We start from the raw sequence: 144,179 nt of genomic DNA on the forward strand, positions 1-144,179 counted from the left end.
TTCTTGAATCAAGTAATCCTGGTGAGGATCCCATACACTGGAACCATACTCTAACTGGAGTCTTACTAAAGACTTATATGCACTCTCCTTTACATCCTTAGTACAACCCATAAATATCCTCATAATCATATTTAAGTGATTACCCCAATGAAGATCTTTCCTTATATTAACACCTAGGTTGTTACAGTGATCCCCATCAGTAACTTTCACCCCATGAACGCAGTAATTAAAAATTGAGAGGACTTTTCCTATTTGTGAAACTCACAACCTGACTTTTAACCCCATTTATCATCATACCATTGTCTATTGTCCATCTCACAACACTGTCGAGGTCTTTTTGCAGTTTTAAATGTTATTTATTCGGGGCGTCGATCTAAGATCTTTTGCCCCTATTTTGCACCATATGTTGGGAACCTGCGTGTATTTGGACATGTCGGAAGTGCTGAATGTGAGGAAAGGAACATTAAGGACGACACAAATACCCAGTGTATATCCCAGGCCAGGGATATTAATCATTTACAATTTAAAACCATTGACCCGGCCGGGAATCGAACCCGCGGCTGCTTGGTGACAGGCGAACGCGTTGCCCCCTACACCGCGGGACCGGACTCTTCTTGCAGTTGCTCACAATCTTGTAACTTGTTGGTTACTCTATACAGAATAACATCATCCGCAAAAGTCCTCATCTCTGATTCCAGATCTTTACTCATATATAGTGGCATGATTTTTTCGCATTAATTTTTGAACGATTTCGCGAGAAGGATACTAATTTGCGCGTTATTTCGCGAAATAGATATTGCCGTATCGCTTTAATTTCACTTTAATTAAATTATAAAATGTTTCATTAAAATATTTCATTACTATCACTGATCGTTGATTGTGGAGGTTTAATTGATAGACTGTACATACCTGGTACATACTTCTGAAGCCATTTCCGGACTGCAGGGTCGTCTACCTTCTCCAGCGGGATGTTGGTTTTGAGTAGCATCGCTGTTGTTTCGTGAATAAATTCTATTTTTTTCACTCTAGCTTTCTTCTGCATATCTGATGAGAGCTCTATTGTGGCCTGCCATTTCACTGTTGGAGTGCTAAATTTACGTTCTGAATGTTCCTTATTTTTTTAAAAAATGTTTTGAGACAGTATCTTTTTCCTCCCACTCGATACGAACATCACAAAATTTACACATTAAAATATTGCTTTCCGAAACGTATAAACCTTCACTCGCAAACTGTTGAGCTCTGCTGTGCACCGTAACACTTGTCGAGCGACCTATCTTCGCTACTGTCTGTGATCAGTCACTTTCTTAATTTTACCTGACCATGAAGCCGAAATACACCAGTCAATTGTGCTGCTTCTAGACGTCATTAGGTATTCCAGGATTGCACAGTGCCGTGAGGAGACAGGCTGGGGTGGGATTACCAGCCACCACAAGAACAACATTCCAAACATTTCGTTTGGCAAGAAGCCTGAAGCCAACCCCTTTTCTTTGACACCATGTCTCACAGAGATTTTCCAGAATATTAATGATAACATATTTCTTTCCTGTTGATTAATCTTTGTTCGTTCTTTCTTTTCTTTTCATACATAATCTTGGAACAAAATGTCAAGTTCGTTATTCACTACAGATCCCGCTGTAATATCGCGAAATAATTGAATTTCGCTTTAAAATGGCCTTATCGCTTTAATGCGCGAACATAACATCCATATTTTCTTAACGAGGAACATATGATTCGTAAAGATATCGCAAAATCGCTTCAAATTATTTTTTGTTGCGTTTATCGTTCATGCGAAAATATCATGCCTCTACTCATATATAAGAAAACATAAAGATCCAATAATACTGCCTTGAGGAATTCCCCTCTTAATAGTTACAGGATCAGATAAAGTTTCACCTACTGTCATTCTCTGAGTTCTATTTTCTAGAAATATAGCCACCCATTCATTCAATATTTTGTCTAGTCCAATAGCCCTCATTTTTGCCTCTCACGATCTACCCTATCATATGCCTTAGATAGGCCAATCGCGATACAGTCTATTTGATCTCCCGAATCCAAGATATCTAGTATATCTTGCTGGAATCCTACAAGTTGAGCTTCAGTGGAGTAACCTTCCCTAAAACCGAACTGCGGGTGAAGACCGAAAATAGAAGAAAACGGAATATCGGTGGGGCTGGGGTGTACTGTGCCTGTATTAGATAAGGAAATATCCATAGAAGACAGGTCTTAGGGAAAGCCAAGAAAGGTAAATCAGGAGCGTTTTCGGGTATCACTAAAGAATTTTGGAAGCAGGTGGCGAAGAATAAGGATATTCTAGAAAGTATTGTTAAATTATTTAACATAATATTTGAAAGGGGGGGAGGGAGTAGTTTCCCAAATTTTGGCAACAGGTGTGTTGGCAAAAAGGATTAGGAAATGAACGGAGGGGGAGTCGATTCTGGAGAGACTTCAGGCAGGCTTTAGAGAAGGAATGAGGACAACTGATAATATTTTTGTAGTGAAAACAATCATGGATACGTATGTAAAAAAAGAAAGGTGGAAAATTGTACATTACTGCTATTGACTTGGAGAAAGCATTTGATTCTGTGAGAAGAGGGGCGGTCGTAGCTAAGATGAGACGGATAGGGGTGTCTCATCTCATAAAATGATAAGAGCGGTTGAGAAATATTCAGAAGTGAAGTGCTCAATTAAAATTAAGGAGGGAGTAGTAATTGGGGAAATATTCTCTAAAGTAGGATTGAAACAGGGTTGTAAGTTGTCATCTGCACTGATATATTAATGATATATTTCAATCGAAAGGTTTCGAGGCAGGGGTTTACCCAAGTCTTGAGGACCAGGATATTCCGCGGCTCATTTTTGCTGATGACATCCTTCTGCTCACATTGACACCGAATAGTATGCAGGGTAGTATAAATTTAGTGGTAAATTACTGTAAAGAGTGGAATTTAAAAATTAACGCACGGAAAACCAAGGTAATGGTGTGTAAAAAGGGATATAAATTGTCACAGAATCAAAAATGGTGGATGGGCTAGACGAGATTAGAAGTTATCAAGAAAGTAGAATATTTGGGTTTGATATTAAGTGGAAATGGGAAGCGGGCAGAGCAAATAAAAAGAGCTAAACTAAAGGGAGTGAGTGCACTGTCAGCCATTAACATATTGGATAAAATGATGCCCAACACAGATTACAGAGTGTATAAAAATGTTTTAATGCATTAGTTAAATCTAGGGGGGGGGGGGCTCAGACGCCAGCGCGTCGGCCTCTCACCGCTGGATACCGTGGTTCAAATCCCTGTCACTCCATGTGAGATTTGTGCTGGACAAAGCGGAGGCGGGACAATTTTTTCTCCTGGTACTCCGGTTTTCCCTGTCATTTTTCATTCCAGCAAACTCTCCATTCTCATTTCATAGCATCTATCACTCATTAATAAATCACTTTGGGAGTGGCGATCCCATCGTACTAATAGCCTATATCTGCATCATTCATTACATCGATGACTCGGTCATTGACTGGAAAACAGGTGGTAGATTTTCATTTTCAGTTAAATCTAGAGTGTTGTACGGAGCGGAAATCTGTGGAAGGGTTGATTCGTTTGATACAATTACGAGTAGATTTGGTAAAATAACTATGGGACTACCCAGTTGTACAGCTAACTATGGAGTGGGAATGATATGCAAAGATGTAAGTATGCAAGCGGATATTATTAAAAAAAGATAACCAAGTACTGGTTGAGACTGAAGCTGGAAGAACGTGGCGAAGTATTACAGATAGCATACCAACACCAAGTGAAACATCAGAACCAAGGATACTGGGTGGATGGGGTACGGAACATTTTGGAAACGGTAGGAATGGGATATTACTGGAAAAGAGGCTGTATAGAGAAGATGAGAATATGTAAAAGAAATAGTCCTAAGAGTTAAGGATATTGAAAAGAAACGTATTGCTGCACAATGTAGAAGTAAGACGTCATTAGAAGAATTTTGTTATGTAAGTGGGAGAATTAGGATGAATGTAGATATTATAACAAATAAGGGAATGGGGGGTATAATATGGTAGTTAATGGGGATACACAAATATAAAGCATATAGACAAAACAGAGATGAAAATAAATGTTTACTATGTTCTGAAGAAATGGGATGGGTACACCTTATAAAAGATTATTCAGAGATAAAGCAAATACGAGAGAAATTTATAGATGAGGAGGATGTAAGAAAAATTGATAACGAAAATCAGCTGAATACAATTGTAAAGTTGTTGAACAGAGAATGGATGCAACCGGGCAAAATCGCAAAATTATTTAACATTATGAGGGGAATGTGGAGTAGGAAATGATGTGATACATGTCAGCTAGGAACTGAATTGTGCCTAAGGTGATCTAGACAATAAAACTCTGTTGAAGTCTAGAGCCATTATGTACGTAGATTTAAGATATAGTATGGACCTACTTTGTCGTAGTAGTTCTATTAGTCTACATGTGCTCTATTTTTGCCTATTGCCAATAATCTGAAAAGAAAATACTAATATTCCTTTTCTTTTTTCTCGATAGTCTGAAAAGACAATATTGAGATTCATTGAGGTTTTGTTTGCGTTTTATATTAATATTCATTGATATTTCGGTTTTTCTTTTAAAGTTCCATCTATCAACACAATTCCAACATTCATTTCAGATTATTCTTTCTCTGTTCAGTTTCTGATCATCTGTGTTTTATATTAATATTCATTGAAAGTTCCATTATTAACACAATTTCAACATTTATTTCAGGTTATTCTTTCCAATTTTTGTATACTGCATGTATCACAAATTATGAAACGATTACAATATACAATACTCTCTCCCTAATCTATGGTTTTCGAGATTATGGGAGACGGTTATCTTTGACTTTGTAAAACCGAACTGCCTTCTATCGAACCAGTTATTATTTTCACAAACATGTCTAATATAGTCAGAAAAAAATGCTTTCCAAAGTGTAGTCAGATCAGTTTGAATCCTGTATGTAAACTCACTGCATTTCAATGTGACTGAGGTAAGTGCGATGTTTGTCTCACCACTCCTGATAGTCCTACAGTCAGTCCCTGTGATGAACAGTGTCCGCTCAGCCTCGGGAGATCAACTGAGTAAAGGGAGATTTGATTCCCACCTCAGTCTTCTTCGAAGTGGTTTTCCGCGATTTCCCACTTTTCCTTCAGGCAAATGCCGGGATGGTATCTAACTTAAGGTCCGGCTCCATGTATGTATGTATATGGTTAGAGTGCTGGTCTTTGGTCGCAGGGGTCCCGGGTTCGATTCCTGGCAGGGTCGGGAATTTTAACCATCATTGCGTGCATACTAATAACACCTTCTCACTTAGTGAGGAAAGCAACGGGAACCTACGTCACTCGTCATTTCCCTAGCAGCCTACGCCACTTGAGTTACTCCTAAGCCAGGGATGGACCCCCTATGACACGCGTGCCTCTAGGCGACACGCGAACACGACTTGCTTGGCATGTCAAACAACATACTAACATATTTTAATGTTTTTAACGTGTAATAAACAGGTCGAAAATCTAGCAACATAGCATGTTTTATATTTAATAAAGAAGTGTGTATCAATTAATTCTATGGCCATATTTTTTACACTCTGTATTAGGTTAGCCCTAGAACCGGCAAGCGTCTATGAATCGACGGTTTGCCCATTTCTGTAGCGGCAGAGTCGATTCTTCGACGTATTTTTATTGATTTTTTTTCTTCATTTAATAGCACTTGTCTTGTCTCGTGATACTAGAAGTTTACAGATGATTCTTACTCTTTTTAATCATAGAAACAATCTCCCTGTATATGTTTCCTTGGAAACAAATGAGTGACTTGCTGCTTTATGAACCAAAACATCGTGTAATGGCTCTGTACTTGTTATCGCTACCGCTCTTACTTTGAGGCTGTAATTATATGTATTGGCGAGTTAAAAGTGTACCTTTGTTATTGTTATTTCCGTCTACAATATTTTCGTTTTAGTTAGCTTGTACTGTGCGTATCAGAGCTGCTGTAATAACATTTATTATAACAAGTTCGTGCACCCACGCAGGTTATAGGCCGGCGAGCATATAATATGGGGAAATATATTTTTTCTTACCAATCAAACAAATATTATTGCATAGACTTGAAACTTTCACACATATTATATATATGTGTGTGCATCATTCTGTATATCTTGGATTCTGTGTTTTCATGTTTTCATATTCCTAATGAAATAAAAATTCCACCATTTTCAAGTCTCAATTTCTTGTTCTTGTCAAGTCTCACAGAAAAGTTAATGTTACCATCTGAATCTGTGGTTTATTATCCTTCCAAAGATATGCAACAGTGCCATGGAACATCTTTCACAATACGATGAAAATAAGAATCCACTTGGTAGGTAAATATCACACAAAATGGCTGTCGGTACAGAATTTAACATTGCCGGTTCTAGGGTTAAAGCAAAAATATACCTTAGTTTTAAAAATGTAATTATCAGTGATGTTTCTTTCTTTCTTTCTTTCTTTCTTTCTTTCTTTCTTTCTTTCTTTCTTTCTTTCTTTCTTTCTTTCTTTCTTTCTTTCTTAATCTGCTTACCCTCCACGGTAAGAGAGGGACCCCACCTCTACCGCTTGAAGGGAAGTGTCCTCGAGCGTGAGACATTGGGTCGGGGTATACAACTGGGGAGGAGGACCAGTGCCTCGCCCAGGCGACCTCACCTGCTATGCTGAACAGGGACCTTGTGCGGGGATGGGAAGATTGGAAGGGATAGACAAGAAAGAGGGAAGGAAGCGGCCGTGGCCTTAAGTTAGGTACCATCCCGGCATTTGCCTGGAGGAGAAGTGGGAAAACCACTTAGAAGATGACTGAGGTGGGAATTGAACCTCACTTTACTCAGTTGACCTCCAGAGGCTGAGCGGACCCCGTTCTAGCCCTCGTACTACTATTCATATTCCGTGGCAGAGCCGGGAATCGGACCCGGACCTCCGCGGGGTGGCAGCTAATCACACTAACCACTACACTACAGAGGCGGGCATAGTGTGTCTTTTTAATGTCATTTTTGTCCAGCATAGCAGATGAGACTGCCTGGGCGAGGTACTGGTCTTCCTCTACAGTTGTATCCCATCGACCCAGAGTCTCACGCTTCAGGACACTGGCCCTTGAGGCGGTAGAGGTGGTATCCCTCGCTGAGTCCGAGGGAAAAACCAACCCTGGAGGGTAAACGCATTGAGAAAGTTAAGAAAGAAAGAAAGAAAGAAAGAAAGAAAGAAAGAAACAAACAAACAAACAAACAAACAAACAAAGAAATACACTATTCACTGGTTAATAATAATAATAACAACAATAATGATAATCATTGCTTACGGCCACCGGAGAGGCCTGGTGCAGGACTTTCGTATAGGCACATGTAGGCGACCTGCACGTCTGGGAGGATGGGATCCTACCAATGATGTATTTTAATGCTGAAGTCACACACCCAGTCCCCGAGCCAGTGGAAGCATTTTCCTTGTACTATCTGGGCCGATGAAATGGCAGGCAGATATTAGGTACAGTATACATTATGAATGTCCGCCTCTGTGGTGTAGTGTTTGATAGTTGGGAACTATTCTATTGTTTGGACGGTTAGAACACCGGTCAGCTACTTCTAGGCTGAATAGTAAAGCGAACAGCAATTGGAAAATCATGTTTCGAGATAATACATTCTCTGTCTAGCTAGAATCGCCCGCTGTGTATGCTTAATTACGGTGAAGGCAGATTGCTAACTTTGCTCTAAAGAACTGTGCTAACTCATACTTAAACATACAAATTAGAAGTCTCATTAATTGGGTGGACAGGAAATAAGCTGCTGATGGTTAGGGCGATAAACTAAATGAAGCTGGAACTGTGTTTATGAATAGTACCAGCATTAATAAGCATAGCTGTAGGAGGAACGAACTAGCATCAAACTTTGCTTTGTAGCTTGCTAGGATAAAGGTGCGTGTGCGGTTGAGCACTAGACGTTGCCAGAGAACTTTCCGTAAGGGGAATGATAGGGGCAACGATGATATGCTACTGTAAGGGGAGAAAACATAGGCGAATATGGACGTTAATTCTGTGTCTCCTTACAGTCAATGTTAGTTCCGCTCAAGAGTAACCGTCCGAAAGTGCTGATGTCCGACTGCGCATCCAAGTCGTACGAGAGGGCATAAAGAATACAACAGTGCCACCGGCTGCAGAAGATCGACGGATCAAGCAGAAGCCAGCAGCAGAGGATCAACACGGTCAAGCGGAAGCCAACTGCAGATCATCACGGTCAAAAAAGCAAGACCATGGTACTACCGCAGGCGCTGAACTCAGGACTGTGTACCTGTGACGACTGCAGTACAATGGAGGGCTAGGCGCCTATGGTTTGAGATGGAAGATCGTTGAAGGTCATCTAACAGATTAGGTCGGACAGTCTCTATTTTATTGTATGGGTTAGAGACAAAATAGCCTCGCATATGTTTGTAAATAATTAGTTAAGCCCTTCAGGCGAGTATGATGTACTTCTTCACAGTCAGGACCTGAATGCGTACGATATGCATAGCTTTATATCAGGGATTGTTAGTTTGTCTTATAATGAGAGAGTTAGGCTAGATGTAGTGTTGTTGTGTAAAAGGATTTGTGGATTATCTTACGTGTTATGTCCTGCAATACAGGATCATTAAAAGGAAAGGGACTAGTACGATCCTGAAACAACGTTAGGTAGACCTTGTGGATTAAGTAGGCTACCTAGATATAAAATTTGCATATGCATGAATTTCAGGTGCAGTTATAATAAGATCAGATGTCCTCAACGTTGTAGTCAGGAGGGTCATCACTGTAGTTCCCTCAGTTGCTCTTAGACATGAGCATGGCACGAACTGCGGACCACAGAGTCCACAGATGTGGTATACAGACCAGATGTAGTGATGTTTGATTGGCCTGTAGATGGCTTGGCTGATAAGCCTATTGATTGCGTGAGCACGCAAAAGATAAATGAGATAATGTATACGTTGCAACATTGATTGGCCGGTAGATGACTCGGCAGATAAGCCCATTGTTTGCGTAAGTACGCAAGAGATAAGAGTGATAATGTATAATAATGTAATGGCGTATAGATGGCCAGGCAGAGAAGCCCCAGATTTGGTGTGTGTTCGCAATATAAGACAGTTATTTCGATTTGTGACGGGCCAAATAGAAAGATGAGCTTGTGAAGGGTCTGTATTTTATAGCAGTTAGCTCAGCTGTTGTAATGGCTGCCATGGTGGCGTACGGCCATGTGGAGGAACTCGAGGGGAGCGGCGAGCTGTTGATGACGTAACGTTTGTTTTGGTTTGGCGAGAGAGGGTGGCGAGCCTCTCACCCCACAGCAAGGTCGGTCATTACCCCAAGCCAGAGGACGGTCTCCGTTACTCCTTATGCTGCAAGAATTCCATCTTTTATTTTGTACATCTCTTCCAGGTTTATTGAAGCTGTATGCATTTTGTGAGTGTTGTTATTGTATTGTTTCACTTTGTCTGAGATGATGCTACGTTTAGAGGTGTTGCACGGATACGAGACGGGGTCTCGTGTTCGCATCTCAGCTGTGCGTGTTCGTTAACTTCTGCGTGTGTATTTTATAACTCTCTTGGGGGAATTTCCAGTCCTGTAGTGCAGTGTAAATATTTCCCAATACATGGGAACTGATAGTGTAAGTTGTGCGCAGTAATTTCCTCCCTAATCTCATGTTTATTTCTGTTTTAAGAGATGACCCGTAATGAATTACAGTCGAGTTTGTCCAAGGTTATAACCATCTCCAGCACTAATGAAACTTCTCCGGTGGACGCAGAACGAAGACAGATTTTTGCCACTTCATGGCTGTAAAAATTGCACTGCCTAAATTGTATAAAAATTTATGTTTGTTTAGGAGTTTAACATCTAGCCATTATGTTTATAATAAATTGTTATTGAATACGAGATCCTTCTTTAACTCACACGAGTGTAGGTAATATTCCTCGTTTATACTCCTGTCCCTCTTAACTTCATTTATAAGTCACAAGAACAAGCCGCGGATCTCTCCGACTGTGCAGCCCGGTGCAAAAGAGGACGGGAATTTATGGTAAGATATGTGCCACTATATTAGCGACCCACAGAGGGAGGTATTTCTTCGATACTGCAGTAATTCCGATACATTCTCAGCATTTTCTTGACGGTTATTGGAGTCCGTAGGGCACAGTATGAGGGCTGGAACGGGGTCCACTTAGCCTCGGGAGGTCAACTGAGTTGAGGTGGTTTTCCATGTTTTCCCCCACTTCTCGTCCAGGCAAATGCAGGGATGGTACCTAAGTTAAGACCACGGCCGCTTCCTTCCTTCCTTCCTTCCTTCCTTCCTTCCTTCCTTCCTTCCTTCCTTCCTTCCTTCCTTCCTTCCTTCCTTCTTTCTTCCTTCCAATCTTCCCATCCCCCACAAAGCCCCTGTTCAGCATAGCAGTTGAGGACGCCTGGGTGATGTACTGGTCCTCCTTCCCAGTTGTATCCCCGACCTAAAGGCTCCAGGACACTGCCCTTTAGGCGGTAGAGGTGGGATCCCTCGCTAAGTCCAAGGGAAAACCAATCCTGGGGGTAAACAGATTAAGATGAAGAAGAAGATAATTCTATTATAAATGTTAATGATTGACATGAAAGTTCATATAATTACAAACATAACACATTCAAGTCCTGCAAACTGGATATTTATCACTATACTTTTGTTACCTAGAGAGTAGCAGGGAGTAGCAAGGCTGATTTATCTAGTCGAATCTTACAGATCAAGAAAGTATTGTTGTACTACTGCCTTTCTTGTTTTTGCGCTGCTAACTTGTACTATCTATCGGCCAAGTTAAGCGTTTTATATCTATATATATAAAATAAGAGTTTTGTCTGTACATTGCTCAGAATTTGAAAAGAATGGCATTTCTGTATCGGTCATGTCCACAGTAACAAGAAAATGCATTTTTTACTTTTCCGTAATTTCTGTCTGTCTGTCTGTCTGTCTGTCTGTCTGTCTGTCTGTCTGTCTGTCTGTCTGTCTGTCTGTCTGTCTGTCTGTATGTATGTATGTACACGCATCACGAGAAAACGGCTGAAGAGAATTTTATGAAAATTGGAAAGTAAAGTCGGGTGATGACCCGCTACAATCTAGGCTATAAATTATTTTAATCACGCTGAGTGAAATGGTAGTTTAGGGGAAGGCCTGAAATTTAATTCTCAAATATTTATGTTATTAGTGGTCGTGTCTTAACGAAAATCTCTAGACAAAGATGGAAAATAAGTCGCTACAATATAGGTTATACACGCTGAGAAAAATAGTAGTTTAGGGGAAGGCCTAAAATTTAATTGTCAAATATTTATTTTATTAGTGGTCGTATCTTCACGAAAATTAGTATGCAAAGTCGGGGAATAGGTCCCTATAATCTAGGCTATCAATAATGTTATTCGCACTGAGTGAAATGGTAGTTTAGGGGAAGGCCTGAAATGTAATCTATATATAAAATAAGTGTTTTGCCTGTACATTGCTCAGAATTTGAAATGAATGGTATTTCTGTATCTGTCATGTCCACAGTAACAATGAAATGCATTTTTTACTTTTCCGTAATTTCTGTCTGTCTGTCTGTATGATTGTACACGCATCAATAGAAAACGGCTGAAGAGAATTTAATGAAAACCGGTATGTAATGTCGGGTGATGAACCACTACAAGCTCGGCTATAAATTATTTTATTCACGCTGAGTGAAATGGTAGTTTAGGCGAAGGCCTGAAGTGTAATTCTCAAATAAGTTATTTATGTTATTAGTGGTCGTATCGATAAATCTATATATATAAAATAAGAGTTTTGTCTGTACATTACTCAGAATTTGAAGAGAATGGTATTTCTGTGTCGGTTATGTCCTCAGTGACAACGAAATGCATTTTTTACTTTCCCTTAATTTCTGTCTGTCTGTCTGTCTGTCTGTCTGTCTGTCTGTCTGTCTGTCTGTCTGTCTGTCTGTATGTATGTATGTATGTACACGCATCACGATAAAACGGCTGAAGAGAATTTAATGAAAATCGGTATGTAATGACGGGTGATGAACCACTGCAATCTATGCTACAAATTATTTTATTCACGCTGAGTGAAATGGTAGTTTAGGGGAAGGTCTGAAATGTAATTCTCAAATAAGTTATTTATGTTATTAGAGGTCGTATCGATAAATACTACATAACTAACCTAACTTAGTAGTAGTAGTAGTAGTAGTAGTAGTAGCAGTAGTAGTAGTAGTAGTAGTTATGTAAGAAGTTATTAAATTTCCGATCACTTATGTCTTATGCATTGTTACCGTACCGCATATAATCGGAGATATTCATGAATTTGGATTTTTGTTACTAAGTCCATATCAGCGCCGAGTCACGAGAAAATGGGTAAACAGAATTTAGTGAAAATCGGTATGTAAAGTCTGAGAATAAGAAACTACAGTCTACGATATAAATAATTTTGTAAGACACCCTAATATCACAGAGTCGAAAGAAAACTAATGTGAAGGCCTGCAATAGAAAGCTCATAAGCTTTATCGACAATAACACTACAATGACCACTGTTCGCTGTGATGTGTTTTTTGTCTTCTCTTTCCTCTCATCCCCGATAGATAGGATTACTGCAGCGTACCGAGGTTTTTTTAAAATTTGCTTGACGTCGCACCGACACAGGTAGGTCTTATGGCGACGATGGGATAGGAAATGAATAGTGGTGTGAAGGAAGCGGCCTTGGCTTTAAGGTACAGCCTGGTGTGACTGGTGTGAAAATGGGAAACCACGGAATACCATCTCCCGAATACCATCTTCAGGGTTGCCGGCAGTGGGGTTCGAATCCACTATCTCCCGGATGCAATCTCACAGCTGCGTGCCCCTAACCACACGGCCAACTCGCTTGGTCGTACCGACTGTAACAGCCTGCCTATATATTGGTGGGAAGTAGCCGGGGTGTAAGATAACTCTCTTCTTTAGCATGCCATTCCTCTGGTTCGTACATTTTCTGATATATGGTTCATACATTTTCTGATATATCTGGTACGTAACACACTGGTTCATCATAGTATTCGAGGTATACAATCCCTACTCTGAGTCACTGATTGGAATGAGTAGTGTGCATATTTAACGGAATAATGACAGAGGAGTGTTTACGGCAGTCTGCGATCTGGTTATTCCAGCTCTGGAACTTTGGACTCTTAGATCGGCACCGTAGTACTGTTCGTTGAAAGTGAGAAAGTGTGCGGTTTTTCATTTGATCGAGTATTTTATATCATAACATTGCTTTCAATCGCTACATTCCTACTGACGTTTTTGTAATGACCTATGTTGAATTCAGTTAGGAAAACCACCAAGTCAGTCTTTCTGAGAATCCCGTAGCGAAGCACGGGTACATCAGCTAGTACTGTATAAAAGTTATACAACACTGAAGACATAGTTACTAAATTTAGTATAAGGACCTATGATTTGCATGCATGCAATAACATTTCACTCTTCAAATACTTACAACTTACATTATTTTTGCGAACCCCTTGGATTATGGTCGCGGCCCCCCATGGGTCCACGGACCACAGTTTGGGAACGGCTGATCTAGGGCATAGCTTTGTACAGATGTGAGATTTGGACTGTCATGAAATACGGAAAGTGCAGACTTGAAGCTTTAGACCTCTGGCGCTATAGACGAATGCTCAAAATTAGCTGGATGGAAAAAAATGAACGAACAAGTCCTGATGAAAATATAAGAAGAACGTAGCCTGTGGAAAAACACTGTTCGACAAAGATACAGCCTTGTAGGAGCAGCAAGAGACCTTATTAGCCTTACTAGAGGGGAAGTACGAAGAAAGACATAGTAGAGGAAGACCAAGATCAGTGGCGCCGACTAGGGGTGGGGGTGGGGCAAGGCGTTTTCTGCCCTCCCACCCAAAAAAGGCAGAGTGTCACTTTGGTACTGTAGAAGATACAACAGAGTCTGTTCACCGGCGAGTTATCATGGGCAAACCTCCTGTTTTTTTATTTAAAATGTTATTTCTGGAATTGAAACGAAGTAGGGCCTACATTGAAGTTTAAGAGAGACAGTAATTCAGGATTATCAATAGCATAGTTTACAATTTAAAAAAATAAATTTTACTGCATCCTTCCGTCTGCGAATTTCTAAACTCTCCACTCCGAAATTAAAAGGGATATATATGACTACAGAGTACCATAACGGTATAGCGCCAGTTTTTTATATTGTAACTATTTCAAAAATCTCTTTTGCTCTTTTTCAATCTGATAGCCATATGATGGACGCCTAGGGCCCCAAACGATGCTGGCATGTTCTATTTTTGGTCTTACTATGGTATTGTACAGATGAATACAAGTTTGTGTGTTTCCTAAAAACAAGCCTTATATTAGTATCGTGAAACAACACACGGCAAAGTAAAATCACAAAGGAAATGAAGCAATGTACGTACAAGCATAATATTATGGAACTTCACCTTACAATTTCACCTACTCCTGATAGTGATAATGAATCCGAGGGTCTTGTATGACTCAGCTACCTCTTTCAGTATAGCCTATGCGAATTGAAAGTAAGCTCGTGGTCGAATAAAACCCCGAGGGCTAGTTGACCGAGCGGTTAAGGGCGCGCAGCTGTGAGCTTGCATCCGCGAATAGTGGGTTCGAAAGCCACTGTCGGCAGCCCTGAAGATGGTTTTCCGTGGTTTCCCATTTCCACACCAGGCTTAATTAAGGCCACGGCCGTCGGTTTTTTCTGTTCGTGAATACTGTTATTACCTAGGAATGTTTGCATTACTCGTAATAGTTGTTCCTCATTTCACGTGCCTGTGTTCGTGGTAATCATGCCCCCCCCCCCCCCAATATTTACCCGAAGTCGGCGCGCCTGGCCAAGATAATCGTATATACAACAAATTCAAACTAACATTGGCTGTACGAGATATCAACATATGAAATGACTTATTCAACACAAAATACACGGATGATGGCTACCTTCGCTCCTGCAAACGAGTCTTCGTGCTGATAACTGGATGGTGATGATGATGATAGTGATGATGTCACATAGTGATGGGATAATCGAATACGAAATAATCGCTTATTCGATTATTTCATTTTATTCGATTATATTTCTCATTCGATTATTTTTTATTATTCATTCGAATCAATGAGGCAATCGAATAGTGAATTTTCCATTCGATTAGTTTTTCGATTGTTCATTCGGAACTGCATTCGAATTAATAGTGAAAGCTTTCGGAATAATCGCATGAAAAGTGATGTTATTAAGACAGTTAATTTACTCACTTTTTTCAACATTTGGAGAGTTAATCTATTCGCTTATTTCAATCGATTATCCATCCGACACACTAAAACTGAAAAATTGATTCATGACGCATCCATTTATCAAGACTATTTTCCTCTTATACACGAGAATATATCATACATGTATTATTTCGCTCTTCTTTGGATGTTAAGATAACGAGCTTGCGTGTAGCAACTGAACTCCTTGTTTTTGACAATACACGGTAAGGGTAGTGATTTCTCCTTCGGTACTACAAACAAGGCAATGCACACCATGTGGATTTACATTAACGTTCTTTATCTGTTGGTGTTATTAGCTGCCGTCCTTGGGGGCCCGGGTTCGATTCCCGGCACTGCCAGAGATTGAAGAAAAGCAAGAGGGCTGGTACATGGTTGAAATGGTGCATGCAGCTCACCTCCTGTGCGGGTGTGCCTGAAAAGAGCTGCACCACCTCGGTTTGAGGTCACGAGTTTTTAAAAAATATATTTTTTTAAATCTGCTTACCCTCCGGCGTTGGTTTTCCTCTCGGACTCGGCGAGGGATCCCACCTCTACCGCCTAAAGGGCACTCTCCTGGAGCGTGAGAAGCTGGGTCGGGGGATACAACTGGGGAGAATGACCAGTACTTCGCCCAGGCGGCCTCACCTGCTATGCTGAACAGGGGCATTGTGGGGGATAGGAAGACTGGAAGGGTTAGACAAGGAAGAGGGGAGGAAGCAGCCGTGGCCTGTAGTTAGGTACCATCCCGGCATTTGCCTGGAGGAGAAGTGGGAAACCACGGAAAACCACTTTAAGGATGGCTGAAGTGGGAATTGAACCCACCTCTACTCATTTGACCTCCCAAGGCTGAGTGGACCCCGTTCCAGTCCTCGTACCACTTTTTCAAATTTCGTGGCAGAGCTGGGAATCGAACCCGGGCCTCCGGGGGTGGCAGCTAATCATGCTAACCGCTACACCAGAGAGGCGGTCGTAAGTTTATCTGTGTGGCAATCGAATACCGTAGATAATTTTAACAGAGACTTCGGTATCGGCTGCAGAATATAGTTCTGTATTTACTGAAAAATGAAACCAGTTAAAATTAAGTACGAACATCTAACTGGTTCATGGTTGGCAGTTCAGTAGTGTAGCCGTTAAACCACGGAGGTAGTCAAATTAAAACTATTAAACATTTTAAAAATCATCTTACAATAATGAATACCAGGCTGAGTGGCTCAGACGGTTAAGGTGCTGGCCTTCTAACCCCAACTTGGCAGGTTCGATCCTGGCTCAGTCCGGTGGTATTTGAAGGTGCTCAAATACGACAACCCCGTGTCGGTAGATTTACTGGCACGTAAAAGATCTCCTGCGGGACTAAATTCCGGCACCTCGGCGTCTCCGAAGACCTTAAAAAGTAGTTAGTGGGGCGTAAATCAAATAACATCATCATTATTATTAACAATAATGAATAATTTCTTTGTTTGTATAACTTAACAATTTATTGCATATATTCTAGCAGCTGTAATTTGATTTATATTAAGTTAGGTTTTACTTTGTGTTTGAGGGGACCCGAATTGTTACTTTGGCATACAGAGTCGTATCACACTCGTTACACCCCTGCATTATTCTAAATTATTAACCGCTTACCATTATGAAACATCTAGCGCTATTACAGTACAGTACAGTACAGTACAGTACAGTACTTCACCTTTCTCAGGCTTTAAACTTCGTCACAAGTCTTCTATTCATATTTCTCCTCACGCTTGTTCGTGATGTCAATATAATTGGAACTGGAATTTAGCTACTAATTACATTGGTGGGGGTAAAAAAAATCCAAACACCAAGAAGGGGTTGTGCTAGATTAACGAACGTTGGTAGGCGTGTTTATACATCTGAAATATTACGTTGATTATTTCCCGCAACTCGCATTAGCGTGGCGCTAGTAGCGGCCCCATGACGTTGTACATCAGGTTTGCTTTAAATACGGGCTGTACTGTGCGAGAGCGTTGGTTACCTCTGAGATTGGACGGAGTGACTCTGAGTGGATCAAGAATACCTTTACGACGACGACGACGAAGAGACCAGTACCAACAGCTCACTGCGGTTGAACGAGGCCGTACAATAGGGCTAGGTGAAGGTGGATTTTCCTTCCGCGCTATTGTAGAACGACTTGGCAGGCATGTCTCCACTGTGCATGCGTGCTGGCAGCAGTGGTCACAAGAAGGTATAGTCCTGACGCTCAACGTATACCCATGCGGTATCTTCTGATCACAAAACTTGGCCCACCCTGGTAATAATGAGGGTTGTCAGTCTGCCCGCCCTAGTGATAATGAGGGTTGTCAATCAGTTCCTTTCCTCTGGACACAAGGGGCGCGTGTCGTTTAAAAGGCAAGTGAGCGCTGTGAAAAGCAAGGTTGTCATATTTTGCGTCGATTATTTAAACATGTTGAGATTTAATTTATTCTAAAGTCAAAATATAAATATAAAAAGCTTGATCATGAACCACGAACCAATATCGCAGAATAATTTGTTTCGTGCTTAACCCGTGCGGTGGTCGCAGATGTTGAAAGAAAGAAAGAAAGAAAGAAAGAAAGAAAGAAAGAAAGAAAAACAGGAAGAAGGAATTGGCAAATAAACTTGACAAAGACTAAACTTAAATTGGTACCAAAGTAGGCCTATTAAAAAATTAATTTTATGCTGCCAATATCAGTGTCTCGCTTTCAGTAAAGAAAGGAAAAGTACAACAATTGTTTACAATTTGTTTTACGTCGCACCAACACAGATAGGTGTTACGGCGACGATGGGCTAGGAAAGGCCTAGGAGTGGGAAGGAAGTGCCCGTGGCCTTAATAAAGGTACTTCCCCAGCATTTGCCTGGTGTGAAAATGGGAAACCACGGAGATCCATCTTCAGAGCTGCCGACAGTGGGGCTTGAACCCATTATCTCCCCGATGCAAGCTCACAGCTGCGCGCCCCTAACCGCACGGCCAACTCACCCGGCAAAGGAAAAGTAAAATCACGAACTAGGGACTGGAATAATAATAATAATAATAATAATAATAATAATAATAATAATAATAATAATAATAATAATAATAATAATAATAATGGTCCGCCTCTGTGGTGTAGTGGTTAGTGTGATTAGCTGCCACCCTCGGAGGCCCGGGTTCGATTCTCGGCTCTGGCACGAAATTTGAAAAGTGGTACGAGGGCTGGAACGGGGTCCACTTAGCCTCGGGAGGTCAACTGAGTAGAGGTGGGTTCGATTCCCACCTCAGCCATCCTGGATGTGGTTTTCCGTGTTTTCCTTCTTCTCCTCCAGGCAAATGCCGGGATGGTACCTAACTTAAGGCCACAGCCGCTTCCTTCCCTTTTCCTTGCCTATCCTTTCCAATCTTCCCACCCCCCACCAAGGCCCTTGTTCCGCATAGCAGGTGAGGCCGCCTGGGCGAGGTACTTGTCATTCTCCCCAGTTGTATCCCCGACCCAATGTCTCACGCTCCAGGTCACTGCCCTTGAGGCGGTAGAGGTAGGATCCCTCGCTAAGTCGGAGGGGAAAACCAATCTTGGAGGGTAAGCTGATTAATAATAATAATAATAATAATAATAATAATAATAATAATAATAATAATAATAATAAATATCGGAGTATGTAGTTCGGACAAAAATAGCCAACAAACTTAGCTACTTTTAAAACAAATGCCGTATTAAACTTACCTCTATTCGTCGTCCTCGTCATTGTCTGCTAGGTGAATTACAAATCTATCTTGGTTGCTATCCGTGTCGTGTTTCATGTACTTCTCTTCTGGTGCTGCGAACACAAGCAGATCACCTCTCAGGACCGATCGTTCCAGCTCCTTCACGTAGAAGTTGACACACACTAGCACTCAAAGTTGGCGTAACATTATTTTTCCTAACATACGCCTTCAGCTGAGACCAGATCATTTCTATGGGGTTTAAAGTACAGTGATATGGAGGGAGTTGCAAAACTTCGTGTCCACATGAGGCTGCGATTTCCTCTACAGCGCACCTTTTACTGATATTGGCTGATTTGATTTCCTGCAACATAACTGCCTTTTGGGTACAGGTTTTGGCACGGGAATGTTATTGTACTCCATAAACTTAATAATGTCCTTAATATTAGTGTTCATGGAAGGAAACCTAATCAGCTGCCGCGAATGATAGCTTGCGTTGTCCATCACGATTACACATTTTCGGTCACGTGGTAGGTTCTGTAGAAGATGAGACCTAAACCAGTTTTCGAAAACTTGAGCTGTCATTTCGTCATGGATATCAGCTTTGCAGTCTCCAATGTTTTTAGCCGATAAATAAAGGCAATTCTCAACCCAGCCCTCACTGCCTCCAGCATGCAATACCATAATACGCTTGCCTCGCGATGTTGGTGCTTTCAGTATGCAATTACAAGTTCCATCATCCCACCCTTTCTTCACAATGTCATGTCCGCCTCCGTAGCGTAACGGTTAGTGTAATTAGCTGCCGTCCTCGGGGGTCCGGGTTCGATTCCCGGTACTGTCAGAAATTTAAGAATGGCAGGACGGCTGGTATGTGGTTGAAATGGTACATGCAGCTCACCTCCAATGGGGGTGTGCCTGAAAAGAGCTGCGCTACCTCGGGATGAGGACACGAGTTTACTTTACTTCACAATGTCATGAGTATCGTACCAAGTTTCATCTAGATAGACAACTCTACACCCCTCGGAATGCAACTTCCGGAGACGGTCTATTAATTTATATCGCCAAGTTACTATTCTAGCAGATTCCATTTCAATCTGTTTTTTCCTCAGAATACGGAAACAAAACCCAAGTTTTATCAACAGCTGTCGTAGCGTAGTTTTTTCATAAGGAAAGCCACACACATTTTTCAAATGTTTTAACAGTTCCTGTACGGTTGGTGACTTACCTTTAGTAAATAATGCATATACCTCGCGTCTCACCAAATCACAGCAAAAATCATCAATTTTATTAAAGATTATTATCATACCTTTTTGGAGTTGTAGGTCCCCTCTTTACTATTTTACTTAACTTATAGTTTTCCTGTTAAGTTTCAACATTTTAACTGTCTTAGAGTCCGACTCGTTGGCTGAATGGTCAGCGTACTGGCCTTCGGTTCAGAGGGTCCTGGGTTCGATTCCCGGCCGGGTCGGGGATTTTCACCTTAATTGGTTAATTCCAATGGTCCGGGGGCTGGGTGTTTGTGCTGTCCCCAACATCCCTGCAACTCACACACCCCACATAACACTATCCTCCACCACAATAACACGCAGTTACCTACAAATGGCAGATGCCGCCCACCCTCATCGGAGGGTCTGCCTTACAAGGGCTGCACTCGGCTAGAAATAGCCACACGAAAAAAAAAAAAAAAACTGTCTTAGAAATATAACCCTTGCGAACGTTGTTCTTCATAACGTATTCGTATGCGTTACATACCAGCCGTTGACTTTGCTAACTTAAAATTTAGTCGCCTTTCTTTTCTCCGCGGAACGACTACTACCCGGCTGAATATCACTCGCGGGCGCGGAACCACTGCTACCCGGCTGAGTATCACTCGCGGACACGGAACCAGTACTACTCGGTCGAATATCACTGTTACTGGTGCTCGGTTGAAGATCGTTTGCGTGCACTGGCAAATTTAATTCAGGATTTTCTGATGCGATAATTTCCAGGTGTGATTCCCACAGCCTCCACATTACTGCATGAAGCGAAGTGAAAAGCAACACACTTCACGAATATTAATTAACGAAGCAAAGAAATAATCCAAAAAATTTCAAACAGCGAACAAAGCAAGTGTGAATTGTCTTAGCTGAAAAAAGAGACTGACGACTATTTAACAAGAGGTGCATTGGCAACAGAGCTGTGAGGATTTCTGAAGGGGAATGCAAACTTTCGTTTTAAAGTCCACTGCCGTCATAAATCACCCCCTGCTAGGACAGTGAGTGGCCAGGGGGATCAAACGTTTGCCGAACTGTTTGAATGCCGCTGGGTACGGGTTGCCCGTCTCAGCTTTACGCTCGGAAGAAGACCGGACTCCGGACGTCTCCGTGGCACCACTGAGGACCACCGTATTCGGCGCATGGCTGTGGCGCAGAAGACTGCGTCTGCAGCAGCAATTCGAGCAGCAGTTGGCACCTCAGTGACGCAACGAACTGTTAGAAGTCGGTTACTTGAAGGACAGCTCCGAGCCAGACGCCCTGCGGCGTGCATTCCACTTACTGTAAACAACCGCCGTCTGCGACTTTATGTGTTGTCAAGCGAGAGCTCATTGGAAGATGGAGTTGAGGTCCGTTTTTTTTCGATGAAAGCCGGTTTTGCCTTGGTGCCAGTGATAGCCGTGTGTTGGTTAGGAGGAGGCCAAGTGAGCACCTGCATTCCACCTGTCTGCGGTGTCGACACACTGGACTTACAGCGGGAGTTCTGGTCTGGGGAGCAATTTCCTATGACAGCAGGAGCATTCTCGTGGTTATTCCACGCACCCTGACTGCAGATTTGTACGTCCGTCTAATGACTGGACCTGTTGTGCTGCCATTCATGAACAGCATTCCCGGGGTGTTTACCAACAGGATAATGCACGCCCCCATGCCGCTGATGTAACCCAACGTGCTCTACAGAGTGTCGACATTTTGCCTTGGCCTGCTCGATCCCCCGATCTGTCTCCAATCGAACGCCTACACCATCTTGCCTACATCTTCTATCTATATATAATTTGAACCTGTAACACAATATTGTGAGAAAACCGCAATACTAACACCTAGTGTCATACATCAAAAGAAAGGTCTCCATCTCATTAAGTCCTTTATTTGCGCAAAATAGGTATTTATTCGAATAATAAAATGCTTAGGTCCGTGCAATTAACTGTACCGCCGGCAGATGGCTCTATGAATGTTGTATTCACTGATTTTTCTACGCCAGCCCAATAGAGGGCTCTGTGAAAATTGTCTATGCAGATCTTTCTAGCCATCCTCGAAGTGATTTTCCGTGCTTTCCCGCTTCTTCTCCAGGTAAATGCCGGGATGGTACCTAAGGTCGCGGTCGTTTTTCACTCCTAGCCCTTTCCTACCATCTTGTCAGTACGACTTAAAGTAAATGGTAAATATATATACAGGCTCAACAAAAAATGCCGCACTTGGAGGTCGGCATGCGATTCCTCATCCTATTGCAAGACAAAAGTTTCTATAGCCAAATCGGATCTGGTGCTGTTGGAAAACAAGTCGAAAACGAGAAGCTGGCAACACTGTCACATCCTGCAGCGCATCGGAATGTAATAGAGAAACGTGCATCATCCATCATCCCGCTCTACCGTACCCGCCGTTGCAGCTCACTGAGTAGACGGCTGGGTTAACAAACCCACATGCACCATGGAGCTACTGCTCGAATCTACGTCAGGCTTTTTTTCTTTTGTGTGTGTGACGTCAGGTCCCTAGTTCCCGTCGTGTAACTGCGTTTGTAAGCATGACACCCTGTTGTCACATTACAACACATGACAGTGTGATCCATTCAACTGAATGCATAAGTCAACTAACCACGCAGTGCACAACCATAACTGGTCCTGTCAAGTGCATGTAGGGCGGCTCCCTGATGGAGTACACAAACGGCGAATACGTCGATATGCTTTTAGTGTTGGGTGCATCCGATAACCAAGCTTCTGCTGCTGCTCGTGAGTATGCAGCACGGTACCCTCAAAGGCGCCATCTCATTAAGAATGTTTTTCATCGCCTTGAGCAACGCCTGTGGGAAACCGGCAATCTTCGTCCACAGGTAGTGGACAGAGGTCGTCCAAGGACTAGACGTACTCCACAAACAGAGGACGACATTCTTGAAGCCGTTCACCGATCACCTCGGCGAAGTACCCGTGATATTGCAAGGCAGTTCCAGGTATCTCAAACACTGGTTGTTGACGTGTTGCACGACGAAAAACTACATCCATATCATTACACGTTAACTCAACACCAGCGGCCAGAAGACCGCATTCAACGAGTACAGTTCTGTGAATGGCTTTTGCAACAAATTGAAGATAACGAACATTTTATAAAGAATGTGATGTGGAGTGACGAATATAGCTTCACACGGGAAGGTATTTTCAACCATCATAACAGCCGTTATTGGTCTGACCACAAGCCACATGTCACCCGTGAACGTGGCTTTCAGGCACGCTTTAGCATAAACCTGAGGGCTGGAATCGTGGGAGGAGTGCTTTTAGGCCCTTACCTATTGCCGGACAAGTTGAATGCACCCCGCTATCGTACGTTTTTGGGCAATACTTTGCCTGGCACTTCAGAAAACGTTCCACTTGGTGTTCGGCGACATCTATGGTTTCAGCATGATGGTGCACCGTCACACTTTGGAATGACTGTGCGTAACTGGTTAAATGAAGCGTTTACAGGGAAATGAATTGGTCGTGTAGGTCCAATGTTCTGGCCTCCACGTTCTCCGGACCTTAATCTACTAGATTCTTATTTGTGGGGACACTTAAAGGAACGTGTTTGTAGTACTCCACCCATGGATGTACAAGACCTAATAGCTCGCTTGCATGTTGCATCGGCAATGGTGGTTTCAGGTGTGTTGCGTAGGGTCCGGCAAAAGTATGTTCCAGCGAGTGGCGAAGTGTTTGCAAATGCAAGGTGGTCGCTTTGAACATTTGCTGTGAAGTGAACGTTGCTCGTAAGTATACGTACCGGCTCTGTGAAGATAAGACTGGACGTCACTCGTACACTATGGAATTATTGTGCGTAGCATAATGGGCAATCCAGTGTAGCCTACCTACTGTACTGTATTGTGTTTCCTTGTACCGCATTGGATAGAGACGATGTTACTGTATCCACTATTATGTTTTATCTATTGGCTTCATTTGTGCCATGGACGAAACAAAGTGGTCGTTTACGTCTGTAAGACCGGGCGAGTTAGCCGTGCGCTTAGGGGCGCGCAGCTGTGAGCTTACATCCGGGAGAGATGGTGGGTTCGAATCCCACTGTCAGCAGCCCTGAAGATGGTTTTCCGTGGTTTGCCATTGTCATACAAGGCAAATGCTGGGGCTGTACCTTAATAAAGGCCACGGCCGCTTCCTTCACGTTCCTAGGTCTTTCCTGTCCCATCGTCGCCATAAGACCTATCTGTGTCGGTGCGACGTAAAGCAAATAGCAAAAAATGTCTGTAAGAAGTTCATGTTATGTTTGAATGTTTAAATAAAGGTAACTGTAACTGTGAGACAGAACATAGTGTAATTGCATAGTGGAGGTATACATTGGATACAATTTGATACATTAATTCAAAAAAAAAATTGGCGCGAACGCGACTCTAACTTCGGCGCGTCCGCACAACCGGCATATATGGCATTACCTTGTCTCACTGAGCTAAAATGGCACTACTCCCTTTCTTCTTAAAAGGAGACTTGGCACCAGGGACTGCTGGCTGCTGGACCAAGGGACTAACCTGTGGCCCAAAGCCCAGACGCCAGCGGACCCGAGCCGCACCAGGCAGTGACAAGTAGGACTGATCCCCCATAATAATTGACAAAAGCTAGGTAAATGGTTATGATTGCATGACACATATTCCTAACTAACACAACCTCTGGTCTTTATCCAGCCCACATCCTTGCATGTGCTATCAAAAGATGTCAGGTTTTACATGTAGGCTCTTTCTTCTTTCTGCCTATGTGGTTTTTCCCTGACCCTTCAATACCATACTTCAACACCATATACCTAACACAATCTCGCCTGGTAACGTGTCTGACATGGAAACAGGCAGATACTCCTTGTATCACTTCCCACTCTACCCAGCTATCTCTTTTCTACTTAGAAATTAATAGCATGTCGGAGGCCATGTAGATTGAGTCGATGGTCACGGCGGGGGAGCGGGCTACGGGAGCCCCCCGTAAAAAAAAAAAAAAAAAAATCTCTGAGCTAATGAGGGAGTGCCGGCAGCGCGCCGAGTTCATGCGACCTGTGCTGGGTCACGCTGCACGCCGTTACAGCGTTGCCAGAGCCTCCTTACTTTACTCGCATTTCTATTAAACGTATTGGTGGGACTAGGTTTTGCAAGATAAACTTTTTTCGTGAATTTAGACGAGGAACCGCATGCCGATCTCCACGTGCGGCATTTTTTGTTCACCCCGTATATATACTTATTTTGTACTGAAAACATACTTTACAATTAAATATTAACATCAGTCAATGGATAGGACAGTGAAGTGCAAACATTTACAGTGAACTATAGCCTACTTTATTAACGTGATTTATGATTGTTAAAATGGTCTCCCGGAGATCAGTATATTTTCCGTTACTTTTCTCACGCTTCTTTTTTCATCAATTTCACTTTTAGTCTTTGTTCGCAGGTATTGCGACAGGGCACTAGTTAAATTAGATTGATAAAACAGGCAGATTATCCAAGGAACGACCACCAAGCTTCATGTTGTTTGCACGATAGTACTGTGTGTTTGTGTGCAAGTCTGTCTGCCTGAGGCGAGAGAAAGAGCCAAGCATGCTGTAGGAAACAGACCTTGGTGTTCAAGCAGGTACTGTGTAAACATCAGCAGAGTGGAACCTCTTATAAGATCTTGTTTCTTTGGTGTTTGTTACTGCTTTCAACAAGCCAAAGTCATCTCTGTAAAACTTATCAAGGCCATTGAGGATTGAAATAAACCTGCCACTGAATCAGGCGGGTGAGTGAAACTGCGCTGTTGTCAGATATGAGAAGCGACGGACGATACTGAGAAGATTGGCAACGCTGACCAGGCAGTGCTGTCTAGTCGAAGCCAGTCCGCTCCAGGTTCACGCATTCTTTAAGTAGTTCTCCTTTCTATATTACGCAGTCCGACATATAGTATTCAAGTATTTAAAGTTATATTGTAAACCGTAAACAAATATAAGTATTTTAATAAAACATACAGATTAATGCGTAATCCGAACGTACTTACCGTGTCCTGTGTCCAGAGCTAGCGCGCGCGACGCGAACGACCTTAGCTAGCGACATTTATATGTCCACTTTCCGGGCCATGTTATCAGGAAAACTAAAACATGCATGGAAACATATTTCAGATTAAAAAAAATTAAATTAGACAATTTTTTTAATTTTTTTGCCGCAGACATCATTTTATTGGCTCAGGAAACGAAAACGCGGCCGCTTACTGAAAATTCAATACATGATTTTGCGGATGTCCGCCTCTGTGGTGTAGTGGTTAGTGTGAGTAGCTGCCACCCCCGGAGGCCCGGGTTCGATTCCCGGCTCTGCCACGAAATTTGAAAAAGTGGTACGAGTTCTGGAATGGGGTCCTCTCAGCTCGGGACATCAACTGAGTAGAGGTGGGTTTGGATTCCCACCTCAGCCATCCTGGAAGTTGTTTTCCGTGGTTTCCCACTTCTCCAGGCAAATGCCGGGATGGTACCTAACTTAAGGCCAGGACCGCTTCCTTCCCTCTTCCTTGTCTATCCCTTCCAATATTCCCATCCCCCCGCAAGGTCCCTGTTCAGCATAGCAGGTGAGGTCGCCTGGGCGAGGTATTGGTCATCCTCCTCAGTTGTACCCCTCGAGCCAGAGTCTGAAGCTCCAGGACATTGCCCTTGAGGTGGAAGAGGTTGGATCCTTCGCTGAGTCCGAGGGAAAAACCAACCCTGGAGGGTAAACAGATTAAGAAAGAAAGAAAGAAAGAAAGAAAGAATGAATGAATGATTTTGCGGGTTTAAATTTACTTGTTAGTTTTTAATCTTAATAACTATTTTAATTGGTTTATGTGGAAAATAGTTATACCGCTGAAATCAGCAGTCTATCCTGATGCTTGTAGTATAATTTGTTTTGCAACATTGCAGGAGGCAACATCAGAACAAACAGTCTCGCGCTCCGAAATGATATGTTCAGACATTTCTTCGCCAGTAGCTACATAACCTTGGCAAGAGCGTAATTCCTCTGACCCACCTAATTTGGTGGCCGCGACTATAGTCATAACTTTGGCACTAATTGTGATGTTTCCCTGTGGGTGTGGCATAGACATATAGATTTAGACTGGCAATAAGCAGCAGGATTCTGAAGCCGGAAGCGTGCCGCCGCCATCTTACGTCACTGCATTATCTCGATGCATTAATGTAAAATATTAGCTGAAACGGTAATAATGGACAGGAGAGGATTAAAATAATAAAAAGCACATCGAAATAATAACAATAATACTAATTAATTAGACCTGTTATGTCCTTTATTTTACTTTTAGAAAAAAGAAACACTGGTGGTATATCAATTTACACATGCTTAAGAATAGCCAGCCTATAATAGACAGATCTATGGTCAAATCTGTTTCCGTTCAATTCTCTTATAGTATGATTCACACCGAGCTCGATAGCTGCAGTCGCTTAAGTGCGGCCAGTATCCAGTATTCGGGAGATAGTAGGTTCGAACGCCAGTGTCGGCAGCCCTGAAAATGGTTTTCACTGGTTTCCCATTTTCACACCAGGAAAATGCTGGGGCTGTACCTTAATAAAGGCCACGGCCGCTTCCTTCCCACTCCTAGCCCTTTCCTGTCCCATCGTCGCCATAAGACCTACATGTGTCGGTGCGACGTAAAGCAACTAGTAAAGTATGATTCACACGCATTTTCAAGTACAGTCATGAAATTACACTAATAAGGCGATAAACATGCGTGTTCCTTGGTTTTCGATTCAAAGCTTGTGATCTTAACCTTGAAAAGAAAAAAATACTCTCACACAACTGAGCTGTGACTTCATTAGGTATGATCCCTTTCATGAGTGAGCAAAAACCATTAATTGTGTTCTCTCTGAAACACATCTTAGTAAGTTTGCACACATGAACCCCAGTTCTTTAAAAAAATGAATGGATGAGGATTTTCTTTTTGTACAACTGCTTCCTTAAAAGTATCACATTGTAGAGAATTGACTAATATCTTTATCACAATTCCGGAGATATATCCAATAATATCCTGTGCTAATAAACCTAACACCTATTTCGATTTATGCAAGATTACTGATCCTTCCACTCCAATTTTAACAGTAATTTTGACATCCTTAAAACTTATCTTTAAAGAATAGAAGAGCTCGAGACCACTATTATCCAATTACTAATATAACCGAAACAAAAAACTTACAACCAAGTGTTGTATTATTATTATTATTATTATTATTATTATTATTATTATTATTATTATTATTATTATTATTATTATTATTATTATTATTATTATTATTATGCCACACTCCATGAGAAGGCGGCTAACGCCATCAAATATACATCGCAAGGAAGTGATCTCTGTCTCCTACATAATTAGGCATCCTTAATAGTAAATTTAATTGCATTAATAACTAGACAACAAGTGTACTTGAGCACATGTAAGCTACTTACCGGTGTGTTGAAATTCTTGTTCCTTCCTTCCTCCTTCTCCGTAAATAGGAAAGACCACACCCAAACACTACGCAGGTATTCACTATTTCTGCCACACAGTAGTTTGCCGAAAAATTAATGTGAAGTGGGCATAAAAAACATACGTCAAAAATGCACGTAACATACATGTTATAATAATGTTATTTGTTTTACGTCCCACTAACTACTCTTTTACGGTTTTCGGAGACGCCGAGGTGCCGGAATTTAGTCCCGCAGGAGTTCTTTTACGTGCCAGTAAATCTACCAACACGAGGCTGACGTATTTGAGCACCTTCAAATACCACCGGACTGAGCCAGGATCGAACCTGTTGGGGTCAGAAGGCCAGCGCCTTAACCGTCTGAGCCACTCAGCCCGGCAACATACATGTTTACAGTGGCTCTATAGTTACGTAAGATGGCGGCGGCCGCAAGTTTCCGGCCTCACGAGCACCAATGCTACGAGTCTATTTACTGTATGTCTGCGGGGTGGGAGTAGTAGAATCCACCCACGGTATCCTTTACATGCCGTAAGGGGTTACCTCCAGGAGCTCTCATTTCGGGAGCGTGGGTTGGCAAAATGTGTTTTATAGCTGAGTCTGGCATTGCTTCCGCTTACTTGTGCCAAAGTTCCTCACATACATCTCCTCCTTTGATCTACTCTTTGTCTACTTCTATCATCGACGGAATTAGGTTCGCGAGGCCTTGCTTTCGGAAGATTGTGGGTCCAGAAGATGATTGTCCATAGTTTCCCACTTACACGCCAGGAAATAGGTGCGACTCTATCTTAATTGAGACCATGACCACTGCCTTCCCAACTTGCTCCCCTATCCTTGTGTCGCCGGAAATCTTCCCTGTGTCAGCTCTCTTTCTACGGATCCACGGCCTGTGCAGCTCTCTTTCTACAGATCCACGGCCTGTGCAGCTCTCTTTCTACAGATCCACAGCCTGTGCAGCTCTCTTTCTACAGATCCACAGCCTGTGCAGCTCTCTTTCTACAGATCCACAGCCTGTGCAGCTCTCTATATACAGATCCATAGCCTGTGCATCTCTCTTTCTACAGATCCACGACCTGTGCAGCTCTCTATATACAGATCCACGACCTGTGCAGCTCTCTTTCTACAGATCCACAGCCTGTGCAGCTCTCTTTCTACAGATCCACAGCCTGTGCAGCTCTCTATATACAGATCCACAGCCTGTGCAGCTCTCTTTCTACAGATCCACAGCCTGCGCAGCTCTCTTTCTACAGATCCACAGCCTGTGCAGCTCTCTTTCTACAGATCCACGGCCTGTGCATCTCTCTTTCTACAGATCCACGACCTGTGCAGCTCTCTATATACAGATCCTCGACCTGTGCAGCCCGCTTTCTACAGATCCACAGCCTGTGCAGCTCTCTATATACAGATCCACAGCCTGTGCAGCTCTCTATATACAGATCCACAGCCTGTGCAGCTCTCTATATACAGATCCACGACCTGTGCAGCTCTCTTTCTACAGATCCACAGCCTGTGCAGCTCTCTTTCTACAGATCCACAGCCTGTGCAGCTCTCTTTCTACAGATCCACGACCTGTGCAGCCCGCTTTCTACAGATCCACAGCCTGTGCAGCTCTCTATATACAGATCCACAGCCTGTGCAGCTCTCTTTCTACAGATCCACAGCCTGCGCAGCTCTCTTTCTACAGATCCACAGCCTGTGCAGCTCTCTATATACAGATCCACAGCCTGTGCAGCTCTCTATATACAGATCCACGACCTGTGCAGCTCTCTTTCTACAGATCCACAGCCTCTGCAGCTCTCTTTCTACAGATCCACAGCCTGTGCAGCTCTCTATATACAGATCCACGACCTGTGCAGCTCTCTTTCTACAGATCCACAGCCTGCGCAGCTCTCTTTCTACAGATCCACAGCCTCTGCAGCTCTCTTTCTACAGATCCACAGCCTGTGCAGCTCTCTTTCTACAGATCCACGACCTGTGCAGCCCGCTTTCTACAGATCCACAGCCTGTGCAGCTCTCTTTCTACAGATCCACAGCCTGCGCAGCTCTCTTTCTGCAGATCCACAGCCTCTGCAGCTCTCTTTCTACAGATCCACAGCCTGTGCAGCTCTCTTTCTACAGATCCACGACCTGTGCAGCCCGCTTTCTACAGATCCACAGCCTGTGCAGCTCTCTTTCTACAGATCCACAGCCTGCGCAGCTCTCTTTCTACAGATCCACAGCCTGTGCAGCTCTCTATATACAGATCCACGACCTGTGCAGCTCTCTTTCTACAGATCCACGGCCTGTGGCTCTCTTTCTACAGATCCACGACCTGTGCAGCTCTCTTTCTACAGATCCACGGCTTGTGGCTCTCTTTCTACAGATCCACGACCTGTGCAGCTCTCTTTCTACAGATCCATGGCCTGTGCAGCTCTCTTTCTACAGATCCACGGCCTGTGCAGCCCTCTTTATACAGATCCACGGCCTGTGCAGATCTTTCTACAGATCCACGACTTGTGCAGCTCTCTTTATACAGATCCATGGCATCTGCAGCTCTCTTTATAAAGATCCACGGCCTGTGGCTCTCTTTCTACAGATCCACGGTTTGTGCAGCTCTCTATATACAGATTCACGGCTTGTGCAGCTCTCTTTCTACAGATCCACGGCCTATGCATCTCTCTTTCTACAGATCCACAGCCTGTGCAGCTCTCTTTATACAGATCCACGGCGTGTGTCTGTCTTTCTACAGATCCACGGCCTGTGCCTGTCTTTCTACAGATCCACGACTTGTGCAGATCTCTTTCTACAGATTCACGACTTGTGCAGCTCTCTTTATACAAATCCGCGACCTGTGCAGCTCTCTTTATACATATCCATGGCCTCTGCAGCTCTCTTTATACAGATCCACGGCCTATGCAGCTCTCTTTATACAGATCCACGGCTTGTGCAGCTCTCTTTATACAGATCCACGGCCTGTGCAGATCTCTTTCTACAGATCCACGACTTGTGCAGATCTCTTTCTACAGATCCACGGCTTGTGCAGATCTCTTTCTACAGATCCACGACTTGTGCAGATCTCTTTCTACAGATTCACGACTTGTGCAGCTCTCTTTATACAAATCCGCGACCTGTGCAGCTCTCTTTATACATATCCATGGCCTCTGCAGCTCTCTTTATACAGATCCACGGCCTATGCAGCTCTCTTTATACAGATCCACGGCTTGTGCAGCTCTCTTTATACAGATCCACGGCCTGTGCAGATCTCTTTCTACAGATCCCGACTTGTGCAGCTCTCTTTATACAGATCCACGACTTGTGCAGCTCGCTTTATACATATCCATGGCCTCTGCAGCTCTCTTTATACAGATCTACGGCCTCTGCAGCTCTCTTTATACAGATCCACGACCTGTGCAGCTCTCTTTATACAGATCCACGACTTGTGCAGCTCTCTTTATACATATCCATGGCCTCTGCAGCTCTCTTTATACAGATCTACGGCCTCTGCAGCTCTCTTTATACAGATCTACGGCCTCTGCAGCTCTCTTTATACAGATCCACGGCCTGTGCAGCTCTCTTTATACAGATCCACGACTTGTGCAGCTCTCTTTATACATATCCATGGCCTCTGCAGCTGTCTTTATAGAGATCCACGGCCTCTGCAGCTCTCTTTCTACAGATCCACGGCTTGTGCAGCTCTCTTTATACAGATCCATGGTTTGTACAGCTCTTTTTCTACAGATTGTGCCGAAACAAGCCTGCCTTGGTGATGCACTTCCTTTATTCTTACTTCTCCTTGACTGTCGTTGTCGCCATTAGCTATAACATTACCCGAATGTGACGTGAAACTTATAGTTTCTCATTGAAGATGGCGCTCTTGCCATCTGTGTCTCTCGCTCTTCGTGTGTTAAGTTGGTCTGCTCGTGATACCAACAATGGAGGGGTCGAAAATGATGAAGAAACTGGGATTTAAAATGTGCTTCTTGATCTACGAATTGCTATTATCGTGGATTTACTCGTTTCAAGGCTCGGCTGTCTGCTGGGAGTCATTACTTTGATTGACGTAAATATTTCGAGATTCCTGATTGCTGCTCCGAGGTATTCATTCATTTTATTTCATTTTACGTGCTATAGTTACAAGAACGTTTCTATGTGATTGTATTTCGGTAGTCTTTTATCACCTGTCCTTGCAGGCTCTTAGTTAATTAATTTTGTGTGAGTTGTAAATTTTTCTTTCTTTATTTGTGTGCACACGCGCGAGAACGGAGAGTGGTATTTGGCTATCTGTTTGTTTGGGCCTGTGTGTTTGTGGGTTTTGAGACCATGCACTTCTCTTTCCTCATCGTTTGGAATCATGACTGAGCATTTGTATATTGTGTGATTTGATGCTACGGGGTTTAATCCAAGTTTGTCCACGTGGGGCAATTTGGATATCCCGGGTAGCGGGTCGACGAATGTTATGATTGCTACGATTATATTTGGATCAGCCTTGCCTATTTTTGCGGCGGTCCAGCATTGTATCTGTGGTGTTCGAACCATGCTCGTGAGTCCATGATATCCGTCGCTATCCTGGGTGTAAGTATACGTCGTGTGCCTTGACACACTGGCTTGGTCGGGATCGATTTTTAACCCTATAATGCCCGGCGTGACAAATTTATCACACGATTTTCAGATGCTATCAGAAGCTAGAATACATCTCTTTTATTCTTAATGCCCAGTGTAGCACATTTGTCACACACTCGTGAACACACTCTGGTGGATATTTTCTTCAACTGTTGTCCGGTCTATAGTACTTTCGTAATTTTAATTTTTTTCTTTTTCTTTTATTTTTCCTTTCAGTTGGCCGGTTCGGGCCATGTGTGGTGTGCTATTTTATATTTCTAGGCCGTTATCTGCTCCATTGTCGGCGATTAGTTTTTGTTTTTGTAACTGTGGCAACATCTTCTTGTTCTTTTGCTTCTGCTCTTTTGGGAGGCTCTGCTTTGGCATTGTTGTGACGCGCTAGCATCGAGTGGACGCTCGTTTGGAGCACGAATGCTAACTGTTGATATGTGCGCGCTTGGCCTTAGTACGACTGCATTATCCCTTTCGTGGTTCCATTTTCTGATTCCTTCGATAACATGTTCCAAGTCACATTATTTTTTCGGAAACGAATTTGTATTTTTATGTGGTCATACGGAAGTGAGTAGTGCGATCGTGTGTACTGTCGCCGTGTAACACAAAACTTACTATGTCATTGAACGGGATACTACTTGATGTTCTATTTTTCTGCAGTTATGTAAGTAACTTTTAATGCAGCTTCTCATTTTTGCTTTCATTTTAATATTGTGTGTGTTTGTAATACACCCCATTTTATTTTGACCCATTCTTTTATTCATGGGGTTACGGGTTCTTGCCTTTCTGTCCTTTCGCTCCCTTTTTTTCTTCGTACGGGTCCAGCTACGAACTGTTTTAGTTCGTTCCAGTCCATCCACGGCAATTTATGAAGAGAGGTAAGTGAGGTAAGTGTCTGGGCGTATATGTCGTGTATTGTGTTGATGTGTTATGGTAGCAGGGTAGTGGGTGGTAGAAGATCCATGACCTGTGCAGCTCTCTTTATACAGATCCACGGCCTGTGTCTCTCTTTCTACAGATCCACGACCTGTGCAGCTCTCTTTATACAGATCCACGGCCTGTGTCTCTCTTTCTACAGATCCACGGCCGGTGCAGCTCTCTTTATACAAATCCACGACTTGTGCAGCTCTTTTTATACAAATCCATGGCCTGTGCAGCTCTCTTTATGCATCCATGGCTTGTGCAGCTCTTTTTATACAGATCCACGGCTTGTGCAGCTCTCTTTATAGATATCCATGACTTGTCCAGTTCCCTTTATGCTGGTCTACGTCCTGTGCAGCTCTCTTTATACAGATTCACGACTTGTGCAGCTCTCTTTATACAGATCGGCGGCTTGTGCGGTTCTCTTTGTGCAGATTTACGTCTTGTACAGCCCTCTTTATATAGATGCTCTCTTTATGCAGATCCCCGGCTTGTGCACACCTCTTTGTGCAGATCCACGGCCTGTGCAGCTCTCTTTATACAGTTGCACAGTCTGTGCTGCTCCTTTTGTACAGATCCATGGCCTGTGCAGCTCTCTTTATACAGATTCCCGGGTTGTGTATTTCTCTTTGATCAGATCCACGTCAACATGGCTAGATGTAAGGATGTGATAGAGTGGCAAAATTGGGCAATCGTGTTTGGCCGTGCCAATGGCCATACGGTGTGTGAAAATTCTGGATCTGTTGGTGTTTCGCAACGGACTGTTTAACGTACCTACAAGCAGTGGTGTACTACACGTGGCAATGAAACAGGACGTCAGAATTGTGGTCAGAAAAGATCCTGATCTGAAGGGATCGGAGATGCTTTTCACAGCCTGTGAATCAAAACTGCTTACAAACCCGACAGGAATTGCTGCAGTCAGTCAATGGAGGTCCATCCCAACCTGTAAGCAAGAGAACATTTAGACGGGAACTGCATCCATTGAACATTTGGAGGTTGTCACCTCCCAAGAGGCCATTGCTCATACAGGCACATAAAACTGCGCATCTTCAATGGGCTGGAAGTCATCGAACGTGGACAATAGCTGACTGGCGAAACGTGATTGGTCTGATGAATCACGTTTTTGCCTGTATTCCAATGACGCACGTCGACGAGTGCACCGAAGGCCAAATGAGGCATTTAATTCTGGAAGTGTGCAAGGCCAAGTTCAAGCCGGATGTGGGTCTGTAATGTTTTGGGGATATTTTTCGTACCATGGACTGGGACCGCTCACTGATGTGACAATTAACATGAACCAGCATGTTTCTTTAAACATTCTAGATGATCAGGTGTGGCCTTTCAGTGAACATCTGCATGTTGAGTATGCTATTGAGACCCCGATTTTTCAAGATGACAACAGGAAAATTCATCGGGCGGGGCGCATATGTGACTGGTTTTCCCAGCACTCACGCACCCTATTACTTTTCGATTGGACTGCAAAATCACCTGATTTGAACCCCATTGAAAATCTGTGGGACATGTTGGAACAGCGAGTTAAACGCCGACATCAGCATCCCCGCAATTTGGGGCAATTGCGCAATCAAATCCTCAGAGAGTGGCTTAACCTGCACAACCTTGTGGACTCACTTTCTAACCGAATCCAGGCGGTTATCAGGTACAGTGACGGAGTTACACAGTATTGAATGATGCTTGTAATGACTTCTCGAGGATGACTAATTTTTTTTGTCCGTGAGCTTATTTACATTTCCTGGAAAATTGGCTCAGGTGGAACAAAGCTGACCTCCTGAGTCCATGTTGTCTGGTTCGATCCCGGCTCAGTCCGGTGGTAACTGAAGGTGCTCAAATAAGGCAGCCTCGTGCCGGTTGATTGACAGGGACGTAAATGAACTCCGGCGTGAAAAATTCGGCTCCTCTGCATCCGGGATTCAGTGTGGCAGCGGGTTGATGGATGTGTGAAAATAGGAAACCATGGAAAACCATCTTCAGGGCTGCTGACAGTGGGGCTTGAACCCACTATCTCCCGGATGCAAGCTCACAGCTGCGCGCCCCTAACCGCACGGCCAATTCGCCCGGTGTACCAATGTTAACGGAGGGCATTTTTGACATTTCATGGAAGAAAGAGTTTCATGAGTTATGCTGGTATGTTCTGTTCCCGTGTGTTTCCCGTGATTAATGTTCTATTACAGAGTTGTAGAAAATGAGTTCTAACATGCAATTATTTTTGCTATTGGCTTTACGTCGCACCGACACAGACAGGTCTTCTGGCGACGATGGGACAGGAAAGGGATAGGACTGGGAAGGAAGCGGCCGTGGCCTTAATTAAGGTACAGCCCAAGCATTTGCCTGGTGTGAAAATAGGAAACCACGGAAAACCATCTTCAGGGCTGCCGACAGTGGGGTTCGAACCCACTATCTCCCAAATACTGGATACTGGTCGCACTTAAGCGACTGCAGCTATCGAGCTCAGTAACATGCAGATAAAGCGTTTCCAGTCCCATGTCCATATTTTCTTCTTTTACGTGTGAGCAATACGTCTTGAAAATTTAGCCTACATTATTGTTACATTTTGTATACAGTAGCGGCGAATAGGAATAAGAAGTGGGGGCAAAAATTGGTACAGGCAACAAATGGTACTCGGGTTTAAGGACTTTAGCCGCAGGGGGAGGGGGGATTTCTGGGGTATCAAAATCAAAACTGAAAAAAGCTGCAAAATGGTGAGTTTTGTAGTGCTCTCTTAGCGATTTTCGACAGAGAGGTAACAGTTTACCAATTTAAGTGCGGTAATAATAGTTTTTCAAAGATTTTTATGCAATACTATACAATGAAACTTTCGCCAAGGAACAATATTACACAAGTATTACAATTAAATAGAAGTACGGCGTGATTATACAATTACAAATCACTTATTATTTGTCTACACACTAGGAAATTAACAAACACTAACGAGACCGCCAGACTGACGAATGCGTGCGGCAAGCGGGTGAATCATACCTCAGTGTCCGTGACCTTGGCAAAACAAAATAATACCCCTGTTACCCTTTCCCACAGCACATGCAAAGTCTCCACTCTTTGTTGTTTTAGAAGATAAATGAAAGAGCTAATAAGACAACAGGGCTTACACAAATTGCTTTTTTAATTTATAAAATGTTTAGTTTAAGTGGGTTAAAACCGAATAAAAAATATGTGTGGGGGCAATAGCCCCCTCCCCCGCCCTCCCTTCGGCCCTTCTAGCCCCCCCAAGCGCCGCTACTGTGCCTGTATAGAGGCACAGTCAACCTAAGATACAACATGTGTAATGAGTAAATATAACTAATACCGACTTTCAACCACTTCTTGGAGTTTGACTGAAATACGAAAACAGAGGTTGTATATTGCAATTTTAAAATGTTATTCTTGTTTATGATATTCATTTCACTTGTATGACTTACAGTGGAATTCATGATAGATTCTGTTTTGGCACATTGTGGTATGTCTTGTAGCAAACAAGTTTCGCCATCAGCTGTCCGTCGTTTAGAATCTCTGTTCTAATGCCATGGTGTTTGCAATTGTCATGAGGTGTGACTGACTCTCTCTCTTAGTCTTGTTACATGCTAATGAATGACTCCATACTCATCGCCTCCCCAAGATCTGAGCTGTCTATTTCATGTGCTGATTAATGCTCTAGAAATAGTTCTTTCATCTCACACTGTCGGCTTCAGGAAATTCTAACCTTCATTTGTTAATTAAGAGGCGAAGTAATGTATACTTAAGTTTGTGAGTTTGTTAGTAAGTGGAGGCGGGGGTAATATCGGGAACTAGTAACCCCACTCAATCCTGTACTCTTGATTTACCCGCAGAGCTTAGTGTTCTGAGAATACGCCTCACGCAGCGCCATCCCGTTAGGTTGTATAGTAGTCTCGTCCATTTTCAAACGATGTCAACAAGGTGAACGACCTCTTCTGTGCCACTCTTCTCACGTTTCTGAGCTATGTCCAGGGCTCGCAATGATGATCAAAGAGTTCCCATGGCTGTGTACTGTGGTTCACCCTCGGGCTTTTCGTACTCCACAAGGATGGTCTGGCGGTATACACCTATATTGCTACTTAACCGGATACCATGACCACAGCTGGGACTTACCTATACAAATAAATAAAATTGAAGTGCCTGTTTGTAATGTCAAAATAACAGCATTTTACTAAATTAAAGTATATACGGTACTAAATTTTACAAGTCTGTCTGTCTATTTGTTCCGGCTAATCTCCGAAACGGTTGGACCGATTTTGACGGGACTTTCACTGGCGAGTAGCTGATAGTATAAGGAGTAACTATGGCTACTTTTAAGTTTTCAAAACAACTAGGCCTATAGGGGAGGGGGGGGGACGGGGGGACAAATAAAAATAATAGGCGAAATATCGAATTTGTCGTACAGGAAGGAGACAAAGTTCATTTTAAGCCCCTTGACTCAAAGAACAAAACTCGGTAAGCCATACGGGCTCGAAAACCATGTTTCAAGACCCTAAAACTAACCGTTATGGAGATATTGGCACCACACTACCCCTGCTCTAGGAATCCGATAAAGAAACGATCAACCGTAACCATGGCAACGTCAGCTCAAGGATTCTACAGCAGCGAGATTTGCGCCCAAAATTGATACACATTTGTAACAGTTACGAAATGTCGGATCGAACAAGTACATTCAATAATATTCATATTTGTGGTACTATAGCGGCAGTATACTTACACTATAACTTCAAACATGACAACTAATTTCAAGGTACTTAAGTAAGTACACCAGTGATATAAATATCTAATGAAGTCACTCACACCGATAGTCCAGCCCTTGTCCCGTTTCCCTACGGGGTCGGGTATGAGGTGAGATGAATTTGTCGTGGCGGTTTTTTATGACCGGATGCCCTTCCTGACGTCAACCTCATCAGAGGAGTTAATGAGAGATGAAATGAATGACGTGATATATGATAGTAGGGAGAGGGTGAAACCCGGTGCCGGCACATAGCCTACTCCTGTCGAATAGCACCAAGGGGTCTGCTCAAGGCTTAACGTCCCCATCCGACGGACGAATCACCATCAACAGCGTCATATGCCCTCACTCCATATGAGCACTGCGGAGAGGTTTGGAATTTAATCCAGGCTTTTGGCACGCAATCTAGTGATTAGAAATTGTATACCACCACCTCCCCTACCCTGCCGGCCAACATTCTGATGGTGAAATTTTTTTTCGACCAACGGGACTCGAACCGGCTAACCTCGGTGTTAGACCGTTTTAGACTTCAGCGCCTTAACGATCATGGCCACCAGGCGGGCTCACTCACACCGATAGTATGAGTAACTAAATCTAGTTTCTGATAACCCGTACGAACAACGGGTACTTCTGCTAGTATGTAATAAAAATGGCTCAACCGTACAAAAATTGGCCGGCAAGTAAATATTTCATTTTATACATTCTCGAAATACGAGGATATTCGTAAACTGCGGTGGTCGAAGAGATGTTACTTGGAATCGTACCAGCTGCACGACAGTAAAGGCGATTAGGAATTAGAAGTAGGGGTGGGGGTGGGGGTGGGGGGCAAAATGCACAAATAACAGAAAATATGTGGATTTATGGGATAAAGCGGGGGAGGGGGTATAAACATCAAAACTGAAAGGAAAGCTACACAATAGCTGGGGCGGTGCGTCATTAAGGGCTAAAGGGGCTTAGCCCCACCATATTTTCGGACACAAAGATTTTAGAAATGTTATATTATTTATATTTCAGATAATTAATTTAATGAGACTAAATTAATATCTGATTACCTCTGTTCTGAAGTAATTAATAATATGAGAAAATGAAAGCATGGTTGTATTACGTGTTTTCTACATTTATCCTGACACTGGGGCTAATTCACTCTCAATCCTCACAGTCAGTATTGGTAACTGTTTTGAAGGTCAGTGAACCTTTGAGGGAGCGAAAGTTTCAATGCATTTTAAAATGTCAAACTAGGGGCCAGCTTTGGCATGCCCGCAATAAAAAAGAACAACATAGACGAAGCTGTAGTGGCGGGTGTTATGGCGATGTTATTACAAACTCATATTCTTCTAACCTCATGTAACATGTTCTGGTGATCATTAACAGAGTGAAGCTTCCGACACGTTTGGAATTTAAGTAACAGTTCGCTTTTAGCAGTTGCGGAGTGGACAACAGTGATTAGTATGTAACGTTTAAAATAGTGAATAGTTTGCACCGCAGAAGAAACAACGAGCGCAGTTCCTTTATAAATGAGGTAGGCCCTCACTTTTAGAGTAGTTTATTATTACTATGCATTAGAATCAAGCAAGCTTAACTGTACTGATACTGCCAATAAAAATGTAATCATAAAGTTTAATATGGGTGTGTATACAACAACAGAAGAAACAAAACTACATTAAAAGTATTATTATTAATAATAATAATAATAATACCCACATTATCCCCATCTGTCATTTGAGCCACAAGTCGCTACTGCACGATGGTAAGTCTTTTTATGGTCTCTGAGCGAATTTCGACAAAGGGTAAAGGTTGACAGTTTGTCCGACTCATTGGCTGAATGGTCAGCATTGAGGCCTTCGGTTCAGAGTCCCGGGCTAGATTCCCGGCCGGGTCGGGGATTTTAATCGCGTCTGATTAATTCTTCTGGCCCGGGGACTGGGTGTTTGTGTTTGCCCCAATATTTTCCTCTTCATATTCAGACAGCACACTACACTACCAACCATCACAGAAACACGCAATAGTAATTACATTCCTCCATATAGGGTTGGCGTCAGGGAGGCCATCCGGTTGTAAAACACGACCAAATCTACATGTGCGGCACAGTTCGCACCCGCGACCCCACAGATGTGGGAAAGCGGAGGAAGAAGGTAAAGATTGACAGTTTACCAATTTAAGTGCGGTAGGCCTAATAATAGGTTTTTTTTGCCTTTTTAATTCGATACCATACAATAAAACTTTCACCAAAGGAACAATAAGCCTATTACACATGTATTACAATTAAATAGAAGTACGGTGTGATTATAATATTAAAAATCATTCAGTATTTGACAACACACTAAGAAACGAACAGACTAGTCCCGCAGGAGTTCTTTTACGTGCCAGTAAATCTACCAACACGAGGCTGACGTATTTGAGCACCTTCAAATACCATCGGTCTGAGCAAAGATCGAGCCTGCCAAGTTGGGGTCAGAAGACCAGCGGCTCAACCGTCTGAGCCACTCAGCCTGGCAAGATATTTCTTTTCCAGAGAAGACATAGATGGGTTATAAACAACGCAAGAGATATTTTAAGGTCAAAGCCCTAAACACGTGGGGGTGGGGGTGGGGGGATGAACAGTCAGGTAAGTATATATATTGAATAACTTTTTTTTTTTGCTAGTTTCTTTACGTCGCACCGACACAGATATTCTTATGGCGACGATGGGATAGGAAAGGCCTAGGAGTTGGAAGGAAGCGGCCGTGGCCTTCATTAAGGTACAGCCCCAGCTTTTGCCTGGTGTGAAAATGGGAAACCACGGAAAACCATCTTCAGGGCTGCCGACAGTGGGATTCGAACCCACTATCTCCCGGATGCAAGCTCACAGCCGCGAGCCCCTGACTGCACAGCCAATTCGCCCGGTTATTGAATAACTAGAATAACACAAGTTTAGTTATATTTTTACAAATATTATATGTTTACAGTTATCTTGGGAATCATCAGGATCAGTCCTTAAAATTTCGGGAAACAGAAATGACAGAGCAGCATGTTCGTAAGTTGCTTTTGAAGAACTTCCACTGTGAAGGATCAGCACTAAGTGCTATGTCACTTGAACCACTCCTATAAGCAGCTACTGACTCTATTTTGTGTAAGACTCTTGAGGAAACTGTTAGTTTTTCCAAACATGCAATAGGGTGATGCGTTTGCGTCTTATCTTACAATATGCCCATGCAGTGGAACCTTGGATTGCGAACATAATTCGTTCCGGCAACATGCTTGTAATCCAAACCGTTCGTATATCAAAGCAAGTTTTCCCATAAGAAACAATTGAAACGCGGATGATTCGTCCACAACACAAAAATATTTATTCGCATATCATTTCTAAAACAAAATATAACGTAAAACAAATTCAAGTGCACTTTACCTTACCATAGAATCATTGTTGGTGTGAGGGAGACGAAAGATAACATGAGAAAAGTTACTGTGTAGCATAAATTTCACGAACGGAATCACTGCTATCTGTCGGCTCACTGGAATTGTTTTCTTTCGTGCAACTTTAACGAGGAACCTGTCCAATGACTTGCTTTTGCCTCTTTTTGAGGATTTCACGAAAATGTGACACTGCATTGTGATTGAACTGGTTCATCGCTCGCAATGCTACAGCCTTATTCGGGTGGTGTTTCTCTACAAAATTTTGCACCGTTTCCCACATTTTGCACTTCTCCTGAATCTCAGTTGAAGTGAGAGATTCTATTGACTTTTCCTCCTCCCCTTCCCCAGACGAGATCTCCTCCATAACATCCTCCTGTTTTTCGCGATGCAGGTTCATCAGTTCGTTGGTGGTCAGTTCCTGGCTATGTTCTTCCACCTGGTCTTGAATGTCCACGTCATTCACCTTCAGCCCCGTAGTCTTCCCTAAGGACACAACTTCGTCAACAATCGGCGGCTCACTGTCACCAACAATCCCCTCAAAGTCATATCCAAAAACACAGTCAGGCCACATCTTTCCCCAAACGGAAGTGGAGTTCTCTTGGTAACTCCATCCCCGGCTTTATCAATGATCTTCAGGCAGTTCACGTTGGGGAAATGATTTCTTCCAAACTCACGGAGGGTAAGGTTTATTCCCTTTTCGAAGCATCGCTGAAATAGTGCTTTGGTACATAGCTTCTTGAAGTTCGAAATGACCTGCTGATCCATAGGTTGGAGTAGTGTTGGGAGGAAGGAAGTTACCCTTAACAAACTTGAATTCCTCCAGTAAGTCGTCTTTAAGGCCTCAAAGCCTGGAGGATGAGCAGGAGCATTGTCCATAACCAGCAAGACTTTGAGCGGCTGATCCTTTTCTGAAAGGTATTTCTTCAATACAGAACCAAAGACCACGTTCATCCATTCAACAAAGGAGGAGAAAACGTAGGCACACGTGACGCTCGTATTGCGGAACCTCACTCGCTTATCAAGTTACAATTTATTTAAAATGTTTGCTCGTCTTGCAAAACACTCGTAGACCAAGTTACTTCACTGTATATAGAGCTGCGTTTCCATGTCTGGGAGAAGGTACCAAACAGATTATCTCAGTGCGTTACGCCACGACCAGTTACGGCCGCTTCGGGAGAAGGCTGGGTTCGAATCCCCCGTCGGCCATCCTTGAATATGGTTTCCCATTTTTATCTTCAGCCAAGTGGTACTTTTCTCAAGCCTCTTCCCATTCCTATCCCGCACAATTACACCTGCAGCCACAGACAGCACCTTCACGCAGTAGTAAGGTAGGAGGGGCCAAATTCCGTCCCCGCATCTAAATTCGTCCCCGCTATGGATTTCCAGTTTGCACGGTTGGTATCTAATGTTTAGCCGCGCGCACACGAGGTAACAGAGGAGAAATTTAGGCGCAGGGATCTTAGGTAAACATATAAGAAGATGACTGATGGTGTTCTTATGTAAGCCTAAAGATGCAAGGTAGAGGCAAGGAAATGGAGTAGAAAACAGAAGTAGAAGAGAAATACAGTAAACATTATAGCACATGCAAGAAAAGACCTTACGGTGTGAAATAATGGGCTTCACTCCGCAGTACTCTTCGTATATTAACAGCCCCCCTTAGCGCTATTGGAAGACGATTCTAACCTCCAACGGTATTCCACAAATATCCCGCAGAATGGCAGCTTGACGTCTCTGTCGCCTTCTATCCAAGGAACAAGCACGAGTTTACAGGAATGACGACGAATATGGCATAACGTTACTTGCCTGCTGGCAAGCAGCCAGAGACGTTGCCATAGTAATCGGTAGGTTCATTGTCGGTCACTCGGTGCAGAGCATGAAAGCCCCAGAAAATGCAGTAGTACTTTTTTCTGTCATTTGAAGAGTAAGCGAAATTATGTACATAACAAAAGTTGTTTAAAATGAAGGGAAGTTTCACATGTAGTCCACGAATTTTACAGAAAATCAATAGTATAAGAGAAAATTGAAGAAAACTGTTCTGGTTTTCCAATAAACCCCAGTCTATTTAGTGATTCGTAAATTATATGCATATCTAAACATTCCCCTGGATGAGTATACTCTAAACATGAAGTTTGGTCGAAATCTATCCAGCCGTTTCGCCATGATGGTGGAACAGACGGACAAACACACAGACACGAAAGCTACAAACCACTTGAGTTGATCTAAAACGGATAAATATCAGAAAATATGGCAAAACAAATGAAATTGCAGACAGCGGTCCGCCTACAATTTTATGTATATAGATGAAGCCGCCCTCTAGTCACCGCTAGTGAGTTCCTGTGTTGAATAAGCAAATCGTAGCGCATGCTCTGTACAAGTAGTGCTCTCGCCCAGTGTGAACCCGCCTTCTGTGTCAGTCAAAATGATACTGCCTCCGTCGACTTTTGTTTTTTAATCGTTCACCGCCCAAGTATGATTCCGGAATTATAGACATACTTGTAATCGTGCATATGGTAGGGGATTATCAGTGGCGTATACTAAGGGCTACCAAGGCTATCGGTGAAACCCAAACCTCAAATGAGAACGATAGAAATCTAAAGCACATTATAATGTAAGCATCTGACACATTGTTCCATTTACAAAACTTCAAAGCAATGAGAAAAAAGGGCGCACGTATTTCTGAGAGCAAGGCATCCGACACTGATCTTGCAGCCCAGCCGCTGCGTCCCTCTCCCTTCACCTCACATCACGCGGCTTGCTGCTGCATGTTCAATAGGTGCGGGATCGAGGGGATAACGTGTGATACGCTTCGCTCCGTCAGATCGCCACTGCTAATGAATAACCAAGCGTTACTCATCGTAAATACTTCCTCACCTCATACTTCTGACTTAATTATAGAGATAACAAGGTATTTCACTCCCGTTTACTTCGACAAGCTTGTAGGGAAACACTGCAGGGCTGCTGTTATAGGAGTAATATATTTTTCTTTTTATAGGTACAGGTAGATCTGATAAATGAAATGCAATCTTTCAGGTTAAAAAAAATTATATTTGTTCGTGGCGTCGACCTCTGTAGATCTTTTGCCACTACTTTCACCATATGAGAGAAACCTGCGTGTGTCATTGCGGAAGTGTAGAGTGTTGAATGTGAGGAAAGGAACGTTAACAACACAAACACCCAGTCCCCAGGCCAGGGATATTAATAATTTACAATTAAAACCCCTGACGCGGCTGGGAATCGAACCCAGGGCCGCCGGGTGACAGGCGGACCCGTTGCCCCCTACACCGCGGGGCCGGACAATCTTTCAGATTTAGTGTTGTCTTTTGATGGTTGGAATCGAACCCGTGATCATGGGTCAGACAGTACCACTGATCTCCCGAGGAAGCTAATAAACCAGTAATGAAATGTCGTATGGCTTTTAGTGCCGGGAAATCCCAGGACGGTTTCGGCTCGCCAGGTGCAGGTCTTTCTATTTAACTCCCGTAGGCGACCTGCGCGTCGTGATGAGGATGAAATGATGATGAAGAGGCACATACGCCCAGCCCCCATGCCATTTGAATTAACCAGTTAAGGTTAAAATACCCGACCCGGTCGGGAATCGAACCCGGGACCCTCTGAACCGAAGGCCAGTACGCTGACCGCTCAGCCAACAAGTCGGACAATAAACCAGTGAACGGGTACGACCGCTGGTAATGCTGTAAAATAAAAATTTATAATAATAGTCTTTAAAATGGACTAAATAATGAAGACATTGTTAACAGAATCAAGTACTGACACCAGATCAATAAATTTAAGGGCTTCCATGAAGAAAAACAGCGGAACAGGGGATGGACAGCCACAGCTAGAGAGAGAATGGAACGATAATTAGCTGGAAATAAATCTTCTAAACATGTGTGTATGTTGCTTATTGTGGTGTCTGCTCGCCGTAAACGTCGGTGCATGCCATCTGTATAGGCTTGGTGGTGACCTAATGAGGATGAAATGAATGGCGAGGACATCATAAACACCCAGTCTCCAAGCCAGGGGAATTAAGGGCACGAGGGGTTTAATTCTCAGAATTGAACCGAGGCAATCGGACCAAAGGCAAGCATTCTATCCATTTAACCACAATGCCGGGCTTTAATTTGCTAAACTTTAGGCTACCATCTTCACTGATGAGATGTTGAGTATTCACAGAAGCAGACGATAGGGCAGTAGCTTGTGAAGCAGCCTTGACAACACAGCAGGCTACTCCGTTGGCTATTGGCTGCAGCTCATAACGCCTAAGACTTGACGTTCATTACACCAACCATTTAAAAGGGGGTAACCTAACCCACGTCTTAATCCCAGCATAGGCCACTGGTGATTATCCGGTCAACGATGGATACAGCAGCTAGTTGTAATTTGACGCGAGCATTCTCTAGTCCAGGGATGGCGAACCTATGCCACGCGTGTCACTAGGTGACACGGGAACACGATTTCGGTGGCACACCACATGAACATAATAACGTTTTTTATGTACGTCTTGAACTATAGTCTATACATATCTCTTGCATCGTATAGTCATAGTGTTTCAGACTTAAGAAATAAATATCAAAAATCTAAATATAGTTCCATTCGGACGCACATTATGGCAAGACTGCAACACTGATAGGTCCGGAAATCAAGTGAGATAAATGTCAGATGCGGTCGGCGATACATTCGCTCACCCACATCACTCAATTAGTGAAGTTCGACGTTTGTGTGGATGACAGCAGCGCGTAAGTTTTCTTAGTGTGTAACTTAACTGTTTTTAATTTTGTAAGACGAATAGTTGCCAAGGGAGTTATCCCAATTACGAGATTTGGAGAAAATATCGCACTTAATTTCAAACCCTCATATTGCACAAATGAGTAATATTGAGGTCATTTTTTGAGTAGTTAGAAATGGAGTTGACTGAGTTTCAAGAAAGCAGTACATGGGTGAACAAATTCGTACAAATTGGTGAAGCATTGGTGTGTTACAATGGGCGCTTATGTTAGGTATTATTAAAACTTACATATTTAAAAATGTATTTTTGCAGTATTGGCAAATACGACCAAGGAACGTGCAAGCAAAAGTTTTATCTTACAAGATATATGTAATAAAGTAATAACGTATTATGAAATATAATTTGAAATTAGGGATGGAAGTCAGGGGTGGGGAGGGGGCGTGGGTTGTACCTACTCCAAAGGAAAATAACTGGGCCGATGACATTCGATGTTAGGCTCCTTAAAAAAAAACAAGCATAATCACCATCAAGGAAAACTAGTGGCACAGTAGACAGTTGATAATAATAAACCAGACTTAAAATGGCACACTGTTTAGAAAAGGTTCGCCATCCCTGCTCTAGTCAATACAGTGCAGCGAGCGGCGAACAGAGCTGCACACTGGGAGCATGCCTGTTCCACTTGACAGACGGCTTTTCCGCGAACCCTTTGAGTGTTACATTACAAGCCAGTACAGCCCAGCGAGCCGCGCTGTGAGCACGCTAGCGAAGTGGTGTGACGTGTGACATGGAGTGGAACCAAGAGAAGACACTGCTACTGATAAAATGTTATAGGAATAAACCTATTCTCTGGGATCCTCGAGATCCCCAGCATTACAATAAACTTAGAAAACACGATGCCTGGTTAGATATAGCTAGCGAAATGGAAACTACAGAAGAGGAATGTAAACGAAAAATGACCAGCCTACTGGCTTCACTCAGAAGAGAAAAGGGAAAAGTAGCTAAGAGCAGTGGCACCGGCAAAGGTAAGAACTACTTACCCCCAACTATGCCTCGGATATGGTTGGCATAGATCTGACAGATCTTAGATTTTCGGTTTATTAGACGTATCCTAATTAATCTTTTACAACTTGTTTTACGTCGCATCGACACAGATAGGTCTTATTGTGATGGTGGGATGGGAAAGGCCTAGGAGTGGGAAGAAAGCGGGCGTGGCCTAAAGTAAGGTAAGAGCCTCAGCATTTCTCTGGTGTGAAAATGGGGAATCACGAAGAACCATATTCAGGGCTGCCGACAGTCGGGATCGAACCCACTATATCCCAAATACTAGATACTGACCGCACTTAAGCGACTACAGCTACTGAGCTCGGTCTTTCAATACTAGGAGCGCACAATGGTAATTGTTAATTATATGTATTGGATCAGTTCCGCCAAGTCCGGTTCCGTGGCTAAATGGTTAGCGTGCTGGCCTTCGGTCAAGAGGGTCCCAGCTTCGATTCCTGGCCGGGTCGGGGATTTTAACCTTCATTGGTTAATTCTAATGACTCGGGGGCTGAATATTTGTGCTGTCCCCAACATCCCTGCAACTCACATACCACACATAACACTATCCTCCACCACAATAACACGCAGTTATCTACACATGGCAGATGCCGCCCACCCTCATCGGAGGGTCTGCCTTACAAGGGCTGCACCCGGCTAGAAATAGCCACACGAAATCAATTAGTTCCGCCAAGATTCAAGTCGAACTGCAAGGCTGTCAGATTCATGGCAAACATGTTCAAGGCATCTTTATTTATGCCAATAGTTGAATGAATGAATGAATGAATACTCTTCTCCCCCAGTCACGGATGACCACCAACTTGGAAGAGGGTATTCATTTATTATAATATATTAGTATCATTCCGTATTGACGGTTTTCACTTTAATATAGAAAAGTACCGAGCTCGATAGCTGCAGTCGCTTAAGTGCGGCCAGTATCCGGTATTCGGGAGATAATGGGTTCGAGTCCCACTGTCGGCATCCCTGAAGATGGTTTTCCGTGGTTTCCCATTTTCGCACCAGGCAAATATTTGAGCTGTACCTTAATTGAAGGGGTCGGAGCAAAAGAGTGCCAAGCAACATTTTTGACAAAAATGAGCTGTCGGTGCCATTTGTTGAGGATTATGATAAGTTATCAGTAAACACTGGAAACTTGCATAGAAACACATTCAAGTGGCACTGCATGTGACTTTCATCTTGTCGCCCCCAGCAGTTCTTAGAAACATTCGGAGCAAAACAGTCTCAAGCAACCAGGAGACCCAGATTACCATGGATTGTAGGAAGAAGCTTGTGTTTTCGAGTGATTCTGAAGAATATCTCAGTGATTCTGATGTAGACCCTGACTATCTTCCTCACATAGCATGTGAAATTTTCTCTCAAAGTGGAACTGAGGTAAGTGCTGCTTGGCATTATTTTGACCATAACTAAAGTTTCCGCCGTTGTTGCTGCGGTTACGTAACTGATTAACTCCTTAGGTATGTTTTCAGTTCAAAGTTTACTCTGGTTAGTTTAAGGCCTTTGTTGACCAACATTCGCAAATATGCATTGTGTGGCTTAGCACTATATTCTTCCAATTTTAAATCTGTTGCTGTTGTCATCATTTTTCTCAAGAACGGTTATATTGTCACTTGCGACCAGAGGTTTATACAAGTTAACAGAAAAACGAGTGCATAATTTTGCAGCACTCCTGTTAAAGTAATCGTTATTAGTTACATAACAGAGGATACAACATGGGTATTTCTCGTAGTAAGACTTGGTGTTTTGCACTGTTTAGAATATCCTGGATCATTCAAGGACACCGTTACATTCGCCTGAGAAAGGCCGGAATTCTAGGAAGAGAAATAGACGTATTAATAAGATACAGATGAATAAGAAGAGGCGAAACGAAGGAGGAGAATATGTAGCGCGTAAGACCGGAAAAGTTGTTCCAGGAACAAAAGTTGGAGAGCTATGTCGCTGTCCCTGAGATATTTTGAACTTGAAGAACAACAGATATTGTCAATATTTAATGGGTTTTGGGATCTCGCTGATTTTGATAAGCAAAATGCTTATTTATTTGGATGTATTGAAGCTATTCCTGTAAAACGGAGATACAGGACACCTGAAGGAGAGCCAAGCTACGGACATTGTGGACATACAATGTAGGCATTCATGACTGTGGTAGGCCTAAAGACTTAGGGTGCATGTTTTAGTGGGATGAGAGTATTGCAGGAAGAGGCAGTGACGAAATAGGTAGTGTAGTTTTGAAGTATCTGGAAACAAACGCCGTCGATGCTAAAAAGCTTGTGATTTTTTCTGATAACTGTGGGGGCCAGAATAAAAACTGGAATATAATGGCACTTTGTCCTTATTTAATTCATACTAAACGATTTAATGAGATCAAACACTGGTTTTTAACATCTGGCCACACATTCTTGCCATCAGGTAGAGACTTTGCCAAAATTGAGAAGTACCAACGAAATCAACCGCATGTGTACGACGCTGCCGACTAGAAATGTATCATTCAAGAATGTGGGAGAAAGAAATAGTTCAGTGTAACAGACATGAAACAAGACGACTTTTATGACCTGACAGCACTAAAAGTTGGACTCCTGAACACCAGTAAAAAATCATGTGTAAGTGGCATGGAATTTAAATTCACAGACCTAATTTGATCAAATTTGAAGCAAGTAATCCATGCTTTATCAAACTAAAAACAAGAGTGAATATGGATTTTGAAGACTGTAGTGTGCGAGAAAGCGGCAACACCACAACGTTGAGCTTGAAACGAAAATACTCTACTGTGCGAAAAATAAAGGAAAACAAACTGCAAGATGTGTTGAAACTCCTGGTCTATGTCCCACCTGTCCATCACGAGTGTTATCTCAGCTTCATTCCTGATTCTGAAGACACTAATGAAGTTGAAGAAGTGTAGGAAAGGAGCCGCTGATCTGTTAGTTTTAATATTATGCATGTGCAGTTACAAGTTCCTAAATTCTATATTTTGAAAAGAACAACATAGTTAAAAGATACAAACAGACCTTTTTCCGTGACGGATTTATGTTGATTTATTTAAATTTCTTTTCAGTTGCCAATTCTACCCCGATTTCCACTGCTACCAATTTAAATATTATTGGTGGAAATGTTATTTTAATTGAAGATTGGTGTTAGTTTCATTTCTAATTAAAATAGTTGAAATATCAGACATTGTTTCATCATCATAAAATAATATTCCTAAGATAAGTGTCACTCCCATTGAGGCAATAAAGTGCCAAGCCACAGTATTCTTTGACGTGGTATTAAAATTACTGACTTTTGACCCTACAAATAGCAGCCCAAAATAAATTATGCCTGCAAATCACATACAATGAATATTACTGAACCTTTCAAAGCTATTAATACATCATTCCCGTGAATGGTACGATTTCACGATTTGAACAAACTTTCTAACTCCTCTCCCTTAAAATTAAGAAAATGCTGCTTGGCACTCTTTTGCCCCGACCCCTTCAATTAAGACTACGGCCGCTTCCTTCCCACTCCTAACACTTTCCTGTCCCATTGTCGCTGTAACGGCGCGACGTAAAACAACTTGTAAAAAAGATAGAAAAGTTTTTGTTACGTCCTCCTGTTCAATACATGTATCCGTCTTTTGATGGAGTGATTTTTAATCGAACGTGTTTCGACTCATTTTGAGCCATCTTCAGTGAAAAAAGTATATTAAAAGCTACATGATTTGATGTTAAAAGAGTAGCCTATCATTAAAACCAATAACGAGGAGTATATAAAATGCAAGTGAGACATGATGATAAATCTAAAATAAACAAGGTTGTAGCAAGATTGGAAACCTCTCAGTCTAGAGGTTTTGTATGCTACTCTAAAACGAGGGTAAAATCACAAATTAAAAAGTGAGAACAGGCCATCTTCAATAAGTCTCGTGCTCATGTAGTCTGGAGGGTAACAGAAGCCAGTGGACGTAGTATAAGAGAGAAAAAGGCCAGGTACAGCGTCGTGTGACTCGAGTGACATACAAAACCTCTAGGCTGAGAGATTTCCACCCTTGCTACAACTTTGTTTGTTTTAGATTTATCACCATGTCTCGGATTTTATATACTCTTTCTCGTTGGTTTTAGTGATACTCTTTCAACATGAATTCATGTAGTTTTTAATATGTTTTTTTTTCACTGAAGATGGTTCAAAGTGAACCGAAACATGCTTGAATAAATATCAGTCCATCCAAAGTAGTCCAAAGTAGGATACATGTATTGAAGAGGAGGACGTAACAAACAATTTATATTGTGAAGTATTAATTTATTGAAATCATTTATAATACATGCAGTTAGTTTTTTACAATATATAATATTTAAAAAATACTCTTACATTCCTACCAAATATGAATGGGGAGAGAAAATTCACCCACAGCAATCTTCGCAGTCATATGCAATTAGTTTTGTTAGTTATAAAAAATATCAAACTTATTCCAACTAAAAAAATGTCAGTTAGCATTTGAGGCACTGCCTAGACTTTAACAACGCCATAGAGTCTAGAATACCTCCAAATACATGTTATTACTACTAACTACATGAATTTTCTCTGTTTTCATCTTCTTTTAATTTATTTTCTCACATTCATCTTATAATATGGCATAGTTTTTCCTGGTGCCTTCCATTCTTTGTTTAGTAACTTATCAATAGCGTAAAGTTCAGGTTCATTTTTGATTTTCTTATCTCCTTCTCATCTATATATTTCTCTCTTATCTTTCTTGTTCCCTTAAAGTCCTTAGTAAGCCACTTCCATGTCTGTATTGCTTAAATGCATCGATTTTCCTCATTTTTTTGTCTTAGAACTGTGTTCTTATGTACTCCCATCAGCTACCAAATTATCCTACACATTTCACTTTTTGTTAATATTTCAGTCCTTACTCTCATATTTTCACTTATTTTACAAAATCCAAGCAGTGTTCTCTTGCTATTAGATTCTGTCCTTATTGTCCTTATTGTCTGATGTTACAATTCCATCATCTACTCCCTATATTCATGCCAATAGTTAGGCAGGGGTACAAATGAAAACTAGAAACTACAGTGCTTGTTTGTTATGTATTTGCTTTATTATAAGTTCGGGGATAATCACAAATAACAGTCGCAAATATGAGTTAATTAAAATGATTAAACTAATAATATAATAAACGTTTAGATAAGAAGGCACATATTTACTAATTGATGTGTAAATTACAGGTGCCGAAGAAGTGTATTCGAGCTCTTGGTTTGCCTATAATTCATTATCATTTGTGCTGGACAGGAACACACCACGTTCACCAGTAGAAACTGTAAGTAAGTTAAGCATATTTGTTCTACCAAATATGCTTTTAATATATTTTTTGCACTGAAGATGGCTCAAAATGAGCCAAAACATGCTTGATTAAAAATCACTCCCCATACAAAAAATAGTGCAGATTCGTAAAGTATGTGTTTTACCGTAAGGCTAAATTTTTGTGGTTGTTTCAATAGAGGTAAAAGTGAGCTTATCCATTCTGTCCGCTATCTCCAATGTCTTGGTGAAGTTTCCATCGATGTCTATATCTACGGTTTTTGGAGGACTGCATAAATGAGCTGACTCCTGGTTTCTTCTCAAAACATTATGGCAGTGTGTGTTACAGCAGTGACCACCATAGTAACATAATCAGGATCTAGCTAAACTCGAAACAGTGTTGCTACTGCGTTATGCCACGACTCTTCTCGCTTTGCATAGCTTGCTGTGATCCTTTCCTTTGTTTCTTTGCTGTCGACTCCTGAAAAACACTTGCATTATATTTTCACAAGGAGAGGGGGGAGTGATAGAATATGATACGGAATGAGTACCGGTATTACTTTTCCTGCCAATGACATTACTAGAGACCAGATGTTAGGCAACATGTATGTGCTTTATTTCAACAAATTAAATAATCATCATCATCATCATCATCATCATCATCATCATCATCATCATCATCATCATCATCATCATACACCACAGGCTAAGCCTTGTCGCTGCAACCATTCTCTCTCAATCTTGCTGTCCTCTGTAGTCTTTACATTCCATCAAGTTTCTGACATCCTCGAGGTATGCCTTCCTTGGTCTCCCTCTTCCTTTCTTTCCTAGTACTTTTCCTTCAAAGGCGTTTACTAGGAAGTCATTACGTCTCAGGATATGACGTACAAAGTTTTAACTTCCTTCTTTCCATATCCTTTATCAGTCTCTGTTGCTCATTAATTTCCTTTAGAACATCTCGATTCCTCTTTTTTCAATTCAGCATGTCCTCGTCGTTTTCCACCAAATCAACATTTCATTTGCTTCCAATGAATCTCTTCCCCTTTTTCCCAATAGTCCAGCTCTCACAACCATAAAGTAGTACAGTTCAGACAAAGGATTTTACAGAAGTCTTTCTTGTTTTTAAACATATATGGGTATTTGTTAAAAGATTTGTTTCATTTGGAAAGGCCTGTTTAGAAAGAGCTATTATACTTTTAATTTACCTGGTGAATCCATTATCTTCAGTTATAATGCTTCCTAAGTAACAGAAATGTTGCACTTGTTCTATTTTGCAACTTCCTATTCTTATGTTTGTATTGACTCCCTTGTGGTCTTTGCTTACAACTAATATTTTTTTTTTTTTTTGGTTTTCTTACTATTGATTTTAAGTTTGTAATGTTTCAGTGTACCACACAGAACAGTAAACATTCTATTTAATTCCTTCTCAGAGTCTTCTACTATGGAAATGTCATCAGCTAATCTGATACTGCGGATTCTTTTCCCATTTATCTTAATTCCGTTCGTCGTTTCCTTTAAAAGACACATTGCTTCTTCAACAAACAAACTGGAAAGGTATGGTGAGAGTGGACAATAATGCCTCACCCCTTTCTTAATTCTTGTACATCCATTCACCACTACATTTGTTTACTGGTTCTTGTAAATATTCCAGATTTTATTTTTTTACATCGTTTCGGAAACAGAGTTACATATAAAAATGTACAAATCATGTCTATAGAAAATAAATACAAATAAATTGTGCACCAAATGTTCATACTGTGGTGCGCCCGAAATTAGCAACTGCCTCAAGCAGCTCTTTCTCAGTACATGTGGCAAGACACAGATGAGCCGTAGTCTGCACTTCACCACAGCCACACAAAACAGAATCCACAGAATATCCCCACTTATGCAGCAGTGGCGGTTCATGCATGAAGGGCTTTTGGGCGCCGCCCCGCCGCCTTTTCAACAACATTACATTCATTACATAAAGAGATGCACAAATATAGCGAAGTCGAACTTATGTGGTGTGCTATTCAGTTATACTTGTACAACGTCATATTTATTATTTCGGCTGTAAACATTTCCCTTTTCTATTTTCAAGGAAATGGCAAAGGCTTTCAGACCCGGCCTGCTGTCCTGCTAGCACGATGTTTTCTCTATTTAGTTTCGAGGCGCTCAGACTGTGGCAGGAGAGCCCTCAGTATGTCCCTAGACTCAGCGAGTGTGCGGGGTGCGGGAGGAGCCTGGAAGAACAATATGGACTTGTCAGGGGAAGGAGGAGTGCAGGCGGGTGAATGGTCTGTCCGGCAGAGCCCTCAGTAGGTCCCTAGACTTAGCAAGTGTGCGGGATGCGGGAGGAGCCTGGAAGAACAATATGGGCTTTTCAGGGGAAGGAAGAGTGCAGGCGGGTGTATGGTCTGTCCGGCAGAGCCCTCAATAGGTCCCTAGAGTTAGTAAGCGTGCGAGGTGCGGGAGGTGCCTGGAAGAACAATATGGGCTTTTCAGGGGAAGGAAGAGTGCAGGCGGGTGTATGGTCTGTCCAGCAGAGCCCTCAGTAGGTCCCTGGAGTTAGTAAGCGTGCGAGGTGCGGGAGATGCCTGGAAGGACAATATGGGCTTTTCAGGGGAAGGAAGAGTGCAGGCGGGTGTATGGTCTGTCCAGCAGAGCCCTCAGTAGGTCCCTGGAGTTAGTAAGCGTGCGAGGTGCGGGAGATTCCTGGAAGGACAATATGGGCTTTTCAGGGGAAGGAAGAGTGCAGGCGGGTGTATGGTCTGTCCAGCAGAGCCCTCAGTAGGTCCCTGGAGTTAGTAAGCGTGCGAGGTGCGGGAGATGCCTGGAAGGACAATATGGGCTTTTCAGGGGAAGGAAGAGTGCAGGCGGGTGTATGGTCTGTCCAGCAGAGCCCTCAGTAGGTCCCTGGAGTTAGTAAGCGTGCGAGGTGCGGGAGATGCCTGGAAGGACAATATGGGCTTTTCAGGGGAAGGAAGAGTGCAGGCGGGTGTATGGTCTGTCCAGCAGAGCCCTCAGTAGGTCCCTGGAGTTAGTAAGCGTGCGAGGTGCGGGAGATGCCTGGAAGGACAATAAGAACCTGTCGGGGGAAGGAAGGGTGCAGAGTGGTGTAAGCGTTGAACGGCGGAACCCTCAACACGGTGGCAACCACTTTACAACGTACCTAAGCTCATTCTCCCAGTCTTACATTAATTGTTGTTAGAGATTAATTACAAAACATTTTACAAAACAGTGAATTCCATTATACTGACTATTTAAACAATTCAGTTCTATAAAGAAGCTACAGCAAAGATTCAAAATGTAACATAACGTGACGGCGGTATTTGTAGGGTGGTCAAATTTTAAAATACGTTTTCATGGTTTGCAATTTGAGCAAGGAGAGAGAAATTCGGGAGTGCACTGTTTATTTGTCTTCATGAATGTTGTTATTATGATTGTGATCAGTGAAACAGTACAGTGCCATGGTAGTCAGTATTGCATTAGGTATTAGCCTGCTAATGTGTGTGCATAAATGCCGTTGTAGTGTAGTAAATTAGGCTAATTAATTAATGTTGTAGTGCAAGCAGATTTCTATTCAGCCAGTATCATCGGATTATAAATGCTATTTGCTTTACGTCCCACTAACTACTCTTTTACGGTTTTCGGAGACGCCGAGGTGCCGGAATTTAGTCCCTCAGGAGTTCTTTTTCGTGCCAGTAAATCTACCGACACGAGGCTGACGTATTTGAGCACCTTCAAATACCACCGGACTGAGCCAGGATCGAACCTGCCAAGTTGGGGTCAGAAGGCCAGCGCCTCAACCGTCTGAACCACTCAGCCCGGCTATTATTATTGTACCGGTTGGTACACCTATACGCCGTACATTTGAATTTTCCGCCTTAAAGTACTCCTCTACAGCTGAAACTCTGAACTTTAAAACCGAATTAATTCAACCGTTTATCAGAAGATGACACTGAATTAATTTCGAATTGTTTTTGTTTACTAATTATCAAGAAGTGTGGACATTCTCTCACAGATGTCTCTACCAAAAACTGTGATCATGCACCCTGGTGCGAAGTGAAGGAACTTTTTCTGAAGATATTTTGTATTCATAAGTTTGTTCTTTACTAAATGTTGTTCTTTCATTTGTGGGTTGGCAATATTAATCTTTCTTTCCGCCAGTTTTGAAATTAGCCAATCGTAAATTTCTGTCATTAATTTTCAGCCAATGGCGTTTTTCTTCTCCAATGTTTATGTGTAACCCTAAGCTATCCAATAAACGTCTGTAGGTGTGTCTTAATCATTCATGAAAGGTCTCGAATCTTCCCCGAGAGTATAAAAACTGCTGATTTTCCCGGCTCTCGGCCACTCGTACAACATCTTGCTTAGTGTATGGAAGTATAGCAGGAGGCGGGAAGCGTCTCTTTCATCCGCCAGCGGCTCTTCTACAAGGTAATGGCCTTTTAACATCTGTATTTCTTGCTAGCTCAGCAGTTTAGCCCTCGGGGAAGGTCCGAAACCTTTTTAATTGTAACCTGCCTCTCTAAAAATGTAGCTTAGTGCCGGCTTATGTAATAATTTCTTATTACTTTAACTGTAAATCAGGGATAGAGAGTGCTTTACCCTCTCGAGCTCCCCTTCATTTTGAGTTGAGGTGACTACGTTTTCTTAACCGATTTTCTACTCTTAATGTATTAAAGTGTTCTCATACGAGTCACCTCCCCAGTTTGGGAATAGCCCCTGTGTCATCGGCCTAGTGCCCCTTAGGTTTTATAAAGTTTCATGTAGGAGTGCAAGCAACGCCTCCATTCTTCTTGGTATTTTTGGGCCATTTCATTAACCTATTAATTTTCTTTTAAGGCCCTGTAGGATGGGTACGAAATACCCCTGTTTAATTCGTGTAAGTTGTGCCTCGATGGCAAGTTACTGTAAAGTCTGGTATTGCCTTTAATAGGCTTGGAAAATTGAGAGCGGCTCAGCTCTTTCTTGTGTTTGAAAAGTGCCTCTGGGAGGCTTGAGGTTAAAAGTTGGGAGCAAGTGCTCCATGTAATGAGGGGTTTTCTGCCCTTTGGTAATTTGTGGTTGTGAGCTGAAGGCTCAGGAATTATAACTTGGGGCTCGAAGCCCAGAATTTGTAAAAACCTCTTAACTTGTGCATTCGTTTGTAAAGTTATAATTGTACCCGATTTTTCATTGTTATTTCACCTAGTGAAAATATGTTAAATCTTGTTGTCTATTGAAAATATAACCTTTATTTAAGTTTTAATTCATCTTTCGGCCTTGTAGTTAGACCCATTCCAGCCCGCACCTTCTTTCACCTCTGCTGATCCACCAAAACACCGTAACTATTATTATTATTATTATTATTATTATTATTATTATTATTATTATTATTATTATTATTCATCTGAAAGTATCATGGTGCTGGTCAGTGAAAACTGGACCGATTGGGGAAGGGGAAGAGATGGCGGCACGGCCCTGCCAGAGTAAAATGTCACGAACCGCTACTGTTGTGCAGATTGATCTTGCACCTAGTAACCCCTGAGCTCAGCCTAGTCGTCCAGTACTTCACATGTCCAGCTGGGAATTCTTCACAAGGTGTTTTCCATCGTCTTAGGTCCTCAAACCTAGCTCGCCACAAAATGAGTCTTGTGTGCTGTTGTGTTCCTTCAAGTTTCTATGCGGTCTTCAAGAAACGTCTGCGTGAACTTAACCGTGATGGTGCTGGTTGCAGTCCATACACTCGATGAGCTTGGTATTTTAATTATATGGTCTTCTTACGGACTGCTACCTCACGTCGGATATCAGGAGGTGCGATGCCATTTTTCTCGTGGTGTAGTTCTTAAAAGTTTACGAATTTTTCAGACGAACCTCCTATATTTCCTGTCAGTTCCTACTTTCTTCATACATTTAAACAATAATTCTTAGTTTATCACCTCAAAAGCTTTTACCAGTTAATGAATGCTATAAACACCTTCCTGTTCATTTCTAATCTTATTTCCAGTATCATTCTTAATGCAAGGATTGCTTCCCGCCCCATTCCTTTGCCTTGTCTAAAACCAAGGTTAATACAACGGATTTAATATTTCATTTCGGACTATTGGGGTTCTATACAGCAAATATAATATTGCGGATGTGTACCTGATTTAATGCATAATGCCTATAAGAGCATACGTGTCTTTTCTTTACGAATTAATTTTGTATTGCATTGAAAACAGCTAAAATGGGCTTTTCCTTCTTCTTCTTCTTTATCTGTTTACCCTCCAGGTTCGGTTTTCCCTCGGACTCAGCGAGGGATCTCAATTCTACCGCCTCAAGGGCAGTGTCCTGGAGCTTCAGATACTGGATCTGGGTATACAACTGGGGAGGATGACCAGTATCTCGCCCAGGCGGTCTCACCTGCTATGCTGAACAGGGGCTTTGTGGGGGATGGGGAGATTGGAAGGGATATACAAGGAAGAGGGAAGGAAGCGGCCGTGGCCTTAAGTTAGGTACCATCCCGGCATTTGCCTGGAGGAGAAGTGGGAAACCACGGAAAACCACTTCCAGGATGGCTGAGGTAGGAATCGAACCCACCTTTACTCAGTTGACCTCCCGAGGCTGAGTGTACCCTGTTCCAGCCCTCGTGCCACTTTTCAAATTTCGTGAGAGAGCCGGAAATCGAACCCTGGCCTCCGGGGCTAGCAGCTAATCACACTAACCACTACACCACAGAGGCAAAATGTGCTTTTTAATTTTCTAAATTACGCGAACCACCTCCACTGCAGAAGTGTGACTGTCCTGTTCTTGACGGAGGGAAGGCACGGTCAGGTGTCGTTGACCTGTAATCTCTTTTAAAGAAAGAGGTAGGGGAGACCGGGACAAGATGACGAATCAACCATAACTTTGTAGTCTTCTATTCACTAAGTTGGCTACCATGTGACCTTGGGCCCGATATCTCACACGTATAACTTACACATAGATGGAAATTCCTTTCAGTCTGAGACATGCAGTGGTAGGGGGTTGTCTGTCTGGCGCTGTCGCACTAAAATATCTTAGGTATGTGCAGGAAGCTTCTACTACTAGTGTGCTCACAATACGAATTAACTGTTTTATTTTCTTTAAATGTCAATCTTGATTGTAAGATGTCTGTCGATTATAAGGACAAACCGCTTCCTAAGCAACCTAGGGCAAGATGACGGGGGGCAAGTTGACGAATTCGTCATCTCACCCCAGGCCAGCTATAGGCTACACGTAGTCACCCGTTCCCTTACGCTAATTACAGAAATGCCTAGAAATTATCAGCGGAAGACGGACAGACGGGACTGGGATGAAGTAAGCATGATAGCCGCAATGCATGCTGTCAAAGAATCTCGGCTGTCTTGTAATGCAGCCGCAGCACAGTATGGTATTCCGGAAGCGACTTTAAGGCGTTATTTAAAGAAGCCGCAGGAGGTAAGCCTGTAGTTTAATGAGTGTAAAGAATTAGGCCAGTAACTAATCCAAATAGCATGTTTTGGAATATAGCTTATTCAGAAGTTCTCTTTATTTCTTCGCAGGACCTGCCACTGCATGGTGGGAGGTTCCGCAACGTTTTCACAAATTAATATTTTTCAAATTTATGTTCTTTAGAAATGTATGTCCTTGTGTAGTACATAATTAAAATCAAGTTACTTCAAGTTTTGATGGCGTGTTTTAAAAATTTCAGTGAAATTCTATGTTGAGGCAATTGAGAAAAATGCTCGATATCTTACCCCAATAGGTTCGTCAACATACCCCGGGCATGGGGCAAGATGACGAATTTACATAAAATTAAACTTTACTGCTTTATGAAAAAGCTCTTAAAACTAGAAATTTGAACATTACAGAACTGTTGCATAAAAAGGTAGGCAGTAATATACACGTCATTATAGGCGTAAAACACGCCATGTTCCGGCGGAATGTTGAAACGAACCTTATCATCGTCAACTTGCCCCGGTCTCCCCTACTCAGCTTATCTCTTTTTCTACTTCTTGTCAGAAAGAATGGATGCGTTTTAAGGGGCTGCCTGACCGAGGCGGTGCTCGGTTCACCCGGAAGGACGTGGGTTCGAATCCCCGTCAGGAAGTCGTAAAATTTAAGAAACGAGATTTCCACTTCCGGAGGTGCATATGATCCTGAGGATCACTCAGCCTACGCCATAAATGAGTACCAGGTTAATACCTGGGGGCAAAGGCAGCCGGGCCTAGAGCTAACCACTCCACCCCACCAAGTGCCGAGGTTACGGATAGTGGAAGCCTTTACCTTCCACCCCTCCAAGGGCCTTCATGGCCTGTACGGAGATGACTTTGCTTCCTTTGCTTTTAAGAATGTTGATAAACAGAGGTGTAAATATATTTTCTCACACCCTGTCATCAGGGGCAGGCCGTGAACTGTGCGGAAAAATGCCGAATTTCGCAACATGTAGAAGCCGTTAGGGATAAGTCTGTTCTGTGTGAAGAAGAGCAGGAGGGTTAATAGCAGCTCTGTTCACTTCGTTCGAAATATCCAAATGCCAAAGGCATGTAATGGAGTAGCACCGTACCAGTCTGGAAAGGATACAAATGAAATTTTATATTTAACTAGCTGATGTACCCGTGCTTCGCTACGGGATTCTCAGAAAGACTGTCTTTGTGGTTTTCCTACCTGAAGTCGTCAGAAGGAGTGTAGTGATTAAAAGCAATGTTATATAAAATTCTCGATCAAATTAATAAACCGCACATTTTCTCACTTTTAACGAACAGTACTACGGTGCCGATCTAACCATCCAAAGTTCCAGTGCTGCAATGACCGGACCGCAGACAGCCGTGAACACTTCTCTGCCATTATTCCGTTAAATATGCACACTGCTCATTCCAATCAGTACCTCAGAGTAGGAATTGAATAGCTCAAATGCTATGATGAACCAGTTTATTACGTATCAGTAGTATCAGAAGTTTTTCTAACTACCCAGCTACTTCCCGCCAATTCTCAGGCAGGCTTTTATACTCGGTACGACCGGGTGAGTTGACTGTGCAGTTAGGGGCGCATAGCTGTGAGCTTGGATCCGGGAGGTAGTGGGTTCGAACTCCACTGTTGACAACCCTGAAGATAGTTTTCCGTGGTCTCCAATTTTCACACCAGGAAAATGCTGGGATTGTAACGTAATTAACGTAGGGGCTGCTTCCTTCCCACTCCTAGCCCTTTCGTATCCCATCGTCGCCATGAGTCCTATCTGTCGGCGCGACGTAGAGCAAATTTTAAAAAACTCGGTATACAGCAGTAATCCCATCTATCGGAGATGAATGGCAACAGAGACACAAAGCAAATCACAACAAACAATGGTCAATGTAATGTTATTGTTGATCAATGATATGAGCTTTCTGTATTGTAGTCCTTCACATTCAGTTTTCTTTCGACTCTGTAATACAGTATAAGGCCGTCTTATAAAATTAATTATAGCGTAGACTGTAGTTCCTTAATCGCCGACTTTACATACCGATTTTCATTAAATTCTGTTTACCCATTTTCTCGTGACGGCGCTGATATGATCTTAGCAACTAAAATCCATATTCATGAATATCTCCGTTATCATAGACGATACGGTCAAAATGTATAAGACATAAATGATCGGAAATTTAATACTATGTAACTTTATTTATATAGTAATTGTCCATAAGACCACTAATAACACAAATACGAGTATTAGAGAATTAAATTTTGGGCCTTCCTCTAAACTACCATTTCGCTCAGCATGAATAACGTTATTTATGGCCTAGATTGTAACGACTTATTCTCCGACTTTGCGTACCGATTTTATTTACGATGGGACAACTAATAAATATTTGAGAATTAAATTTTAGGCCTTCCCCTACACTACCATTTTTCTTAACGTGAATAAGATTATTTATGCCGTAGATTGTAGCGACTTATTCGCCGACTTTGCATACCTATTTTAATTAAGATAGGACAACTAATAACATAAATATTTGCAAATAAAATTTTAGGCCTTCCCCTAAACTACCATTTCTCTCAGTGTGAAAAATATTATTTGTGGCCTAGATTGTAGCGACTTATTTCCGGACTTTACATACCGATTTTCATTACATTTTCTTCAGCCGTTTTCTCGTGATGCGTGTACATACATACAGACAGATAGATAGACAGACGGACAGAAATTACGGAAAATTAAAAGAAATGCATTTCCTTGTTACTATGGACATGACTGATACAGAAATACCATTATTTTCAAATTTTGAGCAATGTACAGACAAAACTCTTATTTTATATATATAGATTGTGTAAGGGGCGATCAGAAAGTTTCCGTTCGACGGCCGTACAGTCCTGAATCGGGATGCCAATCAGGCAATGTCGTCGTGAGCCTTGAGGCACTCATCCTACCGACGCACGAGGTTGAAGATCCTCGTGTGGTAAAACACCGTGTCCGTAACCGCCTGCTGCACGTCCTTCGTCCGACAGGGAGCATTTCCCCTTAAAGGCCTTTTCGATGGGACCGAAGGCGTGATAATCACATGAGAGAGAGAGATAAGGACTATAGGGGGGATGCTCGAGTGTCTCCCACATGAGTTAGCTTGATGACCTTTGCGGAATAGGGACGGGCGTTATCATGAAGCAGCAGGACCCCTTGGCATACTTTTTCCGGATGTTTTGCCTTAATTGCCCGTCGTAATTTCTTCAGTGTTGCGCAGTATAGTTCCCCAGTGATGGAATCACCAAGTTCCTTGAAATCAATCAGCAATGCGTCCCGGTAATCAAAGAACAGGGTGAGCATCACCTTTGATGACGATGATGATGCTTGTTGTTTAAAGGGGCCTAACATCGAGGTCATCGCCCCCTAATGGTACGAAATGAAAGGACAACAAAAAATTCAAAATCATCCACTGACCAAAAGAAAAAAAAATCGTCATGAAGAAGGAATGGATGGACATGAAGCAAAAAACAAAAGAACAAAAACGGGCAAACAAAAAAAATTAGTGGATTCAACTAAAAAAAGGATCATATATAATTTATTACTGACCAAGGGACCACTCATAAAGCAGAATCCTGAATCGAGGATGCTTGATGTCTAAAGGGGTGCAAAATCCACGTCTAAGGCCCCACAGAATGGTACATGTCGCGAGTAAAGTAGAACCATGCTATTTGTCATGTTGGGGTACTAATCAAAAGTAGCGAGGACTCACAGTGTTCCACACAAGATGATACTACTCACAAGTATTGTGCTTCGTACAGGTAACGCAGACCTATGGTGTTTCTCACACAATGGCGCCACTCATAGCCAACGCAAACCGATGAGTTTTCTCACCTAGGTGTACTCGGCACGGGTGCCGGTCTCACGGGCCCCGCGGTGTTCCTCACATAGTGGGTACTAATCACAGACAACGCAGACCCACGGTGTCGCTCATATAGTGGTACAACTCAGGCAACGCCCAGACCCGTGGTGTTTCTCACAATGGTACTAATCACGGGTACTGGAAACCCACAGGGGAACCACTCTCTGCTGCTACTAATCACAAACCTATTGTGTACCAAATATAGTGGTACTACTCGTAATTAAAGACGACCCATGGTGTTCCCCGCGTGATGGTAATAATCAATAGTAGTTTCATGGTTCTAATACCAGCATCCCTTGGTCGCCGCTTTTAGTCGCCTCGTACGACAGGCAGGGGATACCGCGGGTGTATTCTACATGTGCGTCCCCCACCCGCAAGGGGTAGTGTGTTTGGTCCGCGAGAGGTATTTTATTTCCCTCAAGTCCGCCGGCAAGCCGGTTAGGACCCCCCCTATCCGCCACCTGGGACGCGCCACGTGGGAGTATCACCTCTCCCCCTGCTACGCCAGCGTAGTAGGTTCGTGGAGCATCACCTTTCCCGCCGACGGTTGGCTCTTAAACTTCATCGGACAAGGGGATGATGGATGACAACACTGCATCGTCGACGCTTTTCATTCCAATCCCCAGTGGTGACACCAGTTTTCGCCACCTGCAGCAATGCGCTCCAGGAACATGTTGCCTTCTACATTGGAACCCATCAGGTGCTGGAGACAAACAGCCATACGGTGTGCCTATTGTTCGGCATTCAACGGCCTGAGTATCCACTGGCTGCAGACCTTCCGGTAGCCTAACTCTTCTTCTTCTTAATCTGTTTACCCCCCCCCGGGGTTTTTTTTTTCTTCGGACTCAGCGGGTGATCCCACCTCTGCCGCCTCAAGGGCAGTGTCCTTGAGCGTGAGACTTTGGGTGTGGATACAACTGGGGAGAATGACCACTACCTCGCCCAGGCGGCCTCAGCTGCTATGCTGAACAGGGGCCTTGTCAGGGGATGGGAAGATTGGAAGGGATAGACAAGGAAGAGGGAAGGAAGCGGCCGTGGCTTTAAGTTAGGTACCATTCCGGTATTTACCTGAAGGAGAAGTAGGAAACCACTGAAAACCACTTCGAGGATGGCTGAGGAGGCAATCGAATCCCCCTCTACTTGAACTCCCGAGGCTGAGTGGATCCCGTTCCAGCCCTCGTACCACTTTTATAATTTCGTGGCAGAGCCGGAAATCGAATCCGGGCCTCCGGGGGTGGCAGCTAATCACACTAACCACTACACCACAGAGGCGGACGGTAGCCTAACTCCTGCCGGATAATTTGTTGCACGCTACCGAAGCTGACGTCGAGATCCCCTTTGTTAGCGCAAGAATGGTTATGCGCAGGTCCGCCCTACTTGCCTCACGCACAGCCCGCTTGTTGTAGTCCGTAATGGATGAGGCTGGTCTCCCAGATAGACCGGCGTCTTGTGTCGAAACGTGACCCGCACGGAACTTGGTGCACCATTCCACAACGGCAGTTTTCGACAGGCGTCATACCCCATAGACAATCTTCATTGTCCGATGGATGTCCACTGGTGTTTGTTCTTCGGCAGCCAAGAACAGAATAACAGCACGTTGGTCCTGTTTGGACGCATTTGGTAATAACGTCGCCATAGTTCACGTGGCCGCATTTAACGCACGCACCTCGGCACGACACGACTGCTGCAATAATCCCTTTGGATACATGTCGTGCTTATATACCCGCATCGGAATCGCGCTACGTCGCATATCCGTTGCACAAACGCCCTCAAACGGAAACTTTTTGATCACGCCTTATACTAATTGTTAATGGCGATTTCAAAAAACTTTTAGTGCATGTTTTCAAGATATTTTTGTGTTTTTGCACCTACCCACTTCACATTTTGTGGCGCCTAATGCCCGGCCTCTAGCCATTACTCTAACATGTCTCAACTACAGCAAAAAACTCACTTCCACTGTTCATCGGAGCCTGTAAATATGGCATGTTTGTTGTCCATTGCTCCAATTGGAGAAGTCTTCCGAGGGAACAGTCGAGATTTTCTTCTGAAGATGCAGAGCAAAATTCTCTGTGAAACGTAAAGAATTTCACCTTATTTTCTTGACACGGCATAAGCCGTACAGGCCGTAGAAGCATCAATGGAAATATCATCGCTTTGGATGTTATCTTGTTTGTACAAAATCAGTGCATTGTGAGCGTTACTTTCATTCATATATAAACTCACCGCAAAAAAATAGTCTGTACAGATGGTTTCTACGTGAGCATAAGGCAGTAGCGATCAGTGAGACATTGATGTTTCTAGCAGACGGTGTAGATGTAGGGATGTGACAGAGTGTCAAAAAGGGGCAATCGTGTTTGGCCGTACCCATGGCCATACGGTACGTGAAGTTGCTGGATTTGTTGGTGCTGCTGTTCAACGTGTCTTCAAGCAGTGGTGTATTACACGTGGCCACGAAACACGATGTCCCGACAGGAATTGCTGCAGTCAGTGAATGAAGATTCATCCCAACCTGTTAGCGATAGAACATTACGACAGGAACAGAATGCAATGATCATTTGGAGTCGGTCACCTCGCAAGAGGCCATTGCTCACACAGGCACTTAAAGCTGTGGGTTTTCAATGGGCTAGAAATCATCGACCGTAGACAGTAGCTGTCTGGCGGAACGTAATGTAGTCTGACGAATCACATTTATGCCTGTATTTCAATGGCGCACGACATCGAGTGCATCGAAGGCCAAATAAAGCATTCCATCTTGGATGTGTGCAAGGTGATGTTCAAGCCGTAGGTGGGTGTGTGATTTTTTTTTTTTGCTAGTTGCTTTACGTCGCCACGATGGGACAGGAAAGGGCTAGGAGTGGGAAGGAAGCGGCCGTGGCCTTAATTAAGGTAGAGCCCCAGCATTTGCCTGATGTGAAAATGGGAAACTACGGAAAACCATTTTCAGGGCTGCCGACAGTGGGGTTCGAACCTACTATCTCCCGAATACTGGATATTGGCCGCATTTAAGCGACTGCAGCTATCGAGCTCGGTGTGATGTGATGTTTTGGGGGCGTTTTTCGTATCCTGGATTGGGCCCACTCACTAAAGTGCCCACTGACACGAACCAGCATGTTTATTTAAACATTCTGAATGATGAGGTGTTGCCTTACAGTCAACATCTGCATGATGAGTATGTTATTGGTAGCCCGATTTTTCAAGATGACAACAGCGAAGTTCATCGGCCTGGACGCGTATGTGATTGGTTTTATGAACACTCCCCCGCAGTTTTACATCTCGATTGGCCTGCAAAATCACCTGACTTGAAACCCATTACAAATCTCTGGAACATGTTGGAACAGCGGCTAAAACGCCGACATCAGCACCCCCGCAATTTGTTGGAACTGCGCGATCAAATCCTCAATGAGTGGCTTAACCTGGATGTGACGTACCTGCACAACCTTGTGGACTCACTTCCTAATCGAATCCAGGCGGTTATCAAGTACAGAGGTAGAGTTGCGCGGTATCAAATGCTGTTTGTACTGATTTCTCCAGGGGTGACTAATTTTTTGTCCGGTGAGCATACATACATACTATACAGACTTTAGTGTTTTTGTGATTTGAAGGGGCGAAGACGTCTCTTCCTAACACATCAACCTTCTTCTTCATTAGAACTGGATTGTAGGCTACCTAGAACAAAAATTCGCAGTAATGAAGGACTGCCGACAGTGGGGTTCGAACCTACTATTGGAAGTGATATAACCGTACTTCTGTTTCTTACGAAATATATTTATGATTTCATTTATGAATGAGTATTGAAGAAAACTTGATGTAATATGCTGTGTCATTCGGCAAACCCTAATATCTTGGGTCAGATAAATAAAAAATAAAAAAATAAAAATAAAATAAAGATAAATTGATGTTTTGCACTCATCACCATAATTTTTCCGGGCAAAATACATTCCTGATAATATACCCCTCCCCACTCACATTATAAAATAGTACGCAAAGATGAAAATAAGAAACATGCTTGTTAACTTATAAAATCAAATACAGTTCAGTAAGTGCAATAACTGTCTGTGTAAAAGGGGGGCGTTCTGTCATAAATTACCGATTAGGTTTAAATAATTTAAATTTAATTAATTAAATATTTTTAAATTATTCTCACTTTCGCCGTAATATCCAACGATTGAACTTATTAGCTGATGTCGTTGCCTTTTTCTTCTCTCAGAATCTCTTCATCTTCTCGCTGTGGCTTGTTTTGCGATCTTCTGACCAGGTTTTGTTGGTGGTAGCGCTTGGATGATGTTTAAAGCGGTGATTGTCGACTAATTTTCTGAACGTAGATTTGTCTAACACAATGCCATCTGTGATGCCTATTTCCTGAAGATCTCTTCCAACTTCGAGCAGCCAACTGTATTTTTTACTTTAAGTGGTAGGGTAAGGTTCAGAATTTGTTCGGTCAACCTCTGATTACTCTTTCTGAGAATACATCCGTAAAATTTCAAACGTCTTTTCCCAAATGCGTCTGAGATTTTCTCTGCTTGTTGGTAGAGGTCATGAGATTTCCTTAGCATCCAGATTCCTCCTGTACCGACTGGTCCTAAAAGTTTCCTTAAGATTTTTCTTTCTTGTTTTTCTACATCTTTAATCAAGTATCTATCCCCAATGATCAGTATTTCAGGCTTGATTACAGTGTTGGAATGTCTTGATTTTGCATTTTGGGATATGGATTTTTTATTATAGGCCCCTATCTGCTCCAAGTGAGTCTGTATTATTATATGGTTATTATATATTGCACTCATAAGTCGCATCAAAAGGGCACAATATATGTATGCGAATAAGCCCATTAGGACTACGCAAAGTAGGGACTTAGAGGCGTGCATGTGCCTTCTTTTGTGCCCATATTTCATTCTTGTTCTGTGGGCTTCCTTTCTGTCTTCAGACCAGGTTGTTCCATTCTTCTTCTTTGCTCTTTCCTCTTGGTCAAATTGTCATTTGTTAATTTTGGATATGAAGATTACCCTGTTTTGAACATCTGCTGGTGTCATTCCCGCCTGTTTCAAATAGGTTTTGATTTCGCCAATACATTTCATTCTGTCTGTTTTCACTTTACTCCTGTTTTCATAGAATTCGACTATTTGTTTGGTAAGTCTGTCTGGAAGCATTTTTTGATATTGTATGTCTATAGAACCTTAGCCTGCGTTTTCTTATGTCACTGTCCGTTGATGAGTTTTGGCCCTAGAATTTTTCTTATGATTTTGCGTTCCTTTTTCTTAATGTTTTCTATGTCTGCTTTCCTGTTCAAAATTATCGTATCTGATCCATAAAGACATTCTGGTTTCATGGCTGTATTGTAATGTCTTAGTTTTATGTGATTGGAGTTACATTTTTTGTTATAGATATTTTGGCTTAGTCGATATGCAGTTTACATCTTGGCATCTAATTTCATTGGCCTTTGTTTGGAGTCCATTTTCCTGAATTGTTTCACCAAGTTACTTAAGTTATTATTATTATTATTTCAGCTTAACACCGATTCGGCTGGTGAAGAAAGGGTTCCATTGCCTCCTGCTAAGAAGACTAAAAGAAACGCTGAAAACGCAGAAGAAATGATACAATCAGCGTTTGAAATTTTGAAAACTTCTTCTAAAAGAAGTGAAATTATGGCCTCATCTATGGGAGAATGTGAAAGTTTTGGTTTATATGTAACAAACAAACTGAAAAATTACTCAAGTCACACCCGTAACTATGTTCAACATCTTATTTCAAATATCTTATTTAGTGCTGATCGGGGTGAATACGAGTATGATTACCAGGGAAGATCAACGACAATGCATCCAAACTACGGACGTGCTAACACAGCAGAAACGATACGCTCCCCACGCATGCACAACTCGACAACCTCCTCTTCTCCATCAGATTCAACGTACCTGGCGTGTGGATACACTAGTACGCAAAACAATCGTCTTTCTACATCTACACAGACCTCAGCATCCGTCGAAATACCTCCGACAACACCTTCTCCACAAACTTCAATCCAAAGTCAGGAGAGTGAAGGATTTTCTGAAGAACATGGTGATCTGATTTCATAGTTGTAATATGTGTAAAAAAAAGTGTAAACATATGTATTTTAAAATATTTTTAAATTAAATTACTTACTTGTATATTTTGTTTCGATTTGTTAGTAATGTCTTGGTTGGTCTCTCTGACTATTAATCCTATTCTCTGTCTAGATATCTTGAAAAGATACTGTTGCGATAGTGCACCTACCATGAGACGTATATCACAATCCCTTATGTATTAGCATAATTTATTTACCATAATTCTGAACAAATATATGGAAGATGTAGATAAAAACTGTGAGCCTCATTTTCATGATCTATGTATAACGGTGAATCAGTATTATTATTATTTCTTAACTTAGAGATGTTGAAAGAGGGAAGTGCTCCATTTTCGTATTTTGTCCGTTAATATTGTGAATGGTCCGCCTCTGTGGTGTAGTGGTTAGTGTGATTAGCTGCCACCCCCGGGGGCCCGGGTGCGATTCCCGGCTCTGCCACGAAATTTGAAAAGTGGTACGAGGGCTGGAACGGGGTCCACTCAGCCTCGGGAGGTCAACTGAGTAGAGGTAGGTTAGATTCCCACCTCAGCCATCCTGGAAGCGGTTTTCCGTAGTTTCCCACTTCTCCAGGCAAAAGCCGGGCTGGTACCTAACTTAAGGCCACGGCCGCTTCCTTCTCTCTTCCTTGTCTATCCCTTCCAATCTTTCCATCCCCCCACAAGGCCCCTGTTCAGCATAGCAGGTGAGACTGCCTGGGCGAGGTACTGGTCCTCCTCCCCAGTTGTATCCCCGACCCAATGTCCGAAGCTCCAGGACACTGCCTTTGAGGCGGTAGAGGTGGGATCCCTCGCTGAGTCCGAGGGAAAAACCGACCTTGGAGGGTAAACAGATTAAGAAGAAGAATAATATTGTGAATGTCCACCGATTTCGGAAGGTTCTATGAGTCACCGCTACTTTCGTGCAGCAAGCATTGGCGTTGTAAAAATAAGTGAGTGTTGCCATTTCTTCGGATGATTTCGGAAGAGTTCAGGACGACAAATGAAGACTGAAATTAAGAAGTTAAGCGTCTCTCATACAAACTGAGACCGTCGAAACGGCGTTTTTACTCTCCGACAGAGGCATGCGCATAGTTCTTGACCTTCCAAGCGGCCTGCACGTGTTCGACCTGGCAAGCATCAGTCGCCAGTCTGAATCACAGCTGTTCACATGGTGAGGCAGTTATCATTGCAACACTGTATTTTCGTATATAATGTAGAAGTTCCGGTTTCATCTTAATGTTCGTGTGAACCGTCAAAACTCTCGCTATTGGTGTGGAGAAAATCCTAATGGTGTTTACAAGTTCCTCATTATGATAGGAAGATTGGTGTTTGGTGTGCTGTTAGTGCAAGATGAATAATTGGGCCTATTTTTTTCGAGACGACAGTAAATGCAGGGAGGTGCCAAGATGACATTCTGACGCCGTTCTTCCATCAGTTAAGGGAAGAAGAAAAATCGCGTGAGTGGTTTCAATAAGATACTGCAGAAGATTCCCTTTTACAATTTCGGAAGTGTTTGCAGACAGAGTGATCAGTGCTGGTCTATTTCCCCCTCGTTCTCCAGATCTAACACTGTGTGATTTTTACTTGTGGTGCAATCTGAAATAAAAAGGTGCATCGAATCAATCCTCACACATTGGAGGAACTGAAACAAAACATTACGAATGGAATCAGAAACATTACAGTGGCAGAACTCACCCGTGCAAGCCAGAATGTGGTTACCAGATACAATGCCTGTATAACCCAGGAAGGATGACACTTCCAGCATCTTTTATAAGGTAAGATTTCATGTAAGATTGTATACCCGCTTAAAGCAGGGCGGCCGCGCGCCACGTAAGTTGGGCTGAGGCAACTGTCGTAGCGCAGAGTACAAACACCGTGCGTTCGGTCTGGGTTTATATGAGAGACCGTGTAAGTGGGAGCACAAGTTGGCTAAGAGACTCTCTTTTGCTATTACGACAGTCATCAGTACGAGTATGATTACCAGGGAAGATCAACAACAATGCATCCAAACTATGGATGTACTAACACAGCAGAAACGATACGTTCCCCACGCATGCACAACTCGACAACCTCCCTTCTCCAACATCTGTTGGAACGGCCGTCCGTTCTATCTGACTGGCTTTGGTGCTGCTGTACACTAGTTGCTAACAGTTGACAGCATTTATTATTCGTCTATGACCTGATTTCAAGATCTGGAAGAAATTTGTCAAAATTGGAAGGCGTGTGTTTGGAAAAAAATGAACAATAGGGAGTCAGGTAAAGCCCAAAGCAGAGATGTACCAGAGCACAATATCATGTATACTGGCGCTCATTATAAACTGGTGGCCAGAAATATTAATTCAGGCAAAGAAATCTGCACAGCTCTTAGAATCGCCCAGCACCGGCTTACACTCTCTCATTGGTCACATCCATGTGGAATAGTGTTGGCTACTGAATGCATGATTCGAAGCAGTGTATCGATTCATTCAAGTGTCCGAGTGAATCGATTCACAGGAACGGTGAGCTCACGGCACACGATTCAGCTTACTCCCAGCGGACAGTGCTGAGTGGCGCACTCACTGGACTTTGACGGGGAGCCGAGCTTCCGCTGCAGCGAGACTGTGAATCATGGCACACCGAAAGAATCGTGAACGAGTGCGGCTCAGTGAGACACATGATACACACGGCTCCTTATCGGCTCACTGGACACGCGGAGAGCCGAGCTTTCGCTGCAGCGAGACAGTGACCCATGGCACACCGAAAGAATCGTGAACGAGCGCGGCTCAGTGAGACACATGATACACACGGCTCCTTATCGGCTCACTGGACACGCGGAGAGCCGAGCTTCCGCTGCAGCGAGACAGTGACCCATGGCACACCGAAAGAATCGTGAACGAGCGCGGCTCAGTGAGACACATGATACACACGGCTCCTTATCGGCTCACTGGACACGCGGAGAGCCGAGCTTCCGCTGCAGCGAGACAGTGATCCATGGCACACCGAAAGAATCGCGAACGAGCCGGCTCAGTGAGACACAAGATACACACGGCTCCTTATCGGCTCACTGCAGCGAGACATACAGTGAGCCATGCTACATTGAAAGAATCGTATGCTATAATGGACTCTCGAGCTCAGCTCATTTGAAAATAATACCCATTTGCATTCACTGTCCTCTTCTTACAGGGAGGTTTAAATAATAGATGGATTTATTTGCAGTGTTAAAAGGGTAGTCACAACATAATTCTGAAATAGCTCGTAAGTAGGTAGGCTGTACATCTCGGGTAGCCTATACAAAATATGACGATTTAAAAAAATCCTCAGCTGATAGAAAAATACATATTTTCAAAAATGAATGAGCGAGTTCTCTTGCGGTTATTATCGCGTGGGCGCTTGCATTCGTGGGATGGTGGGTTCGAATCCCACCGTCGGCAGCCGTTAAGATGGTTTTCCGTAGTTTCCCCATTTTCACACCAGGAAATGCTGGGACTGTACCTTAATTCAGGCCATGGCTGCTACCTTCCTAATCCTAACCTTTCCCACCTTGCGTCGCCGGAAACCTTCGATGTATTAGAGTAACTAGCATTTTTTCTAAGAAAGGAGTTCATAGTATGAAGACCAGATGGCAGCTACGAGCACAGAATGGTGTTGCTGCTATCTTACCAGCACATACTACACAGATGCAGTAGGAGCGGTAACCAATGAGCCGTGAATCGGATCACTGTATCGATTCAGTAACGTGAACGGAATCAAATGAATCGATTCAGTAAAATGAATCGAATGTCCCATCACTAATGTGGAAGCGTAACACATGCACAGATCTGAAGTGCGAGGGGGCATGGAGAGAGCGAAGATAAATACAAGGATGGGAGACAGTAGCGTAGCCAGGATCGCCCAATGGGGGGGGGGGGGGTTACAGTTACAAAATTAAGATATAACATAATGAAACTGCTTGTGCGTGTCTGGTACGCGCGTATATGACTGTCACAAGGATACGCCCCAAGGGCTCTGAACTTTGGAGCGTGGGTTGGCGACCACGGGGCCCATAGCTGAGTCCTGGCATTGCTTCCACTTACTTGTGCCAGGCTTCTCACTTTCATCTATCCTATCCGACCTCTCTTGGTCAACTCTTGTTCTTTTCCGACCCCGACGCTATTAGGTTTGCGAGGGCTAGGGAGTCTTTCATTTTCACGCCCTTCGTGGCCCTTGTGTTCCTTTGGCCGATACCTTCATTACCTTTGGCGCTTTGCTATACGAGGAATGGTAATTTGTGTGTCCAATTGATAAGCTTTCTTGCTTGCTTGCATAAATATGTTTATGAACTCCTCTTCTGCGTTTCCTCTGATCTTGATAATTCTGTCCTCCATAACATTAGCATATGAAAATGCTTTTGCAATGTCCAACTCTTCACTTTGAAAAAATCTGCTAAGAAGAGCACTTACATTAAATACTTGATTTAGTATATGTAGAGCATTAGTGCAGGCTTCTTTATTATTCCATTGTACTATATTTTCAAGAACTGCAACGACGGCATCAAACAGTTCTAGAAATACTGCAATTGAGTCATGGCGCTCCACCCATCTTGTTAGACACAATGCTTTAAGCCTCGTTTTGTCACTTTCAGGAACAGTGGCATCTATCGATTCTTTAAATGCATTTAACCTTTTAGGAAAACTAAGAAATGAACAAATATTCCCCACAGTACCCAAACAGTTTCTGATTCCTTGGATTGAGCATGCATGGGTTATAGCAAGATTGAGAACATGTGAACTGCAGTGCACGTACAAAGCCAACGGGTAGGTCTCCCTTATTATCGCTTGGACGCCATTAAACTGCCTACTCATAGCGTTAGTTCCATCATATCCTTGTCCTCTTAAATAATTTAAGTTGACTCCTATCTTCTTAAGCACATCAATTATTTTGGCAGCCAAACCTCTTCCAGAGGCGTCAGTGATCGGTACAAACTGGAGGAAGTCCTCCCTGAGTGTCTGATAGTCAGGGTTGACATACCGAACACAACGTGACATTTGTTCCATTCCAGAAATGTCACTTGTCTCATCGGCCATTATAGTGAAACACTGTGATCTGTTCACTCTGCGCACGATGTTTTCAACAATAAAGTAATTGCATACGTGAGTGATCTCGTTTTGAGTTTGTGGGCTAATGTACATAGCATTGCGGCTGCTTGTAAGCAAATGAGTTTTTAAATCCTCATCCCCATTTCTTGCAAGAAAATGAAGGAAAGTACTAAAATTTCCATCATTTTCAGTAGGCTCTTCATCATTCAATATAATGGGTCCATCGTCTCTATGTCCTCTAAGGGGTAAACCTTGGCGGCCACACAAAATGATAGTTTCTATAATAGGAATAATCTTCTTTCTGTTGTCTTCAATTTCCTTTTTCATGTTCTTCTTACAATTTACTTTTCGTCGCACCGACGTAGATAGGTAGATACGTAGATAGGACAGGGAAGCAACCATGGCCTTAATTAAGGTACAGCCTCAGTATTTGCCTGGTGTGAAAATGGGAAACCATGGAAACCCATTTTCAGAGCTGCCGACAGTGGGGTTCAAACCCACTATCTCCCGAATGCAAGATCACAGCTGACTATACGGCCAACTCGCTCGGTTTTACGTACATGTAACCATGCAGTTACGAAAGCATGGTAAGATAGTTAACAACTAAGTGAACTAACTTGAATGATTATAAAATGAGTAATTCATCTAAGAAGAGTCGAATATCGGTATTATTTTTATTTTATTTTCAAAATCCACTTGGTGGCTGCGTAAAGACAAAGAATACACTATAACAACTTCGTTAAATATAAGGATTTTTTTGTAAATGATAAATCCATGATCTTTGTCTGGCGAATATAAGTGGTGTCTGAATGAGTGTCAGAAGAGAATCCCTGAGCGCTTTGAGGTCCTTGGTACTGACGTCTTCTTAGGGATTGTCCCTCTTGCACCGATCATGAGACCCCTCACTTCTACGTCGTCAAGCTCGTATTTATTGTTGTTATATGGCTCTGTAGGCAGGTAGATATACTTCTTTTCTCTGTCTACTTCATCTGGTTGGTCGTACAGTAACAGATTTGGCCTAATCCAGCTTTAAAATCTAGTTCAATTTGAAGTTTAAAAACATAATTTTCGAAACGTTTGCACTTGACAAATGGGAGCATAGTATGACCCTGCTTTGAGAACAATAATGTCCTTTTTCTATGTACAACAAATACCTTACAATGCGGAGTACATTGTTCTTTTAGTAACTTGACTTGCGGTGCGGAATATGAAGCGTCAATTAACGAGTGTCAGTTCAACTTCAGGACAATGTCAATCGGAGTGTTTCTATTGAGGCGAGAAGATAAACAAACCACCGTCACCGTTTCAAAAATCTTTTCTGTTTCAAAGCATCGATGTAGTTGACATGTACGGAAGGACTGAGCTTCTGTTCACGCGACACACGGTACACGAAACGTTGTGGTGTCGAGGCATCGAGACAGCTGATTGAGCCGACGGTGTTTCGAAACACACACACACTACGACCAAAGGGCCGGCGCGGCAGTCATGCAGACACTGAATCACCTCCATACTGACTTTGCATATTCCAACAGTTAATAGACATTATCTATTTTCTATTATCTATTATCTATCTATTTTAACCAATGTTTATTTAGTTTATTGTTAACTGTCAGTTTATATTTATTTTCTTTTTGTGAAAGTTCCATGGGGGGGGGGGGTTCTAACCCCCAGTAACCCCCCCCTGGCTACGCCCCTGATGGGAGATGTAGCATGCACCAAACACGTGCAGAGGGGAACATACTTGCTTCCCCTCCTGCCCGCACACCCCCTGGCTCGACCATGAAGATGCGCTAGATAGGGGAAAAAGGCGAGTGCACTTTGAAGGTAACAGACGTATTGTTGTACGTCACATGCGGCGCAACTACGGCGAATCACTGCGACTTTTTTTGCTAATGTGACGCGCTTTAACACTGCTATGTCACAGCTGATATTGCTTGCAGTTATGACAGTAACAGTAGGACAGCGGGCAAGGTGGGTTTGATCCCAGCTTAGTCTGACTGTGTTTGAAGATGCTTAAATAAAACAGCCTTGTGTCTGTAGTTTTACCATAAAAACACTCATATGGGACGAAACCATAGTTAGTGGTACGTTAAATGTTATTGTTATTATTATTATTATTTTTAAATGTCATAATTTTTCATCGGGAGCGTAATTAGGTCAGTGGCGTAGCTGCTGGCTGCACATCCGGAAGGCTGAGGTTCGAATCGTGGTTGAATCTGGGTTGAGATTTTCATCACAGGAACCACGTGGCGTCAGGAAGGGCATCCGGCCTTGAACCCTCGACCAATACGAAAATGAGCCCGGATGGCTGGTACTAATAATGTTACTTGTTTCTCCGACTCCATAGCTGAATGGTCAGCGTTGAGGCCTTCGGTTTAGAGGGCCCCGGGTTCGATTCCCGGCTGGGTCGGGGATTTTAATCTTGTCTGATTAATTCTTCTGATTCGAACACTGGGTGTTTGTGTTTGTCCCAACACTTTCTTCTTCATATTCAGACAACGCACCACACTACCAACCACCAGAGAAACACTCAATAGTGATTACATCCCTCCACATAGGGTTAGTGTCAGGAAGGGCATCTGGCCGTAAAACAGAGCCAATTGCTTACACGTTCGAACAGTTGCACCCGCAAGCCCATAGACGTGGAAAAAGCGGTAGAAGAAGAGGAAGAATGTCATAATTTATCATCAACAATCAAAGTAAAAAGAACTTGGTATTAAATACGATAATCAGAGACGCAAGTGTGTTTGAAAAACCGTTCCTATGGAGTTCTTATCAGCGCTGAAAAAAAGGCTTAAATGCGATACGTATTGGGGCGGGATTACATCGTGCACATTTTTTCATAATGAAATTACAGTTAATGAATTATGTTCCTTGATAAAAAAGGTCAGTATAGCCAGAATATTTAATCATATAAACATCTTAATCAGTTCCCGAGAAAATGCCAATCGAGTAGGAGTGAATTGTGAGTGTGTAACGTCACAAGCCACACATCCTAAAAGTCGGACACATGTGACGTGCTCCGCTTGTCTCTAACTGGCCTTTCGCTGGGGTCGCATTGCCAAAGAATGCCATGGAGAGCTTGTGGAAGCTGTGGAGAATGACGCCCTTCCATACTGAACCGTTGGGAGATAGGCAGCAGAGTTTCAGCACGGGCGTGAGACAAGCAGCGACGTGCAACGGTCCGGACGACCTGTTAGTGTCCGGACTGATGTGTCACGTGCAGGAATTACTCGATGCAAGGACGTGGACAGAAGATGGACACTGCTTGAGTTACAAGCCGAAACAGACATCCTTCTCCATAATAATAATAATAATAATAATAATAATAATAATAATAATAATAATAATAATAATAATAATGGCATGTGGCCTCCGGACAGGTCTGGTGCAGGTCTTTCGAACTGACGCCGTATGGCGACCTGCGCGTCTATGAGGATGGAGGCCCTACCTAACATGAAATCTGATGTTGAAGACGTCACAAATACCCAGCCCCCAAGCCATAGGAATTAACTAATGAAAGTTAAAATCTGCGGCTCGACCGGGAATCGAACTCGGAACCCCTTGCACCAAAGGCCACAATGTTAAGAATTTAGCCATGGTGCCGGACATCGTTCTCCATGGCAACGTCAGACCGCATACAGCAGAGGCTGTACGTAGGCAAATTTGGCGCTGGGGGTGGGTAGTAATGGAACACCCGCCATGTTTATCGGACTTGTCTCCGTGCGATTTATATCTCATCCCCAAAGTGAAAGAACCATTGAGTAGGAGACAGCTTGGGATACGAGAGGACATTACCAACACTGTGAAACATGATATTGCACAAATCACACATGGTGACGTGACTGATATCCGAGGTCTACGTATCATTGGCAATGTGTTGTGGATTATATAGAACAGGGTTTCCCCACGTTTGATTTTATTCGTATAATTTAGGACTAATACACTGACTGACAGAGCAAATGCAACACCAAGAAGGAGTGGTTCGAAAGGGATGAAAGTTGGGGAAAAAACAGAGACGGCACGGACGAATAATTGATGTTTATTTCAAACCGATATGCAGGTTACACAATGCGCACGGCATCAACTCAGTAGGATGTAGGACCACCGCGAGCGGCGATACACGCAGAAACACGTCGAGGTACAGAGTCAATAAGAGTGCGGATGGTGTCCTGAGGGATGGTTCTCCATTCTCTGTCAACCATTTGCCACAGTTGGTCGTCCGTACGAGGCTGGGGCAGAGTTTGCAAACGGCGTCCAATGAGATCCCACACGTGTTCGATTGGTGAGAGATCCGGAGAGTACGCTGGCCACGGAAGCATCTGTACACCTCGTAGAGCCTGTTGGGAGATGCTAGCAGTGTGTGGGCGGGCATTATCCTGCTGAAACAGAGCATTGGGCAGCCCCTGAAGGTACGGGAGTGCCACCGGCCGCAGCACATGCTGCACGTAGCGGTGGGCATTTAACGTGCCTTGAATACGCACTAGAGGTGACGTGGAATCATACGCAATAGCGCCCCAAACCATGATGCCGCGTTGTCTAGCGGTAGGGCGCTCCACAGTTACTGCCGGATTTGACCTTTCTCCACGCCGACGCCACACTCGTCTGCGGTGACTATCACTGACAGAACAGAAGCGTGACTCATCGGAGAACACGACGTTCCGCCATTCCCTCATCCAAGTCGCTCTAGCCCGGCACCATGTCAGGCGTGCACGTCTATGCTGTGGAGTCAATGGTAGTCTTCTGAGCGGACGCCGGGAGTGCAGGCCTCCTTCAACCAATCGATGGGAAATTGTTCTGGTCGATATTGGAACAGCCAGGGTGTCTTGCACATGCTGAAGAATGGCGGTTGACGTGGCGTGCGGGGCTGCCACCGCTTGGCGGCGGATGCGCCGATCCTCGCGTGCTGACGTCACTCGGGCTGCGCCTGGACCCCTCGCACGTGCCACATGTCCCTGCGCCAACCATCTTCGCCACAGGCGCTGCACCGTGGACACATCCCTATGGGTATCGGCTGCGATTTGACGAAGCGACCAACCTGCCCTTCTCAGCCCGATCACCATACCCCTCGTAAAGTCGTCTGTCTGCTGGAAATGCCTCCGTTGACGGCGGCCTGGCATTCTTAGCTATACACGTGTCCTGTGGCACACGACAACACGTTCTACAATGACTGTCGGCTGAGAAATCACGGTACGAAGTGGGCCATTCGCCAACGCCGTGTCCCATTTATCGTTCGCTACGTGCGCAGCACAGCGGCGCATTTCACATCATGAGCATACCTCAGTGACGTCAGTCTACCCTGCAATTGGCATAAAGTTCTGACCACTCCTTCTTGGTGTTGCATTTGCTCTGTCAGTCAGTGTATTTACTTTCTTTGAAAGTTTAATTTAACTTAATTTACATAAAGATATTTTATAAATGCACAGACATGATAAAACATTGTGACACTTGGCTAATATTTATAGCAGTCTGGATCTGGAAACTTACTTGATAAAATACATTTGTTGCGGTTTTTGGATCAATTGGACGCATGGTGCTCTTTTCCAAAGAAAAAGCGTTTTAAAAGCGTAGTCACTTGAACTGAAGATCAGCCTATATATTACCTCTGTTTACGTACTTCGTTTTCATTTGTGTGAGAGCAGAAAAGGTACAATGGCGATCACAAGAATTTCGGGGGGAAAAGGAAGCAGGTAACGTTTGGGCGAAGATTTTGGCCAACCCTGAGGATGAAGGACAAGTAACCAAGACAACGTCGCACGTGTTCGTCTTCCATGAGGTGGGGCTTGCGACGTTGCGCACTCAGAGGTCACACCCAACTCCATTCTTTCGGGACTGATTAAGATGTTTCTATGGTTAAACATTCTGGCTATACTAGCTTTTCCTAATAAAGGAAAACAATTAATTAACTGTAATTTAATTGCGATGAAGTGTGCACGATGTAATCCCACCCTAATATGTGGCATTTAATTGTTTGATCAGCGCTGACAATAACTTCGTAGGAACGGTTTTCCAAATGCCCTCGCGTCTTTGATAATTATTTAAAGCCAGGTTATTATTATTATTATTATTATTATTAGTATTATTATTATTATTATTTGACAGGGCCTATATTGACAGTGGTTGAGCGCGATGTCATTTGGTAATGAAGTCATAGTCGAGACCGCTAACATTTCAGTCAGACTCCGCACACAAAAATTACAAAGAAACTGGAGAATTTGACCCTCAATCAGTTGACATACACATTACGTCTGTTGCCTTGAAGGAGGCGTGTGGTTCCTCCCTTAATTCGCCTCTCCCTTCATTTTCGAGCCAGTGGGACGTGTGGACAGGCGGGGAAGCAAGTACGTTCCCCTTCGCGTGTGTTTCCTTCACGCTAGTTATCCTCGTACTTTCGTTTTCTCCACCTCCCCTCACTCTTCAGATGTGTGCATGTGATAACGCCTCTGATGGATGTGACCAATGAGAGAGAGTGTGTAAGCAGATACGGGGTGGTTCTGAGGGCTGTACTGATTTCTTGCCTGAAATGAATATTTCAGGCCACGGGATACTAAAGATTTCGAGTTTACACTCGTACAAGTATGTTGTCATGCAAGGCATTAAACACAGTATTTCCTTTCTAGAAATTGTAGGGTATAGGAGATGTAATGTACACAAAAGCGGATCAGAGACGTGGAGTTGTGATACATTCATGGAACTTCCTGGAGATAAACATGTCACTCCACCTGATTCTCCGCTCATATCATACTTCAATTTATTTTTCACTTTCTCTCTGCCAAGATACTTCGGCTAGTAGATTTTTCTCAAGGGAGGGCAGTTGATGTTCAGTTTCAAAGAAGGGAATTCTTATCTACGAGAATTTCTCAAGCAGAGGCGGAAAATATGGTCTGAGTGTGGATACTAGCAATTCCAAGTGCCTCACAATTACATGATTACACTGCCTTGTAGTATTTCTTCTTTTGCCGCCGCTAACTTGTACCATCTATCGGCCAAGTTAAGATTTACATATAGTCTACTGCAAACCTGTCCAACGCGGCGCCCGCGAGCGCCATGTCACCCGCGATGCTCTTGAATGGCGCCCTCCGCAATTAATTTCCAAATTAAATTTTAATTAATATTTGAAAACAATCCTTTTGCATTGCGGAGAATATTTTTCGTTTCGAGAAAAGGAGGTTAGGCTACTTGGGCGCGCGATTCAAATTGACGAACTCGCCGTATTCGCTATGCCAGAGCACAAGCCGCTGCCGCGCTTAAGGGAAGAGAAGGGGAGGGAGGGGAAGTGGAGTGTATGATGGAGACAGAGATAATGCTCCGCGCGTATGCACAAGTTTCCTCGTTTGACTCGCATAGGATTGTCCTTGTCTCTTACAGGCAACATCCACAGTTCGCTTATTAAACAGCCGTAACTACACACACAGTACAAGAACACACTATGATTACGACTCACTTGTCAGTCAAGGAATGCACCAGATCGTTTCTCCTCTCGTCTGTTGGTGGCAGTAACGTTCTTTATTATTTAACATGCTCGAAGATGCAACGCTGCCGCCCTGCAATTGCGTATTCCTTCACTCACAACATTGTAAATGGAATGAAATACTGAACGAAGGAATCAATACGCCAAGGTTTGACTACAGAGGACGGTTTGAATTGTCTGATGATCCACGTTCAGATTTTGACGAAAATCGCTTAAATGAGTTGCTTCTAGCTCATCTGGAAGTGGGTAAACACTAATGTCAGTGAGTGAGTAAGTCAGTCAGCCTTCTGGCTTCATATAATAGGGATTGATAGAGGGCCACCGAAAGTTTCCACGAACAGGAGAGTTGTTTATGTCAAGCTTGCAGTTAAAAGGTTGGTTATTTCTGTTTCGAGCGATACGGAAAAATGACCCATTCTTCTTTTAGAAATGGAGAAAAATAGCACAATAATTTTTAACTCAACATTTAAGCAGCCGAAATTCAGTTTTTAAAGTTGTAGACTTGAGTCTCCATAATTTTGAATCCGGCAGTAGTCATGTAGCAAGTTATTTGTTTACGTCCCACTAACTACTTGTACGATTTCAGGGGACGTTCAGGAGCCGGAATTTTGTCCCACAGGCGTTCTTTTACGTGTCTGTAAATCTACCGACACGGGGATGACGTAATTGAGCACCTTTGAATACCACTTGACTGAGCCAGGATCGTAACTGCAAACTGGAGCTCAAAAAGCCATCGCTTTAACCGTCTGAGCCACTCAGCCCGGCATTTTTTTGCAGGTAAATAGACACGGCATATGTTTAATATTTTTTAGGTGAAAACTGAAAATAAATACCACATTAAACACGACACCGGTGCACCGTAAAATATTGAGAAACTATTATTTATGGGTTGACATTATTCCCTGTAAGTTTTAATAGGGAAGAAAATACATTTTAAAATTAATTATTTCCATGGTAATCCTGCTTGATTCAATCAGAAATATCATTCTTATGATCTGTTCAATCAATCAATCAATCAATCAATCAATCAATCAATCAATCAATCAATCAATCAATCAATCAATCAATCAATCAATCAATCAATCAATCAATCAATCAATCAATCGCTACTGCTCTGCATTTAGGGCAGTCACCCAGGTGGCAGATTCCCTATCTGTTGTTTTCCTAGCCTTTTCTTAAATTATTACAAAGAAATTGGAAATTTATTGAACATCTCCCTTGGTAAGTTATTCCAATCCCTAACTCCCCTTCCTATAAACGAATATTTGCCCCAATTTGTCCTCTTGAATTCCAACTTTATCTTCATATTGTGATCTTTCCTACTTTTAAAGACACCATCCAAACTTATTCGTCTACTGATGTCCTCCCACGCCATCTCTCCGCTGATAGCTCGGAACATACCACTTAGTCGAGCAGCTCGTCTCCTTTCTCCCAAGTCTTCCCAGCCCAAACTCTGCAACATTTTTGTAACGCTACTCTTTTGTCGGAAATCGCCCAGAACAAATCGAGCTGCTTTTCTTTGGATTTTTTCCAGTTCCTGAATCAAGTAATCCTGGTAAGGGTCCCATACACTGGAACCATACTCAAGTTGAGATCTCACCAGAGACAAATATGCCCTCTCCTTCACAACCTTACTACAACCCCTATATACTCTCATAACCATGTGCAGAGATCTGTACCCTTTATTTACAATCATATTTATGTGATTACCCCAATGAAGATCTTTCCTTATATTAATACCTAGGTATTTACAATGATCCCCAAAGGGAACTTTCACCCCATCAACGCAGTAATTAAAACTGAGAGGACTTTTCCTATTTGTGAAGCTCACAACCTGACTTTTATCCCCATTTATCATTGCCTGCTGTCCATCTCACAACATTATCGAGGTCATTTTGCAGTTGCTCACAATCTTGTAACATTTATTACTCGGTACAGAATAACATCTTCTGCGAAAAGCCTTATCTCTGATTCCACTTCTTTAAACATATCGTTGATTTATATATATATAAGAAAACATAAAGGTCCAATAATCCTGCCTTGAGGAATTCCCCTCTTAATTTTTACAGGGACAGATAAAGCTTCGCTTACTCTAATTCTCTGAGTTCTATTTTCTAGAAACAGAGCCACCAATTCAGTCACTCTTTTGTCAAGTCCATTTTGTTTGTTTTTTTTTTGTGTTTTTTTTTTTGCTAGTTGCTTACGTCGCGCCGACACAGATAGGTCTGTCAAGTCCAGTTGTACTCATTTTTGCCAGTAGTCTCCCATGATCTACCCTATTCAGGAAATCATACATTTATAAAAATGTGCAAGTAAAATATATCTGAGTAAGTTTTGCACGGCTATGTGGTTGCTTAATTTACAAAATAGTACCTATTTTGAACATTTTTACTGTCAAGTTGCCTGCCTCCGTGCCCGACCGATTACTGCCTACCTTGATTGTAGTTATCATTTAATATGTTAAGAGTTGTTTGTGGCAGTAGAAATTCTTTCCTTCGCGAGGTCATGGACTATCTTTTGTTTATAGATCCTAGGCTGAGCCCTGGACTGCGCGAGGCACCTAGATGGAACATCCACGGGAACTGAGCACGGTCGATAGAAGTACAGGTAGACCTGCAGTGCGGCATTATCCATCAAATACAAGCACCTAACTAAATGGTTTGATATAGGCTCGAACCTAGGGCCTCGTCAGAGAAAGATCTTCTTTACTGTGCTGGGATATTATAAATTTATGTTTTACACATGAAACTAATGTTGAAACAAAAGTCTCCTTTCTATACTGAAGTCTTAAATTAGGTGATACATATCACAAAAGCAGATTTCTGGTAGGCTGTTGGTATGTCTGAGATGTATCATGTACAACAAAACAAACAAACATCTTCACGCAACAGTCCATTCGAGTCTTGACCTGCTAAACCGACTGCTGTCCAATCAGGTGGCCTCCCGGTCTAGGATATTCAATAATAATAATAATAATAATAATAATAATAATAATAATAATAATAATAATAATAATAATAGACACTACGAACCCTGTTTTAAATACTTTGAAGAAAAGTATCACATACCCGCCAGTTGCTGGGAAGTGATTGGGTTACCCTTTGGTGAGCGAGGATCTGTCACAAAATTTTCAATGAATTTCTTCTTTCGTTTTGGTATTGCCGTTTCTTATCTAAAAGATATTTGTTTAGATGCTTTACGAGATTCTTTGGCAATGGTAAATCATCATTTGTACGGTATGTTTAAAGAAAAATAAAGTTTTCCTGATCGGGGATAGCTGTAGGGCTACAACAGGGGAAATTCAAAATAAAAAAATATATATTTAAGTTCATTTTATCCTAAGATAAATAGTGCGAAAATAGATAATAATTTGATGCTGTTACCGTACGGTACCCCTTGTTCTAGGGCAGCTATCCCTTGTGGATTCTCTCTCTCTCAATTGCCAATAATATAATTACAGAAGATAATGTTAATAGTGTTATTGGCTTTACGTCACTAACTATTTTTAAGGTTTATGGAGACGCCGAGGTGCCGGAATGTAGTCCCGCAGGAATTCCTTTACGTGCCAGTAAATCTACCGACACGAGGCTTAGGTATTTGAGCACCTTCAAATACCACCGGACTGAGTCAGGATTGAACCTGCAAGTTGGGGTCAGAAGGCCGGCGCTACACCGTCTGAGCTACTTAGCCCGGCAATTACAGGAGAACAGAGCATTGTATCGTTAATGGTTATTATTTCAAAGCCGTTACGTAATAAAACATCTCTGTACACACTTAGTAAGAAATATTCGCGTAAGAGTATAAATCTAGATGTAGCTATGGTGAGATTCAGTGTTTACATTCCACTATGCTTTCTGGTATGGGTTGGAATTTTTCTTTTTTCCTTTCCACTGATCGGTCTCATCGTTGCCTTTGGCAGAATGAAAATAATGGAAACAGGAGCGATGTTGTCCGTCTTTGTGGTGTAGTGGTTAGTGTGATTCGCTGCTACTCCCGGAGATCCGGGTTCGATTCCCAGCTCTGCCACGAAATTTGAAAAGTGGTATGAGGACTGGAACGCTGTCCACTCAGCTTCGGGAGGTCAACTGAGTAGAGGGGTGTTCGATTCCCACCTTACCTATCCTCGAAGTGGTTTTCCGTGGTTTTCCACTTATCCTTCAGTCAAATGCCGGGATGGTATCTAACTTAAGACCACGGCCACTTCCTTCCCTCTTCCTTCCAATCTTCCTATCTCCCCACAAGGTCCCTCTTCAGCTGACTGGTCATCCTCCCCAGTTGTGTTCCCCGACCCAAAGTCTCGCGCTCCAGGTAGAGGTGGGATCCCTCCCTGAGTCCAAGGGTTCTCTGACGGAAGAGTATTTGAACACCGTTACATTCATTAGCTCTTAATCTACTATAACTCCGGACCCTGTTCCACACATCAATTACCACTGATCTGCATTGAGGGCCAGGTGACAGATTCCTTACCCGCTGTTTTCCTAGCCTTTTCTTAGTTGGAAATTTACCAAACATTTCCCTTGATAAATTATTCCAATCCTTTATTCCTCTTCCTATAACGAGTATTCCCTCCCAATTTGTCCTCTTAAACTCTATCTTGATCTTTCCTACTGCACTGAGCTTTTTCATCTACTGTGTGTAGATCAAGAACATATTTTGTTCTGGCTCCATATTTCCCGCTAGACAGTTCAGACCTTGTGTTTGTGTTCTGTTTCAACTGCTTTATATTCCAACTAGCTGTTACCCGCGGCTTCCCTCGCGTTGATTTCGTAATTTGATAAAAGTAATCGTTCCTCCGTACTGCCCTATGATTCTAAAAATACCTCACCGAAAAATTGATTTCATTTATCCCAGAACATCTTTGTACACTACATTTGTCGTGTTGCCTTTTGGAGCCAGTAGACTAGCACAGCTAACTTTGACCTAGAACTGTCCATGTGAGAAACAGTCCTCTCTCAAGTCGGAAACAAAGAAAAAACTTAATATTTTGTCATTAATGCTTTCACAGCCCGTACTTAAAGACACAATACTGTATAGGCTTTTGGGCTTATGCCGTGTCAAGAAAATAAGGTGAAATACTTAAAGTTTCTCAGGGAACTGTGCTCTGCATCATCAGAAGAAATCTCAACTGTCCACGAGAAAGACTTCTTAAACAATGACACTTTAAATTTGAAACGTTATAATAGAAGTGGAAAATGGTACCTTCATTCGTCACCAGATGGCCCCCAGGACGTGGCAACGCTAGCGTTCGAAGCGGAAGCTGACCGAACCATCACAATCAGTCTAAGCCAGGGTTGTCGATCGTTCGTTTCTACGCGAGCACATTCACATGATAACTAAGGGTATGCAGGCGCCATATATGATTCCACTAATTCGACTACTGTTATCGGTACTACGACGACTATACAATAATAATAATAATAATAATAATAATAATAATAATAATAATAATAATAATAATAATAATAATAATAATACATCTAGAATTAAAAATTATATGAAAATATATTTACTCGCATAATTAATGTGAAATCTGGCACTGCATGCTCGCTGCAAGTTGAGGAAAGTCTGGTGTGTAACTGGAACAGGCTGCTCTTAACGCGTCATCCAGGTGTGAGTCTGTCAGGCAGGATCGGTATTTGTTTTTTATTATGTTCATAGTCGAAAACGTGACTTCAGAAAGATAGGTTGAACCAAAATAAGATTGCATCTTCAGAGCAACATTGCGGGTAATGGGATATTTTTTACCGTCCACCAGAGTCCAGAAATTGCCACATGTTGTGTAGGAGGATTTCAAAGAAAGGTCTGACTGAGGGCTTAAAATTTCCATTTCTAAATCTTCAGGATTATAATTTTCTGCACCCGCTCACCTCCTGAATCCCAGACTAGCCTTAATCTCAGGGGTGATCAGTTCGTAAAAGATGTTAAAAATTTTAATCAATAACAATAAAATATATATATGTAGGCGCACCAATGAACACAGGGATGAACGGGGCATGCAAATTAAGGTAAAGTGGGACGGCTCATTCATAGATACTAATTATGTAACTCCACAATAGGACTCGGAAGTGACAACTTAAATTCCATGGGCATACTGGACTAACTACAATAAAAAGATATGAAAACTGTTTCCTATTGAATTTGCAACAAGGAGCAATTTATTTACTTAATTCTCAAACTGCAAGTGATGACAATTATTACACTTAGAAATTTCCATCCTGAAAAAGAATACATAGATTCACCTCACTACTCTGGTAGTGTGAAATATTTGGTGAATTCGCCCCATTGGTCACTGGGGATCGAATCCACGTCCGTATCAGTGGGCGTTTCACCGCTGGAGATCTTTCGGAGACGTGGGCATTTACTGTCATCTCTACGTTCCGTTGGGTATGAGTCACTACCGGTATGTACATTCTAGTAGGCCGGATTCCCACTGTGGAAATGCTATCGTATCTAAAACGGGATCTAATTGTACGGACAAACTCTAGCCTAATATAACCAGATTTTCAAACATGCCAGAGGTAGCTCGTCATCTCAAAGCTTATCACAGTATTTACATTTGTCAATGTGACAAGACGTACGGAAATGTTCCTATTTATACTCGCATAATTAAGACATGTGCCGTCCGTGGGTTATTTCGCACATACCGCCAACTATCACCCATGTGGAAAACCAACATTTGGTTCCGTCCGACCAATTCGACACATCACGACTGTCCCTATCATATCTTCCTATGATTATTAAATACTTATCAGTATCATTATTTATCTGATCATTATCATATTTTGTGATTACCATTCATTATTTTATTATTATCATTTATTTCAATTATCATCCTATATTTGATTATTATCATTTATCATCCGGGATGATTATACGTTAACCTTCGCTGACGTTTCAAACGAAGGGTCGTGTTTCCTCATAATAAATCCGCACAAATTAATGATCAGTTGCATAACAAATTATTATTATTATTATTATTATTATTATTATTATTATTATTATTATTATTATTATTATTATTATTATTATTATTATTACTATTAGAGATTACCATTCGTAACACTGAATCGTCACCCATTAAATATTTTCCATTTATTTCGCCATTATTATTATTCTCACAATAATCTAACAAGTTCTACCTATTATTCCTCTTCGAATTATTATTATTATTATTATTATTATTATTATTATTATTATTATTATTATTATTATTATTATTAATATTATGATAACTTAATTTCACATGTTACACTACCGTTAACGATATTTATGGTTAATGCATAAGCTTTTACAATTTCGGTCTACTTGGGCACTAAGCAATCAATTAAAACAAGATTTACTCAGATTATTATTAGTATTAAATTGAACGTTTTATATTTTAATTTCCAGTCTTTAGAATTTAGTCACATATGTTAAGTCCCATTATGAACCACCAAGATCTGGCTTACATCGGTCGGGACACCACGGTATTCGGAACCGCAACCTTCATTTTCGTACTGCCGTTAATTTTATGGGGACACCATGTCCTCCCAAGACACATCTCAAATCCCATGGTACATCGCGGCTGGGCAAATACATCCAATGCCTGCGATTACTAAATTATTCTTTCCTTTTCATTTGAAGTCCATTTATTCCACTGGAACTCTTCAAACATTTAATTCAATAATTAATCCTCGGTGCGTGGATTCTCCACTCATAACACCGGAATCAGCATATTATATCGTCCTAGGCCTCTAGATTTGTCTATTACATCATCAAAAAGAGTACGGCTCAATTTTCACCTCATGCCGGATTTTTGTCCCGCACGACTTTCAATATTAAAAAAGGGCTCAAACCACTCTGGGCTTTCAATATATCGTGACCATCCTATACACGTTCCTCTATCGCTTGTAAACAAATTTTTAAGGTCATTACAAAGTCCAACAACGTTAAATCAACAATTTACGTAAAATAAAATATACTGCTCGAATTAAAGTCTTTCACGCCACATGTTATCTCTACATTGATTATTACTTTCACCAGCGAACTCTCACAGCATTATTATTATTATTATTATTATTATTATTATTATTATTATTATTATTATTGTTATTATTATACTTCCTAACTCCCAAAGCATTATTATTATTTCCTTCATTTTAATTTGCAAACTCACAAAGCATTATTCTTATTATTATTTCTCATGACCTTCCGTACGCAAACACATAATTTATACACCCTGGCACTTTCATAATCTGGATGTCTGGTAACAAATATGCCTAACTAAGGTACAAATAATCACCGCAGTGATTGATAAATCAAAATAAACTGGGTTAACATAAAATAAAAATCTGACACTTGAAATGAACTTCAATCAAAGTATTCACAAACAACATGCATTAATTGAAAGATATATCCCATATTTACATTATATACAACAAACAAATACTCAATTAATTAGTCTAACCCATAATTACGTTAATGTAAATTAGTTCGTCCGTCTATCTTAAATAAATCATGGATTCGGCAAGCGATCCATGCGTTACGTTAAGTAACCATGATTAATTTACACTGAGTCCCGTCTTACCGCGATAACATCCCCAAATATCTCAAATTTGTGTACTCATTCCTGTGTAGAATTCCATTGTCTCGTGGCGATTGAGAAGCCACTTGGCCCCATATTGGTTTACTCGTGCATCGTGTCGCACTTTATAATATTAACAAAACAAAACACTTCTGGGCGATTACCCATCATTAACACCTTACTAATGAATTTACAATGATTGATACAAAAAACACTCATAGGTGCCTAAAGACCCCTTACACTTTCACACTTTTATTCTTCACTTGAGCCCGAACCACAAGCTGTGACACTTTCCGACGATGTGTCGTTCTATTCGACCCGGCGCGTATCGCGGTAGTCAACCGGCACTCCCTGACGTACTTCTAGGCCGCTTATGTGCTCACCACGCTCCTACAGTTCCCTGCTCCGGATAATTGTATCACCGTCTATCTTGAAATATTTACTTAAGGCTCCGCACACTGCCTTCAAATAGTACTATCGGCGTTCCGTTGATCATTAAATTTCAATCACATGAAACCTTTATAAATGTATTAATTTCACCATACAGTTATACTGATTATTTACACTCGGTACTATGAATAATCTCGTCCGCCTCTGTGGTGTAGTGGTTAGCGTGATTAGCTGCCACCCCCGGAGGCCCGGGTTCGATTCCCGGCTCTGCCACGAAATTTGAAAAGTGGTACGAGGGCTGGAACGGGGTCCACTCAGCCTCGGGAGGTCAACTGAGTAGAGGTGGGTTCGATTCCCACCTCAGCCATCCTGGAAGTGGTTTTCCGTGGTTTCCCACTTCTCCTCCAGGCGAATGCCGGGATGGTACCTAACTTAAGGCCACGGCCGCTTCCTTCCCTCTTCCTTGCCTATCCCTTCCAATCTTCCCATCCCTCCACAAGGCCCCTGTTCAGCATAGCAGGTGAGGCCGCCTGGGCGAGGTACTGGTCATACTCCCCAGTTGTATCCCCTGACCAAGAGTCTGAAGCTCCAGGACACTGCCCTTGTGGCGGTAGAGGTGGGATCCCTCGCTAAGTCCGAGGGAAAAACCGAACCTGGAGGGTAAACAGATGATGATGATGATGATGACTATGAATAATCTCACTGTTCGTCTTCACTTTCATAACGCTCACGTACTTTCAGCTCTAACTGACTTTATAATGCGTCCCGCGGTACTGACTTACAGAGTCAACGTGTCAGAGTATCAAACTATTTCAAACGACTGATGATGTGGGGTTCCACTCCCTGTTATTTATGGACGATATGGTTTGCCGCCTGGGTCATCCGCGGTCATACCAGAGGGAGGGGGGTTGGTCATCCTAAATCGGCACTTGCAGGTGGATTTGGATCTCTGAATTTTTCCCACTTAATAAACTGGCGATACACATTCACGTGTCGTATTCTGGTCTCATATCGTTCGGCGATCACGAAGATATTACTTGATGTCTGTCTTCCACCTTTTCGCGCGCTAAGTCGGCGTCTATGCTGGTGCGATCTTGCTGACCAATAGCAATACAGCGCGGGTTTTTTCCTAGAATTATTTATTTTAATTCATCAGACTTACAGTTAATCCACATGGGGATGATACCTAAAAAATCCCATCTGTTCAATTCGATGGTTGGAATATTTTAATTATTATTATCTGGGAAGATAACTGGAGTTCATATTGTATTCTGTCATGTTGGTGAACCTGGGAGTTCTTTAGAAATTTATCATTGGCTGTCACTGCAGCGGTCAGTTTAAATATCTCCCCCTGACAACTTAACAACAAGATGCCTGGAGGCACGGGAAACTTTATTGCGACATTTTCTCCGTATTCGTGACGTACGGGCTGCCCCTTGTTCAAGAATAAACGCTCCCTCATTTCCTCGCAGCAATCAGCACTGTGGTTCTGAATGTTCAATTTAATCCTCTTAGCTATCAACAAGGAAATATCTCACCCATTATGACAGGCTTTACTCTAGGCGACAGATTGTCGCGAGCACGTCTGACAATGTTGAATTCCTTCCGTCCACACCAGAGCTGACAATGTGTATATTTCGATATTCTCATATGCCTTACTTTATTTTATAATATCAAATCATGATACCTATGGGCCATCTCATCCGGGTACAACGATACTATCTAAAAATACCTCACCGAAAACTGAGTTTCATTTATACTAGAACCTCTTTGTACACTACATTTGTCGTGTTGCCTTTTGGGGCTAAAATGACCAGTCTAGTGGCACAGCTAACTCTGGAATATGTGACATAGAACTGTCCATGTGAGAAACAGTCCTCTCTTAAGTCGGAAACAAAGAAAAAACGTAATATTTTGTCATTAATGCTTTCACAGCCCGTACTTAAAGACATAATACTGTATAGGCTTTTGGGCTTATGCCGTGTCAAGTAAATAATGTGAAATTCTTAACGTTTCGCAGGGAACTGTGCTCTGCATCCTCAGAAGAAATCTCGACTGTCCACGAGAAAGGCTTTCTAAACAATGCCACTTTAAATTTGGAACGTTATAATAGAAGTGGAATATGGTACGTTCATTAGCCACCAGATAGCCCCCAGGACGTGGCAACGCTAGCGTTCGAAGCGGAAGCTGACCGAACCATCACAATCAGTCTAAGCCAGGGCTGTCCAACGTTCGTTTCTACGCGAGCACATTCACATGATAACTAAGGATATGCGGGCGCCAGGTACGATTCCACTAATTTGACTACTGTTATCGGTACTACAACGACTATATAATCATAATCATAATAATAATACTAATAATAATAATCATCATAATAGTAATAAATCTAAAGTTAAAAATTATATGAAAATATATTTACTCCCATAATTAATGTGAAATCTGGCACTGCATGCTCGCTGCAGGTTAGGGTAAGTCTGGTGTGTAACTGGAACAGGCTGCTCTTAACGCATCATCCAGGTGTGAGTCTGTCAGGCAAGATCGGTATTTGTTTTTTATTATGTTCATAGTCGAAAACGTGACTTCACAAAGATAGGTTGAACCAAAATAAGATTGCATCTTCAGAGCAACACTGCGGGTAATGGGATATTTTTTTACCGTCCACCAGAATCCAGAAATTGCCACATGTTGCGTAGGAGGATTTCAAAGAAAGGTCTGACTGAAGGCTTAAAATTTCCATTTCTAATTCTTCAGAATTATAATTTTCGAAAATTTCACACACCCTCCCTCCAATCTCACAAACGTCAATAGAAGCGAAGGGGTTATTGACAAACATGACCACTGGTTCAAGCATTGAAAACTGGGTAAATCTGCTACCAAACTCGGGCCCAAGAGTTTCAAGATGTTTAGCAAGAGATTAAAAATCGCGCTTGTCGCCATTTACTGGTTCTGCCATAGATTTCAAATTTGGAAAATGTGAAAGGGAATTTCTATTTAAATGGACAATACATGCCTTAAGTTTCTTTTCAAATGCATTGACAATACTTATCATACCTGAAATATTATGATCTTTTCTTTGCAATTCGAGATTTAACTCATTTAATTTTGAGGTGATATCTGCCAAGAATGCTAATTCGTTTAGCGAAGATATATCAAGTTCGTGATAATATTTCCCAGGAGATGATTTCATAAAGTCTCGTATCTCATCCAATAGGAAGCAAAACCGTTCGAGTGTTTTCCCCCTACTAAGCCACCTTACGTCTGTATGAAGAATGACGTCACCATACTCCGAATCTGACATACTTAAAATATATCTGAACAATCGATGACGAGCTCCCACGAATGTACTTCCATTGTTGCTGTAGATATTCTGGCAGATACTCCGACGCGATGTACATCTACGCAGAGCAGCTAGGAACGCATCAGTAGACAGGTTAGAGACAAGTTCAAGATGGATCGCCTTGGTAGCCATGCAGGTGAATAGAGCAATATAACATTTTACTTTTGTTTTGCTCTTACGGGCCCCCGTCAACATCGCAGTTCAAAACTGGTCTGTTTGGTTCTACCCTGTGGTGTGGGAGCTGGCCCATGAGTTGAGTTGATGTACTTGCCTTCAACCTGTAGCAAGGGAAACACTTGTGTGTTATGTGTCTAATGACAGACTTACCATTAGGTATCCAATATCGTTGTCTAATGGTTGCAAGCAAAAGTTGGGGTCCAGCATGCAGAAGTCGCATGTGCTCGCACATTACTAACAACCTGGTCACATGATGATGGGATGTTTCTGGCTGTTCGGAGCTTGAGATTGTTCCAATCTGCCGCCCACCCTAAGCATCTGGTTTGCATGTACAAAGGGATAAAGAGACTTCAACTTGCTGTCCTTTGCGATTGGTCTGCCAAGTCACAGATCTTGAAGCTCCTTACCATATTCTCGTTCTTGGGCAGTACGAATGATCCTGTGCGATGCCTCTTGAAGTTCTACTACAGCCAGACTTCCCACCTGTCTCCTTGAATCAGCAAGCCTGAGGTTGTTCATGTATCTCAGTATGAAGGCCATGACTCTCACCAACCGTGACCAAGAAGAAAAACGTTGGACTAAGTCTTCAAGGAAATGACTGACAACCAGTAAGCAAACAGCTGGTTTCCGTTGCTCTGGTACATCAGTGAGTTCGGAAGTTTTCTTCATGTCGCTGACAGGCCAGGTTGACGGTGGGCTGGTAGAGCTAGGATGGTCCCGCCCACCATAACAGATTGTCTTGTAGAAGATGTGGTTCAATCCCTCTCGAAATGATGTCAGCTGGATTGTCTGTGACGTCACATGGTTCCATTGTTCTACAGATGAAAGTTGTTGTATCTCAGACACTCGGTTAACAACAAACGTTTTCCACGATGCGGGCTCTCCCGCAAGCCCTAGTACTATAGTAGAATCAGTCCAATAGTAGTTTTGTTCAGTTTTTAGGTTAAGTGCAGTTCTAACCTTATCCATTAATTTTACGAGGAGTAATGCACCACATAGTTCAAGTCTAGGGAGGGAAATCTGTTTCAGTGGTGCTACTCTGGATTTGAAGCTTAACAGCACTACTGTTACATTATCCTTGACATCTATACTCCGTAGGTAAACAGATGCTACAAAGGCCCTTTCTGAAGCATCAGAGAATCCGTGTAACTCATATCGTTTAATTTCTCCGTCTCCTGTCACTCTTCGAGGGCATGCGAATGTCGTTGAGTGATGGCAATTGTGCGTGAAACTGTTCCCAAGTAGTTAATAGCTCTGGAGGCAAATTCTGATCCCAGTCCTCTTTCGCCTGCCGTAAGTGTTGCAAGAAAATTTTACATTTTATTATTACTGGACCTAAGATTCCCAATACATCAAAAATGGATGAAATGCAGGATAACACACTACGTTTTGTCAGGTTGTGGTCTTCTGGGTGTGACTGGTAGCTACAAACTGGATGATGTCCTTTAGAGGATGCCACAGTAGTCCCAAGGCCTTAATGGTACCCTCTTCCTTGTCATCCAGACTCCAGGCCAGTTGTAATTCTTGGTGCTCAAGAGGTATGTGCTCTAAAAGAGTGGGACGGTTAACACACCATTTTTCGAAGAGGAAAGCCTGCGCTACTGAGTAGTTCGATCAGCTCTTGTTGCAAACTGAGTGCATCTCCAATGGTATCTGTTCCACTCAGAACATCATCAACATAGAAGTCTCTTCGTAATATATCCGACGCTCTTGGGTACTGCAGTGCACCATCGTTGGCAAGTTGTAACAGGCATCTCGTGCCTAAAAAAGGCGCTGCTGAGGTACCATAAGTTACAGTGGAAAGTCGATGAATCTGGATAGGTTTATTTGGAGATGAACGCCATACAATGCCTTGCAGACCTTGGTCATCAGGATAAACTAGAATTTGCCTGTACATTTTTGTAAAATCTGCAGTGAAGGCATACTTATGTGTTCTAAATCTCAAGATGATAGAATACAAGTCTTCTTGCAGCGTAGGTACAACCATCAAGATATCGTTCAGTGAGTAGTTACTAGTAGTTTTAGCAGAGGCGTTGAAGATCAGCATATTCTGTCATGAACTCAACATAGTCCTTCTTCAAGCCTGGTTGGCGATGTAACCGCTGTTCAATTTGACTGAGACAACGAGTGGCGTATTTAAATGAATCCCCAAGTTCCTCATGGTGTAGTTTAATAGCCAGTCTTACAACATATCTTCCGGTGCTATCCCTGGTAGTGTTGCTCACAAAGTGTTCTTCGCACTGACTTTCTTCCTTAGAACGCGGAGGAGACATCTTTACTTCCTCTTGTTGCCAAAACCGTTCAACCTGTATGTGCAGTTCATTGCTGCGCACAAGACAAGGCATTAATTTCTTGCTGGTAGACTTTAGAGAGTGTGGTGGTATCTTGCCTGATAAGATCCACCCAAATTCAGTGTTCTGTAGTACGGGATGATTTTCTCTCGTGAGTTGACCACGACGCAGTATGTCAAAAAAACACAGAAGCCCCCAGTAGTAAATCAGCTTCACCTGGTGTACTAAACTGAGGATCCGCCAAGGTAATGTCCTGTGGTAGCTGCCAGTCGGACGTGTCAAGCTGTACTGTAGGGAGCTGACCAGTTATGCGAGGAAGTACAGCACAAACAATAGCGGTAGTGTAGTCTGTGACCCTGGATGTACCTTGGATTTGACAATTATGTAATGTACATTATGTTGGCCTTCCCTTTGCACTTAATGATGAAGTACATTTCGTGGACTGTGGGAAGAGCTAGGCTTCGTTCGACACGAGTGAACAACTCGAAAACGGGACCGAACATTTTGGTCCTCCGGTGCCCGATGCGATTCAGTGACGATATTACATCTCATATAATCTGCGCATTTAGGCCTATTAGTGATTACAGTTTAGTTACAAGTGTTTACATTTGTGTAAAGTACGAATGTGTTCGTTTCACCGCCAAGCTTACAACCACCCACGTGCTAGGCACTGCGAAGTAAAGTCCAAATGAGTGACTTCAACTAACGTGCCGTATATGTGATTCATAACCATTTTCTACATGCAACACTGACATTTGATGTGATTAACTGAGTTCTAATACAGTTCTCATTCTTTTTAAACTTCGAGATTGAAGCGTGTGTTGCCGCCATCTTGCGCGGACGAATACAGTCTTGCAAACACAATTGGTGGAGATTCCAAGGAGTAGTAGTCCAGATCCGCAGCAGTAGTTCCAGAAGTGCCCACCAGAGTGCAGCCCAGCCGCTCAGTGCTCTTTGGGTTTCAGCCCTGCTGTGGAAGGATACATCCTCCTGATCCGTAAGTAATCTGGCATTCCCAGTCCTTTATATATCCATTATTTCTTGTTATCCTTCACCATGGATTCTGTCCAGCGAAAAGGTCTCATAAAGAAGAGAGCAGTTATTAAGTCTCGTATAAAGCGTATAGCTAGCTTTGTTAGTGCATTTAATGAAGGCTCCAATCTGAATGATATTCGAGTTAGGCAAAGGTTGCTATGTTCAAGTAAGAAGGAATACAATGATGTCCAAACCCAGTTAAATTAACGATACCGAAGAAGTTCATGATGCAGATAGGGAATCCATTGAAGAACTCATCCTAGAAATAGAATCTAAGATGGAAACTCTGTTGAATGCAAATTCAAGTGCAACTTCCCCCGCAACATCTAGTTCTTCAAATACCAGTTGCACGCATGAAATAAGACTCCCTACAATTTCACTGCCAAAATTTACGGGAATTATGTCTGAATTTATTCACTTTCGAGATACTTTCCAGAGCCTGGTAATTAATAATCATGCCTTAACAGACATACAGATGTACTATTACCTACTATCATGCCTATCGGGAGAACCTCACAAATTAATTGAAAGCTTGCCTGTCACTGAAAGCAATTTCAAGGTAGCTTGGGAATTAATCTTTCAGAGATATGATAACCCCAAATTGATTGTAGACCTACACGTTAAGCAACTGCTAGATCTTCCGTCAGTTAAAACAGAATCAACTAAGGATTTAAGAGTATTGCTATAAATCAACTGCTGAGCAACCTGAGCGCTATCGAAGTAATGGAGATAGATGTGCCTCTGCATGAGATTTTGTTATCTCCCTTAGTGCTAGATCGAATCAGCCTCGGTCTAAGAAAACAGTGGGAGGTTAAATCCTCAGATAAGAAGTTCCCTCGCTCGAAGGATTTAGTAGCATTCTTGGAGAATAGTCGTCAAACTCTGGAGCTAATCAACCCCGAAAAATACCAAAGCGACAAGCAACAGGTCGTATCCAAACATGGTGGTTATAAGGGCAGTAAGAAGTCCTTTGTCACAACAGCAACTCATTGTGAGTTTTGTAAAGTTTCTCACACCCTAACAAAATGCCCTAGTTTGGTGAAGCCAGCGTTGGAAATAGAATAGTTTTCACCAAGAAGTGTAAACTTTGCTTTAACTGTCTGGGTGCTAATCATACTTTAAAGGAGTGTAGTTCAGGAAATTGTCGAATCTGCAATAATAGACATCATACTCTGTTGCACAAGGAGCAGAGTACTTCCTACAATGCTTCTACTACATCAGAAACCAACCAGACTCAGCAGCAAACCTACTGTGCTGTGAAGAGCAACTATACTCATGGAGAAGTTCTATTGTCAACAGCTCTCGTAGAGGTCCACAGACACGCGTGGGAATGCACATCAGTGTCGAGCTCTACTCTTGATAGTGCGTCTCAAATGCATTTCATGTCCAGGCGTTTGGCAGAACGCTTTTCACCCCCTTAAATGGATTTTACGAAAAAAAAAATGGTTCTATATTTTAAAGGAGATACCAAATACAAACTTTCACGTCTGTAACACATTCGGATTTTCAGATATAAATATCCATATTAAAGGATGCAACTTCTTTTTTCAGAACTTATACCCCCCACCCCCCCTCCCTTGAGTGTATTTTTCGAAAACAAAAAATACGTGTTTCTTTATTCTTAAAGGAGATTTCATTTACCAATTTTTACTTCTATAACATGTTAGGTTTTTGAGACATGGGCATACGCATTTTAAAAATCCCCCCCCCCCCAGCGGCTGAATATCCAAAAATCCTTCCTTAGTGTGCACCTACACTGTAATATAAATGTAGGTATCACCAAAATTTTACTTCTTTATGTCTAGTTTTAGCTCGGCGATGATGAATCAGTCAGTCAGTCAGTCAGTCAGGACATGTTATTTTATATATATACTAGCAAGATACCCGTGCTTCGCTACGGTATTATACTGAAATTTATAATTGAATGCTTATAGTTTTAGATATATAATCCGCCGAAATTCGCGATCTGACTCGTTTTCTGCGGGAATCCACCAAAATTCCCGATCTGACTCGTTTTCTATTAGATTACGGCAGGTTTCCTCCCATTTTTCAATCTTCCTTTCCAGCAATCGATTTCGTACTTCCCGGGCTAGGCTCAGGTATTCCTCCAGGTCAGTTGGGTCCGTAAATCTTTGCCATCTTTTCCTATAATTATTTTTAATATTGATAAAATCCTTCAGGAGATCCGGCGTGTTGTCATATTGGGTGCCTTGGTGGCACTGAACCCGCGGCCGGACTGCATTCTTAGTCATTACGCGTCCAGGAGCCGTTTCCAGCGCGGTCCGCACATTTGACGACGGTCCGGAACATTATTATTATTATTATTATTATTATTATTATTATTATTATTATTATTATTATTATTATGTGTTGCTGGAATGGCTGATGACAGGGAAAAACAGGAGTATCCGGAGAAAAACCTGTCCCGCCTCCGTTTTGTCTAGCATGAATGTCACATGGAGTGACCGGGATTTGAACCACGGAACCCAGCTGTGAGAGGCCGGCGCGTTGCCGCCTGAGCAAAGGAGGATCCTTATAAGTACATTAAGAACAGTAAAATCAATTGGTCTCACCTCCTACTACACCCCACCGCCGTTAAGTTTATTTACCGCCACCCCCCCCCCAAATAATTAAAAATGAAAGGAATTCAACTCCTTTACACTCCCGCCCTCCAAGATGGTTCCCCCCCAAAAACGCGTTTTTCTTTGTTTTTAAAGGAGATCCAAATACGAATTTTCACGTCTGTAACAACTTTAGTTTTTATTAGATGTATGTATTCTCATACAATTAAGTCAATTAATTTTTCAATTCTTTCACCCCCTCCCCCCGCCGTTCATTGGATTTTCCGGGAATACGTGTTTCTTTACTTTTAAAGCAGATTGCAAATATCAAATTTCACGTCTGTAAAATCTTCATTTTTGAGATATCAGTAGCCTAATTAAAAGAATTCAACACCATTTTCAGTCACTCTTACCCCCCCCCCTCCACTCAAGTGGTATTTCCGAAAACTAAAAATACACGTTTCTTTATGATTAATAGAGATAAAAAATACCATTTAACACTTCTGTAACATGTTAAGTTTTTTAGATATACTGTAAAAATTCTCATTTTAAAATTTCACCCCTTTTGAGTTCCCCTTAAGTGTAGTTTCCAAAAACAAATCACCTATGTTTCTTTACATTTACAGGAGATTCCAAACTCCTAATTTTACGTCTGTAACATTTTACGTTTCCAAGATATTCTGTAGATATAGTCTTTCAAAAAATCACCCCAATTTGTCACTCCTGTTTAACCGCCATTAATTGGATTTTCCAAAAACTAAAAAATGCGTGTTTATTTTTAAAGGAGATCCCATATACACATTTTCATTTCTGTAATATCTTTCGTTTCTGAGATATATGTATCCTCATTAAAGGCATTCAACCCATTTTTCACCCTTTTACACCCCTCCTATTGGGATTTACAGGAAACAAAGAAATACGTGTTCCTTTATTTTTAGAGGAGATTCTAACTACCAATCTTTGCATCTGTAAATTTTTTAGTTTTAAGATGTAGACACACTCATTTTAAAAAATTCACCCCCCCTTTTCACCCCCCAATATTTGGATTTTCCAAAAACGAAAAAATACGTGTTTCTTTACTTTTAAATAGATCCCAAATACCAATTTTCAGGTCTGTAATATCTTCAGGTTCTGAAATATAAGTAGCCTCATTAAAGGCATTCAACCCATTATTCACCCTTTTACACCCTTCCTATTGGGATTTTCCGAAAACAAAAGTATACGTGTTTCTTTATTTTTTAAAGGAGATTCTAAATACCAATTTTTACATCTATAAACTTTAAAAGTTTTGAGATATAGGTACACTCATTTTAAAAAATCACCCCCTTTTCACCCCCCCCCATTATTTGGATTTTACAAAAACACAAAAATACGTGTTTCTTTATTTTTAAAGGAGATCCCAAACACCAATTTTCAGGTCTGTAATATCTTCAGGTTCTGAAATATAAGTAGACTCATGAAAGGCATTGGACCACTTTTTCAACCTTTTCCACCCTTCCTATTAGGATTTTCCGAAAACGAAATATACGTGTTTCTTTATTTTTAAAGGAGATTCCTAATACCAATTTTCACATATATAACCTTTAAAAGTTTTGACATATAGATACACTCATTTTAAAATATTACCCCCTTTCCACCCCCCTTAATTCGATTTTCCGGAAACACAAAAATTATGTGTTTCTTTATTTTTAAAGGAGATTCCAAACACCAATTTTCAGGTCTGTAATATCTTCAGTTTCTGAGATATAAGTAGCCTCATTAAAGGCATTCAACCCCTTTTTCACCCCTTTTCACTCCTCCTATTGCGATTTTCCGAAAATAAAAAATTCATGTTTCTTTATTTTTAATGAAGATTCTAAATACCAATTTTTACATCTGCAAACTTTAAAAGTTTGGAGATATAGATTCACTTTTTAAAAATTCACCCCCCTTTTCACCCTCCTATTAATTGGATTTTCCAAAAACAAAAAAATACGTGTTTCTTTATTTTTAAAATAGATCAAAAGAGATCAAAAGTACCAATTTTCAGGTCTGTAATATCTTCAGTTTCTGAGATATAAGTACCGGTATCCTGACTAAAGGCATTCAACCCATTTTTCCCTATTTTCACCCCTCCTATTGGGATTTCTTGAAAACAAAAAATATGTGTTTCCTTATTTTTAAAGAGGATTCTAAATACCAATTTTTACATCTGTAAACTTTTAAAGTTTTGAGATATAGATACACTCATTTAAAAATTTCACCCCCCTTTTCACGCCCTTAGCGAAGGCATATCCAAAAATCCTCTCTTAGCCAGCACCTACATCTTAATATGAATATATCCCCAAAATTTCATTTCTTTATGTCCAGTAGTTTTGGGTCGGCGATGATGAATCAGTCAGTCAGTCAGTCAGGACAAGTTATTTTATATAATCGCTAAGAAGTCCGGCTCTATGGCTAAATGATTAGCGTGCTGACCTTTGGTCACAGGGGTCCCGGGTTCGATTTCCGGCAGGTTCGGGAATTTTAACCTTAATTGGTTAATTTCGCTGGCACGGGAGCTGGGTGTAAGTATCGTCTTCATCACCATTTCATCCTCATCACGACGCAGGTCGCCTACGGATGTCAAATCAAAAGACCTGCATCTGGCGAGCCGAACTTGTCCTCGGACACTTCCGGCACTAAAAGCCATACGCCATATCATCGCTAAGAAGCTGCAGCACTTGGTGTATCTCACCCTATCAAGGGATGTATACAGTTTAGGAAGTTCCCATGAAGTAGAGTATTTGACTGTTTAAAAAACTGTATAATAAGAGTGTATTAGAGTTTTTAAATCACGGGTGTCAAAGCTTGCCCGCCGTAAGCGAATATTTCAAAATAAATTAAGGTGCGAAATTCCTCCATTTATTCGCTCTCATGAGAACTATGAAACATAATTTGTTGCATTAGTTTTGAAGTGGTGAAAAATTTCTTATATTCAGCACCGAATGAAAGGGAAGTACACCCGAAATAGTAATATTATTGGTTTTAAGTTCCACTAACTACTTTTTACGGTTTTCGGATAGGTCGAAGTGCCTGAATTTAGTCCTGCAATAGGTCTTTTACATGCCAGTAAATCTACCAACACGAGACTGACGTATTTGAGCACCTTCAAATTTCCTCGGGCTGAGCCAGAATAGAACCAGCCAACTTGGGGTCAGAAGGCCAGCGCCCAAAATGATTTTGTTAACCCAATGAACGGCCCTGGTAATGCTAACATAATGTTGACATATGGCATAGCAGCCCTTCACACTAACCTTAGCAATGAAACGTTCAGACACTAAAGATATAATAGGTTTTTACGCATTAAAGAACATGAGTGCATAAACTCTGTTGACTCTAAAAATCGATATTTAACCACATGGACGAACTTCAGTTCGGTGTAGTCTGCTTGATAACACGTACAGTAAACACAGCATGAATCGGAAGGTGTTGGTAATGTAAAACCCTGCATTACAAACCCAGATAATCCCTCTAAGTCACTATTTCTTCTGTGAAAAAGTATACGGATTGAAGCATCTGTCACACTAAGTTTTGTCATACTCCAAGTTCCAGCCAAACATTTCCGCAGACAAGCACAGATTATTGTAAAATACACTTACATCTAAATCACTCGACACTTTGAATCACATAGACACTGACGGGATATCACAATATCAATTATATTCTAATCTAAATATTTTTCGAGGAACACGAATAGGCTCGCCGTTTGGAATGAGAGAAAAGTCGTCCCTAACCTCAGACTTATTCTCTCTTAATGTTTTATTCCGTAGGAAATTTAAGAATAATTGTATGAGAGGCATTGCCATAGTTAGACTTAAATCTGATTCACAACACGATCAAAACAAACACATTCTCACGTTACAGCGTATAATTACAGATCCTAAGTATCCACTGACTCATAAATTCATTCACACACTTATATTCTACAAAGAAACTAACATTTATCGTCAACTTCCATGAAATTGCACCGACAACATACGATAACAACAAACCCATATTTCCAACATTTCCGGCTACTCCATTCGCCATCTTTGAACGATCGAGGCACGTCCTTATATGAAAGAATATTATATACATGTACTGTACGGAGTCCCGCAGTTATGAACATGTAATGTTCAATGCTTCATAATTGTTCATAGGGGAGTTGAGCATGTTAATTCCCTATAAAAGTAAATGCCTTTTATTTTGTACTTCATTGCTTATGGCAACCTTTAAAGTAATAATTCATTTTTCTGGTACACGGTGATTACATTGTTCGACATATTTTATAAAAACACTGTGTTGAATAAATTTAATAAAGCACGTCCTTATAGTCCTTATAAGAAAGAATATTATATACATGTACTGGACGAAGGCTTGCGCTATCTGATAACGTCCTGGCCTAGCGCTCGTAACAGCTGTTTCTCGTGCACGCAGAGTTGTCAGTCAGCTCGTGACCTTGACATGCCTGATTTAAAGGAATGCATTATGATTGAGAAAATCTCATAAAGTAAAGTAAACTTGGGTCGAAAATGCGATTTTTTGAAAACAGTGTTATTATTTAGTTAGACACGTTGACAATATATTCCCAAAATTTCGCGATGTTACTCAGTCTACAAGTGCGTCAAAATAATATTTTGTTTCGATGTGCATAAGCCCCCCCTCCCCCTCATATCCGCTCCTTTCGTGGCAGTCATCATGACATGAACTGAACTATTTTGTCCATTTGGATGGGCAGAAGTGGAGACAAGTATTGCCGCACGATCAAGAAGGCTGTGGCAACTTCCGCTGTAAAGCCGCGCGCGCACAGACCACTTCCGCTGTAAACAGAGGTGCAGATTGTTGTTGTTGCTGAGTTATTATAAATATATTCAGAAAAGAATGGGCGGTAGACTGCTGAAATTAAAGCGTGAACTGAAAGACAAAACGCTTGAAGATGGTAAACCACTTGGCGCTTACACAGGCTCACAGATAAAGAAATACACAGTCTGCAGGTTTACTACGGCAAGGCCATAAGAGGCAATGTTGGAGATGTCAAAGATATGGAAAAAGAAGTGTGGGCAATATTTTTCTACAAGCTCTCTACTGATGAACATGCATTGCATACACTTTGCTGCATAAACTTGTGTAAATATAAACAAGCACAGACCGAAGGAAGAACATATAAACATAAACGCAGTCTTCCTGAAACTGTGATGAATGCTATCAAGCCCACATTCTAGATTCTAGCACACCCCGACCTGTTAAAAAAATGCTGTACACTCTTGGCAAAACTCAAAACGCGAATGAGAGTTACAACCAATTAATATGAAAACGGTGTCTATAAAACGACATTTGTTGCTTTTATGTTAAAATTGCTACATATGATGCATATTTGGTGTTCAATGATGAAAATAACAGAAGAGTCAAGATCCTTGAAAGGCTTGGTTTTGATGCTGGTGCTTACACGCGGACAATGCTGATAAAGATAGAAGAGCGACGCATTGCTGCTTCAGAACTTTCAGGGGAAATGCTCATCAAAGAGTTCAGGCAAAAGAAACAATAGACTCCAATGGTTTTTCCTAAATAAATTTGGAAACCAATTATGCCTTTTTATATACCTATAAAAAGGCCAAACAAATCTGAAATTGAAAATTTAATTTCTTAAAAACAAAAATATTTAGACAAATTCTGTTCAATACAATTTTTCAACTGCTTTCTTACAGTTTACATACAAAAATTGAAGTTGATAGCAAAGACAGTTTTAGAGCAAACGTACCTTATATCATGTCAAAATGTTCAACATTTGACTTTTCATAATTTGAAGAAAATGCAATATTATCTTTTCTTATTTGTAGAGAACATTCCTCTGACACCTATTCATGTGTGTACAAATTTTGGTAAAGCTAATTCTAAAACAGCCTTAGTTATGATGAAAATCCCATTATACTGAAATGCTGCATACGACCCCCCCCCCTTAAAACTGAAGGACATTTTTATTCGCACTTGGTAAAAAACTAAACAGCCAGCTTCAAATGCATTAGGGCGAAAAGGAAAATATACGGAGTAAATTAGCATTTGAAATATACACACGCTAAACTGAAGGACTTAGCAACATGTGTCACTTAATTGTTAAAAATTTGAGTGATTACATTTGAAATTAAAACGCAATACAAAGGCAAAGAAATTGACAAAAATTAACGGCTGTAACCTTACACTACAAAAACGTATAGGCTACTTGAGTTAAAATGTCCGTTCATTATAAACATGTTTTCCTGTGATTTGTTATTCCTTTACAACATGATAACGTATAGTGTTTTTTTTTTTTTTTTTTTTTTTTTTTTTTCTGTCCAGTCAGAAAGTTATTTGAACGGTACTGCGCCTTCATGAGCCTGTGCTCAGATGCCTTGGTAAACAAATAAAAGTATTTCACAAATATGATTCTGTCCAGAGTGTTCTCATTGCGGGTCCTTAACTTAAATCGATGACACGTGTTGAATATCACTTCAATTGCTCTGGAATTTAAAAGACGCAAGAAAGCATCAGAGATGGGGTTCTTTGATGTACAAGTGAACAGCCCTTCAGCTGCTAATGCTGGTTATATTTGTGATTATCTCCTAACTTCTATACAGTATTGCAGCTAGAGGTTGGTAGGACTGCTTGCTCTCTCTAAATCCGGTCCTGATCAATGTGTTTACTTCTCTGCAGCATGCTGCGCCGCGCCGTGCCAGCTAACCTTGCCACTCCCCTCCGGACCGGACCGACAACAGCTTTGACGTCACGCGTATAGTCTGTATCCGAAACAAACAGTTTGTTGTTGTGATTCTGTTAATAAACAATCTGTTCATTCCATGGACACAAGTAGGAAAGTTCAACTCTTGCCCGCCCTGACCTGTTTCTTGCCTGAAAACAATATGTTATTTGGTAGATAAATGCGTGGGGTTAATTTATGTGAGGTCGGTTGTTTAGCGCAGTTCGCAAGCCTCTCACCACCACCTCTGTAAGTCGTGGAATTCAATCCTTGCCAGCTGGTTGGCTTCATTTAATAATAATAATAATAATAATAATAATAATAATAATAATAATAATAATAATAATAATAATAATAATAATAATAATAATAATAATAATAATAATAATAATAATAATAATAAGTCGAAAGCGGAGTCAGACTAGGCCACAAGAACAAGAAACTTTCAATTGACTGTCTAGCATTTGCAGACGATCTTGCAGTTTTCGCTGATTCCTTGGATGTGGCCAAGAAGCAGATCAACCAGCTTCAAACACAAGCTGCAAAGGCGAGCCCAAATCTACTTTGAGTAAATGAAACTCATTACAAACATCAAACTAGCGCCAAGTGAGCTAGAAGGCATTCACGGAAAAGTCAAGCGGGTTGAAAAATTGAGGTATTTTGGTGAATGGATTGAACCTTACATGTCCGAAAAAGAAGCCTTTGCATCACGCATGAATAAAATTGAAACGGCTTACCATCTGACTAAAAGTGTCTATAACAAAAGATATATATGTCTGAATGCAAAAATCAAACGCTATTGCCCTGTCATCCGGCCAGAGGCTCTATATGCAGTGGAATGTCTCGCCATGAACAAAAAAGCATGATGGAGAAATTGGAGGCAAAGGAAAGGAAGATTTTGAGGAAAATCTTAGTCCAGTCAAAGACAATGGCGTGTTTAGGTGACGGCACAACCAGGAGTTGTACTCGCATGTGGAGAAAATAACCGACGTGATGCAGAAAAGGAGGATTAATTTGCATTTTCACTTTCCTCCAAGAGAAAAAGGCAAAGGGGGCATGGTTCAGTGAGGTACAGAAAGATTTTGCAGGTGATTGGGATCTCATTTGAAGATATCCACGAACGTGACCTACTTAACAGAAAGCTCTAGGGATATTAGAGTTTCCAACCAAAACCGAAGCTGTAAAGTGGAAAAGCGTGGACGAAAGAGTGAAAGGAGCAACACCGTCTACGAATGAAGGAATACTGGACCAACATCAAAGTTCAAAGGAAACAGTTGAAATGACGCGGTCCTTAGTTGGCCGAAACGAAACAAGAAATAATAATAATAATAATAATAATAATAATAATAATAATAATAATAATAATAATAATAATAATAATAATAATAATAATAACTAGCTGTAGTACTGCCGTTGATGGGACAATCACATAGCATGTGCAATGTTATCTATTTCCCCAGCTACTTTCCGCCAATATTCAGGCATGCTGTTTAACTCGGGACGGAGCAGTAATCCCATCTGTCGGAGATGGGTGGCAGCAGAAGAGACAAATCACATTATAACAATGGTCAATGTAATGTTATTGTCGATCAGTTGTATGAGATTTCGATATTGTAGGCATAAGGTCACTCCATGTTAAGAAAACAGTTTTGCTCTTATGTCAACAGGGTTGCCATATCGAACATATCGAACGGCTCTGCTCAACACCATCACGAGAAAACGGCGGCACATAAATTTGTGAAATTCAATATTTAGGTTCACGACAAAAAGCGGAAGAAACTAAGCTACAAATTATTTTTATGAACTAAATGGGACGGGGGGCTTATAGGGGCTAATTTGGGTTTGTACAGAATCAGAGGTAAACTACGGCATATAAAATACCTCAGCATTGAAGTGTAAGGCAAACTGGGGGAAAAAATAGACAAATAATTGTTATGCGCTCGAGGGTTGAGGGATGCATTTAATAAATTTCTCCGGACAATAAAGGCTAGAAAACCGAGCTGCCGGCGGTTGACACAGTGAGGGACTACACCAAAGAGAATGGACTACACGAGCAACACAGAAGAAGGAAAATGAAGGAAGTCAACAAAGCGATGGCTGTTCCGCCATTGTGCTTCCTCCGCACGAATGCATTTATGAAAAAGAAAATGTTATGTAGTTATTTTACTAACTCACGGCGAAATATTCCTCATCCATTTTATCTATCTTTCAGAATAATACATTGCAAAGTTCAGTTTAATATGCCTTAATCACGAGGAATTATGGGCATCTCAGAGGGGGTGTGTTCACTCCTTGTGGGTCCATAAAAGCACTACTGTTTTCTCTGTGATGTTAGGGCATCTAATGTAAAGAGAGTCCTTCCTTCATGGTTCCCTTTTGTCTTATTCTTCACCGAGCTCGACAGCTGCAGTCGCTTAAGTGCGACCTGTATCCGGTATTCGGGAGATAGTGGGTTCGAACCCCACTGTCGGCAGCCCTGAAGATGGTTTTCCGTGGTTTCCCATTTTCACAGCCTTAATTAAGGCCACGGCCGCTCTCTTCCCACTCCTAGCCCTTTCCTATCCCATCGTCGCCATAAGACCTATCTATGTCGGTGCGACGTAAAGCAACTTGTTAAAATAATGTCTTATTCTTCAAGCGATCGCTCCTTTATTTGTCGGCTAAAAACATTGGAAACGTGCAAAATTGATAGCCATGACGAAATGACAGCTCAAGTTTTCGAAAACTGGTTTAGGTCCCATCTTCTAGAGAACCTACCACGTGACCGAAAATATGTAAACGTGATGGACAACGCAAGCTATCATTTGCGGCAGCTGATTCGGTTTCCTTCCATTAACAGCATATTAAGGACGTTATTAAGTTTATGGAGTACAATAACATTCCCGTGCCATCAAGGCAGTTATGTTGCAGGACATCAAATTAGCCATGTTATCGGTAAAAGGTACGCTATGCATGCTTTTTTCACCTGGGGGTCCCGCTCCTTGGTGGCCTCGGGGTCAATTTCCGGCTGGGCCAGAGGTTTTAACTGCGAATATATTTTTTCCTATAGTTCTGGGACTGGATATTAATATTCGTGTAAATACACATCTCTTCATCTATGTACATCACATCACACGACCAACACTACACGCAATAGTGTACACGTCTTTGGCGCCAGGAAGGGCATCCGACCGTCAAACTAGGCCAAACTGTCATTAAAATGCCAACCTCAACAAACAGAAGAAAAAGCCAAGAAGAAAAAGTAGTTCTTTTCTCCTGAGTTTCCTTGAATAATTATGTCTATAGCTTCTTCCGCAGTTTATTTCTTTCTTCAATACTTCCATAATTCTTCTACTTCCAGGTACCAATTTCGAAGGAGATTAATAGGCTATTTATCTCTCCAGATGTTTAGGACGTTGCAGGTTCGACTGCACAACTGGACAAGTGTTTAGACCAGCCATTCCATGTTTTAAAGCTGAGCTGCTGGACATGCTTCTGACGTCCACTGTTAGAGATTCCGAGAGATTCCATTGTCGGGCTGCGGTAACAGTGAATGATTTTGTATAAACTGCTGTACTGTGTACATGAAGGGATAAACACATGGTGCTGCAAGATCGGGTATTTTTGTTATGGTCTGTGGAGAGGAGCTCGATGTGAGAAGTTTTAAGAATATTATGCAAAAAGCAAAAAGTATTAAGTTTTATTTCTTTGAGAGGTTGGGACGCGCTAGCCATGTCATGTGCGCCACGGACTTGGCGCGGCAAGTTTGTTTGACGCGAGGTAAAGGCCGTAAAGGTCGGTTTTCAAACACCGTTTGTTCAGATTTAACGCGACAGATGACTGGCGTATGCATGTTGGCTTCCCGGCGAAGCCACCCAATCCGTGTGTAAGACGGTAAGACGTAACGAAGTTCACAGATAAATCTACACAAGTACAGTGTAATTTCCTCCCCCCAGTCTACTCCTAGGTTGTTGTAAACTATATCGCAGTAATCAAAATGAGGTAATGCGAGTGATTCAACAAGAATTTTCTTTAGTTTAAAAGGGAAAGTGAATTTCAATTTATTTAGACAGTGTAGCATTCTGTATATTTTTCTACACACAGATATAGCTTGGGCAGACAAGGGTAGATGTTCGTCAAATATTAAATTGAATGCGATATCTCGGCATATTGTAGAAATGTATGTATTTTCTAAACTTTCTCTTAAGTAGTAGTTATAGTACTCATTATTCATATACTCTACGTACAATGTGTATTATATAGACAACATGACTTTTTTACGTGATTACTTTTATTAATACTATTACTGTTATTATTGTTAATATTGTTTTCATATTATTGTCATCAGTAGTAATTATTTACCCAATGGCTGCCAAGATCCGATGTAAGCCGATGCTCTATGAATCGTAAAACTGCCGTGATCCGATAAGATCCGATGCCGTAAAGGCCGGTTTTCGAATACCGTTTGTTCACGTTTAACGCGACAGATGACTCGCGTATGCATGTTGGCTGATCCACGGTATCTCTAACTACAAGGAAATACCATTTTCTCTCTGCTGAAGAGAATATAACATTCTTATATTTAATTTCTTTGAGAGGTTGAGACGCGCTAGGCATGTCATGTGCGCCAGGGACTTTGTGCGGCAAGTTTGTTTTTTTTTTTTCTTTTTTTTTTTTTTTATTTGGCATTTGGTCCGTAAGACCATGCTGCCAGCTCTGTACATTTAGAAAACAGGAAAGTCAAAGAGCAACATCTTTACAACATGGGACCGTTCATGGCATTATGACTAATTGGTGATGGAAAGCCACGGTACAGGAACTTTGGTTGGATGAGAACAGTTTAACTACAGACTACAGAACAAACGTATCACAATGTTAAATTAGCTTCACTTAAAAATTTGGCTATTGCTTGATATATACGGATGTCATAGCTGCTGAACAACGACGAAACGGAAGTGGGAAGTGGAACTTTCAGTTGTATAAGCGTTTGATATAAGTTGGTCACTTGTGGTTTGTATCTAGTGCATCCTAAAATTGTATGGTTGAGGTCTGTTTCTTGATTGGGGTCAGAGGTACAATTTGGGGAGTCTATGACTTTGAGTCTGAACAGATGACTGGGGTAAGATGGGCAAGTTTGTTTGACGCGAGGTATTGCTTTTACATGTTTTTGCGTATTATACTGCGAATTTGTGTAGGGTAAGATGGAAAAATATTATTCAGAACGCTTGTATTACAAATACATTCAGGCTACGTTCTTAGGAAGTGACAGTGCTATATCTTCTAGCAATGAAAAGAGTGAGACAGACATTAACAGTTCATGTGACAGATATTAGGCCTAAATGTGTTATCCCTCCTCAAATTACTACTAATACTACTACTGTTACCACTGCTAATAATAATGTTGAAAGTGAAGTGGTCAATGATGTTAATGTTAACCAGTGAAATGCAAGTCACCATGACGACGAACCTAACCTCAATTTTCAATTTCAAACACTAAAATAATTTGGACAATTTTAAACACAGAGATTTAACATTTAATGTTTAAAGACAACACAGTTTAGTTATTCTAAGAGTGACATTAACATGTATGTGGAATAATTGTTACTATGCCAAATAGTAATTCATCATCATCATCATCATCATCATCTGTTTACCCTTCAGGGTCGGCTTTTCCCTCGGACACAGTGAGGGATCCCACCTATACCGCCTCAAGGGCAGTGTTCTGGAGCTTCAGACTCTTGGTCGGGGATACAACTGGGGAGAATGACCAGTACCTCGCCCAGGTGGCCTCACCTGCTATGCTGAACAGGGGCCTTGTGGAGGGATGGGAAGATTGGAAGGGATAGGCAACGAAGAGGGAAGGAAGCGGCCGTGGCCTTATGTTAGGTACCATCCCGGCATTCGCCTGGAAGAGAAGTGGGAAACCACGGAAAACCACTTCCAGGATGGCTGAGGTGGGAATCGAACCCACCTCTACTCAGCTGACCTCCTGAGGCTGAGTGGACCCCGTTCCAGCCCTCATACCACTTTTCAAATTTCGTGGCAGAGCCGGGAATCGAACCCCGGCCTCCGGGGGTGGCAGCTAATCACGCTAACCACTACACCACAGAGGCGGACAATAGTAATTCAAATTTGCAAAATTAATTACAGAAAGTGGAAATTAATAATTCATTAATTTTTTAAACGTAAAGACAAGAGTGACTACAAATTAAATCACAGGACATATACATGGATATATCATGAATCATCAAAAAATCATCTATGTAGCTTCAAAACCCAGGCGAGTACAAAATTTTAAGTAAGACCTTACGTTTTACCTTAATTTAGATTGGCAATTTAAGCAGCATTTTAGCTTGGCATGGAAAGGATTAACAATGTTGTAGGTTAAGACTGGTTAGATATAAGAAATGAAGTACATCACTAACTTTGCCGGAATAAATAAAACATATTATTATTATTATTATTATTATTATTATTATTATTATTATTATTATTATTCATCATCATCATCATCATCATCTGTTTACCCTCCAGGTTCGGTTTTTCCCTCGGACTTAGCGAGGGATCCCACCTCTACCGCCTCAAGGGCAGTGTCCTGGAGCTTCAGACTCTTGGTCGGGGGATACAACTGGGAAGTATGACCAGTACCTCGCCCAGGCGGCCTCACCTGCTATGCTCAACAGGGGCCTTGTGGAGGGATGGGAAGACTGGAAGGGATGGGCAAGGAAGAGGGAAGGAAGCGGCCGTAGCCTTAAGTTAGGTACCATCCCGGCATTCGCCTGGAGGAGAAGTGGGAAACCACGGAAAACCACTTCCAGGATGGCTGAGGTGGGAATCGAACCCACCTCTACTCAGTTGACCTCCCGAGGCTGAGTGGACCCCGTTCCAGCCCTCATACCACTTTTCAAATTTCGTGGCAGAGCCGGGAATCGAACCCGGGCCTCCGGGGGTGGCAGCTAATCACGCTAACCACTACACCACAGAGGCGGTCATTATTATTATTATTATTCCCAAACTATGGTCCGCGGACCTCTGGTGGGCCGCGATGTTAATCCAAGGGGTAAAAAAAAGCAAAGTCACCTCCGTACAGGCCATGAAGGCCCTTGGAGGAGTGGAAGGTAAAGGCTTCCACCATTGTTAACCTCGGCACGTGATGGGGTAGAGTGGTTAGCACTACGCCCAGCCGCCTTCGCCCCCAGGAATTAACCTGGTACTCGTTTTTAGTGTAGGCTGAGTGAACCTCAGGGCCATATGCACCTCCGGAAGTAGAAATCTCGTTTCTTAAATTTTACGACTTCCTGACGGGGATTCGAACCCACGTCCTTCCGGACGAACCGAGCACGCCTTTACCGCCTCGGCCAGGCAGCCCCTAATCCAAGGGGTGCGCAGTAATAATTTGAATTGTAAGTACTTAAATAGCGAAATATTATTGTACACACAGAATTCATAGATCATTATTCTAAATTCACTGTTGTATAACTTACATACAGTATATGTAATTCTTGGCCGATAAATGGTACAAGTTAGCGGTATCTTGTGAAGACCGTGTATCACAACTCCACATGTCAGATCGACGTTTGGGTCTATGACATACCCTATACCCTACAATTTCTAGAAAGGAAATACTGCGTTTAATGCTTTTCGTAAAAACATACCTATGTGACACCATACATTTTCTGCTCTCACACTAATGATAACGAAGTACAGAAACGGAACTAATCTACAGGCTGATCTTCGGTTCGGCTGACTACGCTTGTAAAACGTAAAACCAAGTGAATTTTCTCCAGTAAGTTTACAGAACCAGACTGTTGTATTTATTAGCCAAGTATCACTATGTTTTATAATTTCTATGGATATTGGGCCGATTGCAGAAACGATGACTAGTTTTAAGCCTTAGACAACTCTTACCTAAACAACGTCTAAATCGAGCATGATCTTCCATTGTATAAACAATGTTCAGTCGATGTTTAACTAGACATCGCTTAAAGTTTCAATATTGGTTTGAAAATGGAGATAGAAGTATTTTTCATGCAAATCTTTGCCTGTTGCAACCAATGAAATTCGTTGGTGCGCGCACCGAACGCCAGTCAGCTGTTTGTTTTCCTACACATTATTCAAATATGGCTAAGTATGAGCATGACTTGCCCACAGATAAGAGTATCGCTTTCAGTGGAAGTTAAATCCCATAATATTATCGACACGCCACCGTACGGGGAAGTGTAGCTTTGATTATAGCGTTGTTACAGTGAGTGCAACCTACTCATAAATACGGTAGCTTCGACGAAGGGAAGACGAAGTAATGTGTAACCGAGTGTGTTGTACGGGCCATATAGGCCTAGATGCAGCTTGTATTCTGGAGATCGTAGGTTCGAAACGCGTCATCGGCAGCCCTGAAGATTGTTTTCCGTAGTTTCCCTATTTTTACATCAGGCAAATACTACGGCTGTTATTATGGCCACGGCTCTTCTTCCCTAGTTCTCCTCTTTAAACAATAATCACCACCATCACCACCACTTGCCTTTTCCTTTCTGATAGTTGCCGAAATCTTATACGATTATAGATATAAAAACTACATACAACCTACTTTTTAGTTTTCACTATTATGTGTGTTTACTTGGCAATAAGTGAATTCCTTCCGGTTGATGTATGTGACAGCCCTATGACGATCGGAACACGTAACTCTGGTATGTACGTAGTCGAAGTGACCTATATTCAATGGAAATTACCCCATGTATATAATAAAATATATCGGTTTCCAATAATTGTATTCAAGTTGACAATTACCGGACTGTCCCTTTGTCAGTCTCAAGAAACAAGTCTCTGGAAAAATGAAACCTTATTTTTAAGATCTAGCTCCCCGTACATGTCAAACGAATTGCTGCGATTTAGCAGCGTGTGGCCCACAGAGATGCCGTCGGACTAACCTTTCTTCCCGGAATTGTCTCAACATGATAATAAAAATTACATGTTTCATGGTACATAACCTCTGATTGTGATTCACTTATCTCACCTGAGGTTAAACAGTGCTCTCGCTAGTGTTTAAACATGACCGGTTGAACATCGGTTTTAGACTGTGTCTAAGTGATAAATTACGTCTCTGCGATGCGGCAGCCATACTTAGGCATTGTTTAACTGTAGACATAGTCTAAATACCGTTTCTACAATCGATCCATTATCTTTATATAATTGAAGTTACATTTAAAGGAAATAATATTAATCCTAAATTATACGAATACAATCAAGGTAACATTACAAAATTCTGGTTTTGTTCACTGAATTCAGTATTATGTTCTGTGGCTAGGGCGTCCTTGGACATGAATACGATATGTTGAGGGAGCCTAAGACACAAAGGTTTGGGAAACCCTGGTTTGGACTACTGTTCAAATGTGAGCAGCTACAGCGCTGAGTTCTGGGCCATCCCGACGTGAACTGACACTATCTTCTTGGTCGCTGAAGAAGCATGCGTTAGAAGCTGATGGTGAAATGCTAAAGCAGGCACTTGACCTTGATTTCTTTATTTGCGGAGGTAAATGTCACTGAGCGAGTTGGTCACGCGCAGCTGTGAGCTTGCATTCGGGAGATACTGGGTTCGAACCCCACTGTCAGCAGCCCAGAAGATGGTTTTTCGTGGTTTTCCATTTCTACACCAGGAAAATGCTGGGCCCAGCGCTGTAGTCCCAAAATGTTTGCAGGGTACACTCTTAAGTCAGAGTATCCGACTCCTTGGCTGGGTGGTGAGCGTTGAGTCCTACGACTCAGAGGGTCTAGGGTTCGACTCCCATATGCGTCGGGGTTTTAACCGCGTCTGATTAATATTTTGGCTCGGGGACTGAGTGTGTGTCCCAATAATTTCCTCTTCATATTCAGATAACACACCACATTGCCCACCACCAGAGAAACACACTATAATGATTACATATCTCCACATAGTGTCAGCGTCAGGAAGGGCACCCAGCCATAAAACAATGCCAACTCTACATGTGCTGCAGAAGAAGACTAAGCCAGGACATGACAATTCCCGAATGCCAAACAACCCTGGCGTCCGAAATTAGTAGGTTACTGCTACAGTTACTTCCCTCAGTTTGGCATAAACTAGGCATATAGAAGACATTTTAAGAGGAAAAAGAAGAAATCCAGTAGTTTGCTTATAATTGAATTCGTGTGTGTTGCAGTAGGGTGAGTTTTTCAGCCTCGTCTTTGCACATTTCACAGGCTTAAATCGGTTGACTGATAGGGTATTTAAATCAGTAAGACTGGAGACGTAAACAACGAACAGTGATGACCTTAAATCAGTGACGAACTGATGACTGATGGTATTATTCATCAAGTTGAACCTTCGATGTTCGCAATTACAAGCGTAGTCGGAGAGTAAAAATTCGCTGACGGAATGGCGAAATTAAAGAGAAAAGAAACCAAAGCAGAAGGTACACGCAAGAAATCAGAAGCCATACTCTAACGAGTGGAGTTAAGCGGAGGGCGTACGGCCTATACCCGCGAATACTCTAGCTGTACCTTAATTGAAGGGTTGGATGCAAGAACCAGACAGCTCCATTTTGTGCTAATTTTTCTGGAGGTAAAAGAAAACTGTATAAAATAATTATGAATGATGGTATAAATAGGCCTACTTATTTCTGTCCGTACATTAATTATGACCTTGATATATTCAGTCTGTACTGTAGTATAATTTTCAATTTTCTTGTCTTTTATAGCAATAAAAGAATTTTGGAGCCACCTGATTCTTGCATAGAAAATGTTTAATTCAATGACTTCTGTGTGTTTACTTACCCAAAACTGTATTTTTGCAAAATAAATGACAGTATTTCAATATGCAAACATTTCATAATAGGTTACATAAATTTGAAGAAAATTGAATATTGTGTCCACTATTACAGTATGACAGTTGAAGTTATTCACTTTCAGATGAGGGGTTCACATGATTTTCTCTTGATTGGCTGGTTATGTTGTAATACCACTTGTCAGTGGGAGGTGCATAGCGTTCGGCCAGTGCCATTACATCCCGAAATTTTGCTTCCTTGATGTGGAGGGCTTCTGGATACAGTTTCTGACTTGCATGGGGAAACCTTGGAGTACTGCTCTTTTTCAAGAGAGGGAACTCTTGTAGAGAAAAACCTGATGCATTCATTGAGCATTTAACAGTTCTACGAAATTCTTCACTATGAATAAACAACCAATATTTTTAAATGGAGAACTTCTCTTTACCTACACCGCTAACATTCTTCTTGAAGGATTCTTCAAAAGTACCTTTATAGTCTAGAAACCTGTCTCTCTCAATTTGTTTGACAACAAATTTTGAGCTTGACCCTCTTATGAGGTTCACATAGTCATTAGGAACATACAGTCTTTCTCTGTTCCATTTTTCTTTGTCTACTATTCTGAAGCTTCGGACACATGGAAGAAAGCTGTTATATTATTTTAGTTAAGCCTACATGCTCATGATACACTAGTACACTAGTGTAGAGGAGAACTGAATGAATATATGATTCTAGTTTTGGGCAGTAGCGGGACCCGTGAAGATGCACTGAACTAAAATCGATAGAAGAACCAGGTAGCTCCTGGAGCTGTGTTGTTCTTGCATTAAAATTATGATGAATGCTATCTCCATGTGGCTCCTTTTCCTTTGCATTGCCCATGGAAGTCATTGGAGCTGCATGGTTCTTGCATAGAAATGTGCGCCTATTTGTTTACTTTCAATATATACGAAAATGTCCATTTTGACGAAAAGTGGAGCTGCCTGGTTCTTGCATCTAACCCTTCAATTAAGTCCACGTCCGTGCCCTTCCCACTTCTATCCGTTGCGTATCTCATCGTTGTCATAAGACCTACCTGTCTTACTGATCTTCAGATAATTCAAATTTGGTGTTTAGATAACGGAATTTTCAGATAGTTCAGGATGTCGTTGCAAAAACCACTATGTGATGAATATTTTAGCTTCAAACTTTGGCTGGTAAGGTTCCGTCATGTAAGGTTCAATACTGTGCGAGTACACCTATACAAGGAATGTGCAGCGGGGCAGTATTTCTCCAAAAATATCATCACATAGTGGCTTTTGCAGGCACGATGACATAAATTAGGACTGCTAACATTAGTGTAACTGAGTCTTCATATAACTGATGTTTGCTGCTCGGATGAGCCAAGTTGTATGGATTTCAAGAGTTGTGTTTGGTTAACTGCTTCCTTGATAAGTAGTTGTCTCAAACATAATATGATTAACGGAGGAGATATCCTTCAACCGATTGGCGTTTTGCGGAAATATTTGCGCATATCTGTCGTTTATAGTTCTAGTATTCTATTAATGGTTGTTCGGGTGATATTTTGGATAATTTAGTACACTGCAGAAGTTATTATAAACAACTAATTCAATCGCGTTCTTTAGTTGTCGGTAGTCGAACCAATGCTCCTCTGTAACTACTGTCAAGGCTAAAGAACAGTATGGACGCGAGAAGCTCTGTAACAGCCGAGTCATTGTAACGTATGTTGCAGGCAGAACACATGTTAGTGAACTCCTTCGTTCGATTAACTTGCTGAATTTCTTTTCAGGGGAAACTCCACCAGAAAATTTAACTTTTCTTCTACTTGATTAATTTCAATCAAATTTTGAAATCATGTTTATCCTGCAAATATGTAGCAATGCCCAAGTTTTGAAGACCGTAACTTTACTGGTTCTTGAATTTTGAAATTTTAATATGATTTTTAATGGTATTCTTGAAAACCAACTTTTGGTATTCAAACCTCAATTTGTATATTCCAGATTTCTTAGGTACATTGACAAGACACAGTGAAACAGTTCTATGCAATCATTTTATGAGAAATTTAATTCATTTACTTCAAGATTTTAAAATTTCAAACATAAATGGTCTTTAATTATCTGTATATAAATGTTATAATAAAACATACAAAAAGAATTTCCTACAATTTTATTCATAAAATAATGAAGATATCTCATTATTAGGGTTCAGACGTTCAAGACCTACAATTGCCTGCAAAATGACCTAAAAATATAAAAAAAGGACGGCAAAAAGGACGTAAAAATGCGATCCAAATTCATTCACAATTTTGGTTACATATTTAATGAAGAAATGCGATGTTTTAAAATGGAAAATTCTGCTGGTTTGCAAGATAAAGTGTACAAATACGTAAGTGAAATACTTCTTCTTTCAAGCATTATATGTTTTTAGATCAACTAAATATTAAAAAAAGGTAATTCAGTGTTTAAAAATAAATTACTTGCAGAATTTAGTAATTATTTTGGAAGGGGCATGATTAACATGAACACAGACATGTCAAATGAGGAACAACTATTAATGCAAACATTCCTAAATAATAATAATAATAATAATAATAATAATAATAATAATAATAATAATAATAATAATAATAATAATAATAATAATAATAATAATAATCACAAGCAAACAGAAAAACAAAAGCAGAGCTTGTTCTCAAATACATTTTTGAACGGCTGTTATGGGCGGAGTTTTCAATAATATTCACACGTAAATAGAAAAAAATAGAACTTGATTCATAAATACAATGAATATTTTGAAGGAATGTTTTATGTACGAAGCTAACAAAAATAATCACAAGTAGAAAATTAGAACTTGCCTCTTGAATACATTTTCTTAATGAATGTCCCATTACTGTATATTATGTATTTCATGATACGATATGTGAAAAACTCTACCACCAGACGTACCGCCCGAACAGTCTTCATTGGGAAATGAAGTTCTCTGACGGAATGCCCGCTTTCTAATCTCATTTCTTGACATAAAACCATGTACCACCTTCTCCAGATTTAACGCCTTAGCAGCCTCTAAAGCCTAACAAACGCCACGTTTTAAGGGGAGGAGAATTTTTGGGGAAGAAAAATGTCACTCTTACCCCCTAAGATCATTTCTGGGGGACAGAAAACACCTTGACCCCTCAAATCCGGTGCCACTGGCACTGCCACGCCCACTCCTGCAGTCTGTACTTCAAATATTTTTTGACACATTTTAATTCGAATACAGGCGAATCGTTTTGGGATCTAAGAGCAGTAGTGGTGATTTCGGGGGGTGGGGGGCTGAGGGGGCACTCGGCCCCCTTCCCACTTTGTGGAGAAAACGTTATATTTGTAGACGAAGCCATGCTCCATCTGGGTGTGCTCATTATCTCCATAACTGTCATTATTGAGGCCCTAGCGCTAAAATTGAAAAATTGCAATCACGTCCATCGTTGACAGTGTGGTGCGGTATTTCGTGATGATGCTCTTATTGGTCCGTACATTATTCGTGAAACAATGAATGCGGTGAGGTATGTGCACCTGCTACAAACTGTCGTTCATCCCATTGTTGCAAACTGGGACGATGTGGACAATGTGCACTTCATGCAGGATGGCGTACCTCCCCAGTTTGCATTGATTTCACGAGAATGGCATGACAATTCTTTTGCAGGCCGTGTTATTAGACGTTGCGGAAATGTTGAGTGGCCACAGAGAAGTATCATGAGATTTCTTTCTCGGGGTGTATTTGAAAGAGAAAGTGTACTCCAGAAAATCGCGTGATTTAGACCCGTTGGACGCAGTGATTAAGAAGGAGTGTGCGCGTACCAAACGATATTTTGCAACGGTCTGTCAGGAACGTTGCCTATGTTGAAATATAAAATGGCAAGAAGTATACTACATGATACAAGTGAAATTAACCATGTAACAACATTTATGGCAGATCTAGTAGCCCATAAGGGAAAGGGTGATAGACATAAAGCTGAAAATTACAGCCCAGTCCGTTTTACATGCATTGCATGTAAGCTTTGGGAAAGCATTCTTTCTGGTTATATTTGGCATGTTTGCCAAATTAATAACTGGATCGATAGAAGGCAGTTCGGGTTTAGTAACGGTTATTCTACTGAAAGCTCAACTTGTAGGATTCCAGCAAGATATAGCAGATATCTTGGATTCAGGTCAAATGGACTGTATCGCGATTGACCTATCTAAGGCATTTGGTAGGCTAGATCATGGGAGACTACTGCCAAGAATGAGTGCAATATGACTAGACAAAAGAGTGGCTGAATGGGTGGCTATATTTCAAAAAAAAAAAAAAAAAAAAAAAGATCTCTGAGTATTAGAGTAGGCGAAGCTTTATCTGACCCCGTCATAAAAGGGGAATTCCTTTATTGTACCTTTATGTTTATGTATATACTAGTAAATAAATGATACCGGTATGAGTGAAGAAGTGGAATCAGTGATGGGGCTTTTTGCTAATGATGATATTCTGTATAGGGTAATAAATAAGTTACAAGATTGTGGCAAAGATGCAAAATGGGATTCGAACCCACTATCTCCCGGATGCAAGCTCACAGCCGCATGCCCCTAACCGCACGGCCAACTCTCCCGGTGAAAGTTCCTTTTGAGGATCATTGTAAGTCCCTAGGTGTTAATACACGGAAAGATCTTCATAGAGGTAATCACATAAATGGGATTGTAAATAAAGGGCACAGATCTCTGCACATAGTTATGAGGGTATTTAGGGGTTGTAGTAAGGATATAAGGGCATATACGTCTTAGGTAAGACCCCAACTAGAGTATGGTTCTAGTGCATGGGACCCTCACCAGGATTAATTGATTCAAGAACTGCATAAAGTGCAAAGAAAAGCAGCTCGATTTGTTCTGGGTGATTTCCGACGAAGGGGTTGCGTTACCAAAATGCTGCGAAATTTGTGCTGGGAAAACTTGGGAGAAAGGAGACGAGCTGCTCGACTAAGTGGTATGTTCCGAGCTGTCAGTGGAGAGATGGCGTGGAATGATATTAGTAGACGAATAGGTTTTTTGCTAATGGCTTTACGTCGCACCGGCACAGATAGATCTATGGCGACGATGGGATTGGAAAGGCCTAGGAGCTGGAAGGAAGCGGCCGTGGCCTTAATTAAGGTGCAGCCCCAGCATTTGTCTGGTGTGAAAATGGGAAACCACGGAAAACCATCTTCAGGCCTGCCGACCGTGGGATTCGAACTCACTATCTCCCGGATGCAAGTTCACAGCCGCATGCCCCTAACCGCACGGCCAACTCGCCCGGTACGAATAAATTTGAGTGGTGCCTTTAAAAGTAGGAAAAACCACAATATGAAGATAAAGCTGGATTTCAAGAGGACAAATTGGGGCAAATATTCGTTTATAGGAAGGGGGAAAAATAGGGAATCTGCTACCTGGGCGACTACTCTAAGTGCAGATCAGCGGTGATTGATTGATTGATTGATTGATTGATTGATTGATTGATTGATTGATTGATTGATGATAAAAAATAGGGACGTAATAGTGGATCACCCTTCGTATGGCAATGGGGTACCTTAAATAGACTCAGCTTACATATAATAGTTTAAAGTAGCCTTACATTGTATATATCTTGTCGATACATGAAATCACTGGGTGCCAGGTCGGGACGTAGGAAGGATGATCCAGTACGTTCCACCGAAACTGCCGTAATAAATCATGCTACTCTGGCTGCGTGTGGCCTGGCGTTATCGTGCAGCAACAAGACGCCTGTTGACCCAAGTCCAAGTCATTTTCTCTGAATTTCTACCCTGAAACAGGCACTGACAGCATTCACTGTCGCTCCCCTGGTGAGGAAATCAACCATCTGGGCCATCCTCCCTACCGTCCTGATCTGGCACCCAGTCATTTCCATCTCTTCAGACCTTTGAAGATGGTAAGCAATTCAACGACGTTACGATAGTTCATCATGCCGTCATGACTTGGCTTCAGGAACTAGACGCAGATTTCTTCCATGCCGATATCGATGTTTCGGTGCTCGGTCGGAACAAATGCTTGAACTAGAATGGTGACTATGTTGAATAGGGTATGTGCCCTTTTGCTATGTATTCTTACACGTGCCCGTAAAATAAAGTTTATCCGTGCGAATTCTTGTTACTTAGGGTTTTTTTTTTTTTTGGAAAGCTGTGTACTCACAGTGGAATCTTGATATCTCGAATCACCTTGGGAGCTAAATTATTTTGTTTCGAGTTATCGAAATGTCGAGATGTAGCAAATACCTTTTTCGAGCATGTATAGCACATAATTAAAACACTTGTATGTATGTATGTATGTATGTATGTATGTATGTATGGGCTTATACTTAATATATTCTTTTTAACAGTATTTAAAAATATACGAGCAAACTCTGTTTTACAGCATCAGTTTAACCCTTATTAGAGTAACTTTTTAGAAGACAGGATACAGTAGTGAAACGAGAAACACAACTCGGTTAATACCATCGGAAAAAATCCGTTTGCCTTTTCTGTTTGTTAGTGTTAACCTTTCCTCCCTTCACGTTGAAACTTCTCGTCAATACCTCACAGCCGAGATTCGTAAATGGAGCTTGTTATCCGCGACTTCGGGGGTTACTTTCGTACGTGACCGGTAATTAATTCGCACCCGACGAACAACGAGGCTTCACCGATTTTCCGATCATTGAAATGAAATGTCGCATGGCTTTTAGTGCCGGGATATCCCAGGACGGCTTCGGCTCGCTAGGTGCAGGTCTTTCTATTTGACTCCCGTAGGCGACCTGCGCGTCTTGATGAGGATGAAATGATGATGAAGACAACACATACACCCAGCCCACGTGACATTGGAATTAACCAATTAAGGTTAAAATCCCCCGACCCGGCAGGGAATCGAACCCGAGACCCTCTGAACCGAAGGCCAGTACGCTGACCTTTCAGCCAACGAATTGGACATTTCCGATCATTGGAAGTTTTCGTCTCGGTTCACGTCATATTAGCTCCCAGCATCACTGTAAACCTTTCCTTTACTCGTTAACTGTTCCTCACAAACCACAAATGCTAAAATGCACAGTTAATATTGCACAAAATTCTAGTTACAGAGTTTTTTTTTTTTTTTGCTTCAAGGGAGGAAATGTTTGCTCCGAAAAATCGAGAAATTCGTGTAATTGAATTTCGAGTAATAGAGAAATAAATACGCTTGAAGAATAGAACAAACGGCCGGGAAATTTAAGTTACTTCGAGATTCTGAAAATTTGAGTAATGAAGGCTCGAGGTATCGAGATTCGACTGTATTTCAAAACTTTTAAAGACTATGAAGTAATACATGAAAACCAGTCTAAAGAACTGAGAAATCTAATAGGGAATTAAAAAAACGTGTTAGTTTTTCAAATTTTCAGTCCATAATAAATTTGATGATAGTAATATAGACGTTGTTTCATTCATTGTGAAATTCTGAACAATGTAGATGGGGACAGGTAAAGGACTATCCCACTGGGTTTTAGTGACAACGCCGCGCCGTGCGACGCGAGTATGAGAGAGTGAAATGAACGACACGTTACGGGTTACGGTTATTACTGTCACCGATATAATTTACTGCGAACCAAGTTGTCAGGCTGGTCGTTTATTGACACATATGGATAATGACATAGCCCGAGCATGTGAACCGTATCTCTCTGTGTCATTCTGTAACTACCAGCGCGCACGCTTATGTAAGCCGTACAATTCTACGAGGTTATAATCTGTGAAGTTGAAGCCTGAGAAAAGTTATGATGTTAAGATTCACGCCTATTCCAATTCCTCTTTTGAATGATACCAAGTACGCTACTCAATCAATCAATCAATCAATCAATCAATCAATCAATCAATCAATCAATCAATCAATCAATCAATCAATCAATCAATCAATCAATCAATCAATCAATCAATCAATCAATCAATCAATCAATCAATCAATCAATCAATCAATCAATCAATCAATCAATCAATCAATCAATCAATCAATCAATCACTACTGATCTGCATTTAGGGCAGTCGCCCAGGTGGCAGATTCCTTACATCTTGTTTCCCTAGTCTTTTCTTAAATGATTGCAAAGAAATAGGAAATTTATTGAACATCTCCCTTGGTAAGTTATTCCAGTCCCTAACTCCCCTTCCTATAAATGAATATTTGCCCCTATTTGTCCTCTTGAATTACAACTTTATCCTCATATTGTGATCTTCCTACTTTTAAAGACACCACTCAAACTTATTCGTCTACTGATGTCATTCTACGCCATCTCTCCACTGACAGCTCCGAACATACCACTTAGCCGAGCAGCTCGTCTCCTTTATCCCAAGTCTTCCCAGCCCAAACTTTGCAACAGTTTTGTAACGCTACTCTTTTGTCGGAAATCACCCAGAACAAATCGAACTGCCTTTCTTTGCATTTTTTATAGTTCTTGAATCAAGTAATCGTGGTGAGGGTCTTATACACTGGAACCATACTCTAGTTGGAGTCTTACCAGAGACTTATAAGCCCTCTTCTTTACATCCTTACTACAACCCCTAAATACCCTCTTAACCATGTGCAGAGATTTGTATCCTTTATTTACAACCATATTTACGTGATTACCCCAATGTAGATCTTTCCTTATAGTAAGACCTAGGTATTTAAAATGATCGCCAAAGGAAACTTTCACCCCATCAACGCAGACTGTAATTACAACTGAGAGGACTTTTCCTATGAAACTGACAACCTAACTTTTAACCCCGTTTATCATCATACAATTGCCTGCTGTCCATCTTACATTATCGAAGTCATTTTTTAGTTGCTCACAATCTTGTAACTTATTTATTACTCTGTACAGAATAACATCATCTGCAAAAAACCTTATCTCTGATTCCACTTCTTTACACATGCCACTGATGTATATGTATAAGAAAACATAAAGGTCCAATAATACTGCCTTGAGGAATTCCCCTCTTAATTAGTAGAATGTCAGATAAAGCTTCGCCTACTCTAGTTCTCTGAGTTCTATTTTCTAGAAACATAGCCACCCATTCAGTCACTCTTTTGTAAAGTCCAGTTGCACTCAATTTTTCCAGTAGTCTCCCATGATCTACCCTATCAGATGCCTTAAATAGGTCAATCGCGATACAGTCCATTTGACCTCCTGATATATCTGCTATACCTTGCTGGAATCCTACAAGTTGAGCTTCAGTCTTTCCTAAACCCTTCTATCAAACCTGTTATTAATTTTGCAAACATGTCTAATATAATCTGAGTGAATGATTTCCCAAGCTTACATGCAATGCATGTTAAACTGACTGGCCTGTAATTTCAGCTTTGTCTATCACCCTTTCCTTCATACACAGTGCTACTATAGCAACTTTCCATTCATTTTGGTATAGGTCCTTCATGCAAACAATAATCAAATAAGTATTTCCGCTATGGTACTATATGCCAACCCATTGTCTTTAGTATATCCCCCGAAACCTTATCAATTCCAGCTGCTTTTCTAGTTTTCAACTACTGTATCTTACTGTAAATGCCATTGTTGTCATGTGTAAATTTTAATACTTCTTTAGTATTAGTCACCTCCTCTATCTGGATATTATCCTTGTAACCAACAATCTTTACATACTGCTGATTTTTGAAGATCCACGCATACACACCCCCCTTGTTCATTAATGATTCCTGGAATGTCATTCTTGGAACCCGTTTCTGCCTTAAAGTACCTATACATACCCTTCCATTTTTCACTAAAATTTATATGACCGCCAATTATGATTGCCATCATGCTATCCTTAGCTGACTTCTTTGCTACATTCAATTTCCTAGTAAGTTTCTTCAATTTCTTCTTACTTCCACAACCATTTCTAACTCTATTTCTTTCCAACCTGCACCTCCTTCCTAGTCTCTTTACTTCTCTGTTATAATATAGTGGATCTTTACCATTCCTTACACCTTTGTAGGTACAAACCTATCTTCACATTCCTCAATATTTGCTTTAAACCGATCTCAGAGTCTGTTTGCATTTTTATTTACGGTTTTCCACCGATTATAGTTACGTTTTAAAAACTCCCTCAAGCCTATTTTATCAGCCATATGGTACGGCTTAGTAGTCCTAACTTTAATATCTTCCTTTCTTTCACATTTGTTTTTAACTACCACAAAAGCAGCTTCGTGATCACTAATACCATCTATTACTTCGGTTTCTCTATAGAGCTCATCTGGTTTTACCAGCACCACATCCAGAATATTCTTCCCTCTAGTTAGTTCCATCACTTTCTGAATCAGATGCCCTTCTCATATTAACTTATTTGCCATTTGTTGGTCATGCTTCCTGTCGTTCGCATTACCTTCCCTATTGACATTTGGTAAATTGAGATCACCCACTACAATCACGTTCCTTTCCTTATCGTTTCGAACATAGCTGATTATCTTATCAAATAATTCTGAATCAGCGTCTGCGCTACCCTTTCCGGGTCTGTACACTCCAAAAACATCATGTTGGCTGTTATCTTTAGAGATGAACCTTGCACCTAGAATTTCATGTTTGTCATCTTCAACGTTTTCGTAATGTTTCAAATGTTCTAAAACTTTTGGTAATTTTGGGAGTATCGTTTAAAATAGGATAAAATAGAATAAAATATAATAAAATATAATATAACTCCCAATCCGTTGTTCCGGTTCGCCTGAAATTGGTTGCAATTTATGTATTTGATAAATGCATTAAATTATCCTTATTACAATTATTTGACTATTACTACAATAAATAAGCTCACTGGCCAAAAAATCAGTCACTCTAGTGCGCACTCACAGATGGATAGTTAAGCCTGTACAGATGGCGCAGCAAACGAGTCCCGTGCTCAACCGTACGCGCACTGCCTCTACGTGTGCATAAGGCAGTAGCGATCAGTGAGACGTTGATGTTTCAAGCGGAGAGTGTACGTCGACATGTAAGGATGTGACAGAGTGGCAAAAAGGGACAATCGTGTTTGGCCATACGGTGCGTGAAGTTGCTGGATTTGTTGGTGTTTCGGAGTGGACTGTTCAACGTGTCTACAAGCAGTGGTGTACTACACGTGGCCACGAAACACGACGTCAGAATTGTGGTCAGGAAAAGATCCTGACTGAGAGGGACCGGAGACGCGTTGCACGGCTTGTGAATCAAAATCGCTTCCAAACACGACAGGAATTACTGTTAGCGAGAGAATATTGCGACGGGAACTGCATGCAATGAACGTTTGGAGTCGGTGACCTCGCAAGAGGTCGTTGCTCACACAGCCACATAAAGCTGCGCGTTTTCAATGGGCTAGAAATCATCGAACGTGGACAGTCGCTAACTGGCGGAACGTAGTATGGCCTGACGAATCACTTTTTTTTAAATTCCAATGACGTGCGTCGTCGAGTGCACCGAAGGCCAAATGGAGCATTTCATGCTGGATGTTTGCAGATGGTCTGTGATGTTTTGGGGGTACTTTTCGAATCAAGGATTGGGCCCGCTTACTGAGGTGACCACTAACATTAACCAGCATGTTTATTTAAACATTATGGATGATCAGGTGTTGCCTTTCAGTCAATATATGCATGATGAGTATGCCATTGATACCACGATCTTTCAAGATGACAACAGCAAAGTTCATCGGGCTGGACGCATATGTGACTGGTTTTATGAACACTACCCTACTCTATTATATCTCGACTTGCCTGCAAAATCACCTGACTTGAACCCCATTGAAAATCTGTGGGACATGTTGGAACAGCGGATAAAACGCCGACATCTGTATCCCCGCAATTTGGTTGAATTGCGCGATCAAATCCTCAGCGAGTGGCTTAACCTGGATGCGAAGTACCTGCACAACCTTGTGGACTCGCTTCCTAACTGAATGCAGGCGATTATCAAGTCCATAGGCGGAGTTACACGGTATTAAATGATGATTGTAATAATTTCCCCAGGGATGACTAATTTTTTTCCGGTGAGCTTACTATATTTAAAGCTAATAATATTAATTCCACAGGTCGTCATCACTTTTCTTTTCATTCGGCACATTTTTAAAATACGAAACATTTGCTGTTCTTCCCAGTGTAATCCAGTCTTTATTTAATAAATGAAAACCTACAACCTGTTTTCCAGTCATTGACCGGGTCAGGGATGTTATGAATGAAACATATATAGGCTGTTATTACAATGGGGTCGCCACTCCCAAGGTGATTTATTAATGAGTGATAAATGCTATGAAATGGAGAGTGTTTCTGGAATGAAAGATGACAGGGAAAACCGGAGTACCCGGAGAAAAACCTGCCCTGCCTCCGCTTTGTCCAGCACAAATCTCACATGGAGTCGCCGGGATTTGAACCACGGTATCCAGCGGCGAGAGGCCGACGCGCTGCCGTTTGAGCCACGGAGGCTCTCTTTATTTAATAGTTTAAGAATTATTTCTCCTTTTTATAAGGCGTGTTCAGAAATTTTTCGTTTGAGGGCGTTGCTGCAGCGGACATGCAACGTAGCGCGACTCCGATGCACGGACATGTAGGTAGAGGGATTAGTGTGGTAGTCGTGTCGTGCCGAGGTGCGTACGTTAAATGCGGCCACGTGAGCTATGGCGACATTGTTACCAAATGCGTTCAACCGGGACCAACGTGTTCTTATTGGGTTCCTGGCTGCCGAAGGACAAAGACTGGTAGACATCCATCGGAGAATGAAGACTGTATATTCCACCGTTGTGGAATGGTGCACCAAGTTCCGTGTGGGTCGCGGTTCGACACAAAACGTCGGTCGGTCTGGTAGGCCACCCTATCCATTACGGACAGCAACAATTTGTTGGCGGTGGGAGACACTCGAGCACCTGCCCTATAATTCTGATCTCTCCCCATCCGATTATCACGCCTTTGGTCCCCTCGAAAGGACCTTGAAAAGTCGACGTTCCCTGTCGGACGAGGATGTGCAGCAGGCGGTTACGGACTTCTTCACGCAGTAGAACACTGTGTTTTACCACGCGGGGATCTTCAACTTGGTGCCAAAGTCCAATTGCGGGTAGGTAGCGGAAGTGGAAGATATTTTTTTCTAACTTATGTCTATATTAAAATTGAAAAGTGTTATATTTCTCATGCTGTAGGCTCTTGCCTCCCTATCGGGGTAAAACAGTTCTTAATATAAACGTTCTTTTTTATATGCTGTGCCCAATCTCGCGGACGTTGGCAGTGTTTTTCTATCTCATGGTAAACTTGAGCGACGGTTCTTATTACAGTCCAGTCTTTAATGTTCTTGTGATATGACGTTCTCTTTCTGCCTGCTCCTCGCTGGCCTTCGATTTTGCCTTTTAAAGTAAGGTGTAATACCACATATTTTACACCACGTAACACATGCCCCAGTTTTCTGCATTTCATGGTGGTCGGCAAGTCCCTTTTAGAGTCTGCTCTCTGCAATAGCTGTTCATTAGAGACATGTTTTTAATCCAGGAGACTTTTAGCAGTCTTCTATGAAATCATATTTCGAGAGCTTCCAGCCTTGTTATGGTGGTTGTTTTCAATATCGAAGGTTCAATTCCATAAAGTAAAATTGACCAAACATAACAATTAAGCATGCGTTGTTTCAGTTGTAAATTTAACGCGTTATCATCACACATAAAGCCTTCATTTCCTTGAACGTTAATCTTGCCATTTCTATACGGGTCTTAATTTCTAGATCTGGGTTTAAATAATCTGATATCCAACAACCAATTGTGCCCTATAATGCCTTTGTCAACGTCAAGCAAATGCTGAGATCTGACCAAGTACATTATAGTGAACAATACGCTCACCACCTTTTGGCACATAGCTTACCTTGCTCGACTATCCTATTCATCAGCTCCGGCAGCAACAGGAGTAATAAGGGATCACGGGTACAAAAAGGGGTCAATGTGACAAATAAAATAAACGAAGAGGAATAAAACGACCAGGATGTGAACTAACTCAAGCCCAAAACAAGAAACTATAACTGAGCTGCACGTTCGCTTAAAAATCTAATTTATTACAATAATATATAAATTTCTGTTATAAACAAAAAATAATCTGTGAAATTTACATAATGGACAATGTTGTAATATAAAAAAATTCTTGAAGTAAAGAGGCATCTCGTCTGGATTTCATGGCTTGGTGTATGAGATTTCTAGCATCGTGGAAAACACCTGATACTGCAACAGCCAGCATAATGGCTCCGTCAAAAGAAAATAAATTGAACCATAAGTCTTTTAACAACCAAATCATATTTACAAAGAACATAACGTATTCCTAGGGTGAACCTATACCACAGTACTCGTGATTAATATGAGCTCTAAACTAAGCATGCAATACACACTCTACCGTCTGGGAATCGAACACGAGACTATTCCAGATCCTACGACAACATGACTTAAAGTATGATAAGGAACACATTATTTACACCGTGCAGACACATTACGAATAGTTACATACACCTATAAATGACACACGTAATCGTGTATAGAATTTCATCTTCCAAACAGCAGTATTAACAGGTCACTGCTCTCCTTTCCCTTTGACAGAAACCGTATTGTTCTCCATCTGCAGACTTTCGTGTCGTGACGTCAGAACGACCTACTTTTTGTCCTTCAACACGTCTCGGCTTTTGTATAAACTGAGCGGCCATGTTTCTACACCATAAATCTTTCCCTCGGTTGACAACTCGTAAACAGAGCCAAGTGACGACTCTTACCCTCGTTCTTGCCCATTGATCTACCCTTCTCGGGGCCCTATTATTATATAATTCCCATGTAATTACTACATGCCAATTTATTCCCTAGAGTTCAAAATTCAACACTCTATTCCAGTTATGACTCAAATACAACTGGCCCGTTTATTAACTTCACACTGGTGCTCTTACTGGCACATTCATTCAAATACACCTTGGCGCACTTACTGGCACACAAATTATCAAATTACCACTTAAACCTTTATTCATCATGATATTTATGGGTCTTATTTCTATACTCTGGGCCTAACAAACATATTCCTCACTTCTTATGGGCTTCTTAGTTCATGACGCGCTCAATTTAATACGCTAATCCGAGTGCATTAAAGAAATATAGAAGATATTATGCCTTTCTCCGTCTCACAAATAAAACACTACAGTCTACCAAGCTCCATGCATTTAGCTATTCCCTAAACAGCTTGTCCTGGCTATACTCATTTGAGACTGCGTAAGTCTTGGATAAATGAAAGTACACGATGTTAATTTCCTTAGATTGAAACATTATGTCTATTCAATCATGACACTAACGAAATAAAATGAGAACATGCAGACATTAATTATCCAACTAAGCTTGAGTCCCGGGCATAAATTCTATTTACATGTGCCCTCAGACACCTACTAATTTACATATTGGCGGAAGGCCAAATTTATCTATTAGGGACCTATCATTTTGCTACCTGTTGCATGCTAAGGAATGGAATGATCTGATCTGTGTCTTGTGATATAATCTGAACAGTTCTCCTACGGACATTGCTAATTTAAGCCATCATGTTAATGTTGTGGGCAGGCAACAGCAACCGTAGTTTGATGAGGGGAGACATCCTGGTCTGCTGTGACGTTCAACTGCAACTTGTTCAGGTGACTCGATTGCCGCTTCCTCGATGTGGTCGGTGTGCTGACTGGACTTCGTTGATGGTCCACGTTCGTACCTCGATGCCGTGAAGGATGTTCTGTTGCTCTGCTCCAAATTACTGCCTCCGCGCGATGGATGAGCAGCGTCCAATACACATGTGACATAAGAGAAACTGTAAGGAAAACCATATTACAATGTGTTCTCACTTCGATGGCTAGGTCTCCCGTCTAGCCTTTTATTTAATCCCATCAGGACTCATTCTTAGCACTTTCTTTCTAAAACAGTCATACAACTATCAAAAGCAATTTACTTTGTTCCTGACCGATAGTTATACTGACCGAATTGAATTAACATCAACTTTCCGAGCCTACACTAGCATATAACATTAGTTTAGAACAATACTAGCATCCGATCGTGCTATGCGAGTTTACGTGAACAAATTACTAGCAGAGAAGTGTTCTCACAGATATCAGGTCAATCTTTGCTGTACAAAGTTCTTATCTATATCACAAATAGTTGTTACTTACAAGTCCTTAGGACAAGGTAGAATCTAACTGCGATGCTCGTAGACAAAGATAATCTTCCCTTCGCTGAGTCGCTGCGTGACAGACGCCTTCCTGAGAGCGATACACACAGTAAATGACGCTCGCGTACTCGGCGGCCGTATATATTAACGATCTACACCCACGCTACAGAGCTCGTAGTGTGTGGGCCCTCATAAGCGTGCCCACGAAGAGGAAAATTCTCCCACGGTACGCAGAGTAATTATTCATTCCTTCATTGTGATTACAACTAGTGTCATGTAGCACATCAAAATTTCCAGAAAAATATGCTCATTTCAATTATTACATCCAATGCTCTATATTCCTCTTGTGGGCGGAGATATCAAATAAATTCATTTACCTCCAATATGAAATTTCTCGTGGATTCTCACGGAGTTGCTCGCGTCCCACGCTGTAAATCAAGAGGTTCGCTTGGGATAATAAATTTTAATAAGCATCTTGGGAACTTCAGCTCGCTTCTGACGCTAAGTTCTCTTGAAAAGCGCGCAATGTTAGATACTATTGCACAATAAAATGCCATCCAATGTTCATTCTTTGTGGTCTCACATGATTGCCATAATTCAGTATATCCATGTTCTTCGACCATGAACAGAATGGTTCACAATGTATTTAAATATGTCAGATTGTTGGATTTGTTGACCTTTCAGTTTCAGAATAACATTATCTTTTCCTCGACTGAAAACCATTCTTTTCGTTTTCTTTGTGTAGATTGTGAATCCCCAACTGCATTAAGCTTGTCTAAGTATAGTTGGGCTCTAAGTACTACTGGCAAGAAGTACTGTGTCATCTGCATATCTTAGCGTGTGTATTACTTCTCCGTTGGCCTTGATTCCCACTTCTGTATCTGCTACTGTCTTACAGATGTTGAATAATAATGGAGACAAAACACAGCCTTGTCGAACCCCTCGCCTAATTTCCACAGAGTCTAATGTAGCATCATTCATTTTCCCCACAGCTTTCTGATGCCGGCAGAGGTTTTCGAGGATTCGTGTCTTTACTGTCAATTCCAGTTTATTAAAGTATTCTGATGATCTAATCGTGTTTTACTCTATCAAATGTTTTTTTCATAATCTTCGAAATTGGCAAATACATCTTTCTGTTGGTCCCAACGTTCTTGGAGAGAGTTGTTAATCCAAAGAGAGCCTCACGAGTTCCATAACCATTTATTAATCCAAACTAAGTAGCAAAAGCGAAATCAAATAGTGAATTCAACACTGTACTATAGCCTATGGGACCTGAATTTCTTTCTTTCTTTTTTTCTTTCTTTCTTTCTTAATCTGCTTACCCTCCAGGGTCGGTTTTTCCCTCGGACTCAGCGAGGGATCCCACCTCTACCGCCTCAAGGGCAGTGTCCTGGAGCTTCAGACTTCGGGTCGGGGAGGATGACCAGTACCTCGCCCAGGCAGCCTCACCTGCTATGCTGAACAGGGGCCTTATGGGGGGATGGGAAGATTGGAAGGGATAGACAAGGAAGAGGGAAGGAAGCGTCCATGGCCTTAAGTTAGGTACCATCCCGGCATTTGCCTGGAGGAGAAGTGGGAAACCACGGAAAGCCACTTTCAGCATGGCTGAGGTGGGAATCGAACCCACCTCTACTCAGTTGACCTTCCGAGGCTGAGTGGACCTCGTTCCAGCCCTCGTACAACTTTTCAAATTTCGTGGCAGAGCCGGGAATCGAACCCGAGCCTCCGGGGATGGCAGCTAATCACACTAACCACTACACCACAGAGGCGGACCGGGACCTGAGTTACATTTTCTAAACGAGCATTACCAGTAGAATTCTTAATAAATCCAAACAACAAACCTGCCGTCATTTTCTTTTATCCAAAGTATCAATGACGTCTTCACCGAGCCATTGTTCGGCTCCACGATTAAATGGTTAGCGTGCTGGCCTTTGGTCACAGGGGTCCTGGGTTCGATTCCCGGCAGGGTCGGGAATTTTAACCATCATTGGTTGATTTCGCTGGCACATGTATTGTCTTCATCATCATTTTCATCCTCATCACGACGCGCAGGTCGCCTACGGGAGTCAAATAAAAAGACCTGCATATGGCGAGCCGAACTTGTCCTCGGACACTCCCGGCACTAAACGCCATACGCCATTTCTTTTTTTTTTTTTTTTTTACCGAGCCATTGAAAGTCATATCTAGGGGCACAAATGCAACACAGTAAGAATCTTCTCTTCTTTTGAATACTACTTCAACCTTTACATACGGCAACTGAAGGCCACACCACAACGCAGCATTTATTCACGACAGCTGTTACATACAGTAGTTATGATACATCGCCTGTCTGGGAACAATGAAGACACATTTTTCGGAGGAGGTAGGTTTAAGTGTGCTGCATGATAGACCTGAGATGGTGAACGGTTTGGAGACTAATGCTTTCCTTGGGATTTTACATACTGCAGGAAGATACTGGAATAATATTAGTTTTATATAGTGTATATATACGCAATGTTCGTCCGGATTAGCCATTGTCGGAGTCGTTCGTAAGATTGTGTCCGATTTGCGATCACAGCAAAATTTGTCCCATTTGCGGTCACTCCCATTACAGAGGAAATAAACAATGCGAAGAAAGACCAGTTCATGCCCCATTTGCGACCACTGTAAAATTATCAGCAGGCTACCAGGGTTTTCCAACGTCCATGCAGCAGGGAGGCTGCTAATTAGAGCGTTCTCCAGATAATTATGTGATAAGGCTAGGCTCAGCGATAGTTGTGCTTCCTCTTAAAACAATAACCACCACCACCACCACCACCACCACCTTTTTGGTTATCTGCGTCCTTACCTACGACAAGGAGTTAATTGAGACGAATAGAGGCAAGCCTTATGCTTTATATAATGAATACTCTTACAGAAATTTACGGGAAAGTCAAGGATATTTAGTGACATGGGTATGTTTGAAACAGAAGAAATCCAAATGTATAAGGAGACTAGTGCGTCAAAACGATACAGTGGTGAAAATGATCGATCACCAGTGCGTTCCAGACGAGGCGAACTTGGACGTAAAGAAACCATCGAGTGAAGAAGGACAGCAGTGCGGCATTTCCTCAGGTATTTGACAAAGAAATTCAGCCTTTACTAAACAGGAATTACGATTTAAAACAAGGACGCAGCAGTTCTCATATTTAATGAGTACGCTGTACCGAGACAGAAGCCATGCTCCAGGAATACAAAAATAGCCAAGAAGTTCCGAGTAGGTTGTTCTTCGTGAGGAACTCCTAAAAATATCTGACGGGGAGAATTTTCTCCCGGCCTGGTGTAAAAGAGTTGGTCTTCGGTAGACGCAAAGGAAGGGAGATTTGGGGAAGAGAACGGACGGGACACTCAGAAGCTGCAGTAGTCAGTTTAATCAAATCTATTCCATGCATGTCGAACTTCAAGTACAGAAGATGAAACAAACGTTGCACCGGTTATCTTTGTCCTTCTTCCTTACAGAAAGAAAGAAAGAAGGAAGGAAAGAAAAAAGAAAGAGAGAGAGAGAGAAGGAGAGAAAGAAACTTTTCTACAAATGCTACGATTGCTTCTACGAGAATTACCTGGTTGGCAGCCTGAGACGGCATAACATATCCTGATTTTGAAACTTTACATTGCCTATTTCGGCCTTAAAGCAGATATTTCCCTCAATTAATATTCGCGGATGTTTTTCTCTGGAAGAGGGTTCAGCATATTGATATGACTACACTATACAAGTAAAATGAAGACGTCAGACTGCCTGCTGCCTGAAAATGCTGAAGAAGGGTGGCTCTATCTTCACGGGCAAGCGCGAGAGTCGTCGAATTCCTTGACTACTTAGTGGACCAATTGCTACAAAATCCTGAAATATGGAACTGCTACGGGCGACGTCATACGACGAATAATTCAGTGAAGGATGGAAACATAAACTGAACAGACGGATCGGAAGATCACCCCAGAGTGAACGACATCATCAAAATGTGAAACTAAGAAATCTAATCCTAAGATTCTGAAGGAGGATTTGAATTTGGAAGGATTTAAAAGTTAAAAGGTGAATAGGGAATTGGATGGAAGGTACGAAGAGGATTCTGATGTTGGAAAGTTTCCTACGACGATGTCTTACGTTCTGAAACTTGACTAATCCCAAAAGGGCAACAAGGTCTTCAATTTAAGACCGAGTATGGTTACCCGTGTGAGTCCATGGTGTGCGTGGATCACTTGAGCTCCTGTCTTGAAGCTGGTGTGTAGTGATGGCATAATCGAATACAAAATAATCGCTTTCGATTATTTCATTATATTCGATTATTCGATTATATTTCCCATTCGATTATTTTTCGATTATTCATTCGAATAAATGAGGCAATCGAATAGTGAATATTTTTACATCCGATGATTTTTTCGATTATTCACTCGAAACTGCATTTGAATGAATGAGGCAATTGAATAGTGAATACTTTCCACATAATCGAACGAAAAGTGACGTTATTAAGACAGTTAATTCACTCATTTCGTTTCAGCATTTGGAAAAACGTTTGGAAAAAGGGGTATTTCTATTTATCATATCGTCTATTCGCTTATTTCAATCGATTATCAATCTGACACAATTAAGCAAAAAAATTTATTCATAGCGCATCCGAATATTCAATGCAATGCAACTGAATGATATTTGAAACGCATTCAATAATTTTATTCGATTATCTAAATAATCGGATGGAGGTTATTCGAATATTAAAAGTATTCGATTATGCCATCACTACCACTGAATGATATTGAAACTCATTCGATTATTTTATTCGATTATTTAAATAATCGGATGGAGGTGATTCGATTATTAAAACTATTCGATTATCCCATCACTATTGGTGTGAGGCGACAAGACAAACTCACTTCAAAACAGTTGAGGCGCCTATTTACGAAGAAGGCACGCAGTTTTGGCTGTCGCTAACAATTGACATTTTCGCATTATCATTATAGAATTATTATTTTTTAAACTTATTCCAGTCTAAATAAGATTAAGATTTGGAATTTTGTACATCTAATTCGAGCTTACAGACAAAATTATCATTTTATTTATTTAGGTGAAAGTAGGCGGAGTAGCCGCGCGTAGCGTTACAAGCTCTGCATTCGGGAGACGTGCGGGTTCGAACTCCACCGTCGGCAGTCCTGAGAATGGTTTGCTGTGGTTTCCCATTTTCACTTCCAGGCAAATGCCGGGACAGTTCCTATTCATAGGCCACAACAGATTCCTTCCACTTCCTTACCCAATTATATTCACCAGAACACATTCCATCTTCATTAGCTCCCCAACAGAGGTTGCTACAATCGAGCTCACAAGAATTTTGGATGGAATAGGAAACAGGTAACGTTTCGGCGAAGAGTTTGGCCAACCCTGGGGATAAAGAAGTAACCAAGACAACGCTACATGTATTCGTCGTCCAGGAGGTCTGGCCTGTCCTGTTACGCACTCAGAGGTCACTCCCAACACCACTTTCTCGGGAACCGATTAAGATGTTTCTATGGTTAAATATTCTGACTATACTGGCTTCCCCTAATCAAGGAAAACAATTAATTAACTTAATTTACTTGTGAAAAATGTGCACTATGTAATCCCGCCCAATAAGTGTGGCATTTAATTGTTTGATCAGCTCTGTCAATAATTCCATAGGAACGGGTTTCCAAACATCCTTGCTATTAACAAAGTAATGAAGAACCCTTCTTTCCGTTTTTCCCTAATTAGTTTCCTCTAAACATTTACATTCCTAGAAAATTATTATGTTTATGGAAAACTAGTGCACTGTTTAAGATTGTACAAATACAATTATTTTCGTGTGCAGGAAGCGTTCATTTTATTTATTTACATTTTCCTTACAAAATGCACTCGTTTGTTTCTTTTAAGCATTTTACTGGGATGTTATGAGAATATCTTATTTTTATTAATACCTACCATTATTTTTTGCATTGTGAATAATGTTCATTTACATGTAAGCACTGTTTCTGTCTTGTATTTTTATACGTCATTTTATCCCATTTAATTTCTATCGCATTTCCCATAATTATGTCAAGAAAAACGAATGGTATAATATTTCAGTAAAAGGGTAGGCCCTAAATCTTTATATGATACAGTTACCTACTTTCATCTTAATTCCTTGTGTTCAAATTTGATATCCGTGCATATATTTTAGTGCAAAGTATATTAATTCTTTTGACAGTGTCTGCACGAGTATTAAAGTACCTAGTTTAATTTAATAGGGCTTATATTGACGTAAAAATGGGTCATTCTTTCTTACAGTGGTTGAGCGCGATGATAATGAAGTCATGGTCGAGACCGCTATCATTTCAGCCAGCTTTCGCACACAAGAATTACAAAAAACTGGAGAATTCAAAGACTCTCCTCATTCCCCTCTCTTATCGTTGTCAAGCCAGAAGGACGTGAGGGCAGGCGGGGAGGAAGTACCTTCCCCTCCGCGTGTTTAGTTCATGCTAGATATCCAGTACTTCATTCTCTCCACCTCCCCTTCACTCTTCAGATGTGTGCATGTGTTACGTGTCTAATGGATGTGACCAATGAGAGAGGATGTGTAAGTAGGTACTGGGTGGTTCTGAGGACTGTACTGATTTCTTGCCTGAAATGAATATTTCTGGCAACGAGATACTAAAGTTCTCGAGTGTACCAGGAAGGACATCCGGTTGTAGAAACATCATCATCATCATCATCTGTTTACCCTCCAGGTTCGGTTTTTCCCTCGGACTTAGCGAGGTATCCAACCTCTACCGCCTCAAGGGCAGTGCCCTGGAGCTTCAGACTTCGGGTCGGGGAGGATGACCAGTACCTCGCCCAGGCAGCCTCACCTGCTATGCTGAACAGGGGCCTTATGGGGGGATGGGAAGATTGGAAGGGATAGGCAAGGAAGAGGGAAGGAAGCGGCCGTAGCCTTAAGTTAGGTACCATCCCGGCATTCGCCTGGAGGAGAAGTGGGAAACCACGGAAAACCACTTCCAGGATGGCTGAGGTGGGAATCGAACCCACCTCTACTCAGTTGACCTCCCGAGGCTAAGTGGACCCCGTTCCAGCCCTCATACCACTCCGCGGGTGGCAGCTAATCACGCTAACCACTACACCACAGAGGCGGACTTGTAGAAACATGCCGTATAAATTCATAGCACTTCATCCCCGATCACAAATCAAGAAACGGGTCTAAACGGAACACATACAGATAGATGAAAGCAAGGGAATTATATTTTCATTTCTTCACGTAACGTGTCAGTTTTTATATTTGAACAGTTTGAGCATTATTTAAACATTAAAATAACTGTCCCCTACTGCAAAATGGCAAAAAAGTGTACATTTACTGCTAAGTTGTAAATGAGCTACAATTGCTTCATAAAGGGTAGCACTGTCGAGCATGCAGAATGTTACAGCAAAAATCTTTGTTTTGAATCTGAAAAGTGTAAAATTCAACGGTTTTAATACGCTCTCCTCTTGTCCTACTTTTTAAAACTAATTTTACAGCCTTTACACCCACAACTATTCACTTCCAGGCAAATGCCGGGATAGTTCCTATTCATAGGCCACAACCAATTCCTTCCACTTCCTTCCACTAACTATAAATGAAAGGTACATTTGAGTCCTAGTTTTAGTTTTTTGTTTCTGCTGATAACAACACATCAGACTCAAGCGGTAAACGTCATTTAATGAGTTTCGGCATCAGATTTCTAGCATCTAGTTTTCACCAGTTACTTGACGGCTGTCTTCCTGTATCAGTCCTTAAGGAGTCCGGGTCGATGGCTAAATGGTTAGCGTGCTGGCCTTTGGTCCAGAGAGTCCCGGGTTCGATTCCCGGCAGGGTCGGGGATTTTAACCTTAATTGGTTAATTCCAGTGGCTCGGGACTGGGTGTGTGTGCCGTCTTCAACATTAGAATTCATCATAGGTAGGGCTCCATTCTCCCAGATGCGCAGGTCGCCTATACGGCGTCAAATTGAAAGACCTGCACCAAGCCTCTTCGGAGACCACACGCCATTATTATTATTATTATTATTATTATTATTATTATTATTATTATTATTATTATTATTATTATTATTATTATTATTATTATTATTATTATTATTATTGTACCGGGCGGTACACCTCCACGCCGCTAATTCAAACATTGCGCCAGTTGAAACTCCTCTACTGGAGAAAGCCTGAACTTTAACAACCACATTAATTCTAAGGTTTCTCAGAAGATGTCTTTACTGTAAATTTTGAAGTGTTCTGAACTATGTCGATTTCGATTTGTTTTTGTTTTCTCTGTAGTAAGAAGTGTGAACATTCTCTTCTAGATGGCACTACTTAAGAACTACAATTGTGCACCCTAGTGCGAAGTGAAGGAACTTTTTTTTCGAAGAAATTTGGTATTCATAAGTTTGTTCTTTGTTAAATTTCTTTCAGTCATTGTTTGGGTTGGCAGTATAACCCCTCTCTTTCCGCCAGTTTTGAATTTGACCAATGAGGAATTTCTGTAATTACTTTTTCACCAATAAGGTGTTTCTTCTTCGTCTGGTGTATTAGTTTTTGCTGTCATCCAATAAAATTTTCTGGGCGGGTTGTAATCATTCATGAAACGTCTCGAATTTTCCACGAGGGTATATAAACTGCTGATTTTTAGGTCTCGGGGCCACTTCAGTAACATCTCTCCTAGTGTGATTATGTAGCAGGGGGCGGGAAGCGCCTATTTCTTCGGGCAGCAGTTCATCCACAAGGTAATGGCCGTTTAATAACTTTATTTCTTGCTAGCTCAGCAGTTTAACCCTCGGGGCAGGTTCGAAACCTTTCTCATGTAACCTATCCTTAAAATGTAATAGACACTTGGTAAAACTTCGTCTCTTTAACTATAAATTGGGATAGAGAGTGCTAAACCCTCTCGAGCTCCCACTCCTATTGTTTTGAGGTGACTTTGTTTTCACAACCGTTTCTTCCTTTTTTATGTAATAAAATCTTCTTATACAAGTCACCTCTTTAGTATGGG

General features: G+C 41.7%; 1 protein-coding gene across 1 annotated transcript; it reads left to right on the forward strand.

Annotated features, from left to right (window-relative positions):
• The first annotated feature begins 47,923 nt into the window (after nt 1–47,923).
• On the forward strand, nt 47,924–70,693 carry LOC136856973 (uncharacterized). Its single transcript, XM_067135291.2, has 3 exons — nt 47,924–48,032; nt 53,259–53,350; nt 70,127–70,693. Exons 1-3 carry the CDS (start codon nt 47,930–47,932, stop codon nt 70,691–70,693), a joined length of 762 nt encoding a protein of 253 aa, XP_066991392.2. The 5' UTR covers nt 47,924–47,929.
• Nucleotides 70,694–144,179: the final 73,486 nt, after the last annotated feature.

Source organism: Anabrus simplex, chromosome 1, assembly GCF_040414725.1.
Source record: "Anabrus simplex isolate iqAnaSimp1 chromosome 1, ASM4041472v1, whole genome shotgun sequence".
NCBI lineage: Eukaryota > Metazoa > Arthropoda > Insecta > Orthoptera > Tettigoniidae > Anabrus > Anabrus simplex.

Bases quoted from the DNA above. Each gene is read 5' to 3' on its own strand.
- LOC136856973 (XM_067135291.2), top strand. From the start codon at position 47,930: ATGGAAACTACAGAAGAGGAATGTAAACGAAAAATGACCAGCCTACTG. The intron at 48,033-53,258 runs GTAAGAACTACT...TGTAAATTACAG, and splicing joins GAGCAGTGGCACCGGCAAAG to GTGCCGAAGAAGTGTATTCG. The intron at 53,351-70,126 runs GTAAGTAAGTTA...TTATTATTTCAG, and splicing joins CACGTTCACCAGTAGAAACT to CTTAACACCGATTCGGCTGG.